Below are 144,179 nucleotides of genomic sequence, written 5' to 3'. Positions count from 1 at the left end.
GCAATACGTACAAACAATTTCATTTGCTTCGGTCCACTCCTTCCTGCGCTACTACGGTAAAATTTACTTTTCTCGGAGGGGGCCTTGGCCCCCAAAACAGTATTATGGCCATGGCCCCTCCGAATTGCACTTTTGATATTTCGTAATCAACGGTTTAGAAGGTCTCTGTCCCGCCCTACTCTTTATTCTATGGAAAATTCGAAAGAGTATTCCTTCATTTCACGTCTACAATATCTGTGCACAGTTTCATTCACTTCGGTCCACTTCTTATTGCCTTTCGGGCGTAAATTTCAAAATTTTGGGTGAAGGCTTTTGCCCCCTAAAACCGTTGCTACGCAGAAAATAAAAAATTAGTATTCGTTAAATTTTTTTGCATATTGTCACTACAACAAAATTTCGTTAAAGTTCTTCATGTCCTTTGAGCACTTCTGACATTATTAGCACTTCTGATATTTCATGTTCAAATTTTTGGAGTGGTCCGTGCCCCACCCAACCGTTTCTCTTTAGGAGAATACGAAACACGTATTCCCTCATTTTAGGTCTACAATATCTGTGTACAATTTCATTCACTTCGGCGCACTTCTAGATTTTCGTACGTTAACTTCCAAAATCTTCGGTGAAAGCTTTTGCCCCTAAAACCGTTTTTCTGCAGATAATAAAAAACACATATTCGTTTATTTTATGTGTAGTATCTACCTGGCAAATTTTATCAAAATCGGAGTGTTACACTTGGGAAGTGTTACTTGTCAGACAAAACTAGTCACCTGTTGTATTTTCTACGCTCCTACTTCTATATTTGATACCGATCACTTCGTTCCAATCACCATGGATTTTGTCTTTCTGACATTTATTTTCAGCCTATATTCTTCACAAACTCTTCTCAAGTATTCAACATATTATTGACTTTCTTTTTATATTCTGCAACCACAGCCATATCATCCCCAAACCGTATACACCCAATCGTTTTACCTCCTAACGAAATAATATCTCCATTATGTAGACTTCTCTTCGCTATGTCTTCTAGATATATATTAAATAATGTCGGCGAAAGATATCATCCCTGTCGAACTCTCCTTCCCATTGCATTCTTTGTCTACTGTGCATTCACCAGTGAATTTCCATGACAAATCATCAATAATTTTTATATTTTATACAATATTTATGTACGAATATGCAATAGAACTTATATCAGTAACATACACCATTCCTCAAAGTAACAAATACGGCGAACTTAAACATAATATTAATAGATATATTACGTCAGGGTGAAATAGGCTTAAACTTCAGACACTACACAATACATTTCAACTGCTCTCCCTGCCGGTCTAGTGGCTACCACGTGTGTCTTTGATGTACGACATCCCGGGTTCCTGCTCGAAGAATTTTTACTATCTTTAATGTTTTTGTGTTTGTGTGCCTGTCGTTCATGGTTATTGGAAATAACTGTAAAATGTGTATACAAAATAGAGACAAGTTACTGAGATACGTTCGGTGAATCAGTTAACTTAAAGAAAATTAAAAAATGGTCTAAAGCGTTTGCGCGTAGATCACTCTTAAAGGTTAGTTCGAGTCCCATCGAAGTAAGATTTGTGTTTTACCTGTTCTCGAAGTTTCTTTTTGTGTTTCTATCGGATTCGATTAAATAGAACTTCGAATGGAGACGTCGTGGAATTCATTTATTTCTAAGCCAGAAATTCTGATAAAGGTAACGATTATTATTTTATTATTATTATTATTATTATTATTATTATTATTATTATTATTATTATTATTATTATTATTATTAATAATAATAATAATAATACTATTAGTTAAAGTATGAAATTTAAAATGAGGCGATGCAACATTTACGTAAACTAAATGATAATTTAATTCATAATATTCACTTGTCCACCATACATTAAGAAGAGTTTCCTTTGGGAAATGAAGTGTATACATCATTGAATAGTAAAAATATTACAATAAAAATATATTATTAAAAATATTGATTAAGTAATTGGAGTTAAACATGCCTTTCCAGTAAGAACTATATATAGAGAGGATTTGCTTTAAAGTGTAATCTACACGAATATTCAAGTTTTAATCCGACTAGAAATCGATAACTTACACGATAATATTTACTTCATTACTTCTATAATTCTTTATTCTTGTACGTATTATAATTCTCTTCAAGTTACGATTTTGCCATTTCAAAACGTGCAACGAGAAATAAATGTAATGTTCTATTTGTTAATAAAACCTTTGAAACAGTGATGATTTCAGGGGGTGACCTGAGGGAGAATTTGAGACACTGTCGACATAAAAAAAAATCCCTTTCGAAGCCATATCTTCGATCATACTCAAAGTGAACTAATAGCTGTTTTCCGTCCTTCATATATTGACAATCCCCAGGGAGGAATCTTCTGAAATCACCGACACTTATAAATAGTTTTTCATTAGAAATCAGAGGATAATAGTGAAATATCGAATATACTTAATATTTTGTTTTCAGCTATGAATTTTAGATTTGTAATTCATATAATGTTCCGTTGTAATCGAATTTGAGAGAAAAGTAGTTGCCAAAGACTTATTCAAAGAAATGTTCTCAGTCCTCTGCTGAAAATAGGAACACACTTTAAAAAAAGACGAATTCTACTTACAGGGTTGAACACATAAACTTTTGATTGGCAGATTATTCACTCAAACAGCTCGATCATTTCACATGGATTCATAGTGTTTCTGACTTTTGTAAAAATTGGTTTTCTGCTACACGCTCGCTTTTGTTTATGTCGGTACGACTATGAGTTTGTGGTGGATATTTGGACGTTACAGGCCTTGCAATGTATAAATGTCTTTTTCGTATAAATTGCGTTCGACTTTACGTCCTTATAATTTATATACAAAAGGTTGAATCTGTGAAATGATTGGGGTTGGAGTAATCATAAACGTTTTCATAGTTATGAGTCTGGATGTGGAAACCCGCTAAACGTGGGGACTTACTTATATGAAATTTGGTAAGAGTATAATAGTATAATAAGAGTATTTGATTCAAAATAAATTAGTTTTGTATTTTGTTTTTAAAAAATTTGTAATGTTGATAATTTAGTGAATACCCTCTGATTCCATAACTGATTTGTTTTATTGCTCTAAAAACCACTTCAGAGCTAGCTGATTGCGGGGAACACTTCCTTTCGCTCGTGCGACGATTCTAACTAGTTGAAATTTGCGATTGAATTCCGGTCTGTTACTCGTGCTCTTAAAACAAAGACCACCATGATTATACGCTACTGGTCGGCACTTTTGCCGATCCCAAACGTTTCAGTATTCTTGCCAATTTGATGTCGAGAACAGAACCCAAACAACTCCTGCGGGGCTTCTAACCCCTCACTACTACTACTACTATTACTACTACTACTACTACTACTACTACTACTAATAATAATAATAATAATAATAATAATAATAATAATAATAATAATAATAACAATAATAATAATAATACTGTAACTATTATTATTATTACTACCACTACTGCTTTTGCTATGGATCTGTATAATAAAAGGGCAAACTTATTTTAATGAAAGAAATGTATTGAAAATTTTAAATAATAATCGTTAATTCACTATTCGAATATTATTTTTAATCTTATTTTAACGAAAGAAGTGTTATATTTTTTTTTAGAAATAATAAAGAAAACTTTCCTTAGACAGGGTTTGAACCCACGCCAAAAACGACTTTCTTTACAAGCATGTTGCTAGTTCAGTCGGCTGCGAGGACCGACAGCATCTGGCATTTATTTCATGTTATATGTAAGTCATGACTCGTGATTTCGGCCAATCAGATCAGAAGATATCTGAAACGTTCAGATCCGCAAATATGCCACCGGTCGGTACAGTGGAAAAAGTCTGCGCCACCAACTAGGGAATGGGCTTAGCGAAAGATACGATGCATGTTTTTCAAATGTGTACGACGTTGCTAATAACACAAAGAATAATAAAAGTAACAGAAGTTAAGGTTTATTTAAAAAGCAAACTATTTATTTACTTATATATTTATTACCAATTATTTGAATATACTTGAATATCTTAGGACAAAGTTGAAGTGTACTGATTTGCTATATTATTCACATCGCATCCTGAACTAAGAAACTAATTAATATTATCATGCAAGGGCCCCGATTTGTCTGTAAATTTGGCGGTATTCAGATGCATGCGGTATATATATATATATATATATATATATATATATATATATATATATATATATATATGAAGAGTTTAAGACAAATTGCACTCAAATTATACCAAATATTGCATATTCACAAATACAGTAGGGACCCACATGAGTTTTGGGGAGCCTGGCCCCCTCGGCCCCCCAGGATAAGCGCCCTTATGTTTCGGTCACCGACCGACTTTACGAAGCGAATTTTATTCATTCTTGAGGAAAAAATCAACAATATAAAAGCATAGTAGAGTGCTAATTTCTTATATGCAAGTTAATCCTGGATTCGATAGTTACGAGCTCAGGAGAAAGCCGAAGGAAATTAATACATGAAAAAAAAATCTCTAAGAAAAAGTAATCTAAATTCTGTATTGAGTTCAAGACAAGGACGCAGGGACTTACGCGGGAGGTGGGTCCTGCGGGCCCGTACCCGCCCCCCGAAATTTCGACTTTTGTGTAAATTTAACCTACTTTTAGGGGCAATTTTAGGACTGTTAATGGAAAATGCCCTCATATTGACTTTAGACCCCTCCCGAAATAAATTTCCGCGTCCGCTACTGCACCCGCAAACTTACGATGATAATTATGTTCATGAACATTCTGATAATTTACCAGTCCTATTATCGAACTACTTTACACATTAGCAATATTATTTCATCATAATATCTTGGCGCTTATTGTCGTTTTCTTTAGAAATGTAACACACTCGTAAATTGTTTATATTAGTCCATGTGAATATTTTCAAATTTGCTGAAGTGTTTTGAGCACATGAGTTTACATCTAAACCAACAAATGAACAAATGTGGTCTGATAGTAATGATAACAAAATACTCATAGTGGCATATTACTGAATAAAATAAAATAAAGTTTCTACTTTTATGTTCCACGAATGTGTCCTGTAGGCAAAGGGAGACTGACGATTAATGAGAGTGAATGATTATAAAAGAATCGGTGGAATGATCATGTGAGAGGAAACATCTGAATCACGAGAAAACCCGCGAACAGACACAATGATGTCCATCACAAATTCATATGGCTTGAATTCGAACCTGGTACCACTCACACTAGAGGTGAACACTCCGCTATTGATCCACTGTGTCCTTTGATAATGAATGCTTGTGATTTATGTCATGGCGAGTAATGAACACAATATTCTGTTCCAGTGAGTGAAACAATATAAGAGAAGTCAATCTACTGAACGAAACGTAACAAAGGCTGAACGCTTAAAACGTTTGCTTTTATGTATCGTTTGTATTTATTTATTTATTTATTTTACTTGTGGACCTCAGAACACAAAGCACAATACTTTCACAATATAATCTTTTGCAAATTTAGTACTATATACCAAACATTAATTATCTCAGAGCTGAGTGCAGGCCTGTAGACACCCCCAAAAATTAGGAGGGGCATGTAGAAGTTAAGGGGGTTAATCCAACCATATTATAGTTCATCACCATATTATGGTTTATTTGCAAGCATACCTTTAAAAGTTTAGGGGGCAGTAGAAAGTTAGGGGAACACCCTTCCGAGGATATTGGCCTATCTGAAGGGAAGAAGAATATAAATAAACTCATGTTTGTATACTTAGAACACTATTTAGTGTGAGGTTATTGAAAATTAAAAGCTGAAGTTTTAAAGTAACAACATACGTAAAACATAATGAATTTCTGTCAATATTCCTTTTGCTCAGGCTCGAAAAATCCTGGACGCCAGTTAGTCAAGCCGATTGAAAATAGGAGACTGGCTCATAAATAAGTTAAATCAAGAATAAAATTATGAGGGTCCATGTATGAAATTGTATTATCATGGTGCCTAGGTTTGAGAACCGGTGCCTAAATCAGAAGAAAAATTCTCGAGCACTTATCTTGTTTATGATGGTCTTTTGGCAGCCTAACTATCTGTCTGCATCTATTTGCTACAGCTTCCTTCGGCTTCAAACCAAAGCGGTGACCACAAAAGCAATTCTCTTGTATAAATGTGAGAAAGTAAAGCGCTATATAATACGATTCTTGTAGCATTAAGATAAGAATACTTGTAGCATTGGGGTGGGGTGACCGATTGCTAATATGCAGAGTAAATAGTAGAAAAATGAAAAGATGTAATACAATATAAATATATTTCAGAGGGATTAAGAGCTTTTCGGTGCATAAAGTGCTTATTTGTAGCTGTAGCATAATAGCATGGAAATTAACGACAAATCTTCAAAATAAAGGAAAGCTATATGATGGCCTATACATTCTCAATCTGCGCATGAACTCATATAGTGCTTAGGCCCTAATGTTTTTGGGGTAATACAATAGTAAAGTAATCCTTCTTAACTGACAATAAACAACCTACTGTTTTGAACGAACAGAAAATACGCTTTATTTAGGCTAACCAGAATAACGACCGCTCTATAATTTTCTCTATTGGAATATGCCTATAGCTACTTGCTATAAAAGTTATTTTAATTTTCTCCATGGATTGGAAAAGTTATGAAAATCGAATAATTTCTCAAAGTTTAGGGTCGTTGTGCCACCGCCAAACGTAAACAAAAAAATTTCTTTTGTATTTCATTATCTACCACAAAGGCAAGTTTTCCACTGTATAGCGTTTCAAACAAAGAAAATATATTTTTTGGCCCACCTTAATGTACACCCATGTTTCCAGCTTGTAATAACAAATTTCAGCAAACTAAAATCCGTTTCGCAAGGCCAAAGTCGTGCTGTAGTGGTTAAAGGAGCACAGTGGTGAATTTCAATTGTTGTAATGGCCTCCAAACTCACCCGATTTTAACCCAAATTGAACACTTCTAGGGGGCGACATTCCTCGTCAGATATGAGCTCATTGCTCCCTTCCGCGGAACTTATATGAATGAAGTGACTTCCGTGTTTACAGTGGGCCACACAAATTCTTGATGTACAAAGTTCGCGACATAGGCAACCAAACTAACGCCTGTTCCAAGATTAATTACGCCTGGTAGTAGCTAGCACAGCAGCATGAAGTTGTCCCCAGCTGTTAAAAGCACAAATCGTAAAGAGTGCTTTTGTGCAGAAATGGAGAGAAACGCTGGCTGACGAAATGACAAAAGGGAGCCTTTGGATACTTGTAAAAACAATAATTCTTGTTTGTATGGTACACACGTAAAATTATACATAGCCACTTAAAAAAATATACGGATACCAAAGGCGCCGATGAGTAGATAACAGTGAGGGGGAATTAAATAATCTCATACTGTAATTAACTCAAATGAGGGGTTACATAAACAAGTTTACTTAATTCAAATAACTATACATATCTGCGTATCAAATAATATACGGATAGATTATGCGGTATATATGGTAGGTTATTTTTTAACTAACTCAAAGCTTTGTGCTGAGTTTTGAAACTGTTAACAGTGGTTCTAACTGCAAATGAATTAAAAATATGGATGGGAGAACCCAACCCCAATGAAAATTTTGGGGGTCTAACAGGGCATGAGCTTCTAGGTTCCGGCGCCACTGATTGATACGTAGTAATACTTCGAAAGAAGAAATGCTAAATATTGGTATGCAGTAATTTATTTGTAAATATTAAAGTGCAAAATTCAATAACACTCAAACGAGTTGGAGAACTTTCCGTATTAACATATTTCCCGTTAAGTTGCAAATATAACTAAAGGGTCCTGATTTGTATAATTTTTGGAGAAAATTTAAACATTGAGATACAAAGAGAAAGGGGGAGAATATATTGTCAATAAACAACAATTTAAAAATGCTCGAAATTAACAGATATCAAATATAGAACGATTGACAGAATTAAATATGCAACCCGTTTTCTACACCTATTTTTCTTTATTCTCAGGATTATATCATCACTAAATTTCTCCACTGGAGATTATCTTTCATTTAGCAGCATCCAACTGGAGTTCAGCTTTGTAAAGGAAATATTTTAAAGAGACTAAAGGGAGCGAGCGGGAATTGAACCCGGGAGAGGAAAGTGGCAAATCACAACGCTAACTATTCACCTAAAGCGGTACTTATTCTGGCTCGCCTAAATAAAGCGTATTTTCTGTTCGTTCAAAACAGTAGGTTGTTTATAGTCAGTTAAGAAGGATTACTTTACTATTGTATTACCCCAAAAACATTAGGGCCTAAGCACTATATGAGTTCATGCGCATATTGAGAATGTATAGGCCACCGTTGAATTTTTCGTTATACGATATGGCCGGCTTTGAGCGTATGAGCATTTTCCTTATAGACCACTTTAAAAAATAATATTTTGTGAATGATATTGTAGATGGTTGGTTGGGACACAGAAAATCTTGTGCTATAGCACGTAGTGTCGGTGGGCATTTCGTCTATATGGAAACATCTGTGTAAAGTAAAACCTGAAAATTCCTCGTTCTAATTTGTGTTTGTCCATCTATTTTTAAGCTCCTTGTATATTTATTACCAATTTCATTAGCTTACATGGTATGGTGGGTTAAATATTTAACATGTATGTGACTACTCTATGCAATGGAAATCAATTACTAGTGTTACGTGCAGTCATGTCCAAAATGATTGTCGCATATATATAACTGTCTTCTTGTAAGAATATAATTTGATAGTGATTTTGCAGGGTACTTTTAATACTGATACTATGTGTATAATCGGGAAATGTATATTTGTGGTAAATTTCATACGGAAAGAATAATAAATACGAAAATTAGAATGAGTAAAACAAAATGTTGTTAAGTGGACAAGAAAATATTTTTTTCGTTATGTTGTTCTTATTTACTGCTCTTTTGATATGAAATTTACCACATACATGTCTTTGCCGATTATACACATACCAACATTATAAGAAATACTTTGTGAAATCGTTATCAAATTATATTCCTACAACACCATATTTATAGACATGCGACAATCATTTTGGACATGACTGTACATCAAAAGAAATGAAAACCATATAAATAGTAGGTTTCTGTGATTAAGTAGCATTCTCACCTTTGATGCAAAAATACTCAACTTTGATTCCCAGTCAGATCACGTGTGCATTTCGACTTCATTTTAAACTGGAAGTTCATGTCCATTATGCAAACATAGCTCGTGTTTACCCTCTATACTTCCGAGAATGTTGACACTGATTTGCATGCTTTTTGATAATGTAACAAATATTACAGTTAGTATTGCGAACAGTACTTGAAACAAGCATACGTATATTATACTCACCACACAATGCTTCAAATATTGTGATTGGAGCTCGACGATAGAAGTTGCCTACAAGAAAACTATAACTTGAGTTTCATCTCAGGATTGAAGATCTTAAAGCTGAACGTCCTCGAAAAGAATAGGAATATAATTTAAACAAAATACAAAAAATCTGCAACAACTTATAAATAATAAGTTGTTACTCTGGTCTTCCACAGCACCGCATTATATTCACAGAATGCACCTCTATCTTTCTCACAACACACCTTTAACATATGATCCTTCCTGTCTTGCGTCGAACACTTTTGTTGCTTACATAATAAGCAATAACAGTATAAGTCATCTACCTGGAATGTGGAAGTTGCTATATGAAAGACAGAAGCATTGTCCTGGGTTTTTATTGTCTTAATGGAAGAAGATATCAGTATAATTCTTCTGACAGCCAATAGCGTTGACAGAATGATTGGCAATCCACTATTTCTTGATATAGTAAACGATATAATTAGATGCTATACTAAATCCAATTGACAACATTAGAATCTTTATTGTTAGTTGTGTGTTAATTCAGCACCAAGCACATCGCCTTCTGAGGATATCAAAAATAACTCGTCTCTACCTGAGAGAATTTGCATTGGTATTTACCGTTTAATATGAGCAAAGCTTTCCGAAATATATTTGGCACTTGTGCCAAGTAACGAATAATGTTCCATGTTTCCTGTTATCGATCACAATAAAATTGTTGTAAACCTGTGAATCGTCTGACAACAGTTACATAAGCAACAGCTCTCCCGTCTTCTGTTCATAATTGCTAAGACACAAGAATAACAAATAAAGAAAATAGATGGAAGCACTGTTATCTGTGTAATTGTTGTCAGATGATTCACAGGTTTACAACAATATCGTAAAACTCATCTAATTTGTAATTAATAGAAAGAAAGCAAAAATAAATAAGAACGAGTAAAAGGAAATAATCGGAGAAAAACTCAACTATTCCAAATTAATTTTCATTGCATAGTAACGATTACTTTTCTTACTTCATTAAATCGGCCTTCAATATTAGCCGGGAAACAGATATGCAGACAGAGCAGAAGATTGAAAAAATTCAACGAAACTGCAAACCTAAGATAAAAATGCATTGAAGAGACCGTTCCCATCGCCAGAAAATCAATTTGCTGAGATATGGACGCTTCATCGCTCGAAGAACGCCATACGAAGCTACAAATAGGACAAACGACTTGTAACCTGATGACTTCTGCCTCTAAAACTCAGTCGCGCAAGATCTCCGTGTGCGAGCTCATCCTATTTGTTTAACTTAATCATCGAAAGACAAATTTAATATGAGGAAGAAGATATCCAATACGTAAAAAGACTGTTTTACAATTCTTTGTAGCCTTCAGAGTATTTAGAAGACACCCTCGACATCATTCCAAAAAGAGGGAAGTCGCCGAAAAACATTGCCCTCACAGAAGAGAAGGGAAAAGACAATTGCTAGCCGCCTATGATGCTGGGACCCCGACTCCTTATTGGTCACCGGACAGGATTGATCTTCTAGCAATTTTGATGTCCAATGAATAGAGGACTTTCCATTCACCTTATGGACTAAATAAGTGCCACCGAACAACTTCTACAAACTGTGTAGTAGTGAAGTGTTTGTGTGAGTGTTGGTGCCGATTACGACGACCTGGAATGGAAAACTTTAAGTCCGTAAGTAGTAAGCATTCATTGACCTGAATCTGAATCTATTGCAGTTTCTTTACAAATGCCTATAACTCTGCTCTCCCGTCTGAATGTCTGTTTTTAGGCTAAGTGTTGTTTACAGTCCGACACTAATCATTTTTTTTTTTTTTTGAAACTAAACTCCAAATTAAATTCATTTTAGAGAACAAAGGTACTCGCATTGATCCTCACACACTACCTTTGCTATTAATGAATGTTTCCTTTTGCTCACAATTTCCTGCACGAAATTTGTGTACCCTTTATTTACTCTCATAATCTCCTTCGTAGAATAAATATGAGGATACGTTCTAGATTTGTAGGTATGGAAACCTCATCTGGAAAAGAGCGTCTAGTGTGCGCTGTGCCTCTGAGCCCAGGTAAGCCTCAGTAGCATAGGCACACAATGATATTATTGTGATCGATAACAGGAAACATAGAACATTATTCGCTACTTGGCACAAGTGCCAAATATATTTCGCAAAGCTTTACTCATACCAAACAGTAAAAACCGATGCAAATACTCACAGTCAGTAGTAAGGTATTTTTGGTATGCTCTGAAGGCGATGTCCTGGTGTTGAATTAACACACAAGTAACACGCTAAAGTGGTAGTCATTTTGTGTTGTTTCAACACCTCAGTATTTGCTGTGTATATATACAAAGGTGGATCCAGGATATGATCAAGAGAGGGGCTAAACCATATTTTGCCGTTTTATCAAGTGTAAAGCAGGATTGAAGCCCATTTTATCCAGTGTATACCTGAGCGTCAAGAGGGGGGCCTATAGCCCCTATAGCCCCCCTTGGATCCGCCACTGTATATATATATATATATATATATATATATATATATATAGTACGGCAATTAGAAAACGATACTGGGTCTGTAAAAATGAATAAATAACAACTGGGAACACTCGGGTGATTCGAATTAGAAATGCTTTTTGTCCACACATGGACTTCCATGATACAGTAACTTATGAAACCAGCTCTGAAAGTCCTGAACTGTAATAGTGTTGAAGGTTCTTGACACTGCTTTCTGAATGGTGGAAACGTCGTCAAAAAAGAAAAGCAACCCATTTGATATTCCGCACCTGCACAATAGTTTTAAATTGGGAAACAGAAAATAATCACGGAGGGATAGGTCTCTCGAGTATGTAGGGTGTTCTAGCACAAACACTTTTGAGAAACAAACTCTTCGCAGTTCCTACTCTTCGCTTAAGAAACGGAAACATGTCCACAACTTCCATTACTTTAAATCATCCGTTATTATTTGGTAAACAGCTTCCCTATTCACCCTCATGCTATGAAAATTCCCCGGAAGCTGTGAAATCCACCGGGGCATATCTATTTGTAAATTATTCATTTGTAGCTTTGGAAAATTCAAGATTACTAATAAAACTCCACCTGACCAAAACAGTATATATTTTAAAATTATATATTTGTGTTACAGTTTCAGCTATGTAACATAGCCTTCCTCAGACACATTATGAGAGAAACATCCAATTTTGACAGCTTATATACAATCTGGATGCAAGACATGCCTACTTTCTCTTTACAAAACGTAAACTTTTAATTGGTTCTAAAACATAAAATTTTAATTACCGCAAACGCAAACTTTTAATTGGCTAAAAAAAAATATTTTTTTAATTACTGTAGTCGCTTTCACTAGGCATATCTATGATCATACTCAACGTGGGTTACCAGTATTTTTGCCGTATTACTTTCACCCCCTGCATCGAAAGCTCCACTTTCTACCTTCATGTCCTTCCCCAAGGAAAATCTTTCCAAATCATCACTGGAAGCAAGTGAGTTTATCTTCAAGTGGAGCCAGTCTTTGGAGATACTGTTCCAGAAAACAAAAATCAAAATATCACTTCAAAATTCAGTTGTATAACAGATTCAAGTACTGTGTGTTTCAGTTTCAAAGCATCACGGGCAATAGCCAATGGTGCGCGATATTCCGCGCGGTTTTGCCAGATTGCGGACTCCCCTTTCCCTTCTCGCTCTTCCTCCAGTGAGATTATGACACATACATTGGCAACATTATTCACACTGTAAATATACTATTCCAGCAGGGGCGGCTTGACAATAAGTGCTGCAGAGCTGCAGAACTGCCAGCTATTTTATAGAATAAATATATTTTCAATTGAGTTGAATTGTGCTTAATTTAATCAAGGTAATAGCTCGTAATGATGATATTTGATCTAACTGTGACCTGAAATTCTACTGCTGGATATGCTACATAGCGTAGAATTTTTAGAAACACCTTCTGAAGCTTAATAATATTGCAAGAGCTGTGCACGGATTACCCTATGCTTTAGCATTGAGACCAAAATCTTCACCAGCCGCACTGTATTACGTTTTCCTGGTTTGTTAGATAGGATTTACTAGAGCTGCACTTCCAGCAGCTCAAAACTCACGAATACTTCCGAAGAAGCCGAAAACACACGACGTGATACGACTAGTAGACATGAGTAAAGACACTTGTTTCATAGAATCTGGAAAGTCCTCAAAATTCTCCCTGCTGTTCTTGGCGAAATTTGTTAGAGATTTATGACCCCTGTTACCTAAAAATCAACGGTGCCACATCTCTCTGTTGTCCCTTTCTTTTATCTTCCATTTATTACTTCTTGAAGAAAAAATATGCTGAATTTTATCAGCCGAGGGTTGTGTGTGGGGGGAAAATCAGTAGTGGTTAGGGCAAGACATCTCTAAGTTTGTCTGCAAAACCTCTTGTTTTTGATCAAGGTGTTTAGTGTAAGTGTTGTGCGCTATTTTTTGTGCGAGTTTGTGTGAATTTGTGTGTTCGGTGGGGATTATTTATGGTAAATATTGTAAGGTAAACAATATTCTTAAAATGACTTCCGTGAAACATTTGTTACAACAACCTTTCTCTTCATTAACTTACGAAGAAAAGCTTCAAATTAAGGAAAAAGGCAGGCCTCTTCCTGATTTAACACTCGAAGTTTCGGGCACCAGTCGTGGCAAAACTTACATTAGGCGTTTTAACAAAGATATATACAACAGAAATAACTGGATATGTGGATGTGATAACACGAATGCGCTCTTCTGTTTTCCTTGTCTTCTTTTCGGTGGGGATTATGCATGGTCAAAGGGAGGGATAAAAGATCTTGTGCATCTTACCGAAAAAATTAAGAAACATGAAAATTCGAAGCTCCACTTGAACAATCAAACAGATTTGTCGCTTTTAGGGACAATCAATATACGCTCACAACTTGATTCTGCGTACTGGGCAAGTATACAGAAACATAATGAAAATGTAACCAGGAATAGATACATCCTTCATAAAATAATAAATTGTATAAAATTTTGTGGTGCTTTTGAGCTCGCAATGCGGGGCCATGACGAGGCAGAAGGTTCCTCCAATCCGGGGATATTTCGTGGACTGATAGATTTCAGCGCTGATTTAGACCAAACATTAAGGGAACATTTACAGGGCTCTAGTAATTTTAAAGGAACCTCCAAAACCATTCAAAACGAGTTGTTAGATAGCATGCTATTAGTGTTCAGAGAAGAAATAACACGTGAAATAGAGCAAACACGTTTTGTAGCACTTCTTTCTGACGAAACTTCAGATTGTTCATCACAATTTCAACTGGTAGTGATATTAAGATACGTGAGAGAAGATACTCCAGTTGAACGTTTTTGGGGATTTTTATTACCTCCAAAGCATGACAGTGAAAGCCTTGCTCAAGCTATTTTGAGTGAAATCCAACCTATTATACCGTCGCACAAATTAATTGCTCAGTGCTACGATGGTGCTGCAGTTATGAGTGGTCAACATGGCGGGGTCCAAGTAAAAATTAAAGCAGAATATCCATCAGCACACTTTGTGCACTGCTATGCTCATCAGTTAAATTTAATAATGCAGCAAGCGTGTTCGCAAAATACAGAGGTTAGGACATTTTTCGCTAACTTACAAGACATCCCAGCTTTTTTCTCTCATTCACCACAACGAGTTGCTGTACTGGATCGAATAGTTAAAAGAAGAGTGCCGCGGTCCGCTCCAACTCGTTGGAATTTTTATATTCGAACAGTAAATGTTGTTTTTGAATACCGAAATGAACTTATTGAGTGCATGGAAGACATTAGGAAGGAACTTAGTCAATATACAGCGATAAATCAAGCCTCAGCTATTGAAAGAATGTTGCAGTGTGAAACATTTGTATTCTGGTTGACATTTTTTCATCATATTATGCCACACGTGGACATACTATACAATCAGCTGCAAAAGAGGAAAGCTGATCCTAGTTATCTAGAGAATGCCCTTAAATCATTTGAGAGCAATGTACAAAGGTTGAGAGGAAGCATTTCCGAAATACAAGAAGAAGCACAGAATTTGGCAACAACATCTGCACCTCACGAAATAAAAAGAAGACGAAGAGAAGATACAATAAATTCTCGTCGAATTGCAGCGATTGAAGTGTGTGATGTGATCATAAATACAGCGAAATCTAGGTTCCAATATACTGGTCACCTTGTCGCATCATCACTTTTGTGTTCAGAAAACTTTCTTCAGTATGTTCAACAGTTTCCCAGTGATGAATTAAGTGCAACTGTGACACAATATCCATACTTAGAGCAAGAGCGTCTTCGAACTGAGTTGGGTGTCATTTATGACCGGATCGAGTTCAGAAATATGCAAGGTGCCTTACCATTTTTAAATTTTCTGAACAAACACAATTTGTGTGACAATTTTAGGGAAACCCTAAAACTTTTGGAAATTCTTTTAACTACCCTAATGACAACAGCTGAAGCAGAACGTTGCTTCTCAAGTTTAAAAAGAGTTAAAACATTTTTGAGAAGCACAATGTGCCAGGAAAGACTCAATGCTTTGGCTGCCTTATCAATTGAACGTGATTTCATATCCACCATTCCGAACTTCAATGATAGAGTAATAGAACATTTTGCACAGCAGAAGACACGTCGGATGGACTTCATTTACAAACGATAAGGTAAGATGTCTATAATTCAATAGTATTGATAAAATTTTTGTCTGTATACATTACGTGAAATCGGAATTTTTATGGTATATAAAAACAGCATGTTTCTTACGATATGGATATGGTATTTTTAAGTTAGTTGTACGCAACAGTGGTGTATTTAGGAGGGAGACATCGGGTTCACGCTCCCCCGAAATTCATAAAACTTGTCGGCATCCAAAAGGAAAAATCGAAGTGTCTATTCAATATGTTGTGTATAGCTCCTCCCGAAACAAAATCCTAAATACGCTACTGACACGCAATAATCAAAACAATAGTGTTTTGGTTGCATGATACAGTAAAGCTGTATACATATTTGTCAATGTCCAATTATAATTGTCATTTATAACGATTAAGAGTGCTAAAATTTTATGCTGGTTGGTGTATGCACATTTTATAATTAATTACTGCGAAGAGTAAATTCAATATTCACAAAACAAACTGTGCAGAACTACCTCAGATTATGGTATCGAGCCGCTACTGTATTCCAGCAAACTCAAGAATTTTGACTCTGCATCCTAGAAGTATATGTAGCAACTAAATTACTTACCTGTTAACTTTTCCAGTGGAAATGCTAAACACTTGTCTTCAACACTACTTTCACTATCGTCTATATCAATTAATATTTCATCAATGTCTGAATCTGAGTCTTGTAAATTTATTATCATGGGTTAAAAATTGTAAACACAAAAAAATATTATTCGAGCTTGACTTCGTAGCACTTTTTTAAAAAGAAAGCTCCGCACTTGTACTCTGTTTGCTTCAAGACATTGTCAACTATAATTTTGGAGAACAAACGAACTACCACGAAAGAAAGCAATCCAGACACTGATGAATTATGTTTATGCTAAAAGAGAAGTTACGTTCCTACACAACTAGCCCCTTTGTTTCCTTCTCAGTTTTCATAACAAGTAACTCTCTTAGGCTTAGTGTGGATGTCACAAGCAATCCGTCTGATTTCTAAGCAACTCGATATGCTCGAGTTTGTTTTGGGTTACGATAATTTATGACACCATTCAGACGCCTGATGCTTTTGAATCCCTTGTAGAGGAGAGAAGAGGGAATAAAAGTCGGACATAATAAGATAGTGAAACGTGAAAGAAAAAAGAAACAGAAAACATACTGTGTTTCCTCTGTCGAATAGGGAGGAATCTATCTTGAAGTAAATTTCGAAACAATATTACGAACTTCCCATACTTGGTTCTTACGATGTTAGGTATATATATATATATATATATATATATATATATATATATATATATATATATATATATATATAATGTTCTTACGATGTTAGCGTGTCGCCCGGGGGAAAAGGGGGCCTTATCTTTCCAAACTACTTCCAACTCCAAAATGAGGTTCGTCTGGTGTATGTTTAATAAACTTATTTAATAGTTTATGCAAATGAGAGATGTTTATAAAAAAATATGATTTTTAAAAAAAAATCAAACATCATCAATATGGTTTCTGTACCTAATTAAAACAACTAAAATTAATTATATGCTTTATATTTTCATTTCCCTAACTGGGCGCACACCGTATGAACTCACTACTACACACGTGTCCAAAACTTACGCATAATGCAAGAAGTTGCATGCAAAAGGCGGGAAGGTCATCGCGAGCACAGGAGTTTTGCTGGGTGACGTGTATTGCTTGTGAGAAGCATTCAACAACTATGGCAAACGTTCGCCAAGCCCCTATGGGGAAAAAAATCGAAAACTAGTGCTTGGATTCGAAAAAGGTGCCTTCCGTGTGTGCAGTGAGTGCAGCGTTGTAGTGAACGGAAGGCACTGCTGATTTGAATGTAGCAAGATATTAATGAAATATGGCACAAAGACGTCAGTTGGATGCGTTTACCAGAGGTCGAATCATTGGGCACTTAGAAAAAAGTGAGACACAGACAGCAGTAGCACGAGCCATCAATGTGGCACAAAGTATCGTGCCTAGGTTGTGGAAACTTGTGACGCCGGACACTACCGCCGTAGGCCCGGTGGGGGACGTCAACGGGTTACAACTCCACAACAGAACCGCTACTTAACCATAGCTGCGCGTCGGAACCGGACCCTGCCTGCAAGACAACTGTCAGCGGAGCTTGCAGCCACCTTAGGGGTGCGAGTGTCACGCCAGGCTGTGCACCGGAGACTACGTGCCAGTGGTCTGTATGCCCGACGACCAGCAATGTGTGTTCCACTGACGCTGGCACACAAAAGAGCGCGTTTACAGTGATATCGGGAACATCACCAGTGGGCCACCCAAAGAATGGAGCTGCGTACTGTTCACTGATGAATCCCGATACATTTCCCAGAGCGATTCCCATCATACTCTGATCTGGCGCGAGCAGGGAACTAGCTTACATCCCACGAACATTGTGGAACGGCATCGATATGGTGGTAGTGGAGTACTCGTCTGGGCAGGCATTGTGATGAATGGTCCTACTGACCTGCACATCTTCGATGCTGGTTCTATCAATGGTCAGAGGTAGAGACGAGGTTCTGCATGCCCATGGGCGGCTTTTCAGGTGCGCAGTAGACCCACAGTTTCTGCTCATGGATGACAATGCCAGTCCCCATAGGGCCAAACTGGTGGAAGAATACCTCGAGACGGAATATATCCAACATTCGAGTGGCCAGCGCGTTCTCCGGACTTCAATTCAATTGAACATGCGTGGGACGCATTAGGAAGACGTGTTGCAACCCGCCAGCCGCCCTCCAGGACACACCAGGAGCTCTGTACTGCTCTTCGTGAGGAGTGGAACCAGCTATCCCAAGAGCTCTTCAACAACCTGACCTTGGGCATGGAATGTCGCTGCCAGACACGTATGGCTGTTCGGGGCGACTATATCCCATACTAACCTGTTTTCGATGCCGCCAGTGCGTCTCACAGTGTTTTTGTGACATGTCTATTATAGTGTCACGTTGTGAGTTTGTGTTTTATGAGCCCTTCTAACATGTTTTCTTTCAAATTTGGCCTGTTCCGTGTTCGTGTGGCCTTTACGTGTGATATGTTGGTATTGTGGTTCCATGTGGTGTGCTTTCTTGACGTTCTTCGTCCCCTATGTACTCTAACAGTCATTATGCTTAAGTTTTGGACACCCGTGTATATTATTGCATAATAATATCTGAGTTGATATTTTTTCGAGTTTTTTTATCCTTTACTATTTTAACCCACATAAACACAAAGTCAGATAAAAAGACTGCTATGAACATAATTTGTTTTCTTAAGAATAGCTTATTGATTCGTCTTCTATAATCCGGTTTTCAACTTCAGTACTGTCCAGATCCGTCTTTTGATAAGGTAGGATCGTGAAAATATAATATGTGTATAGTATGTATGGTGAGTTAAAATGCTTTCATATTCTGAAAGAGATCATTTGTTGTCTTTAATGTGTGAAAAGCTTTCCTACACCTGAAAGTCATGTTCCTCTAGAACAACCTGCTGGTTACACCCCTGATTATCCTGTAATAAAAGTTGAGTTCCATTTCCAAATCGAAGAAAAATCACCTGGAAATTAGATGCGGGACTCAACGCTCGTTTTACTAATTGTTTTATATGGAAACCTTTAAAAGCGTGTATCGTAACAACCAGTTGACATAAAAAGATGTAGTTTTCACGTATGTGTTCGTAATTCTTTTCTCTACTTCGTAAAGTGAGCAGTTGATGTGCTAATGCAATATTTCTAATAAGCGCCTCTAATATTGTCAAGATTCGCAGTAGCACGAGAAGTCAGAGTGCAGAACTGCTTGTCGCGAATTGTCAACACCGCTCAAAGCCAATTGGACGCCGCGTGAAGCCAACTCAAGGCCATGCCGCTTGTCATTTGAAACACACAATAGGTACTCTTCTACCGACTTTGTGTCTGTCTCTGAATATTTTATTGACAACTGTCGTTCTTTCCTTTTGGTAAAGAGACACAGCATCTAAGAGAGACAGAATTTCTAACAGTCCCAGAAAACCAAGTGAAATCTAAGAAAGAGAATGTTGAAACAGGTCTCTCCTCATTTATGTTCGAGGCACAAATGACTTACGTTCACGAAATATTTACAAAATATCATCAATCAATGCAGCTACTTCATTCGATCTATTTCTAGTATTGTTCCTTTTTATTTAAAACAATCTTGAATACTGTTCAGTCAATTCGGGTCTACAGTGTGCTGATGACTTTGGGTTCAGATGAGGCTCGAGATAAAATTTGCATGTATACATTTCTTGGGCCCAAATACGGAAACATATTTTAAGCTCTTGCCGGGCTTTCCAAATTCGATCAGCGAAGATCTCTTAATAAAAGGAATAATACAAGTGTATTTAATTGTTCCATTTATGTGGTGATTGAATGGAAGAAAGACTGTTGGATCGAATAAGGGCAAGTAACAGTTTATTTCATTATAACCTATTATTCCCTGTCATTACGAAATCTAGAGTAATAAACATGTTTTTCATTAAAAAAAAATAATAAGTAATAGAATCAAGGTTTCCTGTTCATTGTGTCTAAACAATTCCAACACTTTGAGGAAATATTTTTCACAACTTTGGGTTACGCTCTATTCTGTTCAACTAATTTGTTAAGACATTTGAGGGAAGAAAAAAAGTGCAAGGGTCATCCAGAAAAAATGCATGTTTTTCATCGTATTCACCATACACATTCAAGTACTTACTATAGCATGACACTAGTTTCTCTATATTGTCATTGTACTCGTTCCCCCCAATGCATTAAGAGTATTCAAAGCATTTTTGAGTTCATCAGCAGAGAGAAAATGTTTTCCGAACAGTCTTTTAACTTCCAGAGCAAGTAGAAATCAAAAACCCTATTACACTCTGCACCTAACAGCTGGCAGGATTCTCAATTTTCTAGCACATGTTCAGGGCTCATATCTGGATAGTGTTCATGTTCACATCTACACCTTCCCTTAATTCAAAATGGGAGATCTTATGTTGGGTGTGCTGCGTGCTAAACTCGAATATTTGTTCTTTCTGTAAAGCACTTTCCTACTCCCGATGAACTCAAAAGATGCCATTATATATGGTTCAATACATTGGCAGCTTTATTACAGACTACAGTGCCACTTAAAAAAAAAAAAAAAAAAAAATCACGCTATGATAAATACTTGTGTATGGAAATAAATAGAAAAGTAAAGTACATAGTTTCCGTACCACAAATACTTGGCATACATCACTTGTTTGCTTCACACCAAAACGTTTCTCTTGTTTGGATGGTCCTTGTATATAGCCCAATAAATTTCCAAGAATAATCCAGAAAGATGGTAAAGCACTGTTGAAAAATGCTTTTTAAATATAGGGGCACACAAAAGAATTGCAAGGTTGAAAAGGAAATAATATTTCTCACCCTATTCGGGCATAATACATAGTACCCGAAACTCTCCAAGTCTATCATATGTTAATTACAAACTTCAATGTGTGCAAACTGGGTCACATGATACATTTTCACATGGTACTCAAATAAATTCCAGATTCGCTATAATGGCCTGCAGTACATGCGTTATCCGAACATGAAGTGTCTGGATGGACAATAATACGTAATATGTAAACGCTGTTTATAACGAACGTCCAAAGAAAGAAATCAGATGGTATTAGGATTCGGTGAACAGGGTGGCCAAAAAAGAATATTGCTGCCTTCATTTGCAGTACGACCGATTCGGTATTGTGGAAGAACATGATCAAAAAGCACTTGTAGATTCCTATGAAAATGGCGGGAGTTCTGTTCGATTGTAGACTATAATCGACACTAATTGGTATTCAGTTCGGGTTACAGTTTCCTAACATGTTAGAAATGATTTGCCAGTCGCAGTTGCTTTTTACACTTTTCAAATTATCACTTTTGTAGTCATTGATTGTAGGGACTACAATCAGACGAACTGGGTGTTTCAGACAAACGAGGTCGACCAGCAACTCTTGCCTGACACAGGCATCCAGTTTCCACAAACTGTCGGTACCATTTGGTTATGGTATTCTTGTGTTGTGCGACTTCTTTGAACCGTGCATGGAACTCAAGGTGCACTGTAATCACAGATCAGGGAACCTAAAATCGATCACATAGAAAGCCTTCTTCTGCTGCGATGCTGTCTCGGAAACTGACCTTGCGACTCCGTAGGAAGCATAAGAAGCCAACTGCTGGCAGAGTATTAGGAACTTTGAAACTGCATCATTCTTTCGTGTCTCCCGTATAGTATGGGAATTTTTCCTGGTTTTGTATTTGTATATTTAGTAAAAATGAAATGAAATCTTTAAGTTTTACGTCCCATGGTTATGACGGCTAGGCTAAAGGAGACGGTGATGATGAGAAATGAATGAAATGATGGAATGAAGAAAGTGGGAAGAAACAGGAGAACTCCGGGAAAACCCACGCACATGGTGTTTGCCTACCACAAAGCTCACTTGGCGCGAACTGGGATCGAACCAAAGACCCCCTACACCAGATGTGAACGCTCTGCCACTGAACCACCATGGACCCCGTAGGTTTAGTGGTCGACGTATATACTTACAAGAAGTAATATGTTTATATGAAGCAATGTTGTGAAATGAAGGATGTTTGATTAAATGAATGTCTATAGTTTTTGAAAACAATTGCCTTGAGATTTGGCAACGTCGATGAAAGTCATTCGATTCTGTGATTTTCATTAAAATAAATTGGTTTTCATTAAGAAAGGAAAAAACTTACAGGGTCTCTACCTGTTCTTCAAAAATGCTGCACTCTATACAACAGCACAATAAAATAACCTGAACAGTAATATAATAAACTAACGCCTTTATTTTAACATTTTGAAAAATCAGAACACAAAACTATTAACACTGGGCCTTCTCTTTCAAAACAGTGTCACGAATAAAAAATAAATACTTTAAACAAGATTAACATGATAATCTTTTTTACACTCTACACTGACAGATATCTTCTCGTCATATAAAAATAATTTGTACATAGACTACAAAAGTGAATTCCGCTTATGAAGTTCCTTTGGCCAATAACGTCTGAATAATTTGACTCATTACAGAATATAGCTTTGAATTTGAATTATTAAAATTCTCTGCTAACGCAAGAAAAGGTTGAACAGACAGACAAATTCTTTGAGTACCAGGAGAGGGAAATGAATTAAAGGAAATTCATTTTTGAAGTCAACGAACTAAAATTATCACATGCAATTTAGTGAGGCAGTGGATACACAATATCTTTGACTACATTTACTCTTAAATATATTTTTCTTTGTTTATTAATGTAGCAAATATACAAAAAAAAAAAAAGTTTAGTGTTTCTTGTTTAAACATGGCAGCTATGTGCAGATGCATTGTTCCAGATCGCTATACATCTATCTACACAGATGAATACAATATTGGAAAAGAAGTTCCACGTATGTCTATGCCTAACAGTCTTAACTTTCGTATTTAGTTAAAAACTGAGTTTCCTTTTAGTTCTAATCTAAAATTTACCTCAGTTCTATTCCCGATTCTAACATGCAGCTCAACTTCTAGCAATCCAAAATTACGCTGGTACATTCAAAAACAAAAAGACGACTGAAAGGTACGATTTCTTAATACTTAAAAATGTGTACCATGCGTTGTATAGCTACGTAGGAAATATACATCACGAGTAAACAAAATAAAATCCACTGCCCACCAACTTGATAAAAATATATCTTACACGACATTCATATTTTAAACATAACACTTGAAACACATTACAAGTAGTAATAAAACGTTTTAAAACTTATGAAATGTTCCTAACAAACTTATAACTCAAATGTTTACGGCAAAGATTTTCTATCGGCACTGAACCACAAAACATTTTGCATTTTTTAATTAAATAAGTGCCATATTTAAATGATTATTATTCAAGAATGAAATGATGTTTATGAATAATATAATGTACATATTTTTCTTATAGTAATAACGAAAATTTTAGTAACAGAAGCTACAGTCGATATGTAAGTGGCTACCTAATTTAATTTATCAAAATATTTGAGAATATGACCTCCTGAACAGTCTTACATAAAATACTGATAAACTTTAACATATTTTGCAATCTGAATAGTAGACTTTTCAAAACTTATTAGTACGTTTACTAAAGAATCAAATGTTTTAGAGCAATTATGGCATAATCTCGAAAACAAAGTTAATTATGCAGTTAAAACACTTCTAACGCAAGATGGTTGAATTATTCGAAATTATTTCAACGTGATTAAACAAACAGGCGCAATTAGATTAATTTTACTATTAGCTGAATAATAACGTATCGGAGATTTTCCTCTGAACACCAGACTCTTCAAATCTTATTATGCAATTTTTGCTAAAGAATCAAATATTTTAGTAATTTAAGCATTAACATAATCTCCAAAACAAATTTACTTATGCAAAGATAAAAGCCTTCTAACGCACGTATGGCTGAATTGTTCGAAATGATTTCAACGTGATCAAAGAAAAACGCACAATCAGGTTAATTTTACTATTAACTAAACGACAGCGTGCCAAACCTTTTGCTCTGAACACCATACTCTTCAAACCTTATTATGCAATTTTACTGAAAAATTAAATGTTTTAGTAATCTGAGCACTAACATAATGTCCAAAACAAAATTAATTATGCAAAGTTAAAACATTTTTAACTTAAGTTTATCTAAATTATTCGAAGCTGTCTCAACATGATTAAACAAAAAAAAAAGGTACAATTACATTAACTTGGCTATTAACTAAATACAATTACATTAACTAAATAAATTATGTGCCAGACATTTTCCTTATTACACTACAATCGACACATTGTGGCCACGTATATACCTCAATTTAAATTGAATCATTTGAGAACCTCTTACACAGAAACGAAACAACTTCTCAAAGTTTTAAGACTAACATGTTACAGTAACAATGCAGACTTTTAAATACGTTTGTTGTCTTAGGCTTTGAGCAATTCTGAACAGTAAGCTCAGAAAAGTATTTTATTAACGATATTTTTGTCATCAGTCAAATTTTATTTTACGCTCTCTTTTCCTACCAATTCGGAACAATTTCTTTCTCGTAACTATTTACGTCTAACAATCGAGATTAGTATCTCTTCCTTTCTCTATCCAACATTCTCTTCATTCTTTCGATAGCAATACGAGGATCTTTATCTGGCAACGGTGGACACTGAAAATAAATAAATGAAAATGAAATGAAATATTTAACCTCCCACGAATATCCCTTTAAACTAAACAAGACGAAAGTGAATAATTACAGATGAGAATCAGAATATGGGAGGAAGGGAGAACACTGAGAAAATCCAAGGATGCGAGGTTGTTCACTACAAACTGACATGACCTGGACACAAACCGTCTCAGCTCAGTGCTCTACCACTGAGCCACAATATTTTACGTCGTTTCTTAGCAGTGATGGACACATGCATATTATAACATGATTAGCTGAAATGCTCGTTTCTCGAACAGGGAAAAATGGTTTACGGAAAATATTTTAGCCTCCTCTGCCCCATAGGATACACATATCAATGAAAGTGTAACAATACATACCCCATAAATTATTCTATTCGGTATAAATTTTGAATCCCCTATCCAGTAGCCTTTTAATCAAGTTACATGATAAAATCGCTGCTTCAAGTAGGTACCATGTTCAAAAATGTATTCCTAACTGTCGAACCGTTTCCCGTTACGCGATCACAAAGTTCAGACAACATTGATTTCAATATGAAGAAAGAAATTACAGAAAATGCCTTTCTTCTCCCCTTAAAACCGAAATTCCCAAAAAAGTGGAGAGACGTTTCCCTTGGTGAGGAGTGTATACAGAGTTTCATCTTCTTAACTTGACGGGCTCGTGAGATACTGTATTATTGGCTGAAATTTTGGACCCTCTCTAGCCCTTTGGGATGAACCCATTAATCAAAGTAACATAATAAAAACTCAGCTCAAGGTAAGAACTAACTAACTAACTAACTAACTCTATGGCCCATGGAACCCGGAGGTTCAGTACCGCGTTCACAAAAGCTCTCCACTGACTTCTATCCTTAGCTAATTGGATCCAGTTTCTACTTTGTATTCCTATCTCTGCGAGATCCATCTTAATATTATCCTCCCATCTGCGCCTAGGTCTTCCTAATGGTCGTTTTCCTATGGGTCTACCAGTCAAGACTTTCAAAGCGTTTCTACTTTCTTCCATTCTAGCTACATGACCTGCCCACCTAAGCCTCCTAGACTTCACGACCCTAACAATGTTGGGTAAACCGTATAAACTATGTAGTTCCTCGTTATGAAGCTTCCGCCATTCCCCATTCTCGTTCCTCTTGGGTCCGAATATTCTTCTCAGGATCCTGTTCTCAAATACTTTCAGTCTATGTTCTTCCCTCAGAGTAAGCAACCATGTTTCGCAACCATACAGAACAACAGGCATGATTATCGTTTTATATATTTTAAGCTTCAAATTCCTCGACAGAATTCGCGACAACAAGAGATTTTGAACCGAATAGTAACACGAATTCCCTGCTTTTAGTCGACATTTAATTTCTTCGTGAATATGATTTTCGTCTGTTAATATTGATCCTAGATATTTGAACATATCCACTTTATCAAAAGTATTATTTAATATTTTAATGCCTCCACAATTTGCCGTATTACGGTCCCGACGCACTTCCATGTATTTAGTTTTCTCTGCATTTACTTCTAAACCCATGTCCCTGCAAGCGTTTAATAAGATCTCTGCATTTATTTCTACTGTTCTCCTATCATCCCCTATTAAATTTACATCATCAGCATATGCCATAACCTGGTGAATGCCGTTCAGCTCTAGGCCCTGGTTGCTATCTTTGATTTTCCTTATGGCGTATTCCAGCACAAAGTTAAATAATAATGGCGACAACGCATCTCCTTGTTTCAGACCATTTTCGACGTGGAAGCTCGTGGACAAAAATTTTCCTACCCGGACTTTACTTTGGGATTCACTTAAACATATTTTAATTAATCTAATTAGCTTTCTCGGTATTCCAAGCTCTGTAAGAACGTTGTATAATGTTTCTCTCCTAACCGAGTCGTAAGCCTTTCTAAAATCAATAAATAGTTGATGTACCGGGGTATTGTATTCCCACTTCTTTTCGAGTATTTGGCGAATGGTAAATATTTGGTCGATAGTTGATCGATTTCGTCTAAATCCGCACTGATAATCTCCAATAATTTCATCTGCGTATGGGGTTAATCTTGCTAACAGAATATTTGAAAGGATTTTATAGGATGTTGACAGAAGAGAAATGCCTCGATAATTATTACAGTCAGTTTTGTCGCCTTTCTTGTGAATTGGAACAATGATTGACTCTTTCCACTCTTGTAAGAACTAACTACATTCCCAAATTCATTTCAAACAGGGTTGGCAGAAACCATGGTTTTTATTTAAAAAAAAAACTGTTTTATTGGTTTAAACCAGGTTTTTTTGGTTTAAATAATTTGCCCTATGTATTCATATCATATATGGACAAAAATAAGTTTGTTTCGCCTTGGTGTTATTATGCAACAACCGGGTTATGCTGGAAGGGGTCACATAAGCTTAAAGCGGAATCCAAACCGCTTCTCGACTTACATTCGAGAGAAATTGTCCTCCATTTGAACTCGGAACCAGGACTAATTGGCCACAAATGCGATACGTCTGCCAACTCACCCACGAAGGACTCCTGATAAACATACGTTGTACTGATCTTTACGTAGGCCTACTTGTTAATATAATTGTCAAGAGTCATTTCAGAAGGACAAAAAGATAAACAGTTGCAGAAGTGAAACCATTATACAGAATTACATATGGACAATTTCAAAGTACTATAGAGTACAGAAGAACTAATTTAGTCCAAGTTAGTTAACAACGACTTTATTAGCCCAAGTTAAAGAAATACGAGGACTTAATTTGCATATCAGTAAGAAAAGTGAATAAAGATACGAATTATTTGAGTCTACTTTGGCTCTGACCCATTTACACATAAATAAATACAAAAGATACTTCTCATTTCACTAAATGCCTCTCGTTGGGTTTGTATGACCCCCCACATACAAAAAAGCACGGCATTTCGATGTATTTTATCAATAGTAAACATTATTGAAATGAAACAATATTTAGAATTTTTCTTTGATTGCAGTTACATAACAATAATACCAAACTATTAAAAAATCAGAAAACAAACATTCATAAACTTATAAAGAAAAACAAAAGCTGCTTTTGTAGTATAATCTTTTTGAGTAATGAATGGGGGATTTAGGTCTGAATATAATACAAATAATATACGGGAGTGAAACGTGATAACCCACAAAAGTGTGTTCATCAAGATTTTACAAACACTTACACTTTTAAGAACATTTTTTTTTTTTTAACCAGCTGGTTTAAACCATTGTTCAGCCTACTCTGTTTCAAACTATTTAACTTGACGGATTCATGGCATACTGTATTTTTAAAATAAATGTTGAACCCCCTCTATTCTCCCTTAGGATACGCCCTTGAATCAAAGTAACACGTTAAAATCCTAAGTCAAGGTAGGTATAGCCCACACGCGACGAGAAAACTTTGTACAGAGAAGCGATGGGGTAAAGAGTGGAGAGAAGGTGAAGTCTATTTTCAGAATCTGGGGTTGGAAAATAGTTTATGCTTAGCCTTTCCGTGAGGGAAAGATGAGATATTAAGGGTTACCAGCATGTGCTGTGAATTTACAATAGGCTACATTGATTTTCAAAAATTTGCACGGGGAAATCAGTAATCAGGAACCGAAATGGTAAATTCAAATAATGAACTATTCCTTTTTCTGTGCAATTTTCTGTATTAATGTAATTCAAAAATTATGATAATTGAAGTAAATGAGTATAGTAGTTGAAACAAATTGTTGTTGAAAAAATTAATAATTTAGTACACTAAAATCCATTCTGGTCACTTCCAACAATGGCAAGCTTGAAGAGAACGGTCAGATTGTTAGGAAGGTTTTGAGAGGGACACGCTATTAGAAATTTAGTAGTTGTTTATTGTTGCAGTAAGCTGTTAGATCATTTTAATGTTTGTGTCAGTTTCAGTATTGTTATTCTACTGTAGTTTGTGTTTTATTCGTTATTTTTGTTATTGTAAAATATAAGAATATTTGCTAGAGTTATTAAGTTTTATTTTATTAATTTTAACAATTGTTCATAACGTGGCAACCCTGATTTTTTTTTATTAACCAGAACAGTCATCACACGATGTCTTGTACCAGAATGAAACGACCTCCCCCGTACCAGTAAAATTGGCAACTCGAAAACATGTGACACAACTACATCACAGATTTTCCCGTGGCGCGCGGGCTATATCAACTATGTTCAAAATTTAATTTCAAACTGTTGAACCGTTTCCCGTGGCGCGATCACAAACAAGATGCTTTTCATTTCTATATAACAGATATCACACTAATGTATGAACCTAGAGATATAAAGAAACTAAAAATGTAGAAGAGCAAAAAGATAATAAAGAAACATACATTGATGTAATAAGCATTTGTATGATTGATTTTTTTTTTTTTAACAACATATACAATTCGATACCATCTTCTCATCATTAGAGATTATTAAATGATTACGTTTTTCCAGATTTAACAAAGTGAAGTTAGTTACCTCGTCAATAACGCATATACTAAAACCTTCACTGTTGCAACACTCGAGACTAGATAATAATACTGGGACAGGAAACGCTGTTAAAAATAGAAATGCATAGTAGGGGGTGTTGATGTGTCACTTGCTCCAGAGGTGCACTAGGCAGTCCGTAGTCGCCCGAATATAAAATGCATTTCTTGATTCCTCATCTAGAAGCATACATAATTCTGCTAGCAGAATATCGGGAAGAATAGTCTATGAAAAATAGTTGAAAGATATATATATCAAAGATACGAAACCAATTATATATATTTGGTCTAGGAATTAATTCGTGCGGGTGGACAAGAGATGGTGCAACGAACGGAGCGTCCCACAGTTCCGTGTATCCACACATGTGTTGCAAACCCCTGTCATCGCGTATCGTTCGTAGTATAGGGCAGTGGATTAAAGCGTCAACAACATCAGTTTGTAGTTAAGTGAACATGGCGCAATTTGTGCCTGATAAAGTGTTTTTGCGGGGTGTCCTGCTGCATTACTTTAACATGCAGAAAAGTGCGACTGAAAATCATCGTATTTTGGTGGAAGTGTATGGTGACCATGCTCTAGCTGAGCGAACGTGTCAGAAGTGGTTTGCTCGGTTTAGAAGTTGTGATTTCGGCTTGGCAGACCAAGAGCGAGCTGGACAGCCAAAAAAATTTCAAGACGAAGAATTGACAGCATTGCTCGAGCAGGATTCGTGTCAAACGCAGGAACAACTTGCAGCAGCATTAGGCGTTGATCAAACAACAGTCTCCAAACGCTTGAAAGCCATGGGAATGATTCAAAAGATGTCACATTGGGTTCCACATGAATTGAAAGACAGAGACGTTGAAAGACGAAAAACCATTTGCGAATTGCTGCTTCAACGACAGAGCAGAAAGGGGTTTCTGCATCGAATTATTACGGGTGATGAGAAGTGGATCCATTACGAGAACCCTAAACGAAAAAAGGCCTGGGTGAAACCAGGTGAACCAGGTCCATCACAACCAAAACGAGATATTCACTGTGCAAAGGTTATGCTGTGCATATGGTGGGATATGAAAGGTGTGGTGTACTATGAGCTGTTGCAACCGGGTGAAACTATGAATGGAGAACGTTATCGACGACAATTAATGCGTTTGAAGCAAGCTCTGGCCAGAACACGACCAGAATGGGAGAACAGACATGATAAACTTATTGTTCAACATGATAACGCTCGCCCACATGTCGCAAAACCGGTCAAAACCTATTTAGAAAATGTCGGATGGGAAGTTTTACCCCACCCGCCGTATTCACCAGACGTTGCTCCTTCGGACTACTACTTGTTCGATTGCATGAACAACGATTTGATTGGACAGCGGTTTACTTCTTCAGAAGATATCGAAACATGGGTCTCTGACTGGATCGCTTCCAAGGATGAGGACTTCTTTCGCCACGGAATCCGTACATTGCCTGACAGATGGGCGAAAGTGGTGGCTAGCGATGGACAATATTTTTCTTAAGGTATTTATGTATTTTGTGTTTGTACTACAGCTTCAATGTGTGCGTACCAACCGCACGAATTAATTCCTAGACCAAATATATTGTTTTCAAGATATTTGTTGATGCAAATTCGATTTCACTGGAATTACACAACCCCTCACTCCATTTTCTCTTTAGGATCCATGTTTTGTAAAGTTTATGTATCACCAACCCAGGGCACATGAACAATACAGTAGACTCCACACTATCCACCCTAATGCGGCAGCCGAATAACAAAAAAGCCGAAAATGCCGGAGTTCTATAATTACATTACCTAGTCCACTCATACCTTAGGACACACTTTATATACTAAAACCAGCTCTTCTTCATATTTTCTGACTTCTTAGTACAGATCAGTACTTTATGAATGTGTTCGTTACGTAGCCTCTGTACTATATACGTTTCAAAAATTTATTACACAAAAAGCAAGTGTAAGAATACGCATATTGTACATGTAAATATATTGTAGTTACATATTAAATAATTTGTAACTTAATTGTAAACATAAAGTCATGTGCACTCTTATTTTTCTGTTCACTAATGAATGATCACACAACTGTCAAAATGTGGGCTTAAGATAAAAGTGTCAAAACTTATTTCTTTTAATTTTTGAAAAAGTCCTCTTCCGCCGCCCAATATCCCTCTACTTACGCAAGTAGATAATATCAGGTTAAAGGTCGAGTAGATTGTCAAAAAAAATCCCTTTCTCTCCTCCCTGAGCCACCCCCGAATGATTATTAATATGGAAAAGCAAAACCAAATGTCGAACCTACAGGACAAAGAGTGGATGTGCTCTAGATTGCGAAGACCAAATCACTCACTCAATTGCAGTGAAATTTTAGAAGAGAGTGCACGAGAACATTCCAAACACTGAAATGTATCAGTCAGTAAGTCGGAAAGTTCAAAGGTACTAAAAGAGCAGACCACTTAAAATATCTATTTCGAAAGAATGCGTGCAATCTGTATCAAATAGAGGGTCCGACAAAACGACCTCCCATATTTCGAGAGGGCGGTGTGAGAGTTGTGATGGGGTACAGCGGCGGAGGCATCGATCGATAACAGATTACGTGCCATTTCCAGTAGTCGCAATGGCGTGGCGCGGTGAGCATCGTGCGTTTATTGTGAAGGAGTATATTCGAAATGATAATTCTCTGATTACTACTCAGCGGGTATTTCGCATTCCGTTCAGACTTGGCCTACATGATTCTGTCCCGGATAGAGAAAACTATTCAAGTTTGCGTATCAACCTTCAAAGCAACAGATTATGCACTGAGATGAGAAAAAATCGCCTGATCGACTTGTACGAGTGCTGAGCGCTTTGGAGATTGCTGAATGGACGCTCTCGCACGCGCAACATTTTCCGGCGTTGTTACGGCCGAGGTCGGCAGGCAATTTTTTTTTCTCAGTTCAGAACTTGCTGCTCTGAACTTTGATGCTCAAACTTGAATAGCTTTTCTATCTGGAACAGAATCATGTCGGTCAAGTCGGAACCAAAGGGAGAAATGCTCGCTGAGCAGTAATCACAGAACCACCACTACGAATATATTCCTTCACAACAAACGCACGATGCTCACCTCGCCACACCATTACGACTACTGGAAATGGCACGTAAACCGCTATAAATCGATACCCTTTCACCGCCGTATCCCCACCACAACTCACACAGCGTCCTCTCTAAATACGGGAGATCTTTTTACTGGACCAGTATATGACTGAAACGTCTCAAAATTAATCCATTCAGCTACTCGTGAATGCTGAATTCCTTCAACCACAATTCATAAATTCTGACGAACATTTTTGTCTGCATTCCTACCAGGAATTTTTCCAAGCCCAAAATCCTCAGTGGTTTCTTTTGGGTACAACTCACATAAAACAGCGACAATAAAACCCGAAGAAAACTACCTCCAAAAATATATTTCAAAACTTGGATTGAAATAACTTTAATTTGTTTATAATTATTTTCAAAAAATAAAATGAAATCTTAAGTTTTACGTCCCACGATTATGCTGGCTAGGCTAAAGGAGACGGTGACGATTAGAATGAATAAAATGGTGAAATGAAGAAAGTAAAACAGAAGAACCCCGAGAAAACCTACGTACACTGTTTGTCCATCATAAAGTTTGCTTGATGTAAGCTGGGATCGAACCAAGGACCCCATGCACCAGAGGTAAAGCTCTACCACTGAGTCACCGTGGCCACTGAGCCACTGAGTCACCATATTTTCAATTGTGTTCTTTAGTACATGCCCAAACTTCGGAATTGGTTTTATTTAGTAAGAGATCATCACCAGAACAGAATATCATTGCAAAAATAAGTTTGGGAATCATACATAACGAATTTTGTTTGCACTCGATCAAATTCGCTGTAACAGTATTCAACTATAATCTACTGTATAAAGGTGAAAAGGATCTTGTTTGTAATCGCATCACGGGGACACGGTTAAACCGTTTAGAATGAATTTTTGGATTCGTAATTATCACGTATCTCGAACTAAGTTTTACCATGATACTTTGATTAAAATGCGTATTGTAAGGGAGCAGCGGGGGATCAAAATCGATACGAAAACTTGAGTATCTCACGACCCTGTCAAGATGAAACTCGGTGTGTATATATATACTAATCATTAGAAATATGTGGACCTGTGTCAGCGTTCTTGAGAATTCCCGTTTTAAGGAGGAAAAGGGATATTTTCTGTAAATTTCTTCCAATTGAAAGCGATGTTGCCTGTTGTTTGTGATCGCATCACGGGGACACGGTTGAACAGTTCGAAATGATTTGTTTAACACAGTTAGAATTTACCTTGAGCTGGGTTTTTATCATATTACTTTGATACAAGGGAGATCCTAAGGGAGGCTTCAACATTGATGCAAATATATATACTGTATATACGAGATTGCCAAGTTAGGAAGATGAAGTTCGGTACATAAACTCCTCATTAAAAATAAAGGGACATGCCTGTCCACGTTTTCTAATATTTCCATTTTAAGGGAAGGAGGGATTTTCTATAATTCCTTTCATCACATTTAAATTGACGTTGTCTGTTTGTGATCGCGTCACAGGGAAACTGTTGAGCAATTCTAAATGAGTTCTTAATATAGTTAGTACCAGGCCCGTATTTAGGTAAGTGCTCGAGCACAGGGCGGCAGAATTTAGAGGGTGGTCAAATTTTGGATTTTTTTATTAAGATTCACAATAAAGTAATATTTAAAACTAGCAATCCGCAGAGTCCCGTGCAAATGCGAGAAAATATGTTCATGTGTTTAATTCACTCTAATTACAGTAGTTACTAATTAGCTAGCATACCTGATTATTTTTAGAAAGTCATCCTCTCCCACCCCCACCTGAAGGGAGAGGATGAACTTGAACATCATGAAAACTGATACCGTCAAACTCAGCGACCTCGAAAACTATGAATTCAACACTAATATCTGTCGTTTTCAATTTCTTTTAAAATCTCGCCACCTTGCTGGGGAGTGGAGTATGACCTTGATGTTGAATTGGATTAAAAATGTCACTATTCGTCTCGGCGACCCCAGAAACTATTAATTCAACTCTAATATTGGTCGTTTTCGGAGGAGCGGCAAATTTTGTGCGAGGTGGCAGCAAATTATTTAGAGCACAGGGGTGCACAATATATAAATACGGGCCTGGTTAGTACCTACCACAAGCTAGAATTTTATCATATAACATTACTTAAAAGATGTATTCTGAGGAAGAAAGGGTTCAAAATTTATACCAAAAACAGTTTATATTATTACAATTTTATTAGTATGCTTACTGTTATTTCATTAGTATGCTTATCCTAAGGGGGAAGAAGGTTCAAATATTTTACATGGACCTAATTCTCCCCGTGCAAAAACGATCATTTCAGCTAGTATGGAATAAAAAATGTGTCTACATTCCCCTTGTTTTTGTAGTACATACTCGCTTATTAGTACAAAAATAAATAAATAAATAAATAAAATGTTTGTCTTCATATATCAGTTAATTACAAACAACGCTTCACTTAAAAAGCAAATTAAAAATATACCTCTATCACTTAAAATAGCAAATTAAAAATATACCTCTATCTTCCCAACATTAACGGCAATCAGTTTGTGAAACTCTCAAATCCTTCTTGCATATCTGGTGGAGTATGTGACGTATACTACAACTACAGTATGTTACAAAGGTCCTTTAATCGTAAAATATATCATAAGGAAGCACAAAATTGCAACTTGGAAATGAAACGTTAAAAAAAAAAAAAGAAAAAGAAAAAAGAAAGAAAGAAAAGAAAAATGCATTTCAATTGTTCAAACAAAAAACGACTTTTGAACTTTTTATTAAAAAAAAAACATCCATTTAATAAAGCGTTATTTTTTATCTCTGGCTCCTGAACTTGAGGAATTATCCCAGTATTTACTGGCGTGTTTAGAGGAAAACTAACGAAATCTTCACTCACGAGTGCTGGATCAGGGATTTAAATCCTAAGTTTAATAGGGGATGGATTTTATTCCTATTCTTTAAAGAACTACTCACCTCTTTGTTACTCTATAAAATTGTCTAATTCCTTCTTTCTAGAAATCGAAATATACGCAAGTATTAATGGTGCAAAGTGCGTCCCACGAAACACGGACGGGGTTTCACGGATTGCTTTGTTTAAATTTTATTTTCTTCATGTTACGTTCAAGTTTAGTTCAATGTTTGACGATAATGTACCAAGTCTAAGGGAAACTGTGATGATGATATGGATGATAATGGTTGCATGACGAGAGTGGGAGGAAACGGAAGAACTCCAAAAAAACAAATGAACACGGTGTTTGCTCACCACAAAGTCAATTTGGCGGGAGCTGGGATCAAACCAGGAACCCGTACCAACCAGGAGCCACCACGGCCCTAAAAGGGAATTCCATAGTTTCAATTGTATTATAGAACATGTATGTTTACAAGGTATTTTAAGTAGGAATATGGCTTTAAATGTAAGTACAAAATTTAATAAAACCCAATTTTGTTCAATAAAATCCAGTGGGCTTTTTTTTTTTTTTTCACAACTCCTACAAATTGTGAAAGAAATGTTCCATCTAATTGGTATAGACCCCAAATTCTTCTCAAATACAAAATAAACATACATACCGTGTTTCCGGCAAAATCAGGGTGAATTGCCGCATTTGGAAGTCGAAATATACATATACTGTCTAGGGTATGAGAAAAATAGCGCGAATGTTAATCTGCAATGTAGAATAATAGAAGAGAGAGGAATTCTTTCTTCACTAAACTAACCTTAAGTAGCATGTCAGAATTGTTCGACATTCCACAACTTCAAGAGATCTTAAATTCAAAATCCAGCACGATGGCGATCTCCCTCATTGTTCTGAGAAGGATCGTTAATGTTACAGGCCTCTACTACTACTTCTCCAACTTAACCGAATCAACAGCTTATTCTATAGACACAGTTTTCTGTGATATTTTTCGTAAGGAGCTTCATTAAAAGACATTGACTATAGAGAAAGACAGCATCTTTAGCTTTCCTCCACATATTAGCGTACTAAACATTCTTCAGCATATATGATCTAAAGTTTACCAGCGCCCAGACATCCTATGAGCAAAGCAAGGAACACGTGAAAGTATCCTGAAACACAGCTACGATGCTTTACAGTTGATGAACACTACAAAGATTCCAAGTTCTCATCACAAATAGTGTTCATACAGGACAACTTTCGAAGTCTTATACGTTATTCATAAACATCAAGTATGGTACCTGGCATTTTATGGAATAAACGCCAAACCATTTCAGAGGTTCCTGAATTTTCCCAACCTGTCCATTAACCGTCTCAATATGCCACTTATAAGTACAAGGGATAAATAAATTCACATTTTCTGTATAGATAGTAAAGAGGAGAGTTGCTTGACACCTTTTTTGTACTTTGTATTTGACCCTCCGTTTAGAAAAATCTTTGGTCGAAAACCCGTATTATATATAATGACAATTTTCCATTAAGGATAAATGCAAATATACTACCTAGTGTCTGCGTAGGTGAACAAAGGTCTTACTGTCTATGTATAAAATGTTCTGATAAACAAGTACTCTTTTACTTTATTAACAGAAATTATAATGTATTTCTGTAGAACTCTCCATTTTGTGTGTGTGTGTGCCAACCAACGATAGGTTGAGTGAATCTCGAACATTTAAAGAAACCAGAACGTAACTACACTCAAAATTTCTTCTTCCTTCAACTTTAAGATATAGGCTAAAATATTATAACTACTGAACTTTAATATTTAAAATAAAAATTATCTATATGAAGTTGACAACGAAGCTATTTCCAAGCTTCGCAGTAGCACCTATTTTAGCATTTAAACAGTCACAATTTTGTAGCCAGAAATAAGGAATCTATACAAATAATAACTTAATATGGAGTCGCTAGAGATTACAGTGACATTGACTTTTAGGGAAAACTTTCAGAAAGCAAATTTCTATTTCATAATGCGCTACTTACCCTACTTTTTTCCCTTAACTCGAAAGCAGCAGGCAGCATATTACTTAAGACTTGTTGCCTATTTTCTGGACTAGGGTGTGTCGACAGCCATTCAATTCTTCCATCGTTAATTAAAGATGTTTTCTGCATGTTTAACTTTGCCCAAAATACAATAGCCTCACGAACATCAAAACATGCCTAAAACGAAATGTAAAATAAAAACTTTCTCTCTAACAACTTGTTTATCCTAAAGTATTTGAGGATTATAATTCAAAAACTAAAGAAAAGAAAAATACAGAGGGAAATAAACTATACTGAAATGAGAAAATATGAGCAACACTACACTAGAAAAGAAAGTTTGATGGCTTCCAATTTATATAAATGAACGCATTTTATGAAGAGGATTCTATTCTGCTATCAACGGTTAAGATTATTCTCCAGACAATTGTCAGTTTTTCACATCATCTTGATCGGGCCTCGAAATATAGTTAATATTAGTACTTCCACATAATGACAATAAAATACACATCTTGTCTGGTATAATGTGTACGTCCAAAAGATTACACACAGAAGGAACATTTTGTATACTACCTATGAATTAAATAATACCGTCTTTGAATACTGAAGAAATGATTGAAGTAGAAAAATGCACACAGGAAAAATCAAAATCTATTGATTACAAATGCTAAAAGGAATAGTAACGCTAAAATTGATTAGTGTTAAATACCCTCGTGAGCACCGAGGGACTTTGTATGCGATGGAAGCACTCGCACTGGTATTCGAACTTGGGATCACTCACAAAAAGTCCGCCCGTTCGCCAATTAGCTACTGCATTATGTTCAAAAGTCTTAAATTACATTTCCTAATTGCCCAATGGGGACACTCGTTCGAAAAAGCATAAGCTTTTTCAGCCCAGCCATCCTGAGTGAGTTTTTCTTGCGTTTCCCTCGTTCGCACTAGGCAAATGCCAGGATGGTACCTAAAATTAAATATAAACTTCCTTCCTTCTCTACTTCTCCGGGTAGTGTGATCGCCGAGGGACGTAATCCCTCATACGTGACTTGGCTAAAATGGCCATCCATGCTGATAAGCCCAGAAAGGTAATTCCTACTTTTCAACGAACTTCCAAAGTTCGTTACTGAATTCTCTATGTCCGTGCGTCTGTTTGTTTATTACTTGTGATTTTTTTTTTTTCAATTTTAAGCCCTTAATTCGATAAAGCATCAAAAACTATCTGAGAAAGTGATGGAATTTTACGCGTCACTCTTACCGTTCCCGAGACATCAGCCAAAAAGTTCGAATTTCGGGAACTTCAAGTAAACATATCTCGGGAGCGGTAAGTCATAGAGAAATGATATTGGTGTTGATCAATATCTAAGAGGATGATAAACATTTTCGTACCAAATAGTAACCGGTGTCCAATAGCCAACTGGCCACCGTTCCCCAGCCATTGGCCGAAAAATTTCGAATTTCGGGAGATTAAAATGAAATGAAAATGAAATGAAATATTTAGTTTTACGTCCCACGATTATACCGGTTAGGCTAAAGGAGACAGTGATGATGAGAAATGAATGAAATGGTGGAATGAAGAAAGTGGGAGGAAACGGGAGAACCTCGAGAAAACCCACGAGCACGGTGTTTGCCACCACAAAGTTCACGTGGCGCGAGTTGGGATCGAACCAGGGATCCCAAGCACCGGAGGTGAACGCTCTGCCACTGAGTCCCCGTGGGAGATTTAAGCAGCCATATCTCGGGAACCGTAAGTCGTAGAGAGATGATATTTTGCGATTTATTCAATTTTGAGCAATCCATTTTGAGCATGTCTTCCTAAGACAACACATGGTAGAACGTTTTAACAGAACTTTTAAACAAAACATTCATTACAAATGGATAGCTATATTACAAGAATTATTTAATGAGTATAATAACACACAGAAAAATTAGTAAAAAGTCTGTAGAAGTTAATAAGAAAATTAATTCTTTTTAGTTCGTTCTAGCAAATCACTTGGAGCATTCTCAATTGGTTATATTTTCTAATCGTTCAATTCTTTTTAACTTCTTCTATGTACTTGTTTCCCTTGTACAATCTTTCAGTATACAAAAGTATTTTAAAACCGAGTGATTTTGAAAATCCCAACAAAACATATATGTAATTAAGATAATATGTCCTGTAAATAGTATTATGTATATTTATATTATACAAAGATTTTTTAAAAAGTTAATTCGGACCTATAGAGAAAAAAGTGCTTAGTTTCGCAGTTAGAGCTGTCCAAAAGCGTGGAAAAGCTACGATTCAACACGTGCTATTTCGAACACGAGAAACCTTGGAGATGCAAGCCATATCAATGTAAAGGAAGACACACATGTAACATCCAAAAATACATATTTTAGCCATGTGTGCGCAAGGGATTTCTTACAGGGCATAATTCTCAGACATGATCCCAACAGAATTTTCAGTTATGCTCTGATTTAAAGAAGTTCTACAGTAGAAAAAAGGTAATCTTCGACAGCAATGAATACGGAATGCGTCAGCAGAAAGTCTGAAGTGTTATGAAATGCCAGCTTCACGGTTCCTCGCGTTCGAAATAATGCGTGCTAGGATGTATTGTTCCACGGTATATTTCACGTTTTTCTCCATATATAAGCGTCAAATAATACATTGCACCAGACGTTATTCCGAACATGAGGCGTTTCCAAATACTTCAGACTTTCCGGTGACGCATTCCATATTCACCGCTGTCAAGATTTACTTTTTGTCACTTTGGATCCAGCTTTAAGGCACAACATGTCTGAGAATTCTGTTACGGCCATGTCTGGGAATTATGCCCTGTAGGGAACCCTTGCACATTGCTGAAATATGCATTTTTGGGGGGATATATGTTCAGTTGATTTTGAGTTTAACGCCTTTTTCAGCAGCGAGGATATATGAGACGGGACCTACTAATTAACGTGGAATTCGAACCACATGTGCTCCCGCCGGGAATCGAACCGGGTCTCCCACGCTAAAGGCGCGTTCGCTAACCGCTTAGCAACGAAGGAGCTGTGGATGATATATGCGTGACTTTCTTTACACTTATTTGGACCGCCACTCCACTGTTTCTTTGCATTGGAAATAATAGGTGTCGAAATATACGCTTTTGGACAGCCCTAGTTGCAAAACTAACTACTCTTCCTCATGGGTTTATATGAACTATTTTATTTTTCTGGCGTCAGGAATAGACTTTCAAATGTTGTCAGAGAGAGAGAGAAATAACCTGTGTATGTTGGCCACGGCTGATTTCACAAAGACATGGCCAACTTACAAAAAATAAGCACGACTGGCGTATTCCAGAACTGAATATTATTACGGTATTTCATAGAAAATGTCTTACTATCAATGGCACAAAATCCTTTTTAAACTAACTAGTATAGAATAGATAATTACCTTATGCTAACAACTGTATGTAACTTTCAACACATTTGCCTCGCATATAGCAAATATGAAAGTAGCACTAAGAAATATGTAAGCAAGAACAGTATGTTGATTTCTATGGCCAAGATAGACAGGTAACTGTAACATGAAATACAGGAGTAAACCAGTCATAGTGCGACAAATTTTCAAGATACGCAAATGGCCAACTTCGAGAGCAATAAGTAATACATAGTTTATGGGAATATGTCGGTTCTACAAAGATAAGGCCGAGTTAGACAGGTGGACACATTACAGAGGTGGGCAAATTAACAAGGTTTTACTGTAGTATTTACAACAAAGAAGATTAAGTGTAGGTAGACAGCCTTTTTAACTACCAATGCGGTTACTTCTAATATTTCTGTAAGAAGTGGTTTAAGTCTCATACCTTTATCGATTTGTGGATACAGATAAATATGAACTACAATAATATTATAGTGCTACTGATCAAACCTTTTAAGTTTAGTCTTTCAACCAATGGTACTAACACAAATAAAACAAAATAAGCTGACAGATTTTCTATGTATATTACTAATTCTTTTTCCGCTTCACCTCATGGCTTATGTTCATTCTTTGGAAATTAGTAATATTATTAGACTTCTCATTCCATTCTAGAAAAAGTATTTTACCATTCGCAGCTGATCTCAAATAGATACGACAGCACGAGAAAAGACATACAATATAATTACAGTACTACGACTGCGTTGTTCAAAGTGTAAGGCTGAATCCTGTGGTTCATGGAAAATATGATATATGATACCACAAGCCCGAACTAGTTATAACTGGAAACACACACCACTTTGTAAAATGATTCATGTCTCGTCCAGTTTGATATACGGTAGGTTTGGTGCGAAAAGGTATCTTGCACAGTCCTATAACAGGTTGAAACTAACTGTTCTGTGTTGGAGAAATAAAGAGATAAGATCCAACTGCAGTCTGCTGAAATCAATAATGAGTCCTGCTAAAGTGATAATCTCTTCATAGTCTCTAATAAGAATTTTAGTCAGATTTTTACCTGTTTTCGAATATACATGTTGAAATAAATAAATCTTAAAAGTGATCATTACCTTGGCGGCAAGCATAAGTCCAATTTCATCAGCCTCCTTTTCCAGCATACGACTAAATGGCAAATTAAGCATTGTATCGGCCAAAAAGTTTGCTAGAGCATGTGAGAAAAGAGCTATAGCATCAGGGAAGACTGCCCACAAAAGAAGCACAGGGACAAGTAAGAATAATTCTACCAAATTCAGTTGACTCAATTGCTCAGCCTGAAAATAATAATAATAATAATAATAATAATAATAATAATAATAATAATAATAATACAACGAAATTGCCATATTTTACACATAAGTAAAGTATTCACCTACATTGCACCTTCAACATTTATTTCTTGTAAACAACATTTATTCCCAACATTTATTTCTTGTAAACAACATTTATTTTGGGAAATCGTGGTACCCCCTTCATTAGTTAAATATCGAAATACAGATAAATACAAATAAGTAACTGCCAAGTAAGTTTGTAGTAGACAACATCGTATCCGTGGGTTTTCTCGGAGTACTCCCGTTTCTTCCCACAATTTCATTTGACTAATTCTTCAATCATTATTCAAATGCCTTAATCATCCGTCTCCCTTGGCCTAAAGAGCAAAACCATGAGACGTGAAATTGAAAGATTTAATTTCATTTTTGTAAGAATTTTCGATTGTTTCATACTAGAATGAAAAATGAAAATATATATATATATATATATATATATATATATATATATATATACATAATGTAACAATTACAATTATACCACAATAATTGTACAATTTCCCAACTAAATAGAACTCTGATGATGAGCTCAGCCAGTGTGTTTGAAACTTAAGTCAATATAAATAAAACTCGGATGGAATATCAAAAATTGAATTTATTTTATAACAGATACCCGTGAAAATTATGTGGAATATATAGAGACTTCACTTCTTCACACTTACAATGCAGTTAGCTCCTATAAAATATATTGTATTCCTTCAATATCCAATGAAAGACATTTTAATAAGCATCAAATTGCATTTTACAAGCTATTTTGAATGTTTCTGCTCATATTGCTCCAATTAGAAGAAGACTAAAGAACAAAAAAGTTAATGACGTCTCTTAGTAAGTAGTTACGATAAATAACTCTTAGCGATGGAAGTTACCTTACAATTGGTCACTGTTTTGAGTAAAACGCCATGATTGAATAATCGATTCTAAAGCATAACCATATTATGTTGACCTATAAGAAACGTTCTATATGGGAAATATGTATTCAAATATAATCAACTTACCATATGAGATAATACTGTATGTGCCATTTCATGTCCTAAAACTATACCAATTTGGTCATCATTATCGGATACTTGTATAATCCCTGTAAATACGAAGACGCTCCCATCCTTTAAAAAAATAAAGAAAATGAAAACTGACAATCTCAACAAGCATTCCTTTCACATATAGATCTTTTCCTCAAAAACAACAGATATTCTTTAAAATAGAATATCTTCATCAGTTACAATGCAATCCTCATTTCAATTCAGAATGAACATTTTGATACTATTACAAGTAATAATAAATGGTCATTCTGAGAAGTGTGTGTGTGTGTGTGTCACTCCTACGAGCGTGTCGGTATTAATAGTATGTGTCACTGTTAGGAGCGTGCGTGTGTGTTTGTCAATGTTAGGAGTGTATGTGTCACTGTTAGGAATTTGTGCGTCACTATTAAAACTGCGCGTGCTACTCTTAGAAGTGTACCATTGCTAGTAATATGTGTCACTATTAGAAGTGTCTATGTGTGTCAGTTTTAGGAGTATATTACTTTTAGGAGTATGTGTGTGTGTGTAAATTGTGTTTCACTATTAGAAGGTTGTGCGTCACTACTAAAACTGTGCAGTTAGAAGTATGTATGTCACAGTTAGAAGTGTACGAGTCACTCTTAGGAGTTTTTGGGTCACTACTAAAACTGTGCCTGTCACTGTTAGAAGAATGTATGCTACCGTTAGAAGTGTGCGTGTCTCTCTTAGAAATGTGTGTGTCACCTTTAGGAGTGTGTCACTGTTAGAAGTGTCAGTGTTAGGACTGTATTACTTTTAGCAGTATGTGTGTCACTGTAAGAAGTTGATGTGTCACCGTTAGAAGACGAACAATATACACAATGTGTTAGTTAACAATGTATTATTTTACATACAGTACATAAAAAAAATCAATTTGTTCCAGTCGAATACAAACTACTAATTATTACTGGCAACGAATAACATACTTTCCAGCCCCATAAAAAATTAGTTCTTGCCGATTTTGTCAAAAAACGACGAATGACAATTTATCCTCATGCATTGTTTAGCTCAATGTGATTTGTCGCTTAACATATACCATATCTTGGACGATATTAAAGTTAAACAAAAATTAAACTGTAAGGGTTAATCAATAATTCTGATCCATATGTCATTAACCATAACTCTATACTGTCGCCTTGCTAGTTTCATACTGAAACACTTGACGAGAATATACTTCAGTATTGATTCATCTTAATAGGTATTGTGGTTACTGTACAGGATTCATTTTTAGGTGAAAAATAAATAGTTGTTCTTGATTTATTCGAGTGTCTCGAAACTATACGTGAGGACTTACACTTACTCATATCATCATGTTCAGCTCAATTACGTCTATCGAATCCTTGAACGCCTTTTCCGTTATACACTAAGGCCGCGCCTCCATTGCTTCCGAATGCGAACGCGAACTGTGAATTCATATGCCTCTACTAGATACGAGGTTTTGCGAATGCGAATCAAATTGCAATGTCTCTTTCAACGGCTTCAATGTGAAATATTTTTGCTTGAAAATTCGTATCTTAACCTTAAGAACACGAAGAAGATGAAATGTGGATAAATGACATATTTTTATCAAAAAATGAGGTAACTTATTGCCTCAGCTAGAATAACAAGTTGCGGTACGTGTATTAATTAAATCTTCATATTCTAAAGGGAAAACAAAGAAAAATATGCATGCCTTCCACTCCAAGTTCCCTGTTTACATCTGCCCATAATTTGTTCACGACGTGTCGTTTGAGGTAATCTGGATGAGCTTGGTTCCACAATGAAACTTTATCAAAAACACAATTTATTATCTATTTCCATCATCTATCACGTCTATCTATTAACGTCTATCGTCTGCTTTCACGCAAAATAAAATTTCTTCTCTCACGTAGCGCTCAATTCCTCCGCAGACGACTCTTAATTCGCACGAACAATCCCAGCAGGTTGGGATTGTTCGCATTCGCATTTTTTCGTCGGTTTTCGCAATTCGCAGGTCGGAACTAGTTGAGGCACTAAAATTTATTTACACGTGCTCGGAAATTTGCATTCGCATTCGGGTCCAAAGAAGGCGCGGCCTAATAATTATAGAATTTTTAGCATCACCCTCGCTGATCAAATGTTTCACCGAACACTACGAATGGATCCTTCTATTGAGGTTAAGCTATGAATTATTTATGATTAACATGATTTAGTGACTATGCCAGAAGAATTGTAGTTATAGCAATAACAAACTTTATATTAGAAATTTAGACACTCATAATTTTTAAACCAATATTTGTGAATATTTTGTTTATGGTGGCATGTAAAGAACTGAGTTTTGGAGAAAGATTTAAACGTGTGTAAATTATGTTTATTTGTGTTTGTAGAAATGTTTAAGTACTGTATTATGACCATGCATTGACAAATATGAAGCCAGTGCATATTTTATTTTTATGTTGTAGCCTTATTAATGATTGTATCGCAATGCCACGACTTAATCTAAATTGTTCATTATTCATTTTTTATTTTATTTATTTATTTATTTTTTTACTAATGCTGAGGTCATGTATTTACTGTATTTGTGGTGAAAATAGTAGGTACGTGTACCTACAGGAATATATTTTTATTACTCTGTTTGTCAATGCATGACCTTACACGATGATGATGACTTTGCTACGTGGAAACAAATTTAAAGACAGAATTACAAAGCAGTTTTCACAGATAAAGAATTTTTAAGTTAATCATAAATGAGTTTTAGAACTTAAAATATTTTGTTACTAATTTTGTAAGTCATTCTGAACAGTGATGAACCAGAAGTACAACTAAGGACAAAAGTTTAATAAATGAGTTTAACATAGTTCGTGACATTATATTAAAGTTTGGTTAATTGTATTCAACTTGGACAAGTTTTGCAGATTCTTCTAGAAAGAAAAAAAATATCATTGTTTCTAATAAGCGCTTCATTTCTTTCAAGACAAACAAAAATGAAATACTCAATAGATATATTTAGGAAAATACAATTTTCGCAATTAAAATAATGATAGATACTAGAGATGCAAGAGCTCAAAAAAAAATATTTAAAAAAGAAAACTAGTTTTTTTTTTTGCTTCGCTTTTTTACTTGGGAAATTTTGCGCCTTTTTCAAAATGCTGCTTTAAGTTGATAAAGCAGACTTTGTTTCGCATCTCTACACCACAAAAACTCATTTTATTAGTGATTGATGCAGATAATAACATAAGATTTTCAAAACAAGCCATGAACTTGTTTAGAATCGGGAAAGTACCGAATCAGGAATCAGGAAAGTACCTAATTTTCTGTTCATGAATCATATGCGTAATGAACTGTTCATCTGAGCATGTGCTTTCCAAGGCTCTAGGATATATAACCACCATCATGGTTTACCCAGTCTTGAGGGTTTTTGAATTTTTAACAAGAGGAATTCAACGTATCATTACGAAACTCTCCTTAGAAAAAACACCTACGGAACACATTTAAGCTAAGTCAAGCACAACTGCAAAACAACCATGAATGAGTGGTTATTTCTGCGCTTCTATCGGGAAGTCAGGGATTCAATCCCGCACTCGATCATTCTGACAAAAGTTTTTCTTAATTCCATCTGTAAATGTAGAGATAGTGCGTGTACTGTGAGTCCTGGCAGACTTCCTTTCTTATTGTTTCTAAATCGTAGTTATTACTAATTACCAGCAGTGACGGATTTGTAAAGGGGGTTAGGGCGAGAGTGTCTTTCGGACTGAAGCCTGTTCCCCGAAATTACGGAATTTCTAAAACAAAAGAAATATCAGTTATGCCTTTACTCATAAGCTTCAAGTTCCTCCCAAATAAAAATTAGAGATTTTTAGAAAAAAACAAACATTAATCAGAGAAACCCCTCCCAAAATACTTTTCTAAATCCGTTACTGATTATTTGTATAAAATGGTTTATAAATAAATGTATAAACGTATTCAAAGTTGTATTCGGAAGATTACTGCTAAATTATTGCACAGCTACAGTATAACTTAAATGTGAATGTACACTCTAACGGATATACTGAAAAACGTACGCTCTGGTGGAAGCTCTCAGAAATGAAACACGGATGAGTAAAAACGAAATGATCTAGAGAAGAAAAAAATGTCGATAGCTCAGAACTTAAAATAAAGTTAAATATCCCCTAAAATTGCCCTCAAATACGGTACTACTACTTTATGTTTAATTTATAAAACGTGCTCCGTCCATCATGGTGGTGAATTTCAGAGTGAAATATGGCATTTAGGTCATGAAATCTTATTTAACTATAGAGTATACCATAAGAAAATTATTTGGATAGAAAAATCATGAAAATTAAAAAAGCCAAAATTTCAAAAATTTCCGTTCGTTCACCAAAAAAAAGCAGGCTTTTTATCTGAAAATAACATCTATTCAAAAAAAGCAGGCTTTTTTGCATCTCTAGTAGATACTGACTTCTAACTAAAGAAAAACGGAAGAAAATATATCTTACGGGTAACACAAATGCATTCATCTTATCATCGTCCTGGACAACAAACACTCTCCATGTCCTTTTCTTAATTTGTTCTAAATCATTATTACTTTCAATGAGTTTGGATGCAATTCGTATTATTCTTTTATATTGTACATGGGATGGAGGCAATAATTTATGTTGTAAATGGGCGAATTGCTAGAAAGGAAAATAAAGCCAAATAAATACAATCAAATATATATGATTTATACTGAATCTTCAAAAATAATACATAAACAGAATAATAATGAAAGTAAAATATACTTAATCTCTATACAGTGAGTCCATAAATCCAGCAGGAAAGTAAAACACTATAACTTGGAAACCGTTACGTTTAAGTGTATAAATTTTTGGGGTTGGAAGAAAGGAAGTTTAAAGTTTTGTTCTGGCCACAGTGCTCGATGCTGGTCACAATGCTCGATGACGTTTGCGCTGGTAATCACGTGACTTAAGATGGCGTCTATTAAAGAAAGGGCATAATGTGTTTTGTGGTTTGCGGAATTAAAATCTTGCGTTTCAGTGCGGAGAAAGTTCCAAACAACGTATGGGAAAACACCCCCAGCAGAAACAAGTATCAAGTGGTACGAGAAGTTCAAAGAAACGTCAGATTTACCACGAAGGCCAGGAACGAGTGACGATGTGATTCACACGTTGCAGGACAGCGTAGCCAGGAGTCCAATGAAGTCGCTTAAACGTAGGTCATTGGAACTGGGAATACCGAAGTCAACGTTACACAAGATCGTACGCAAGAATTTGAAGGTCCGGCTCTATAAGTTAAAATTTGTGCATGAGCTGATAGAGGAAGACTGTGACATGAGAATGGAATTCTGTGAGTCAATGCTTACCCGCTTACAAGAAGATGGTGACCTTCTGTCTCGAATTATGTTTTCAGATGAAGCCACATTTCATGTGTCGGGAAAAGTGAACAGGCACAACTGCCGAATTTGGGGGGTTGAAAATCTACGTGAATTCGAGGAGCACAAGCAGGGTAGTCCCAAAGTCAATGTATGGTGTGCTGTTTCAAAGGACCACATTATCGGCCCTTTTTTCTTCGAGGAAGAGACGGTAAATGGTAACAATTATCTGAACATGCTACAGACATTCCTTTTGCCAGAACTTACTATGTTAGGCATCCTTAATGAGGTCCACATGCAACAGGATGGGGCACAGCCGCACTATGGCCTTCAAAATCGACAGTTTCTTAACGAAGAATTTAAGGAGAGATGGATTGGCCGAAGAGGACCCACATCTTGGCCTGTAAGATCACCAGATTTGTCGCCTCGTGATTACTGGCTGTGGGGAGACGTGAAGACCAAGGTCTATTCGCAGAAGCCAGCTAATCTGCACGATCTCAAGAACAAAATAACTGAAATGAAATGAAATCTTTGAGTTTTACGTCCCACGGTTATGCCGGTTAGGCTAAAGGAGACGGTGATGATGAGTAATGAATGAAATGGTGGAATAAAGAAAGTGGGAGGAAACGGGAGAACCCCAAGAAAACCCACGCACACGGTGTTTGTCCACCACAAAGTTCACTTGGCGGGGCTGGGATCGAACCCGGGACCCCAAGCACCAGAGGTGAACGCTCTACCACTGAGCCACCGCGGCAACAAAATAACTGATGTGACTTTGAACATTCCAGAAGAGCACCACCAACACGCAATTCTTGGTTTCCCAAAAGGACTGCAAGAGTGTATGGACGTGAATGATGCACAATTGGAGGTTTGGCGATGAATCTTAACTAGCTGAAACAAAACTTTGAACCTTTCTGTAAGTACACCAAAAAGTATTTGTTAATATGATACATTACGTAGTTTCCAAGTTATAGAGTTTTACTTTCCTGCAGGACATTATGGACTCCCTGTAAAAAAGAAGAAATCCTGAGTAAGTCCTGACTAATCAACGCCCAGGCCAGACCTCTTAAGCTAGAAACGAAAATTTTGACAGTGCATAGGATTTGTGACGTAAGGTACCAGTAAGAAAGGATTTCTGGAAATTGCACCCTAATGATGCATGACTGTCACTTGTTTGGAAGAAGATATAAATAACGATGTCAAGTCACCTACAACATTTCGTCACCGATCTCGTAAGTTAAAGTTGCTACTGTTGTGTGTGTGGATTTGAAATTGTGTGGTTCTGTGACAGTATAAGAATTCCGTTTATTTATTTATATTTTTATTATATATATATATATACACTCCGGCAGAGTTAATCCCAAAGAAACCATTGAAAAGTGTATTTCGGAAAGAAATGAACAACCCTTTTGAAGTAAGCTATTCCATTAATCAAAATATTTGCTTTACAAAATCTAAAACTTGCAGTTACTTTCTGAGATAAAAAGATAAGCTCCCGAGTTATCTTTTAAGTGAGTTTATCAGAGTATTTAAATCCAAGTTTGTGTTGCTTGACATGCATTTCGGTCTCTCGAAACGTAACTTTCCCACTAAGTCTTCTTATGTCTTCGATAACTTTGCCTTTTTCCCATTTATGTTCCATGTCTCACTCAAATCAGTTTACTCCATTTAAAGTATCAATATTATACATTGTAAAGTATTGGTGTTTGAAACGGACAATGTCACACTAGAAGAAAATATTCTAGGATTTAAACATAATTGGATACAAATAATAATAATAAGAAGAAGAAGAAGTTGTTCAAGCGGATTTATTTCCTTTTAAACAAGAACATGATGTTTTGAACACAGGCTTTTAATACAGTAAAAATTACGTTCAACGGGTCCTTATTAAATGGAAATTTACCTTAAAGGGAAATACTTCACGGTCCCAGGAACTTAGAGGTAAAACAATGTGTTAAATTTCCTTAATTAGGTGAAATCTATGTTGCGAACAACGATATTAAAATTTGAAGTTACGGAATGCAACGTTTAGAAAATTTTTCGACATTCTGTTAGAGGTTAGGTACAGTCAGGAACATTAATAAATGGAGGCTAAAGCCATTATTTCTTATGGCTCCAACCTCCATTTATTAATTCGTGACTGTACAAGAAGTGCGTTGTGTGTAAAGGTCGTTTTTAGACGAAGTGCAATTTTCATAGAGTTATTTTCAAATACCAGTAACTCATTCTCTATCTGGTCTAGAGACTTGGAACAAGAAGCATGATATACACAATAGATCAAAGGGGAGCCAAAAATAGATGAGGGAGTGCGGGAAAGGGCACAGCATCTAAACCGGCCTTGGAAACCGTATGTAGTTTTTTTTCTTTCTTTTGTTCACTATAAGCTTTATGTGCATTAATTCGAAGCAGAACAGAAATAAATACTGTAACTGATTACAATATGTACAGCTTTTTATTTTATCTCACTATGTCCATTATATACACGAATATTATATTTATTTTTAACATAGATCTATCTTCGTTAACCAGAAAACCTTCAACGGAAATATTTGCGAATCCTGCCCAATTTTGCTAGACAAGTTTTACTATATATTTATGCCGGGAATGCTTATTTACTTCTCCCAGTATATTTATTCTTTACTAGCTGAAATGCCCGTTCTTCGCACGAAGGAAATATGTTTATAGGAGATAAGTGACTCGCTATAAATTGATTTGTGACCAATAAGTTTCGTACTTTTATGTATGAAGCGCACGAATATGCAAGAATGGAAAATTTGGTGATTGGAAATTCATTTACAAAGATAAGCAACAATAATGCTATTAAATTCGAATGAAGAAAATTGTAGTGAAAGGGAAGTCTGGTTTGTATTTAATGTTATTTTCATTTTATTTCATACTTAACTAAGTTGTTTTATTACAATATTTGCTTATAAACTACATTTGTTATCTTATTTGGTGAGTAGATATATACATTCTTCAGGTTTCCGATTCTAGAGCAAGCTACATATGACTGACCATAAGGAAAGTGTGATTCTTTTAAATTAATACCACAATATGTTAACGTTTGTCCTTATGCCTTATTTATAGTGGTGCTGAATGCTAATCTTACTGGAAATTGCAGTCTTTTGAATTGAAACGACTGTTCGGTAGATATGAGCGGAATCCTTGGAATAAATACTGCTTTCCTTTATCCTTTCCTGACATTATTTTTCCTTCAATTACATTGTTTGATAACTGTTTCACGGTCATTCTTGTTCCATTACATAATGTTGGTGAATACAGATCTTTCAACAAAATTATTGGAGATCCTACTTTTAATCTTAAACAATGTAAAGGCATTCCTGGCATTTGCATTGAATTCAAAAATTCGGTGGGAAAGTTAACACTTTCATTTTCAATCAACCATAGAATCAATTGATTTATATATTCGTTCCTCGCCAGGAATCTTGTTATGAATTTTTAAATTAATATTGTCAACGACGCCATTTCTTACTGCTAGAATAGCTCTTTCAAATAAACAATTTGAATTTGTAATTTTGAACAACGTTAGGGTAAACTCTATTAATTCATCTGGACTGTGGACAGCATTACATAAATCACTTGTAAGTTCAATTTGGCCAGTTATATAATCAATTGGATGCTTGCCTTCACCAATTTGTAAGAGTTTTTCGGCAAAGTGTCTCGTTTCTTCATCATTGAAAAGTTGAACTCGCATATTTGTTGTTAATTGTACTTTCTTGACTCGAGGCCAGAGAAATGATTGCTTTAAACATGCATTTATTTCATCTGCTGGAGTTGATTTTGGAATCACTGGAAGAGTTTGCAGAAAGTATCCAGAAAGTATAACTAATGCACCTCCCATTAATTCTGAATTACCTCGGAAATCTTGTAGTGTTCTATGTAATGCTTCGAATGATTTTTTATATGCCATTGTACATTCATCCCAAATGAGTACTTTAGCCTGTTTTAAAAGTTCACCTCGTCCAGATGCTCTTGATACATTACAAATGGGAAATTCTTGTTCTGTAACAGTTAATGATAGTTTCAAAGCTGAATGCGCAGTTCGTCCTGTGTTTAGATTAGTGGTGGTCACAAAAACCGGTTTTTCGATTTCCTCACAAAATCGGTTCGGTTTTCACCGGATCTGGTTTCGGTTTTCTTCAAAACCGGTTCCGTTTTTTTCCAAAATTTGTTCTATTTCTGACCAGAATAGTATTTTGTTGTTCTCCGGAAACCGATTCCGTTTTCACAGAAATAGTTTTATGTGTTTTCCAAAAGTTTTCACCGAAACTGGTGAAAACCGAACAGGTTTTGGAGAAAACCGAAACCAGTTTCGGTGAAAAAACCGAACCAGTTTTGGAGAAAACCGAAATCGGTTTTCGGGTTTCGGTTTTTCTAGAAACCGGTTTCCAGTTTTTATAAAAACCGGTTTTGACCATCCCTAGTTTAGACATGCGAGGCATCCTTTAGCAGAAGTAGTAGTAGTAGTAGTAGTACAATTAGTAATAGTAGTAGTTGGCAATAATAGTGGTAGCAACTACTAGTACTAGTAGTAGTTGGTAGTAGTAGTAAGTAGTGCTAGTAGTAGTACAAATAGTACTAGTAGCTCGGATTTGGTTAGGTTAGGTTAAGATAGGTTCTATTGTCTGGATCCCAGCATATAGTCATAAAACCACCATTTTCCTTTCAAAACATTAAATAGGTTGAGAAGAACCTGAGTATAATGATAATGATACCTGTAAACTTTAATAAAAATGAAACCTATTCTTAATGTGTACCTTCCTAGTGGTACAGACTCTAGAACCTTTTCGAACTTATAGGAAAATAATATAGCATGCTGGCACATTCTACAACAATTTCGAACATTCTGGGACATTCTAGAAGGTTCTTGAGCATTCTGAAAATTTAGAACATTCTCGAACCTTTGGGAAACTTCTATAACAGTCTGTAACATTTTTTAAGATTGTTGGTAATTTTAAAATTTAACCCAATTTTTAGCACAGTAACAGCGTTGCTAGGGCGTTATCTCCCTCTAGGACCCCTGCTGGTCCAAACCGAAACCTTCTTCTTGGATGGAAGGTACAGTGCTACAATACCATAAGCTCCCATGGGGCTCCGGGTCTTGGTTTCGGAGCCTTTGTGGCACGCACGGACAAACCACACTTACTTTTATTATATATATTGATTTGCAGATACTTGGCGCATTCTAACCTCTTTTGTGTACAGTATTTGTAAATTACTAGATATAGATAGACAGATGTGTTTGATTCCCAATATTGAGCTATTTGAATCCCAAAGAAGCCAAATATATTCAAGTCGTGGATGCTTGCGGAGGTGAAAACATTAAAAGCGAACTTGCGTTTATCAATGGCCATTTCAGTTCAATTTCAAAGATCATTACGAGGTTAGAAGAGCGGTGATTAGGACTTTCTAGTGCATTTGAGCTGTTTGAGTTAATAACGAAACATACTCCACCAGGACAGGTCGGACAAGCATCTGTTCGAAAAGCAGTCAATAGTCGCGAAAAATTCTTTTCTGATATAAATAAAGTGTTCCTAGGAACAATGACGCACGAATTTCCAGATTTATCGACAAGTAACATTGCTTCTTTGAAATACTGTCCCTTAAAGACCTATGACACGGAAGGAACATTGTCGATGTACAGAAATGTTTCGACTGACAAACGAAGATGATTTTTGCCAGAAATACCGAAAACTACATAGCTGTATGTGGTAACATAAATGCATCATAGTTATACACCAAGTATTTATAGTTCAAGTAATACAACTCTCCCCACCCCCTAAAGATGTAATGAAATTTCTCATTTAACTTCAGCTTTTGGTTGGTGCATATTCGCATATTTTCAATGCATGTTTTAATTCCCTTTAAGTTTATTTTAACGTTTCGATGAATATGCACCAAGGCTAAGGGAGACAGTTATCATAATGAATGAAATGATGGAATGAAGAAAGTTGGAGAACACTGGTTAATTCCGAGAAAAAAAAAAAACTCACGCACACGATGTCTGCCCATCACAAAACCCGCCAAGCCGGAATGTTTGTTGAATGTCAATGTCTGTTTCATGTTTAAAGCAACAAATGATCTTTTAAAAGAGGGTGCACATGCTATCCCCCACCGCCAATGTTCAGAGTGATTATTGAATAAGGGTTCGGAATATATCAATTCTTAGAAGTGTTTGAAAAGTATGGTTATTTAAAGGATATGGTCGCTGAGAGAAGTTTCATTGTACTTTTAAAAAAATTAAAAAATAACTTGCGAAATAAAAAAATGCACCATAAGATAGCAAATATTATACACTAAAATCATTGAATACACAATCAATCTTCATTAGTCTCAAAATGCATAACTAAACACTTTATGCTCTGTATCCTAGTGGATATGATGAGTAATACAAATAAAAGCGATGAATGAAATGTGGTAGAATAAAGAAATAAAATAAACGATAGATATAACAAAAACCTGACAAGAAATTGGTTCACTACCACTTGTAAGATCATGGTTTCTTGCATTCACACGCGGTTCGTCTCCATCTCCAGCATAATAACTATTAATACTATTACTGTAACTACAGCAATTACACTTACTGCACTTGCTTCAGCTCTTGCTATCTGATATAGCTGTTCATCAGAAAACATTATAAATCGCCACCTTTCAGTTAAAGGAGTTTGTTCCAAATGAGTTAAATAAAATAAATACACAAAAGCAGCCACGCCGACAATAGTACCTATAAATGAGAGTAAAAAGTCATATAATCAGAGCAGATATATAAAAATAATAAATATTCAATAAGCTAGCTTACTGCTTAAACTTACACTTGTGTAATTTTACAGACTTCTATGTATCCAAAAGGTTAGCATACGAATTCGAGGTTCGATTTTCGACAGTAACCGAGAATCGTGAGTCAGTTGGGAAGCTAATTAAATTACAAAGCAGCAAACTCAAATTTAGAAATAACTTAAGGGAAAGTCTACTGCATATCACAAAATTAAAAAGCTGTCATAAAAAACAACACTCTTTTGTGCACTTATTACCCGGGAAACTATTTAATATAACTTTTACAAGCGCCGTAATTTATTCACAGAAAACTTTGAAACTGTGAACCTGCTACACACAGTGTTGTTACGAAGAATGTGATACATATAACACTACACCAACTTACTACGATTCTACACAGCTAACTATCGTCTATTATTTATAACTGCAAAATATTTGCATACTAATCTTATTCGGGTAACAGAGCTATCAAAAGACTATACCGCACATATATAGCAATTGTGATGCTATTTGCAATAACACGACAAACTCCGCTTGCATAACAACACTATCCACGGCTTTGGATTGGATATTGTAACAAAAGAAACACTGACACTGTCAGATAGGATGTTAGATATCCGAAATCGTAACCATTATAGTTTAAAATACAGTGTGCGTTCTTTTTTTTTTTTTTTTTTTTTAAACAAACTCAGCTTGACCGAAACAATTCCGTCTTTGTGTATCTTCTGAATCTTTCACTTTTACATGACATACAACTCACCTCTGGCAAGTGGGGTTTATGGTTCGATCCCAGCTCGCGCCACGTGTGCTGTGTGGAGCACAAAACCCGTGTGTGCGTGGTTTCCTCGGGGTTCTTCCGTTTCCTCCCACTTTTTTTCATTCTACCATTTCACTTATTCTCACATTATCACCGTCTCCTTTAATCTACCCGCTATAATTACGGGACATGAAAGATTGCATTTTAATTTCATATGACTTGCAACAAGTACGACTGTCCACTATATTAATCACAAAATCATAAAATAAATGAATAAGAAATTATGTAAAGTGCCATCCATCTTCGAGAATACTTCAAACAGTGTTTTAGGTATTACAATTATTAATAAAAATATAGGTTACGTTATTAACTGGAATCTTCTATCCAAAATTCTTAACTTCGATCACACTTTTTACCGACTCCCGGCGAGAGCTCATGTGATTCGGATTCCTGTTAAGCTGTAGGTCCACGTCTCATATAGCCTCGATGCTGAACAGGACGGTAACTTTTTACTGACAAACATTTCTCAGGACTACTGCATACAGTACTTTTAAGCCAGCTTGCTCACGTTTCTCACTTTCATTTCTTTACAATGGTCAACATATTACTACTTACACTTTAGACTAACAATTCATGCTGCTTCTCCCTGGCTCAAATACAAATCTAAGAAACGAGGGGAAAAAAATTGCCATTCAATTTCACATCCTTCAAAATCGAAAGCTTCTTACCAAAATTGTTGATTTTCCTGAAACCCTAGTTACTAATAGTTAAGCGGAGGGAACACAATAGTCCAGCGAGACAGCGCTTATATCCGCTGCTAGGGAATCCCTCGTTCAATTCCAGACGACGAAAGTTTCTAATGGAACCATCGTATCAATGGAATTTCCCACTTTCTTATTAAACCAATTATTCTACAATAGTTCTTTTTCCTTCATCAATCGACTCCTTTAGCCAACAGAACGATTTCATTTAATTTACGAACAGTCAAAAAGAGGAAGAATAAAAAAAAACATACTATGAAAAATGAAATCAATTCTTTTAGTTTGACGTTCCTATAATAGGCTTGAGGAGACGGATGATTGTAAAATTATATTTTATGCTTTCCAACGGAGAACCGATCCCAGGACCATTTGCACCAAAGGCGTATGTGCTAGCCAGCACTACACCAGCGGAAGGACTATGAATTACTATGAACTGAGGGAAAAGTGAAACCACAAGATTAACTTCTAATCCTTAATCCAAGATTAACTTTTGGCCCTTATTGCAATATTGTTCCTGCATTTTAATACGCTTTCACAACCTGAAACATAGCTGAGTTGTTTGCATTCCTAAGATGTAATTTCGCATATATCGTCAAAGTAACTCTTTAAAGGAACTAAAATAAAAAGTGAAATTCCTGTGTATAAGTCACTTCATTGCAGGGCAAAATCTAATTTGTTTTCTTTTTTTTTCTTCAGTATTGACCCAGCATCTTGGGGCAATTGAATTTTAGCAAGAATGATAACTCTGGGACCCTATGCGCAAATACGCATCACCCAATAAAATATGCACCTTCTTGATGGCTAGGTCTTTGCGAGATGATATGCCAGGGATAAGTTTAGTTGTGACATGAATCAACTGCACGGAACATCAACATTCCTAAAGAGCAAACATAATAGCAACTATATGTAACTACAATAACTATATAATAACAACTATATTTAAAAAAAAAATAAATAAAAATAAAAATATGATGAAGATAAATACCTATAATCGCAGTTTTGGACTTATAAATATCTTCAAGGTGTTGCTGTCTCACTTCAGGTGGGAGTCTCCTCCACCAGATTTTGAAAATTTTACCAAAAAAAATTGCGGCAATTTTGGCTATAGGTCTAAAGAACACAAGTAACGAAGACAATAGGGACTTCTGCTGAGGGGTCCCATGTAATGAACGATTTTTGATATTAACATAAGATTCTGATTGTTTTTGCGCAAGAACAGACGGTGAACCCTGTGAAACAACTCTTGAAATAAATCCTCGATTTGTAATGATTGTCAAACTGGGTTGACGAAACCTTATCTGAAGTAGCAAAAATTTTTGCCCATTGCGAGCAACGTTATTGCAGCCATTCCAATAGTAAGTCTTTCGTTGCCTGAACACAGTTTTGCTTACCATTCGATACCAGAAAAGTGCATGGTTACTGTAACATTTGCGTGCACAAACATTCATTTTGAAAACAAATTAGTGAAACTCATAAAAAACACAAAACACAAACAGAAAAGTTACAGCAGTTGGCGCTAGAAGTACATGCACACTAGTAAAGCTAAGAATCCTAATTTCTCATAACGCTGCATGAAAGTTAGGGCAATCCCGAAGCGTAGAGCTGTGAACAAGACTCGTCGAGTGAAGAAAATGGCTATGAAGGAAAGCCAAACTGGGCGTTCCCGTTTCACAGGAGCAGGCTCCGCTTCTGCAGGAAGACAGTGGGAAACGAAAGCTTCCGGCTTCTTCAAAGGTTTCTTGAAAAATGGAATATCACGCAAGACAAGTGCATAGAGATGACCGTTCGTCAACATGATCCTTCCACCAAAATTCGTGTGTCTAACAGTCAGATGTTACATTGCAGAAAATGGACTGTAAAAGAAAAGCAAAGTATAAATCAATAACAAATGTTACTTTATTCCACTCTTATTTGTATAACCTATTTTTATATTTAAAAAATAATAAAAACTTATCAAATTATTGAAGTAATAATCATAAATTACAAATTAGGTAGGTTACAATATACAAGTGATGATATTAATCATGCTACCCCTTAATTCCATCACTATGTACCTGTAACTCGTCCGACTATGTGCTGCAATTAAGAACATATAATTGCTACAAATTTTAATTTGGTAACAATTCCAAAGACGGTTTTCCAGTAGGTCACTAATACTAAACTAACCTAACTCGATGTTTCTGAATACATCTGTGGAAATAACATAACAAAAGGATGTGAGTGCGGGAATATATAGACCTCCGGCGTTCATATAAACTGAATATTATTCCTTACCTGCTAACTCTGTTTATGCAGAGTGCACAGTTTACTACAGAGTTACAAACTACATCGCTTGTACTTAATCGATACCATTTTACTTTTCGAATGGATGTTTGGACGAGATACAATCTTTCATTTCATGAATGAGTGTAGTTGAACAATCTTTAAGAATGGTGTAGAGCACCAGGTAATGAATGCAAATAGACTTTTTGTTTCCTCCTTTACAGAAATTACCTACTATTGACTTACAAAGACTTTCTTCGCTAGTGCTTTTCGATTTTTACTTAAGACATATTGGTACAAGTAGAAAATCTAGGTCATACTGGATATCCTAACTGCAACATACAACTCTTAAAAAAAAAAAAAAAAAAAAAAAAAACTAAACCTACGCATGGAGCCCACGTGTGGTTATATGCTTATGTTTAGCGCACGCGTGTTTGGCGAAGGAGACCCGGGTTAGATTTCCAGTGGGAGTTCACGTTTTTTACACTGTAGGGCCCACGTCTCATAGAGCTTCGCTGCTGAACGAGACGCTAAACTGTAATAAACCAACCAACAATAAACTGACGTATGATTACAAATATTTACTTGGACTAATTTTGGTATACGTCTATCATCTAGTAATTGCTGAAATTTTTAAAGAGAATTCTCATCTTCCTCAGTGACGGTTTTCTATTATCTACACCAAATATCTACACCAAACTCATCACATCACATGGCATCCATCGTTTACCACAGATGCATTTGGGAGCCACTTTGCTATTTTATTTTATTTTATTTATTCATTTTTTTTTTTTTTGGTTCTTTTTTTATACAATAGGTGTAAGAAAATTGATGCAATTCTAAATGATAGACGTATACCACAATTAGTCTAAGTGAACACAACACTATATCTTACACAAACCGTTGCCAAATAGCTAAGTCTTGTCTCATTATCGACTTCCCACTGTATTACTTATGTTCGCATACGAAGATTTGCTTCGTAAACCACCAGATGTTATGCAAGCCGAAGAAAATGAAGACAGGTGACTAATACAGATGATTTGGGTGCTAAAAGCGCAAAGCCATGAGCTATTTGCAGTCATTTTTAGTAAAGAAAGTCCACAAAAGTATGTCGCTTGCACAAATAAGTTTCTACGACATTGGCCTTCCTTTGTGAAGTAACAAATTTTACCAATAACTTTCCGAAAAATCATTAATCATCTTAAAAAATCGTGACTTTAATTTCAAGTTGCTACATGATTTAAGAGGATGCATATTCAGTATTTATTAAAACTGTGCTTACCCAAATTATAATTCAACTGTGAATGTTTCGACAAAATATAATTCCAATCTCAGCACAGGCCCTTTCGCGAAGGTATTCTGAAAGGATGTGTTCTAAGGATGGTAATAAATATTTGTCGGAACGTTCACAGTTGAATTATAATTCGATAATTCGAGTGCTTTTAGGATGTGTATAGTTTTAATAAAGACTTCAATTTAACTATGCAAATCAAAACAAACAATGTTGAATCCTCCAAACATGAGGCAAAAAACTACATTATGTAGTCAATACCATAGTACTCATTACCCAACGGACGTGGTTCTGCATTATTACCACTGTCTAATCTTTTGTTCCTATACACGGGTTTGAAAACAATAAGTCTGGCAAATACATTTTTGAGCATGCTTCTACAACGGATAGATAATGTGCCTATGTATAATATACATGAGCAAAAAAATATATTACAAGGGTTTGTGACTAAAGCCATACACATTCACTAAACATATTTATGGCATTAACAAGTCATGGTCTTATCTAGTTCCTAAATTTCGCATAAATACCTAACACGTCTATGAAAAACGAAGCAGTCAGGAAAATAGAGAACAAAAATGATTTCCGAGAACCATGGAATCCACTACTTAAAGCATTGTGCAAACTATGCAAAGTGCGAGCTCTGCGTATTTACCCTACAACAGAATCTTTGAAGTGTGAAAAAAAAAAAATAAATAAAATAAAAATTTTAAAAAAAGCATATACTGTGAAATGAGAGTATTGTGTAGACAGTAGAAAGAAGAGTATGAACCACGAGAAATATTCTGTACAAATGTCAAAAGTTAAGACAGAATTCCGAACTTCTCTTTGCTGCACCCAACATAAAGGTTACTAGCATTAACAGGCCGTAACCATATTTAGATTTCAGCTAGGGTTGGCAAAAACCATGGTTTTTATTGAAAAAAAAAAGTTTTTTAGTTTAAACCGTTTTTTTTTAACTTTCTTGTTTAAACCAGGTTTTTCTGGTTTAAATAATTTGCTCTATGTATTTATAATACATATGAACAGAAATAAGTTTGTTTCGCCGTGGTGTTACTATGCAACAACGGGGTTATGCTGGAAAGGTCACATAAGTTTAAAGCGGAATTCAAACCGCTTCTCGGCTTACATCCGAGAGATATTGTTCTCCATTTGGACTCGAAACCAGGACTAATTGCCCACAAATGCGATGAGTCTGCCGACTCACTCACGGAGGACTCCTGATAAAAGTGCGTTTCACTGATCTTTACATACTTGTTAATATAATTGTCAAGAGTCATTTCAGAAGGACAAAAAGATAAACAGTTGCACAATTGAAACCATTATACAGAATTATATATAAATCGGGACACTCCCGCCTTAGCCATGGGGAAAATCCTGTTATTACTTTAAATGTAAATCAATAATGAAAACAAAAAAAAAAAACCGTTATTGCTTGGCATGTAAAATTTTATGGTCAACGTATCATAATCAGTACGCTAAAACTGAGGTATTAAATTACAAATTTAGTATGTAGATATCATTCAATTAAATTAAAACTGAAAGGCCAATCCTAGCTAATTTTGGAAGCTACATACGCAGTCGATAAATTTTGCCTATTTCTATCAATATATTAAGGCAACCTTGGCTTTTTTATAAAACAACAAACATTCAAGCATACAATTGGTTTTGTTTCGTGTGTTTACGCTTAACATCCGAACCGCTACTTGGTTTACACTTCAAAAGAGGGTTGTGGTTCGACCGAGAATTGAACATGGGATGCCTTGAATAAAAGGTGAAAAGGAGATAAAACTAATGTAGATGGTACGATATGTGGAAACGTCACCGTGAAGTTCATACGATTTAAAGCATTTTTCTTTTTAACAGCTGGTTTAAATCAAGGTTTAAACCACCTTGTTTTAAAACAGCCAACCCTGATTTCAGCATTAATATTTGTGTAACCGTAAGTTAGTTGGGTAAACTTAAAAAATAAATCTAACCAATTAGAAACTTTTAATTAACTACGATTTCAACCTATAGCGAAGGCTTGAGAGGAAAACTAGTAGACATAAAAGCAAGAGCTACCACCTGTTCTATATGCGAATAAGCTACTTTCAACAGACAAGCTTTCTCCTTTTTTCCTTCCGTCTCCTTCTTTCCTAGACCTTGAAGCTCACAACGGTAAAAAAAAAAAAAAAAAAAAAAAAAGTCTCGGAAATTAAGATTATGTAGGTGTCCAAACTTAACATCAATGCGGTCAATTTCCAAGATAGGCGACTAACCTAAGTAGTATAAGTAATGCATGTGTTATGCGAAAATGCAGGTTTTACAGAAATAGAGTCAAATTAGGCAGGTGGCCAACTTAACAGGTTTCACTGTAAACAACATAACTGACAAAATCGAGGTTTAGCATGGTACTGTGAAGAAAGAACAAGAAGACAACGGAAAGGAAGAGTCGCAATACTAATGATAACTGTCGCAACAAAACTGTGGTTTCGAGGTTACAACGAAACGACACGCAAAATAAGTTAGAGAATTCTAAGTAAAAGTGATTGTGAATAGCACCCGCCCTTATCCTCATTGCTACTGAGAATGCATAACTGCTAGTAGACACATTGCAAATTGCGGACGTCCCAGCCCCTTGGACAACTCCATACTCGCCTCCCTTCGCTCATTCAGACTCTATTGGTGTCACAAAGCAAATCCCGTTGTTCAAGCATCCAAGGAAAAATTAATAGCAGCTATTTAGACAAAACGATATTAATTTCGCGTAGGAAACATACTCAAAGCGGTTATGCTTATGACCATCTTAAAGCAAATCTGCACTGGAAAATGGAACATCAAAAATAAAACACAATTTCTGAAAGTAATAATATTAACATCATCCTAGTCACATATATCCAGTCATTATTCTCAGAATACCAGCGACAATATTACAACACTCTAACCCTAAGTTTCTTCGTAGAACTACTGTCCTAATGCCTTTTCTTGGTGTCTACCAGCCAACTGGCACAGATTTATAACATTACTGCAAACTTACATGTCATAAAACTATTACTTTACCAGCGTCAGCATTGGTAGGTAATGGGCATATGAGGGGGACAGGGAATGCAAAATACACGCACCAACTTGTGGAAGGTGGTCACTACAAGTTAGTTTTGTATTCATTCCGGTTCACTGGAGGGTAAAGCTGGTGGGACATGCGGGACAATACTTCACGTACTTGATGTAGCACTTCACGAGTAGATAAAATTATATTGTTTGCTTTATTTTCATTAAAATTTATTTGCTACTTATTATGTCCGGTAACGGAGCCATTAACTTAAGTAATATCATTTGAAATGTTGCATAACAAAATTTGACGGATGGGATCCATGTTGACTGTCTACAATGTATTGCCTCTTTCCGAGCATGGAGCGCAGTAGTTATATCTACGATAAGACCTTTATGCGGAAAATTTAAAATATTATAAGATGAAACACATCAGTTACTTTTTATAGAAATTAAATGATGATGATATATAATATTAGGTGAGATAATCTAGTTATGTTAAACTTAATTTTCAATTTGTCATTATACCGGCCTTGTTGTATGTGTGTATAGCCACTGAATGAGCTTAACAAGACATCAATGACGAGTAAATTAATGACAACAGGATATTCGGGAAAGACTAGCTGTGAACCAAGAGTAGAAGCGCTTATAAAATTTCAAATTATCGTGATCAATTTAAAATTATTGCAAAACAGTGCACTATTTTCACTAGTTATATAAATACTGAGGAAAGAGAGGCATCATTGTCTTTTAAAACAAAGTAAACGCTTTCGTTACAACTTGTATTAAGAGGACAAGCGCTGTAACTTAATTTTATGTTGTAATATTGTATAACAGTGTTTATTTATGTAGTCAAGTGTTTGTATATTAGTAGTTGAGCAACATAGAAGAATTATTAAAAATTCAAAAGGTTTTCCAGACTAAATAACTATAGATTTTCTGCCAACAACTTTCTATAATGTAGTAACATAATAGACTAGCATAGAGAAAAGCAGATTAGCAAATATAAGGTAGCATATTTTGGAATACAATTGGATGGAAAAGCAAAGACTAAAGTAGCGCAGAGTAGAATAAAGTAGTAATACAGCATAGCACACGGTAGCGTAGGTTAGAGTTACTGTTTAGGCAGATATATCGCAAGTACAAATTAATTGTCAGATAGTCCTCTACTTTGTGAAACAATAAATTTCACCCGAAATTTTAAAAAATTGCTGACTTTATACTTTAAAAGTTTCTTCAGTGCCTGGCACGATTCTACTAAGACCACTGGATCAACTTATATGGGGTAGTTGCATCTAATTCGGTTCAGGACAGTGTGATAATTATGGGCCCGTGTGATAGCAAAGGTGGGAATGCGCGTAGACTACGACACGTTCCTAACTTTACTATGACGCTTTCTGCATATATGGAGACTCCATATCTTTATATATACATATATATATACCACTGAATAGTACACATCGTACGCAGCTTCTTGATGTAACTTTATTTCATGCCACGAAGGTTACATGGAGAGAGATTCTCGTACACACAAGGAGACACCGAGTGATATCACTCACGGAGTTCTGCAAAAGCAACATTTTCTGCCAACTTAAAGAATTGATGCAAGCAATTGAAACACAACAGGAAGCAAACATGAAAGCAGGAGTATGAGCATTTGACGTGGGAGACCCGGGTTCGATTTCCGGTGGGAGCTCATATGATTCGGATTCCACGTTAATCAGTAGGTCCACGTCTCATACAGCCTCGCTGCTGAAAGAGACACTAAACTAAAAACATCCATCCATCCATTGAAAGCAGGATTCAAGAAATGCGGAATATGGCCAAGAAGTGTTAATGAACTCTTGAAGAGTTTGAACAGAAGATCATCCAATGAAAGTGTGGAATCAGTAGTAGATGATAGTTTTAAAGTATTTTCGGAATAGAAGAGGAATGATAACAGAGGGGAAAAGGCCCCGACCAAGAGAAAAATGAAGATGAATGAGCCTCCTGGAAAGAGGATTGTATCTACAGATATTGCTACTGGCAAAGGCCAATGTGAACCAATTCCCTAGTCAACTGCTACCGTACCCTTTCTGGTACATCAAGGAGCACCGGTACTGATTCAAAATCTGGTAATGATGATCCAGTTATTCCTTATTGTGATTCCTCTTTCATAGAAATGGAGTTCAGTGACCATGAACTCTCCACTGCCGAAAGTGGTATAGTTGTGAATCGTGAACTGAATAAACATGAACCACCACAAGAATGGGAGGACTGTGTTCAGCTGAAGGGATCCAGAAGTACGTAAACACTAGATTTGCAGGACAAAAGACTTGAAGTAACGGAATTGTACTTATAAGAAGTGCTCATAAGGAAATATGAATACAAATATGCAAGTAGTTAGCCCTGCATATTTCGGTATTCACCAGGTTATGGCATATGCTGATGATGTAAATTTGATAGGTGATGATAGGAGAATAATAGAAAGAAATGCAGAGATCTTATTAAACGCTTGCAGGGACATGAGTTTAGAAGTAAATGCAAATAAAACTAAATACATGGAAGTGCGTCGGGACCGGAATACAGCAAATTATGGATGCGTTAAAATATTAAATAATACTTTTGATAAAGTGGATAGTTTCAAATATCTAGGATCAATATTAACAGACGAAAATCATATTCACGAAGAAATTAAATGTCGACTAAAAGCACGGAATTCGTGTTACTATTCGGTTCAAAATCTCTTGTCGTCGCGAATTCTGTCGAGGAATTTGAAGCTTAAAATATACAAAACGGTAATCATGCCTGTTGTTTTGTATGGCTGCGAAACATGGTCACTTACTCTGAGGGATGAACATAGACTGAAAGTATTTGAGAACAAGATCCTGAGACGAATATTCGGACCCAAGAGGAACGAGAATGGGGAATGGCGGAAACTCCATAACGAGGAACTACATAATTTATATGGTTTATCCAACATTGTTAGGGTCGTGAAGTCTAGGAGGCTTAGGTGGGCGGGTCATGTAGCTAGAATGGAAGAAAGTAGAAACGCTTTCAAAGTCTTGACTGGAACACCAATCGGAAAACGACCATTAGGAAAACCTAGGGGCAGATGGGAGGACAATATTAAGATGGATCTCGCAGAAATAGGAATACAAAGTAAAAACTGGATCCAGTTGGCTAAGGATAGAAGTCAGTGGAGAGCTTTTGTGAACGCGGCATTGAACCTCCGGGTTCCATAGGCCATAGAGTTAGTTAGTTAGTTAGCCCTAACCTAATATTAGCAGAAATACGTGAAATTTTATACTATTTCTTAAAAAATAAATAAATAAATAAAGCTGGACCCTTGTAACTAAACTTAGGCTGAATGGGATACTGTGCAACGGAAAGTCGGTGAATATGTTATTTTCACATATGAGAACGAATTTTTTCCAGATAAAATTGTTAGTTACACAAGATGGAGCACTTGTTCAATCAATGCAGAAGAGTAGATTATATTGAGAGTCATCATCATCATAGGTATTCTGCCTTTATTGGCAGGTCACTTGCCGCAGCTGAGAAGCTTCCATGCCCCACGGTCTTCCGCTAACCTTTTCGTCTTCGCGTATGATCTTTCTGTTTTAATATCATCCATTAATTGTAGTCTCCTTCGCCCCCTCCCTCTCTTTCCCGCCACCATACCCTCTAGCACGTCCCTCATGATAGAATCTCTTCTTAGGCTATCGATAAATTGGAGTACACTTTGGATGATATTCTTGGGCACACAGAGCAACCAAAACAAATTAATTCACGGGGATTTTTTGGCATATTTTTGGAATTCTTGGCCAGAGGTTTTTGCTTAAAACTCGTACTTTCTTGCTGTATTTTTTATGGTTTGGGTTAGTTTAGGTTAGGATTTTTGGGTTTGGGCAACCAGAATTGTTTGCTTAAAATTCCTACTTTCTTCTTTCATTCTCTGTTTTTGATGGTTTAGGCTAGTTCAGGTTATTGGAGTACACTTTGGATGATCTTTACTTAGTAAAATCAACTAATTTATCCTGTAAACATGTTTTATTTTCTTTATCTGATTTTGACCCGCCAGTTCCAAAATTATAACATTTTTTTCTCAAATCCTGAATTGACATTTCTGGGTACATGTGACAAACTATCAGAATGTGGTTCCTGTGCCAGTATTTGAAAATACATAATTTTCTTTACAGACATCGGTAATTCATACTAAGTACCGACACCAGTACCGTCATTCTAATATCAATATTTGTAGACTGCATGTAATTTTGTGCAGTAAATTCAATGTATAAGTACTGGAGGGAAAACATTGCGCTCGTATGTTGAACATACTTTCTTGTACGTGGTGCAAAATATCCTAAACTATGGGGTTAGATTGCACCAAATTTGTATTTCATTAAGCATGACCATAGTGAATGTTCACTAATGAACTTGTATGAATGCTTTTCTTGTATAATTATATGAAGCTATTATATGATCAATATATAATGTTCAAAATCATTACGTTTGTAAGCTGCATTCGATTTTCCCTGAAATTCTCTATATCCAGTGCAAAGTAACTCAGTATTACGGTACCTGAAAAAAATATTCTTAGTATGCGGCTATTATTTAAGTCATGTATTTGATTCGAGAACCTAGTATGTCAAGTCGATTTAGGATATATTTCAACATATATATACAGTATATCGTCTACCAGAAAGTATATTACATTGAACTTCATTCAAATATATAACTTCGACAATGTATTATTATTATTATTATTTTCGATCTTGACAGTTCACTAGCAGAAGATATGACCTAGAAGCTGTAGAAAAGTACTTCCCACAGGACAATACAGAAACCCAATAACATTTAAGAAAGCTCGTTTTAAATTTATGACTACTATTCTTCATAGTGTTTTTTCATGATTACTATGCAAAAGCAGAAAATAATTTACATGACACTACCCAAATATAGAGCAAAACTTACGTTCCGATTCGTAAACAAGCCACAACACGAACTACTGTTTATCGGCGACAGTCTTTTGTTTGTATGACAATTTTATACGTCAAAACGAAGTTCAAATTCGTCAACGCTGATTCACTTTAAAAAAAAAATGTAATTTTTATTGTATTCAATAGAGTTCTGAATAAAAATAGTATATTATTTATTTACTTATTGTACTTTTTCCGTTGCAGGCCGAAACGCCTCGCAAAAATCACAGAGAATTATTATAAGTGCTATGCAGATTATAACAAATTTTGCATTGCGTTGTCGCAAATCGCTATGGAAAGAGCTACTGCATTGATTGAATCTTCATTAGTGAATCGGAGGCCAGGATAATATGACCTTTCCGTATTAAATAAATACGAAACACAACAGTTAATCTATATATGTAATGTAGAAAATACCATGGGGAAGAAAGGCGAAAACTCGATTTGTCTTCACTCTGAGAAAATTAAATTTTAAACTTTGAAACCTCAACCTGCCTTGTGTACTGACGGAACAAGAAACTATTAACTGGAAGTAACAAATACACTCTGAGCCTTATGCAATGCAAAGACGTTCTGATCCGTGATTAGTGCCATACTAAAGAGTTTGGTTTCCTTCAGTAGTCAGGCATTTAGTATGGCTCTAATCATACGTCAAAACGACTCTGCATAATGCCCTCTTTGTCTATAATACTAGTTTAGAAGATTTAACTCCTCAAAGTGTATACACTGATATCCATGGCTCTATTCTGACCAAAAGTGAGATTTTACCTTTCTTCCCTGGTTATCAGCTATATGTACTATTAGATCTTATATAAGGGAGTTAGTAGTCTAGCAGTGGGTGACTCATCAACGCCTTGCAGTACTACTATTTATTTATTTATTTATTTATTTAACAATCACCCGATACAGCTTAGAAGCCATTTTATACTGTATATCGAACAACAACAATAACAATGGAAAGGATTTGGGAAGGTATCAGTCAGGGCCAGTTTAGTAGTTACCATTCCGGCATTTGCCTAGAAGGACTAAGGAAAACACTAGAAAACCCGAGTCAGGATGGTCGACAGCGGGAATCGAACCCATGACCTCCCGAAAGCGAAGTCAACGCTTTACCATTTGAGCTACTTTGCTCTGTAGGTATTAAAGTGGAATTTACAAAAACAATCCTATTCTCATAAAAGCAAGGTATAAGAAAGTATAAGTGAAAACAGTGGCGTAGGGAAGGGGGCACAGGAGCCAGGCCCCCCAAAGAGGTCCGACAATGTACTTTGGTACTTTGATGTTTGTAATTTTTTATATATTTTTATGTTTATATATTTTTTGTTTGTAATTTTTCTGTATGTACCTATAACAGCACTTGCCCCGCCCCCAACCACACATCCTGGCTACGCTACTGAGTGAAAATACCTATCCTAATAGGGATGAAGAGCTCAAAATATCCCCCAAAAAAACTTTATCTCATAAACCCTTGACGTTAGAGAGTTAAAGCTCGACATGTATACTCTTCACTATAAATAAGGGAAAGCATGTTTCAGCGTTTTCAAAAATTTCGTTCCAAAAGAGGGAAAGGGAAACATTTTTAAAATGCTCAAATCTCCCTTCTTTTTTTTAAATCAGAAAGTGCAAAAAACGAGAATTTGCTAAAGTTGGGAACCTGAAATTTGGTATATACATTTTTAATTTTTAAAAAATGAGGAAACGTGTATCTCAGGTTTTGAAATAATTCAGCTCCAAAGGAGAAAAAAAGGCAATCTCAATAATACTGAAATTCCCCTTTATTTATTCACATAGAACCGAATATGGGGATTTCCATAAGTTAAAGATGTAAAATTCGCTATATATATATATATATATATATATATATATATATATATATATATATATATATATATATATATATATATATATATATAAACTTTTAAATAAAACCAGGAAATACGTGTTTCATACTTTTCTTTCATTATTGATAAAGTGCACAATGAGAGAATTCAGTGAAGTTGAAGATGTGAAATTCGATACATAAACTCTTAAATAAAAATAAGGTAATACGTGTTTCAGCATTTTCGAAAATTTCGCTACTAAGTGGGGAAAGGGGGCTAATTTCTATAATATTTATATTTCCTTTATTTATTCACAAGGTACCGAACGTAGGGAATAGCTTCAGTTCGAGACGCAGTATTTGGTAAATAAATTTTTAAATAAAAATAAGTCAATATATGCTTCAGCGTTTTTGAAAATTTCGCTTCTAAGAGCGAAAAGTTGTGTCGTATCTATAGCATCCAAATTTTGCTCTCTTTTATTAAGAAAGTGCACAATATGAGGACTTGATTAAGTTGAAGATGAAAATATTCGGTAAATAAACTCTTTTTTAAGAAAAAGGAGTATGTGTTTAAGCGTTTTCCAAAATTCTCTCCTTAGGGGGGAAGAACAACTTCAATAATATTGATATGTCCCTTTATTCATTCACAATGTGCCGAATGTGGGGACTTGCGTAAGTTGGAGGTGTGACGTTCTGTTTATAAACTCTTAACTAAAAATAAAAGAATACATGTTTCTGCAGTTTTGAAATTCCTCTTTTAAGGGGAAAATAGATGATATTTCTATAGTATTATAATTCCCTTTATTTAATCACAAAAATCCGTATAGTGATTTGCTTAAGTTAAAAGCGTTAAATTCGGTATCTAAACATTTAAATAAAAATAAGACTGTAAGTTTAAGTGTTTTTCGAAACTTCCTTTCCTAAAGTGGAAAGGAAGCATTGAAATTTCCTTTTATTTATTCACAAAGTACCGCATGTGGGGATTTTTTTTTTTTTTTTTTTAGTTAAAGACGTGAAGTTCGGTACACAAACTTCTAAATAAAATATTGTAATACGCTTTTTAGAGTTTTCGAAAATTACGCTAAGGGGAAACGGAGTAGTCTAGGATTGGAAGGTGGTCCAACGTAAGCACTTTTAGTCAGTGTGTTCTACAGTGACCTACTTTTTCTTTTGCCCTGTGGGCAGTTTTCTCATTTTGTACTTTTGGATGAGGTGTTGTAAGGGTGAATGACCTTTAAAGGGAAAACAGGTGAGATATTAAAATTAAACATCTAGGTCAATATGACCGTCTTCTACTTTTACTCGTATACATAGTACATATTGTATACTTTCAACATTGCTATAGAAATGACGGAAAATTTTATTTTTAAATCTCTCGATGAATATTGCCGGGTTGGAAAATTGAACCGAAGTGAATGACACTTGTGTAGTCTAGGCGAATATGGTCGTTCTATTTTTACTGGTACGTATACATATTTTATACGCTCGGCTTATGTGGTCACATTGTAAAAATGACAGTTTTTTATTATTGCGTGCGAAATTTGTAAGATGGTAATATCAATCAGTGCGAATGTTGCGCGACATACTATTATGTAACACATGTCGGGCTATATATTTATCCTTGCGGGAATTATTTAACTGACTCGGCAAGCAAGGCCTCGTTCTATCTTAAATGTTACGTACATATAATGTACACTTCGTTATAGGTGTGAAGGACGTTGAGAAGTGTTGTGTTGATATAGTGGCCGCAACAACAAGATGGCCTTAGTGAGTGGTAATCGGAATTATCCGAACACTCGTACCCTCTTACTAGTAACATTGTAACTTAATGTGTTTTCAACATTTCCATAGTAGAAGCATCCTCCTTCGTCCCGGTGTGGGAAGATTCTTGTGTGAATTTTGGCTGTTGCTAGGTGTATGTGGCTGTAGACGTGTAATGGTTAGTTTTTTTCTGAACAGAGTCATACACTCCGCCCACTGTCGAAGTCCGTAAGTTTCTATGGGAATTGCATTTGTTGCCAGACTCCATCGAATTTGACCTTGGGTTCCCACGTGCTAGGTATCATAGCGTATGATGATTATGTGGAGGAAGTGTGTGAGACTCCGTTGAATTTAGCCTTGGGATCCCACGTGAAATTGATTTGTTGCTAAGGGGATAGAGCGTTTCATGACAATTTTTTGACGGAAGTAATGAGTCAGGTGATGTGTGTGTGTGTGATGTCGTAGGCCTATACCTGAAGTATTAAGGCGGATTTTCATGTGTCCTTTACCTCCGTGAGTTGCGAGCGATTGTGCTAAACAGCCAATGAAATCACGCATCGGAGATGGCGCGCTACACTCGCGTCAGAGTAGAAATTTGTTCAATTCTGACGGAAGTAGCGCGCGTACACTATTGTATTCACTGACTAACATGGCGGAAGTCGCAAACTTTCTATTTTACGCATGCGCATTAGCTAGGGAGTAGTAATTTGGCGCAATACACGCACGGATGTATGAAAACGAAAATAATTTACGGTGAATACGCTACATGTGATGCTTCCGTTCTAACGCGGGCATGAAAATCCGCCTTTAGGATCACGTGATGAAAGGTAGCGGATGAGAGGGTGATGTTGTCGTAGACGGAACGTAGACCGTACACGTATGTGTATGTGTAGATCATTCCGTTAGCAGCTGTTGTCAAGGAAGAAACATCGAATTAAAGATGGCATCGTCAATGAATCTATTAGATAAGCTTAATGCGCCATCATTGGTACACTTTACAAAGATGCGTGATTTAGATATTGTCGTACCATTTCGTATCGTAAACTGTGAGATAATTACAATGATATATGGCAGGAAGGCGTGTGTGGCATTTGAAGGAGGACAAAAAGTGATTTTACCAAGACGCTGTACTGAAAAATTAGAAGCAGATAATGGTGCATTATAATCGTATTTGCAAAGTGGAAATGTATTTTTAACATGTAAAGGAATGAATATTAATTTATCTGGACGTAACATGCACGATCTTGAATTTACTGTGTTGGTATATTCGTAAGTGTATGGGACATGTGTAAACAATATGAAACGTGATTTTTCCTCTTCTCCTTCCGCAGTCTCCTCTTCTTCCTCCCTTCATACGTGCACAGACATTTGTATGCATAGTTACATTAGTCTCTGTTGATCAGCTACTGGAGCAAAATCTATGAGTGTTTGCGCATCAACTATAGATACTAAGAAATAGTACTTATTAAATGCTGAACATGGTCTTAATTCAATGAAAATTAAAATAATAGCCCAGTCATATTAGACAAAATTTGGATCAAACTGTGCGAAAAATAGTCTAAAGCTGAAAATTGGCAGATTTGTCTTATTCGATGTCCTGAACAACATATCAAAAGTCCCCTAATCTCCCGTGGTCGCTTCATGGAATTACAGGGTTAAAGTCTGGAGTGCTGCAAATGCAGAAGTTATCACTAGAATGGCTGTTACTTACAAACGGTTAAACCTACAAAGCTAAAATAGGTCTCAGATGAAAGATAAATAACAGGGCTTCAGTTCATGCTATATATTGTTTTAATTGAACACCATCCAGGGCCGAACGAAACGATTGAACCTCTCAAAAGTTGAAATGAAACGAACTCACTTTTTCTTTGCTTGGTTATGGACGTTTTGCGATCGTATATATCGTAAAACTACCACGATTAAAAAGCTTCAGCAAACTTTCATCTTTCCATCGGTATCTTTGTAGTGCATGTACGACTAATAGTTACGGAGCTAAATGCTTTTAAGTGAGTGACGCGCGATGCACTATTGCCTGCCATTCACGCGACTGTTATGGAGCACCTGTAGGCCATTTACTTTACGTATTAATATTACAAATAATTGTATGAAGCTGAAAATTGGTACATTTGCTGTATTTGATGTCCTTAACAAAAAATAAAAATCCCCTTATCTTCCGTGGTCGCTTTATAAAATTCCAGATGGCTGAACTGCTGGAACGCTGGAGAAACACAGGAATCGTTGGAATTGCTCTTAAATCCAAACGAATAGGCCCACGGAGTTCAGATAGGGCTCGAATGAAAGATAAAAATGGGTTTTATTGTGAGGTGGTCATTTTACATCATTTACTGTCGCACAAAGAAATAACACTTACGAAAACAACTAAAATAACCCTTTTGTTTTCTTTTTTTTAAATCTCTGGAACCCTTAGCATCGCAGGTATTGCAAAAACTCGATATAAATCTTTTGAAGCTACTTTTAGCTTTTTAATAACATCCACATTGTTTACATAGGACCACTAGTTGTTAAACTACATAAATTTAAGCGACGCACTGCAATTGCACTGACCTTTGTCCAGCCTTACGTAATAATCCTTCCGTCCTTTGCCTAGCCGATATGCAAGAGGTACAAACTATGCACACAAAATTCATGAAAAATTACGTTTCTTATGATGACGTCTGTAAATCTAACGCTCTGGCAACACTTTTATCTATCGTGGAAAACAAATATAATGACCTATCATCTAACAGCCGCACTTCAGTACTTTGGGTACAGTGTGTTATGTACGTGAATTCGATTTTTCTGTTTATTATAGCTGAAAGAACTGGAGACTGGGAACTGCACCTTCACAGCGTAAAAAGCATGTTGCATCATCTACATGCTGCAGATCACCTAAAATATGCTAAATTTGCGCATTTGTACATTCAGGAGATGCAAAATTTGGAGTCCGAAATCCCTGCCTAAGAATATGAGAAGATCGCCGTTCAAGGTTATTTCACGATAAGAAGTGACAAATTCTGGAGTGGAGTATGGAGTTATATGGTTGAGGAACAGCAATTAATGCGAGCAATTAAAACCTCTGGAGGACTTTGAGAGGCCGACGTATAACGGACAGTACCCTGGCTCAGTGGGTGCTTTCACTACCTGGAACTTTGCTAATTGTGTGAAGCTTTCGAAAACTTCAGCGGCATCTCCCCATCGTCGTCCGAACAACATGTCGATCTCCGAGAATCCCGGCAACAATGCGACTACAAGGATCTTGAGAAGTTTGTTCTATGGCTTATTGACTATAGTCCATTTGACGTGGATACTTATAATTTAATCTCTATCGCGACTGGAGTTATTTCTAATGGTTCAGTTAAGTGCGATTGCTTTGAAACTTTGGGGAAAGCCTCTGTAGAGAGAAAGATTGGGAAGGATTTTGGAAAATTTAAAATTGAAGAGATCTGACCGAGTAAAATCTATTTCGTATACAGGTATATGTATTAAAGTGCATGAAAATGTCCCGGTCCGGTAGATACGAATGAAATGTTTATGCGGACAGCATGTGTGATGAAAACAGAGGAGGGTCTAAACAAGTATCTGAAGTACGAGTTGGACCCTTATAAACCGGTGCTATCCCGAAACACGGAATCAAGAAAACCAAACAAGTTTTGAATCTGTGATCTCTTCCAGTCGAGCACTCATAGTGATGATGATATCAAGGAAATATTGTCCCACGAATATGAAATTATAGTGGACGGAGATATGCTGCTTCGAAAAGTTCTTTAGCCAAGCTCAGCTACATACGAACAAGTTTTTGAATCCTATATTTGCTATGTGAAAACTCATACACAAAATTATCCACTGTAGTTTTCGATGGTTATCGTGTTGCTACCACAAAAGACAAGAACAAATTCGAAGGGCAAGGAATCATAGCTATTCAAATATTTTAATTGAAGGTGCAAAAATGGTTACATATAGTCAAGGGGATTTTGTGTCAAACAGCTCAAACAAAATACAACTAATGAAACAATTGACAATTCGACTTGAGAAGGAAGGAATCCACGTGAAGGAAGCCAACGGGGATGCTAATGCGTTAATAGTTGCTACTGCTTCAGAAAAATTCGAATGTAATCGCAAAGTGGTTGTAGGAGCCTCAGATAGTGACATTCTGGTAATGCTCGTGGTTATGATCCCTAATGGAGCAACCATCAATCTCCTCATGCCTAGCGTTGTCACATGCTGCCCGGTTACACAATATTTTAGATATCCAAACATGATTGGTGATATGTCTAAAACATAATTTTGTGCATGTCATGAGTGGAAGTGATACTATTACTGCTATTTACATGAAACGGTGAAAATGGGTTGGAGTATACTCGAAAGCAACCTATAACTACTGGAAACGGTGGATATATTTAATAACGGCTGATGCAGATTGTGACAGCGTATCAGAAGCGAGAGAGAAGTTCCTCATTGAACTTTATAATGACCGTGATTTTAAATCATTAGATCAACTGAGGGTTTACAAGTGCAACAGACTTGTAGCTAAGACCGTAATAACTACCTCAATCAATTTAGCAATTCTGCCTCCAATGTCAGCTGCAACACGTCAACATTTCTTCCGAGTGTACCACCAAAACAACAGTGGCTAGGAAATGGTCTGGAAGTTTCACAATGGGGATGGAGACTTTTAAATTGCAAATATATTCTTCAGTCCACCATAATACCGCCTACGCTCGAGGAGCTACTACACATGATATTCTGCAACTGCAAGGGAGGCTGCACCGAAAGAAGGAATTGCAAATGGAGAACGGCTGGACTGCCATGCTCCAAAATGTGTGGACGATGTTATGAGTCAGGTCCAAATAAAGTAGTTGACTATGAAGATGAAGCAGACGAGGTCGAACTTCGCCTCGAATGAAATAAGATAAGAAAATATTTATTTTTAAAAAGCTCATTTTTACTTTGTATGTCATTGCAACCGTGCTTCCTAAGCACCCGTTGTATTACGTTAAAGCAACCTAATAATTAACAATGAATCTAACTACGTAATGATGATTGTAAAAATACCCTTTAGCTATAAAATGCAGAAACGAGAAAGTGGCAGAGAAGATGACGGAACCTACCGTCAGATAAAAACAGTATTCACGAGAATTACGTTAAAGCAACGGACTTTTTGTCAAGTGTGCATTTTGACTTTTCTCGCCTTCTACTGATAGCGGCATTCTTCACTAGTGCTGTTTTGGGTCTGATAAGAGAGTGAGTCACAACTAGAGGAAAGAAACGAGCTTGAGAACGTTGACTGAAAAAACATTCATCCTACTTTATTTTACGTCACAACAACGAATTTCCAGTTGAATTTGTGAACAAAACACCTCCTAGAGCATGACATCATTCCTTAATACTGTGATCCCCTTTTACTCAAAAATACAAAATGCGCTTTGTTGTGTGTTATGGTATACTAAATGGCTAATTATTCCCAAAATTTCAGATTTTTTAATCCAGGCCCATTGGAGATATTGGTTAGTGAAATATGCCAAACTGGAATAATTTCCCAAATTTACGATCTTTTCCAGGCCTTTGGGAGCAGCTACAGGTCTGCAAACGTTTGTGTATAAACTTATGATCCCGAACTACTTGCACACACAAATTCTGTGTCAATGGCTTCGTCTTCCCAAACCTGTCTTCAATTTTGCTGCTGTAGACCCTGATTTTACCCCTTTCATGTAGTATTAAGCAAAAATATTAAGAGAACAACATTTTAACTCTACACAAGATGTAGACGCCCTGCAATTTTCATTTCCGTAGGACTAACTCATGTGGAGATATCGAATAATCCGTAAATACCTCAAATCGAGAAAAAGCAAAATGGCGGCAGCTGCTGCGTAGCTACGAGATGTTTTAAAAAAATCCAATGATCCTGGTTTCGAAGTGCCATGATATAAGATAAACATTCACGAAAAGAAAAATTAGATTGTTTGGAGATGGTCGAGTGGTACATGCTTGATCGCTTAGAATGGATTGACTCTATAATGAAGAAAAAAGATCTTGATTTGAGTGTAGTATTTTGACGATTTACATCGACTGGTATCGATTCAACTTTGATTTTCGTTTCTTCAAATACTTCTTTAAATGAAACAATTTTAAAGCTCTCTTCCTACCTAATCTCTTAGGTTTTGGTTTTCCAAAGATGTCTTCTTGAAACGGAAATGTTTGACTAAAGTTTAATGTGTTTCGTTCATCTTCATGTTCTTTAATACGGCCTATCAGTTCTACTTTTCTTAATCGGGTATAACCTTTTATCCCCTTTCCTTTACGCAAGTTTCTCAGTTCAACTACTGTATGTTTAATTAAGCTATTCATAAGTACTAGAGACCGGATGTTAGGCAAAATACCTATCTTTAATATTAAAGATATGATCAAAAATAACGTTTTAAAGTTTATATGGGGGGCTATAGTTTCGATTTAAGCCAATTTTATTTTGCCTATTTTGCCAATTTCGACCTTTACTGCCTAAATAATTGCTTTAGTGCCTAATATTGCCTATTCTATGCATTTTCTTCAAAATAAGCCTTCATTGGGAAAATATATAACTTACGTAACATAATACACACATATTTACTTATATTATGTGTTTGTAAACACAAGCTCGTAGTACGTTACAATATATATACAGGATGAACTTCAAAGATGTTCACATACTTCGGGAAATGAGCAAATTCCAATTTGACACCCCTGTCACTCGAGCTCGACGCAGAATTCGACAACATGCAACAGCACTTTTTGTCTTTTCTTGTCACGAATCACCTCCTGAAGTATGTGCACATCTTTCAGATTCACCCAGTATGTGCAATGCATAACATGCCTCGTTTTGTATATACAGTAAAAGAAGATATTATTTAACAAACAAATATGTTTCTATATTCTTTGAACATTATCTATGACTTGAATCTATTTTTTAATGATATTGAATATTTATCTTCATTATTTCGAGTTACATTTTAGTGCCTATTTTACTGCCTATTTTTAAATTTTAAGTGCCTATTTGCCTGCCTATTTTCCAGGTTTTTAGTGCCTAAACATCCGGTCTCTAATAATTACACACATAATTAATCATTAATAATTAATTAATTAAGCTATTGATTTATTATAAAAAAGAAATAAATCATTTTCGTTATCTAATACAACTGCTAATACTCACGTGACGTACGAAATCTTAATGTTTATTTGTATATTGTATTAGGACTTTCATGGGATTACCCCATCAAAGTCACTATTGATATAATAAAACTAATTCATTTTTAAGGATCTATCTCGCCATCACCACTTTCGCTATTAGTGTCCCAATTTGATTCTGGCGTATATCTTTGTAGTGCTGCATTCCCTTTTTCTTTTAATAACATTTCTTTTTCTTTTAAAGTGTTGATATCAGTTTAAGATCTTCATGAATAAGGTTAAGTTTATTCTGTATCAAATCACATTGCTTCTCCATATTTCATATATACAAAATTTTTAAAAAATAAATATTATTTTTCTTATTATTATTAAAAACGAGGATATGGAAAGGAAAACTATTCCTTAACTTAAACAATACTGTAGATTGAATGGAATACATGGTTATTCGAACCTTAGGAAGGCAGAAATAATAACCTCATCAACGAGCACAAAAATAAGTCTTTAGCAACAACTGCTGCAAACTCACAACAGCCAAATAAACAAGATAAAACAATGATGAATAAAGACGAACTTATAAAAGACATGATTCAAAAATTAAATCCTGAACATACTGTAAACTACTTTCAAAATCCACTTTCTAGAAATATAGTTATAGATGCACTTAGTAGTCGAAAATTCAAAGAATGGAAACAAATTTCAGAAATAAAGAACTTATCCGATGACTTTCTATATACCTTTGAAAACAAGATACATTGGTATTCAGTTACATCAAACCATAAACTGTCAATTTCTTTTATTGAACGTTATGAAGAACACATCGATTGAGCCAAATTATCAAACAGAAAAGACTTACTTAAACACGAAAACATTATTAATAAGTATGGTGATAAACTTTTTGGGGACAAATTGTGTGAACGAAGGTATGCTCACGGTGTTATCGTTATTTAAAACCAGAATTCGTACTAAACCATAAAGAACATACAAGGCAACATATTTATTGGGAAGACTACACGTATGAATACTCTCAACAAATGACTGAAGATTTTCTTAATGAGTTTAAAGAGGAAGTTGATTGGCTCGTGTTTAGTGAAGAAAATAACTGGGGAAAGTATTCACAGAAACAAGCTATTGAGGTTTGTATGCAATTCAAAGAATATTTACATTGGGGCACACTTTCTTATCAGATTTACTTAAATTTACGTTCCTAAAAATCTTTAAAGACGAACTCTATCGGGATATAGTTTCTAAAAGTTGTCTCATCACAGGAAAAGAATTAACACCCTTCTGGAGAGAATTTCACTTATCGATTGGCGAGCTATTACACCAGTGCTAGGCGAAACACACTTGAGAAAATATCAAAATAAAGTTTATTGGCCAAAAGTTAGTTTACACGATAAAAGCGAAAAATTCATTCTCGAGTTCCAAAGCAAGGGTTTAGAATTAAAGAGGATAATACGCACTTGTTGCGATAGGAAGTTCTCTGAAGACTTTCAAATAAAAATCGGAGACAAGATCGATATGTTTGAATTTTTAAGAGTAAATAAGCATGTTCACGATTCCCTCAAAAACAAACTAATACTACTCTCAACAGGTTTACGCTTAATAAAAACTCAGAAGAATGTCCAATATGAAAAGAAACAAAAACTCAATTGTGTAAAACGAAGTGTAAGCATGTGTTCTGTGTTAAGTGTATGCTTACCTGGTTAAGAGATAATAACACTTGCCCTTTGTTTAGAACAGTTATTAGACTTAACAAAAATAACAACAATGAGTATCCTGAAGAATATCCTGAAGAAGATCTTAATTTTGATAGTCCGGTTTATTTTGATTACATTGAAGAAGAAGAAGAATAGACTTAGGATAGTACATTGGAACTAGCAACAGTAAAGATTGATGTTTAGTAACTTGTTTTAGTTTTAAATTTGTTAAGCTTTTATGAAATAATAATCATAAAAGTTATATTAAAAGTTTTTAGATGGGATTAGATATTCACCGATCATATAAACATTTAATTTCTTTAACCAAATCTTCTTCTAATAGGGATGTTCAAAACTCATTACCCTTACCTTTACGAATATCTAGTTCTTGTTGCATCAAGTTGAATAATTTAATACTATTAGGATCTCTAAACTTTTCTTATATTATCTCATGATCTGGATATTTTTTTTCTGCTTCATTAAGAGGCTTGTATAGACTTCTCTTTTGGCATCTGATAGCATAATAAGGGAAAGGATCATTAAGTTTGTTCTTCTTGTATATGATTAGCCAAATATCTTTTGAAACATCATCTGTATATGGTGCTGCTATTTCTTTTAAGCTCTCATTTTGAATCCTTAATCTTTCCATTGACTCTTCAATTTCTTCCACTCTTGATTGTAATTATCCAATGTCTTCTCGGTATTGTCTAATGTCTTGTGTGAAGTAGTTTTCTATAATATCATAGCACTTGTCATAGAAGTCTTGTGATATCCAAATGGCAATAAAGAGAAATATCTTTTTGTATACATATGTTCCCGAGATAACAATGTTTGTTTTTGCATTTCCCCCCTTTACTATATACTTAGAGCGATTCCTGCAATTTCGGGAGTCGAATTTCTGATCATAGTACGTTATTAGTTCTTTTGATTGTTTATTTTCTAGCCAGTTATCAAACCTCTTACTACCACTTGCACATGACTTAGTAGCATTGAAGTATCCTGTGTTCTTATCTATAATCAGTTTAAAATCACCAAAGATACCATACCAATAGTTATCTTTAATCTGATCGTAACATATCTCATTCAAACTTTGATCTATACTAGCCATATTTATTAATTAAAAAATAAATTTATTTTTTCCTAACATTTTATGGTTATTATTCCATAAAATATAACATTTATATTTACATTACAACATTACTTTTATCTGTCCAGCTATTATGTGAATCATCAAATCCTAACCATTTAACATATACTTTGTCACATTTTTTTTCTCAACATCTTTTCCACCAAGTATTCATCTTTATGTTTCGTCTTTAATAGTTCTGGTTTGTAAAATCTACCTTGCACATCTTCTTCTTCTAAATCTTTAATTCTATACGTAGGCGGATTAGATGGAATAACTTCGCTATTAACAAATACTTCTGTTGACTAATTAGGTGTATATCCTTTCTCAAATAACCCTTTCGATTTACTTATACGAACGTAATCACCAATCTTATACTTCGGCTTAACATGCTTATATTCTTTCTTATACACTTTATCCAATATTGTTTGCTCATTCTTTTTATTAACTTCTATAGGTTTTAAACCAATTTTTCTATGTATACGATTATTATACTCGTTAACTAGTGTTGGTAATATCTCTATCCATTTATAATTTCCTTGTGCTGTAAATTTCTACCACATATTTGTTTAAGAGTTCTATTTAATCTCTCAACAACAGAAGCTTTCTTATCACTATAGGTTGAGTAATGATTAATCTTATTTTCCTCCATCAACTTCTTAAATTCTTTATTGTAAAACTCTTTGCCTTGATCAGTTTGTAAGTTACTAAGTTTTCTCGTTCTTAATATGGATTCAAATGCTTCTGTAACATTCTTACCACTCTTATCTTTAACAGGAACAGCAAACGCATATTTCGAGAATACATCTATAATCGTTAACAAATATTTGTATCCTTTATTTAACTTGGAAACACCTTTTAATACTGCACTATCCATTTCCACAATATCTCCTTGCCATAAATCATCTATACCTTTAACAATAACACTTAACCTAGGATAATTCTTTCTGGAAGGTTTGTAAATTTCTTCTATAATGTCTTGTTTCATACCTTTACCTTCTTCTGGTCAAACGTTCTTTTTAACGAATTGAGATTTAGTAACAGCATATACAGAATAAATACATTTCTTAATATATCTTCCGTTCTTTGTTTGTTCTATTTTCATGGTATTTTTCTCCGTATCTGTTGATTCCTTACATTTAACACATTACATCCTGTTTATTATATAGAAATTTAAAATTCATCATTACCTAATACTACACTCCTAACATTATCATCATCATCTGATTCGTTTTCATCTTCATCTTCTCTTTCTATATACATAATAAGCAATAATAATTTGCCTTGTTTCAGATCAGAATCTTTGGATGGTCTAATTGTTAACTGATCATTCATATTAAAGTGTAATGGAAAACTTTCAACTAGAATGTCATTTTAAAATATGTCTATAAGATATGAATTGAGACTTAATTCTATATGCATTAACCTACCTCTATAAAGAAATTTGTAGGCGGCAGCTAAATTATATACAAAAAAGACTGGTTTCTCAACATCATCTTCTACCAATCAACATGGTAATTCTACAGTTTCTTTTCGTGTAAGTATATTAAACTCTTCTTTTGCTGATTCAAGCTCTTCTAATGTTACAGCAACTTGTTTATCGATAGCATTAGATACATTAACCCATCTTTTATTCTTAAAATCAACCCAGGATTTACAATTTGACGTAAAAACTTTATCTAGTTTTATTTTATATCCTCTAAGCTCTTCTTTCCTACTTTTAATATTACCAAAAATATACATATTTATTCTATAGCAAATGTTTTTTCTACTAAAGGTCTCTTACTATCACACATCTTCAAATCGTTTTCTACCGTTCTCTAATTGACTATTAATACCGGCTTCTAATGATTTAAGTTGTTTTACGTTAACAACATTATTTAAATTCTCTAATATGTTAATTTATATTTACTAATATTAATACCACTTACCCCACTTGTAACATTACCGAAGATATCAATTATTTATTATATAAAAATTTTAACTACTTAACAGCGATTAGAACAGTTATACGAGCTCCACCAAAATCAATCAAATCACCATTCTCATCTCGAATTGAAACTTTAAAATTATTAAATTTGTTGTGATATATTGGGAAAAATATATTTTCTCTAGGCTCATATATAATTGGTTGTCTAAATTCTGCATTTGTTCTAAATGTTGCGATTAACTCTTTTTCGTTATGTGTTGTATCATTATGTTTTAAAATCATACCTTCTGCTAAATCACAGTGAATATTTATAGTATTGAATGGATGAAACTTTGGTACCTTATTTCCAACGTGTTCTATGTTTTCAATCAAGTTCTTCTCACTAAAACCTAATACAGTATTAATGGTATCTAAGATTATGCCACAATACTTAGTAAATATTTTTACTCTATTGTTCTTTCTGTCCTCGATAAATTTAATATCATCTTTAAAATCATCGCTGTATGGAAGATTTGATTTAATATATTCCTCTAATTCTTTTAAATTATATTGACCAGGTTGAACTATGACTTGTTCTGTAAGTTTAGAAAAGCTACTGCAAAATGTTAATTTATTATTTCTTTCTGTAATGTTTGGTGTTAAGTAGGTTGTGTAAAATCCTGCAAGAGCTATTTCTAAGTTGTTTTCAAATGGATAATGGAAAGACATATTTAATACAGATGAATAACCATTTAAATTAAATACTTTCATTTATTATATAATAAATAATAAAATGGATAATTGGGGTATTAAAGTAAGGTTAACAGAAAAAGCTACAAAGAAAAAGATGAACGGTGTGTTGTTACCTGATGATATAAGATGTTTAATAGTTGGACCTAGTGGGTGCGGAAAAACAACGTTAATGATTGATAATTTCTTGTTAGCACCTGAATGGTTAAAATATACAAATGTTTATATCTATTCTAAAAGCCTACATCAACCTAAATATCAAGAGCTAATACAACTTTTCCAAGACATAGAACGAGATATTAAAGATACTATTGCAGTAGTAAAAGGAAACAACGAAGAGATTATTCCGTTAGATGACTGTGAGAATGATTCTGTGGTAGTGTTTGATGATTTCATTCTAGAAGAACAAAACCGCGTTAGAGAATACTTTACTCGAGGTCGTCATAAGGGTTTAAACTGTTTCTATCTTGGACAAACCTATTCTAAAGTACCAAAACAATTAAATAGAGATAACTTAAACTTTCTTAGTAATTTTTTACACAGTATAATAGGAGTTTGTTTACGTAACGAAAGCCAGATATAATAATATTGGGATTCGAACCTTGGATCCCTTTTGGAGTCTTCCTTTAACATCATTCATTTGTAAAAGACTGGCAATAAACAAGTATCTTCACTCCTCCACGGTCCTAAGATTCGAGCGTAGCACTAACTAGAGACATTTGCCGTTTACCCACCGTCGCTGATGCGTCAGCTTCAAGGTATACCAATTAATACCTGTAAAAGAATACAAGTGGGGCAGCAATGCATGATTTACGCCAGATGGATAGTGAGAGATGAAAGTAATGTTTGACCTCCACTGCTTAGATATACCTTACCTGTTTGGTTTTAATTTAAACTATGTACACTGTAAAAGTAATATTCTCCACTTGCTGGGTAAAACAATATGGATCACATACTTTGAAATTATTGATATTATTTTCACTACATATTAAAAAAGAAGATATTATAGAAACACTTATATTTAATTTTATCTTCACTGAATATAGAACATTTACAAGCTTATGAAAACACAATATTTCACTTAAACAAAGAATGGTGGCCCAATCACTGTGGTTTACCGACCGAACGATACCGAGATAATACGCGAAGTTTCGACCGAACGAGGATGATGAATTGGTTAGTGGCTATGCAGTCCACTGCAGAAACTTCACTTCGATCGCTGTAGAAAGTTCACAAAACATGTTTGTTTTCATTAGGCGGCGTGAAAACTACCATTTGAACAGTTGACTATCAGGATTTACGTAGTATAGATTCATTACATTCTTCCTATGAGTTGCACTTAAAGTTGATGCAAATTAATATTTGAAAATGTAAATTCAATACGTTGCACTAGCTTGATATTATAAAAGATCTTACTTTTACATTTTGAAACTTATACTCTCTCTATTGAGAGTATATACACTAGCATCTTCACATTTTGAGAACACAAATGTCTTCGTTTGTGTAAGAGGAACTAACACATACAAACGTTGACTTTTACATAGCGAGTAAGTATTCTTCTTCTGCCCTTTACATATTGAAGAAGAGAGAATGTCCTCTCTCACCCAATGACTCCTATCTTGCCAGAGTGAGTCATGCTCTCCTGCGCTCCTCATCGTTGCCAGCTAGCAGCGCAAGAATACACTGATTAATTAAAATATAGTTCGTAGAGAACATTAAGTTTTTGCATTATTATATTGTTAATAATATATAATGAATGGTTCATAGGTTAATAGAAATCACACTAGAAACACTGATTGTTCCAATAAATTGTAAAATTCACGATTATTAATAATATTCACATTGTCACGTAAAACTCTGTCATCATCATGAGGACTTGTGCGTGGGCGTTTCTCTCGAGGGTAGCAAAATTTTTCTTCTTAATATGGACTGACGGGAGGAAATAAGACTGTCTGGAAAAGTGAGGTACCTTTTGGGTGACAAATTCCTAAGCATTGTTCTCTTCCAACTGTTCGCTGGCTGCTTTCATTTCCAAGAATTGATGTTGGAATAATACGAGGGTTGATTTAAAAATGCATGCCAATCCATACCGTTACAACAGGACAATGTGAATCTAAAGCACATACGTGATGAATTTGTTGGATATGTCGTTTGAAAAATTACAATCTGTATGCAATAAGTCTTGGAAAGAAGAACATGGTTTCTTAACAATAGATATTACTAAAAAAGCGAATAGTGGGAAATACAGAAATAAAATTAAAGACTTTTTAAAAATTAATGAATCAAAGGCGGATGAAATGCCTCCCTTGTCAAACATACATCCTCATACACTTTTTATTAATAAAACTCGAACGTACTATCTCATTATGAGGTAAAATCAAACCGGAGTAAACCTTAAACGTAAACAAGCGCAAAGGAACGTACTAAATTTAGTCATTTCTTATTTAACTTCAAAGACTAAGAGCTAGCAGTTATAACAGACGCAGAATGTAATCCATGGTTTAAAGGTAAAGATGTAGCAGAAATGTTAGAATATACAAACACAGAACATGCTATTCGTAGTTATGTTGAAGATGAAGATATGCAAAACCTAGAGGAATTAAGACCGCTAGAAACTTTCGGTATCACTTATAACGAAAAAAAACAATGTTCATCAATGAATCTGGTTGTACTTTCTAGTTCTAACATCTAAGAAGCCAAAAGCAAAGGAATTTAAGCATGAATTACAAGCGAAGTATTACCTTCAATACAAAAATCGGGTTAAAAAAACGAAAGTAGTAAACCTCAAACGTAAACAAACGCAAACGAACGTACTTGAACATACCTAAACGTGATTGAACGTGGATGAACGTAGGTGAACGTAGATGAACATGTATGTTTTGTTACCTTGGGTTGTGTTTTTTATTTTTCTTTATATAATAAATGCATATTAATAAAGCTAAGAAATATATAAAGTTAAGAGAAGAACATGCTAAAAGATTTAAGGAAATTAAACAGGCTAATCGAAATAAATATGAGAAATATAAAGAACAAGATCAACCTGTTATCGATGGAATTAAAGATTTAGGACAAGATATATCAAAAGTAGCAGAAGAAAATAAAAATATAATTCAAGAGTTAGTTCCAGTTGTACATAAAAGCGCCAAAGTAGATTCAAGCTTATCAGTAACACCTCCTATGTATGAGGGTTAAATAAGTGAGTGATACGCCTATAACAGAAGAAATAAAACATATGAAAAAGCAAATTAAGTATGAAGTAGAAGGAATAGAATCTTTAGCAATGTAACGTGCTCTCGTTATAAAACTGAAGCTCGTTCGTGGAGACTCTAGCTATTTTAATATAGGCTAGGACACGTTTCACGTAAAAATAAAATTGGTCTATATACGTACCTGTTAGTAATAATCATCAATGATAAGACGATTCCAGAATATTGAAAGTTATTCAACAAACACAGGGCAACCATAAATTTAGGCAAAAGTCTATTTGCGAAATAATAAGATTTTTAAGTTCTTTTTACTAATAACTTTATAAACGTCTTCAAAATATATTCCAAAAAGAAGATACGAAAAGTTTCTCAATACACACATTTAACAAGAACTGTAGACTGTTCCATTTAAACAAGCACTTGGCATAATTCATAATCGAACATTAATGTTTTAAATACTACACTAGTTCCGAAATAATTCACTTGTTACTTTTAATATTACTTCTTTTAGTCAGTAAAGATGATTTCTTCAAAACATATATATAATTCAAAAAACAAACTCACCTTAATCATGTTATACCAAGGCAATTGTAATATGTGCACTCATATACGCCATGATCAAAGACCACCGGCTAATCTTGGACAATAACTTCTCACGATAATATCACTATTAAATATAATTCTTTTAATAAATAACGAAATACAATTCACTTCAACTTCAAAAAATACTTCTTTCCTATATATATTGCAAATGTAATGCTATTTTACTTTTCGAGTAGCCCATCTAACTTTCGCAAACGAGTTTATACACTTTTACAACTTCTGGAATTCCAACTCTCCACTTTAGTCATTTTAGTCTGAATGACCTCAACGTCACCCAGAGGGCTAGAGCAAGAACAAGTAGTTCCCAATATTGCCAGATATGGCGCTTTAAAATCGCATATCTGGTTGCATAGCCGTTTCAATAGAAATAGGGAAGAGAAAAAAAAAAAATCGGAATGTCAATACGGTACACATATCACTCACCCCACATAAAAAGTTGACAAACTTTTTAAATACCCGATCATTTTACAAATACCGTATTGAAAGTTATGAATAGAAAACTTATCGTCAGTTTTAAACGTCATGTTGAATTAGTATCTATAACTACCTTTCTACCCCAAACCTACTAACTAAAACCACATACCAACAACTCTCATTCATCCAAAAGAAAAAGATAACAAAACTAAAGAAAAAAAACTATCCTCCAAAAATCATTCTCACACCGACTCATCCTTCTACTTACACTATCCAAGTTAGTAAATTTGAGTCCAAGGTCGGACTATTCATAACCTTTACAAAATAATATAATTTTCAATTTATAATATGTATTATAAATTACTCTTAATCTTAATATCAATTAGGCGAGTTTTTTTTTTAAACCGTTTCATATTCTAAAAATATAAATTTACAGATACATACTTGTGTGTCTTCAGCATATATAATTACATATGTACATCGCTGATATCTCTGGTTTTCGACTTGTCTCCAGGGCGATGCTCCACCAAAAATCCAATTGACGTTTACAATCCAGTCAAATTTGCGTTCTCTTACATACATTTAATTACAATCCTCTAAATCCGCGTACATTAAAATGTATACATTTTCTTTATATTAATCCCAGGCCTGGAATTATTAAAAAATTTATATTAAAATTCACATATAATTATCACACACACATATATATATATAAATAGATAATTCTCCCGAAATTATAAGCATATAATTATAGCTTAATGATACGAATTAATAGGACTTAATTTAGTTTAATCATACATGCAATGACTAGAGTTTAATATATATATATATTCAATTTCCTACAATTCTTCTACCCTCTCTGAAGAGTTTAATCATGTCAATATGAACCTTACGTACATCAAGATGTGAAAAGAATTTACCATCTGCGAGTTCAGCCAATACATCCTCCATACGCGGCGTATATTGAGTATTTAAGCATAAACGAGAATTTAAAGAAGAGTAGTTTACAACCATGCGTTTTGTTCCATCATTATTATTAACTACAAAACAAGGAAAAGCAAAATCGCTTTCACTCGTTTCTATTATCCCTTCACTCAATAATTCATCCAAAATCTTATCAAGATCCTTTTGAGTAGCCCGTGATAAAGGATATGCCTTTTTACGAATAGGAGAATAATCATCTAATATTATATTATAAGAATAATCTGATATAAATCCAATTTTATCAGAAAATACATTAGGAAATTTTGTAACTAAATTATTAACATACCCTTGTATATGTGGATGTTGGTCAACCACTTCCGGATCCACCATCAAGGATGCCCGCTCGATCTCTGGACTCAGATAAGTATCCCCAGTTGTTTCATGGATATTCTTCATGCATCTTCCAACCCTGCCTCTGTCGGCGCCTCCCAAAAGTCTCTGACCACTCGCCAAACCTGGATCCGCCACCATCCCTGGATTTACTGGAATATTTCCCATTGGATCCATTCCATTCTCCCCCATTGATGATAGATCTCCAACACTATTAGCTTTAATGAATAAACTTGTAAAAATTTCGGACTGTTTTAAAGAAGATAATTCACCATTGAGCTGTTCCCTAATTGAACTAGTGGAAGGGGGACAAGTTTTTGAAGAAAATTGTAACCGAATTTTTCCATTTTCCAAAGGCAACACTAATTCATTTTGAACTAAATCAATTTGCGCCTGTATAGATTTAAGTTCATTAATACCCAAGATGAAAGGTGGATTTAAACTATTAATAAGAAAAAACTTCATTTTGTAAACGCGCTTTTGAAATTTAATATGCAGCATAACACACTGATTGAGTGTCACTTTGCTCTGATTCACCCCCACACCAGTAAATTTCTCATTGTAAACTGCTATAGGTCTAGCTAAACTTTTATTCCACTCATCAAATATTTGTTTACTGACCAATGAGGCGGAAGAACAAGTGTCCACACAACCTAAATATTGTTTACCCATTATATAAGCCGGAATAAAAGCTGCCACTAAATTTCTTTGATTACGACATGAATAAGGTTTTCTAGTCTTTGTCCAACTATAAGGATCACAACCCACTTTGGCTGTACATCCACCCTCATCGCATGTTTCGACTCGAACTCCGGTCTCTGTCATACAAGTCAATGAATTCAACTGTTCACTGCCTTCATTAAATTCACCTACACCATCTCTAACCTTCTCATGGTCTATATTTTGAACTCCTTTTCTACCCCCAACACTGGGTCTCTTATAATCCTTTCGATAATTCACATAATTCCCCCTATTCCCTGCAAAGCGTTCATTAATTTGGGAAGAATTATGGTCCATCTGACTCACACCACTTCTCGCATATCTAAAATCCAACAACTGAGACTTATCACCAACTTTATTTTCTTGCTTAAATAAGGGTGAGCGATGCTTAATGTTATAATTCTTTTCCAGCACTCGATCCTTTTTACCACGCCCCCTTTCATAAATACCATCCGGCCCCCTAGTCGGGGAAAGAGCCGTGTTCAAGGACAAAAAGTTTTTTATTTCACCCAAACATTCCTTCTGAGAATTTATAAACTGTCTATTTTTCCCCACGAAACCATCATCCTGCGGATATCGAACCCCTTGATCACTTATATGAGTAGAAGACCCCAATCCCTCTGCAAAGCGTCCTGCTGGAGTCCTACTCATATTCACCTTTACCATTTGTTTATTTAATAAGGACTGTTTATACGCTTTACAAGTCGCCATTCGATGGTTCGCACCACAAAAATAACAATTAATTTGTTTCTTCATTCCACTATCAGCTCTAGTAAAATTTATCATTGAATTGTATACTTCAACATTCCTATTATATGTCTCGTAATTATGGATATCAGCCATCAGTTCCCTCAAAGACTCCGGTTGTCTATATTTATACATATCAAATTTTATTTGTGGTTTCATTCCACTTACCACTATATCCAATACCTCCCTTTCATTTATTCGGCCATAACAAACTTTATGATAATCCACAATTTTATTCACGTATTCAAGAATGTTTTCATTAGGTTCTTGCATTGCATTCAAGAATCGTATAGTCAAGTCCCGTTTACCTAATGGAGTGATGAGCTTCCTAAACAAGTAACTACTTATGTCTGTCCATTGTCTCGTTTGCTCATATACATGCAATAATTCATTATTTAAACGCCCCTGTGATTTACTCAAAGCAGCTAACAATACTGCTTCAATCGGAAACAAACCACCCTTTATTATATTATAAACAGTGACCATAAAACGAAACAAACCGACATCACTTTTACCGTCTGTAAACGGAATTTGCTTTATTTTCTCACTAAAAAGAGCACTTGTTGTATTAACAGCAATCTTATCAAAATTAATATTGAAAGGAAAAAACCTCTGATTAATATGCGAAGTTTGATTTTCTTGCTCCGATTTTAACTCACGACCAAAAGGCACAAATGGATTTTTATTCTCTTTTTCTTTTTCCTCCTTTATAAAATCAGCTGTTTCACCACTACTAATGTGCACTGAATGGAATTCCTTCACACCACTGCTACTACCTGATAACAAGGGTTGAGTTACGTCATCGTACACGTGCAGCTGCCTTCCCGTTCCTGACTCGACACCTGCTACACAACTGCTTGAATAGCTAACACTATTAATTGAAGGACTCTCCTCCCTCCACATTTCGTCCTCCAGATATGATAGATCCCAATGACCTCGAGCACATTCAGGGATTACAATTCCTTCATCGCCTCCTACACAACCATTTAAAAAGAGTTGTGACCTAGTATTTTCCATATTTTTACCACGTATTAGACTCACTATTACAAGCAACAGGAAAAAAGGAAAAGAAAAGTACCGGACTCCTTTTAACAATAAATGATCCATAAGCCACTGCCAGAAACCGTCAAACCGGATTTAATCACTTTCCACATATCCATATTATTTCATCAATACTATAATTTTTATAATTATATCGTCCTTTTTCCTCAACTCTATTTATATATATATGCCACTTGGTACGTACATATATTAGTGCATTCAGACTAAAATTTTTGTGTAACGTGCTCTCGTTATAAAACTGAAGCTCGTTCGTGGAGACTCTAGCTATTTTAATATAGGCTAGGACACGTTTCACGTAAAAATAAAATTGGTCTATATACGTACCTGTTAGTAATAATCATCAATGATAAGACGATTCCAGAATATTGAAAGTTATTCAACAAACACAGGGCAACCATAAATTTAGGCAAAAGTCTATTTGCGAAATAATAAGATTTTTAAGTTCTTTTTACTAATAACTTTATAAACGTCTTCAAAATATATTCCAAAAAGAAGATACGAAAAGTTTCTCAATACACACATTTAACAAGAACTGTAGACTGTTCCATTTAAACAAGCACTTGGCATAATTCATAATCGAACATTAATGTTTTAAATACTACACTAGTTCCGAAATAATTCACTTGTTACTTTTAATATTACTTCTTTTAGTCAGTAAAGATGATTTCTTCAAAACATATATATAATTCAAAAAACAAACTCACCTTAATCATGTTATACCAAGGCAATTGTAATATGTGCACTCATATACGCCATGATCAAAGACCACCGGCTAATCTTGGACAATAACTTCTCACGATAATATCACTATTAAATATAATTCTTTTAATAAATAACGAAATACAATTCACTTCAACTTCAAAAAATACTTCTTTCCTATATATATTGCAAATGTAATGCTATTTTACTTTTCGAGTAGCCCATCTAACTTTCGCAAACGAGTTTATACACTTTTACAACTTCTGGAATTCCAACTCTCCACTTTAGTCATTTTAGTCTGAATGACCTCAACGTCACCCAGAGGGCTAGAGCAAGAACAAGTAGTTCCCAATATTGCCAGATATGGCGCTTTAAAATCGCATATCTGGTTGCATAGCCGTTTCAATAGAAATAGGGAAGAGAAAAAAAAAAAATCGGAATGTCAATACGGTACAGCAACTACTCATTTTGGTAAGATTGCCTCAAGATATTATGCAACTAGAGATGATAGAAGTTTTGGAATACAATCATATGATGAAGATGGGAAAATCATACATAAGATAGGGGATACAGAACTTAAAATTCATGGTGATGATTTAGTTATTAATAATCGACATTACACAGGAACAGAAGGTTTATGGGAATTACTAACAAAACAATCCAAAAAACTATAATGAAGATGATCTAAAAAATATACACAGAGTCATTGATTCTAATGTAGTATTTCATAACAATGATCCAAATACAAGAAAACAACAATCTAGTAAAGGCGAAAAATATAAAGAAATTATCAAACCTATTTGCGATAGATACATAAAAACAACTTTGTGTCCAACACCAACAAGAAAGAAAACAGGAGAGGGAATCAAAATATATAACGAATTACCAAAAGAATATATATGCATGGATGATGTGAGAAAGTTAATTGATCGATTAATAGTTATTGACGGAGAGGAAAAATCTGGAAATGATAATTTTTATAATGAGAAAGTAGGCATAATGGATATGATTAATTCTGAGCTCTCACAATTTATTCCTAATGGTCCGAAGGATATAGGTTACTTGATAAATATATTGAATACGTTGCCACCAAAATTTTGGAATAATGAGAGGTATGGAAAAAGATTAATTAATAAGATTTTAAATATGAAGGGAATGTCTGAGTTGCATATACCAGGTTATGAATTTTGCGGTCCTTACACGAAGCTACAAGAAAGGTTCGAAAGAGGAGATAAAGGTATTAACACCCTAGATGAAGCTTGTAGAGAACATGATATTCACTACAGAGATAATAAAGATACAGTTTCTACACATATTGCAGATAAAGAAATAGAAAATAAAGCATGGGAAAGAGCTTTTGCTAAAGATGCAATATTGATAACAGAACGATTACCAGCTTTTGGAACTGCTTTGACTATGAATACAAAATTAAAGTTTGCTTTAGGTTTATAAGTATTGTGTTTAATTTTTATGGATTTCCCATAAAAGATTTTAAGTTTTATAATAAATATAAGTATGAAGTTAAGTAGTTTTACGTTTACAATTCACCACGAGGTACTTAAGCAATTAAATATTGATCAGGTTTTAACAAAGGAACAGTTAAATGATAAAGCTAAGAATATTAAAGAAGATAGATAAGGGCAGTTATCTCTTTCTATACCAGAAGTTAAGAAAATAAACAAAGAAATGAAAACTAAAGACAATATTCATTATGGTGGTTTTATGTTTACTCTTCCAACAATTTTAGCTATAATAGGTACTCTAGGTTCTGCTGCTACCGGAGCTGCTGCTATAGACAAAACAGTAGATGATGCAAAAAGTATAAAAAGGGATTAGAAGAACAAAAAAGACATAACTTAGCAATGGAAGAGAAGCAAGGTGGTAAGCTTCCCAAAAACATAAAGCCCAAAAAGGTAAAGAAATTAAACCTTTATGTAACTTGGATTTAATTCATCTTATTAAACAGCTTAAGATAAGAAACTTTAGATGTGTATTTATGTGTGATGAATTACCTAAAGAGCCAGAAAAGAATGAGTGTGGCATTGTTAATTTTGATACCTCTAAAAATATAGGAACTCATTGGATTTGTTATTGGAAAGAAGGAAATAGAAAGTATGTACTTGATTCGTTCGGAGGTAATCCACCAAAAACACTCGTAAAGTATCTTAATCATAATATAGAGTACAGTAGCAATCATATACAAGATTTTAACGAGGTAATCTGTGGGCATTTATGTATTTTAGTATTAAAAATGTTTACAGATGGATATAGTTTTTCAGAAATTATTAGTCAGAAGGATGGAACATATGAGAATGATCAACCACATCCAGGTAAAGTTAATATTACAAATATGGAGTTGAGAATGCGTATTGTTAATTATGAACCTAACTATGCTACCTTTCTAGGATCTAACATGTTAAAAGACGGTAAGATTCCTTTTTCCTTCAAGACATATCAATGTTTACAGAAATCAGTTACAGGCAAATATTTGGAATTCCATCTAACCACACAATTTAACTCAAGTGAATTTGATATGCCTAATTTCGTGATTGCATTTTTCCAAAGTGATAGGAATGATAATCAAGAAAGAGAGTCAAGCTATTATGATCATTGTAAAGTCCAGAATATCCATTTTCGTAATTCTAGAAATTAGTCTTTTCCTTTAGAATCTTTGAACTTAGATTTTGGAAAACATACATATCTCAAAGCTTACGAAATGTATACGATATATAAAAGAGTTACAATTGGAAACACAGAGATGTTTTATTATCCTAAAAAGTTTGTAAAAAATAGACCAATGTTTGTAATTAACACAAGCAAGCATAAATCTGTAACTGTAAATGATAGAACTAATTTGAAATTGACTGCTTATTTTGAAAGCGATGTACAAGATAAAACGATTTTTCATGTTGTTATGATTGGTAAGAAGAACTTTGAATATGATGTCCAGAAAGAAAAAATGATTGAGAAGATATAAATCAATTATATGTTTATTTATTTCTTTAGTTTGTAATTATTTTTATTGCGATATCATAAAAACTTATTTAATAAAAATGAATATTCCAGATAACATTCCACGAGAGAATCTAATTGCGTTAATTGAGGATACTATATTAAACCTTGAGAAATTATGAGCAAAAAACAAAAGGAAGTTCAAAAGAATAAACTATGCATATCTCACTCTTATTACGGTATCAATTCTACTATCAGCTTCTACAGTATATTCGATTATTACAACAGCATTTGCATCAGCTTCTGCAGTAATCACTGGTTTATCAACACGATTTAATATAGCTTCGAAGAAATATTATTATAAAAATATGGTTACTCAAATTGAATTGTTTAAAGATGAGCTTGATGTTATTAAAGTAATGAATGGAGAATTAACAGACGAAAATACAAAATATATTGTTGATAGAATTACCCATATATTGAATGAGATAAGATCATTACAAAAATGAATGTTTGTTTTAAAAAATGCATAATAAATAGGAAATGGCATCACAATTAAACAAGAAAAACAATATCAACGTTTTAAGACATGTTAAATTGCAAGATCTGGAGGAAGGAAAATCATACGAAATAACCTTATGGAAATTGATACCAACAAAATACACTGGTGAAAGAGTATTAGTACATTTAAATAAAAAATACAAAACCATATTACCCCACAGATACAATGAAGATACTGATCAAGTTTTAAGAGATGAAAACTAAGAAATTGTTTATGAAATATGATGGAATGAAAGAACTTTCTAATGGTTATAAAATGCACCAACTCTTCTTCAAAAATGAATCTAAGAAGTAAAAATGAAATTAAAAATATTTTTAAATAATAAATTGAGCAGTTAGCATGCAACCTCAAAAGAAATTCATTCTTACTAATAATTTCAATGTAATTGTGAAAAATGTGCAAAATGAAACGCAAATAGTTTTTGAAATCAATGGTTGTTTATTCAGCTTGAACTATTTTCAATGGACTGAGTTTAAGAAGTCATTGTTTCCCATAGAGAACGAAGTTAGCAGAAAATTCCATTATCAGTATCCAAATTTGCAATTTCAACTGTTTTAAGTGTTTATATGGTTACAAACCCTTAAAAATCTTTAGACATACATAACACATAAGGAAAAGTAGTACATTTGAATGCCATTGGAATTTTAAAGGTCCATGTATAAATAAGAGAGATATTTGTGTTTTTTAAATAATATCCTTAGAGTTATGCAGCATAAAACATTCAAAAAAATAATAAATTTGTTTCTCTATTGATTTTCGTTTGAGTTTTTAACCGATGAATATTTGGCGAAGTTATAACAAAATCAATATTTCGGAAATTTTTTATGGGTTTGTCTTTGAGTATTCGGGAAAATGGAATTGTTTAGAAAGACTTAAAATTTTATGTAGATTATGCTAGTATTTTTATTCTTCAAATATCTCAATTTACGATTTTGCAGTGTTGCAAACTTAGGATCGAATTTGTTACTAGACTTAGTGATATTTTTAATTTTATGGGTTGATAACACTTATGGGCCAACTAAGGACTAATTGCTAAAAATTAAATATCAGCCCTCTATCTCTTATAGGAACCAAGATATCCATAATTTTCATATTTTTTGTTTTGAATTTGCCGGCTAGGTGAACATATTCAAGCAGTAATCCTACACAATATCTATCTACTATAAATGTTTTACTTTGGCTGTCATCTGGCGGAAGTTTCTATAATCAGTTTCTCTCTCATGCAGCTGAACCTGGCATTTGCATAGTTAAAGTTGTCCGTTCAGAAATTTTCTTTACTGACGACAGCAATTCAAATATAAGCAGACAGACACTCCGCCGGAAAATGTGACGGAGATAAGTTTTTCTCAAGCTGAGCAGGAAGAGAAGCATGAGATACATTTGGCTGAAGTCCAAGACATGCTAAAAAAGAAGGAAAACATATTGCAGCTGCTCCGGTTGACTTAAGTGAATGCGAGTGTGGCCGAGTGTATGACGATGCAAGCAAGTCACGTATTATTTTTTCTCTTTGTCTTGAGGCAGAATGAATGCAAGAGTATATATATATATATATATATATATACATGTGTGTGTGTGTGTGTGTGTGTGTGTGTGTATGTATGTATGTATGTACAACCATCTGTGAACCAATTTAAACGAAACAAAAATTGTTTAGCCAAAAAAGGGAGCAATATAATAAGATAAATTTAGTTAGGGATTATAGGCACGATGTATAGAATTTAGCTTTAAGCTCAGAGCACTTTAGCATTCTAATTATTAAATATTTTACAATATCCTTCTGTGCTGGTCAAAACATTGCGATGACGGGTGCGCTGAAAGTTATAGGCACTCACGGGATGATCCAGAAGTTATAAACAGTCAGTGGGACATGATGGGATAGAGTAAAAATGCAATTATGTATAGTGTGATGTAGTTTTAGATGTAAGATTTTATGATTTTAAATGTCATAAAAGCCTATACCCAGAGCACCCTGTCCAATCTCACCCTACTCAATCTGTGCTGGTCAAAGATATTTCCAAAATGGGTTGGCCTGGAATTTTGGCCCAGAAATTAGGTTATTACACTACTTATATATATATATATATATATATATATATATATATATATATAGTTCCCCCTCCCCCTGTTGCGGGCCATGGCATTGGTAGTGTCGCCGTTCATCTCAGCGACCCCAAAAATGTGGATTCATCACTAATAACGGTCATTTTCTATGATTTTTAAATATATCTTCCTCCCCTCCCCCAAATTGCGGGTTTGAATTTGAATTTAAACGGGGTCGAAAGTATCACTGTTCATCTAAGGGATCCAGAAAACTATACATTCGACACTGATAGTGGCAATTTTCGATCACTTTTATATATCCCTTTCTCCCCCTCCCCCAAGCGGCGGAGCTGATTTTGTATTTAAACTGGATCGGAATTGTCACTGTTCATCTGAATGATCCCGGAAACTATGGATTAGACACATATATTGGTCATTTTCGATCATTTTTATATATAGGTCCCCCTCCCCCACCTCCGTGCTGCGGAACACGGCATCAGAGTCTGTTAATCTCAGCTACTCCTAAAAATATGGATTCGACACTTATTTAGTTATTTTCGATCATTTTTAAATGTTCATCCCCCTCCCCTACGTTGTACTCTCCACCTCTCCAACTATCAAACCCGAACTTGGATTGAAACAGCATCAGAAGTGTCACTGTTTCTCTCATCGACCCCGAAAACTATGGATTCAACACTAATATTGGTCATTTTTCATCATTTTGATAATTTCTCTCACCCTCCCCCACCCTACGTTGTATCGTCAAACTGAATAACCTAAAGTAATCCCTGCTCCTAAACTCATGTATGTTGAAAATATGATTGAGATCGATCGGGTGGTTCAAAACTTATTGATGCACAAACATAGTCACTTTTATTTTTATATTTATTGATTTTTGTATATTTCCCCCTCCACTTCCTCGACGACGTTGCTCCGTCAAAGTCAAATGATAAAAATCATTCCAGTCCTAAACCTCACCTACATTGAAAATTTGATCAAGATCGGTCGGGTGGTTCAAGAGTTATTAAGTTTTATTTTTTTCTATGTCCCCTCCTCTCCCATCCCTAAGTTCTACCGTCAAAGTAAATAGCTAAAAACACTTCAAGGCCAGAACCGCATCTACGTTGGAAATTTGATCGAGATCTGTCGGGCGGTTCAAGAGATTAAGAGTCACGAACATAGTCAATTTCAATTTTATAATATAGATTAATCATTCTAGGGGAAGCAGTGACACTATGATAGAATGCTCAACTTTGGTGCGTGAGATTTGTGATTCAATCCCTGCATGCAAAAAATGGGTTTGAGCAAACATCATATGCGTGGGATTCTTCATTTCACCATTTATGTAGTTCGTCAATATTATTATCGTCTTCCTTATTTTCTAAGCATAATCGTTAAAACAATTTTTAAACAGTAGCCTAATGATAAACATGAAGCGTGGCTGTATTTGGAAGTCAATGCATGTGTGAGTATCACTATTCATCTCAGTAACAGCGAAAACTATGGATTTGACACTAATATCAGTCATTTTGGATTATTTTACATGTCTCGATTGAACCTCTATAAGGGGATGTTCCTTCACTCATGGGAGGCTAAAATTGAAAGTAAACGTCACCAATAAGCTCAACGATCCCAAAAACTATGGATTTGACATTAATATGGCTCATTTTGAATTGTTTACATGTCTCTGTACCCACCTCCACCCAGTGGCCACCCATGGCCCGTAACCAAACGTGCTAAATGTGATCGCAGTTTCACCATTGATCTCAGCGACCGCGAAAAATTGGTCATTTTGGATTATTTTTAAATGTCTCGATATTACCCCTCAGTAACCCCCCTAGCCCGTAGTCGATAGGTTGAATGCGATCAGAGTTTCACCATTGATCTCAGCGACCACGAAAACTGGATTTGATCGGTGATTTTGGATTATTTTTACATGTCCCGGTTAACGCCCAGGCAATCCCCACCCCTGAGATCCCCTAGTACGAATTTTAAAAACGTTTCTTCTTGGTCTGTCGCCACGATCAAGGTACCCGTGACCAAAATTTGCTAACTCTCGGATCATTCGTCTAGTCTCCAGGCTGCACACTAAGAGACAGACAAACGAACTCTTTACTTATATATGTTAGATAACTGAAGGGAACACGGTTGTTCAATATTTGAGCCTTGAACTTTGGTGCGTGGGGTCCCAGCTCTCGCCTACACTGTAACCAATAACCATGAAAATAAGTGCCTCCTACCATGAAAAATATACGGTTTACCGTTTTTCTAAAATAATGGTAGGAGACCGTTTTCCTGTCAGATGCTTGTGTCGGGCATGCGCATTGGAGAGAAAAAGCACAAGTTCGAAGCGAAGATTGATGGCGCGTAGGTTCGGATGTGTTGTGCTTTGTTTGTTTTGTTTCTTTCTTTTGTTTGTTTGTTTGTTTGTTTGTTTAGTGTGTGGTTTTCTGGTGTGATATATACAGTGGTGTACTGTTGAAGATATCCTGGAAATCCAATATTAAGCAAGGTAATGTATGGGAAAGCACCATGTTAATATTTGAACTTTTTTCTGTGACAAACAAAACTAGTTGGCTATCGTGACAAGCAGATCGCTCCAAAGCGCAACGAAACCAAGAAGCTGCTCGATGTATAAACTAAAGTCTTATGATAATGTAGCCAACTACGAGTGGTGGTGAAGCTAGAATTAGAATCACACTGTTGAAATACTTTTTTTTAAAAAAATAGGAAAAGTGCTTCGTAGTTTACCATACTTAGTACAGCATTACACAAATTGTGTTGCAATTTTTCATGTTCCAGAAATAAAAGAATACTGTCACTCATGTGTGCCCGAAGAAGGGGCAGGGGGTCGCTCCCCTAGATAATGAAAACGTATTAAATTTCTTAATACAAATAAAAAATATCAAATGTAATAGGGTATATAGTAACCAGGAAAATGAGTCCCCTAAAAAATTTTCATCGGGCGCCCATGCTGTCATTATTTTTTCTGGATAAATGAATTGTTAGATTTGAAAAATATTTGTGTAAATGTTTTTATCTTTAGTTTTGTTCTGAGTACCTATAATCTGTTCTGGTGTCTTGTTGATACATTTGAGCGTTTAATAAATATGAAAAAGTTCGATACTCTGGAAGTTTGGTGACTTTTTTTTTTTTTTTTTTGAGCATTGATGCCACTGTTACATAATTATGCAAACACGTATTTATTAATTTGGGATAGCGGATACTGGATACTGTAGGCAGTGTTGTGAGAAGTCATATGGTTTTACACTTGTTTAGTCGTAGTTCTGGTCAATCTAAGCTATGTTGTCGGGTGCCTGCTTGGTTATCTGAAACCGTAATAATGCGACTAATCGAATGAATCACTGATTAGAATATTTGAGGTCTATTAGTCTACTGGTACTCATAGCGAAAATACATGCGATAAAGCGAGTCTTAACACTGCAACAAAATATCGATTTATGAATATCTTAAAAGACATGGATGTTTGTTCCAACTACATTTTCAAAGGGTAGAAAACTCAGCTATAAAATTCAAGTAGTTTTTTTTTTTTTTTTTTTTTGTATGTAATATCGAATCCTCTTTGGGGTTTTGTTCACTACATGACAAAATTGGTAATTTTGAAAAGAAAAAGCAATGTATGTTCAAGATGATATCAGAACAACGGTTCGATATTACAAACTAAGAATTAATTTCAACTTTTATTCTTATGGATATTATGCACATCGTACGTGCAACGCTTCTTTCGTTCACTTTTGTGTTTTCTTTAGTTAAGTAGTCTTTAACACCAGTGGACTAGCGTGCACTCTAGTTGCATCCATCCAGGAAAAATTATTGCTAGCTAGTGTGTGTACTGATACAGTTCCAGCAATTCGATGAAACTTGGGTCAATATATATTGCCCAGCAAGAATTCTTATTGGATCTAGCAAGAGGGCACGCTGGACCGGCAAGGACCTCTAGATAGGAAATCGGTGTGATAATTACCGTAAATCTTGTACGGTAGTAACACACCTGTGCTTTTTAAAAAAACGATCCCTAAATTTTACGGTAAATTATCGTAAAATATACGGTACCAAATTTATTTCTAAACACGGTCAATATTATTTTGCTTCTAAATATACGGTCTGCCGTTTCTATGAAAAAACGGTGGTCCGTAAAATTTAGGGTAATCGGATGGCAGCGAGAGTTGACGGTAATCGGTCAGTAAATTTAAGGCGAAATTTTTTACAGTGTAGTGTGTTTCTGCAGTGAACAAACTCTATGTGGGTGGGCTTTCTCTCAATATATATCTCTCTATAGGTTATCCCTTTTCTTTTCACCTTCTATATTCCCATCATTTCATTCCCGAAAACTATGGACTTGACACTAATATCGGTCATTTTGGATTATTTTTACATGTCTCGGTATCCCCTAGACCCTCCGGTAACCGTCCATGGCCCATAGCCGAATGAATACGATCCGGGTTTCACCATTGATTTCAAGAACAACGTAAACTATTGATTTGACACTAATATCGGTCATTTAGGATTATTTTCACATGTCTCGTTATCACCCCTCGGTAGTGATGTGAGGTGGAAAATTTTCCATTCTAAAAAAATATCAGTAATCAACTAACAATTCCTCAGCAATCATAAAATTGTTTGAATTCATGTATAGAAATGTCAAAAAGTGAAAGATCGTTTAAAGAATCTGAAAATTTTCATGACACAGACAATTTTCAGTACTATGTAAGAACAAATGAAACAGTTTTTCACGAATCGAAATATTTTCTCTTATATGGAAAAATTAAATAGCTTTTTATGTCGGAAAATTTTCATCATTTTGAAGCAAAAAGTAAAACAACTTTTTGTGAATCGGAAAAAGTTTTATTGCTCTGTAGAAACAAGTGAAAGGAATTTTCATGGATCGGAAAATTTTCATCACGATGTAGAAACAAGTCGAAAAAACTTTTCATAACCCGGAGAATTTTGGATATTATGTATACTGATGTTAGGTGGAAAATTTTCAACTGCACATAGAGCTACAAAATTGAATTTCTGTAGAGGAAAGTTAGTCAGCAACAAATTATAATTTTCCAATTAGCTTTCGGGAACCGGAAAATTTTCTAATATTTCAAGTTGAGAAGTAAAATTTTACACATTGTTTCTCTCTCTCTCTCTCTCTCTCTCTCTCTCTCTCTTCCTCTGCGAGCTCCTTCGTTGCTAAGCGGTTAGCATACGAGCCTTTGCCATGTAAGACCTTTCTTCGATTCCCAGTGGGAGCTCATGTAGTTCGGATTCCACGTTAATTAGTTGGTCCCGTCTTATATAGTCTCGCTGCTGAGAGGGTCGTTAAACTCAAAATCAACTCAATTCAACTTCTCTCTCTCTCATACACACACAGACAGACAGACAGGGAGAGAGAGAGAGAGAGAAAGAAACACGGTCTGGTTTCCAAAAGCTAACTGGAAAATGATAATTTGTTTTCTGTCTAACTTTCCTCTGCAGGAGTTGAATTTTATAGCTGAATATGCAGTTAAATATAGTGGAAAATTTTCCACCAAACATCACTATACATAATATCCAAAATTCTCCGTATTATGAAAACTTTTTCCCCTTGTTTCTACATCCTGATGAAAATTTTCCGATTCATGAAAATTCCTTTCACTTGTTTCTACAGAGAAATAAAACTTTTTCCGATTCACAAAAAGTTGATTTACTTTTTGCTTCAAAATGATAAAAATTTTCCGACTCATAAAGAGTTCTTCAATTTTTCCATACAAGACAGAAAATATTTCGATTCATGAAAAATTGTTTCACTAGTTTTTACATAGTACTGAAAATTGTCTGAGCCATGAAAATTTTCAGAATCTTTAAACGATCTTTCACTTTTTAACATTTCTATATATGAATTCAATTAATTTTATGAATACTGAGGAACTGTTAGGCCTACTTGATCACTAATATTTTATTAGAACGGAAAATTTTCCAGAAAAATATAGAAGAAAATTTTCCACCTCACGGATAAAAGGCGATGTAGGAATAAGTGGAGTATATTTTTATGAATCGGAAAATTTCCTGAAAATTTTCATCACTGCCCCTCGGTGACAACCACCCCGGTCCGTAGTCGATAGTATGAATGCGATCGGAGTTTCATCACTGATCTCACCAACACACTTCGTCTTATTCTGAGGCCAAGTACACGTACCAAATTTTTGGTAACTCGGTTCACTCGCTTGGTCTCAGGCCTTACAGACAGACATACTCTTTGTTTTGTTTATATTACATAAGTAAAGGAGCACGTCTGCTCAATGTCAGAGCATTCATCTTTGGTACGTGAGATCCCAGAAACAAACACTGTGTGTTCGTGGGCATTCTCTCTAGATTCTCATTGGCGGTTCTGAAGGGACGCCAATCTATATATTAAAATGCTAGGAGTAGGGTGGGGTCACCTGACACCCGGTAGCTGAAAAATCAACTTTTTTTCAGGGTCTCCTGAGAGCAAGGCCTCAATTTTCCAGTGTCTCACGATACGCTATGACCCACGCACCGTCCACCATGATATTTTACGACCTCCATTTTAGGGGTGTATTTGTTCCTTTTATGAGCACTTTTAGGGGGTGTATTCATTCCCTTTTATGAACACTTTTTTCAACCCCTATTTGAACATTAAGAACACATAGAAGAGCGTAAGACTACATTCCAACCCCTATTTGAACATAGCAGATAAACACCCACCCAACACAAGTACATACTGATCATGTGTAAAGAATGTTCCTCGAGGTACATTGGAATGTACACTCATGTCCAAAATTATTGTCGTATGTCTATAAATATGTTGTTGTAGGAATAAAATTTGATAACAAATTTGCTCGGTATTTCTTACAATGTTAGTTTGTGTATAATCGGCAAAGACATGTACGTGACAAATTTCATGTCAAAAGAGCAGTAAATAAGAACAATAAAACGAAAATAAAACTTTCTTCTCCATTTAGCAACATTTTGTTTTACTCATTCTATTTTCGTATTTTATAATTCTTTTCCTATAAAATTTACCACATATATACATTTCCCGATTATACACATACTATCAGTATTAAAAGTACCTTGCAAAATCATTATCAAATTATGTTCTTACAAGAAGACAGTTATAGATATGCGACAATAATTTTGGACATGAGTGTACATGATAGGTACGTGAATAGAGCAATCATGTGAAATACACATGTAAGGAATAAGGTTACTTCCGCCAAAAGTACGTGCATGACACATACCGAGGAATGTATCTATTATGTGTATATCACGTACCGTGTATGTACTTGACACATTTACTTGGCATTGGCATGTGCCAGGAATGTACTAGGCATGTCAGTATGTTCCTTAGGGCAGTGCTATGCAACTGGGGGTGCGAGTACTTAAATACTAAAACCTTAACGCTTCATTTTTACGTTCGAATTTAGAAGCTTGTACTTTTAAAAAAAGCCAAGAAACTAACTCTGAAAATATATGCCCTCCTCCGGCATCTGTGTGGCAATTTAACTATCTATTAAAATACTACAATAACATTTACGACCGACCGAGCTCTAACCTATAATCTTAGCATTCAAACCTTTGATTTACGGTTATTTGTGATTTCACGTTTATAACAAAGACAAATATTTTTAAAATAGTGTAGTTTAAATAAATTACTGAAATAAATATTTTTCACAAAGTTTATCCTTTTAAATTATTGTTCAAAGGCCTTTGCCTTTAGTAAGCCTTCTCCGAAATACATGCAAATGAATTGTGCTGCCATCTTTGGAGCTCTTTTAAAATACACATATATGTTTCTCGACAATGAGATCTCAGAAACTACAGGCTCTAGAAAGATGACGTTTTCACTGATCGATTGCAAATTTCATGTAGATTGTCCAGTTCTAATTAAATATTTAAAAAACATGGGCACTATTTCTTTAGTACATTTTTACGGGTACATTGGAAGTGTTGAACTTTCAAACAAAAAATAAAACATCACATCCTAATCATTACACATTCCAACACCACACTGTTGTATATAGCGGTTGTATATGTCTCCGGCATTTGTTTCATAGCCAAATAATAATGGAAAAGGAAGGATAACCATTTCCTGAAGGATGTCTATATTATCAGGCTGAATTTCTTTAAGGAGTTAGTTTATACTTAAACTTACGTCTTCCCGAAAATTTTATTTAACGTCTAGTTTTAACGTACAGGTTTTGAACTAATTCTCTGCTGTGTAACGTCACAATATAACCATCAATGCTAATTTTATGAGGACAATTCTGCCAGTGGGGTTTAGAATGTTACAACCTAGAGAACGCATCAAACGTCAGAAAATTGCAAAATGACACACACAATATATTACAATGTGGCTAAACTCAGAAAGTGGCTATAGAAGTGAAAAGCATATGGCTAAAAAGCCACTATTGGCTCTTTGGAAATTATGTGACTAACGACGTTCTCAAAATGGCCAGATCTCGTCACAAAGTGGCTAAATTGGCAACCCTAGTCGCAATACGAAGCACTTACGCACAACCATGCCATGGTACATGGGGTATGTGCCATTCACATTCCTCACATTCCAGTGAAGCATGTAAAAGTACCTTTCAAGTGTCAGAAATTCCTCGAAAGGCACGTACCTAGCGACACGTGCTATGCATATGAAATGTACATTTTTCAAGTACCAGGTACGTAAACGGTACATATGGAACTTAAATGGCACGTTCCTAGAATGTACCTGGTTCGGTGGGCACATAAGACTACGTAACACATAGAAGAGCAGATAATCTTTTTTGGGGGAACTCGTTTCAACCCCTATTTGAACATAATACTACGTAACACAGCAGAGGTGTATTCTTTTTCAACCTCATAGCATAAGACTATGTAACATAGCAGAAGTAGTAAAGGAGCATGACTTATTTTTCAACCCCTTTTTGAAAATAGCAGATAACACATAAGATTACGAACACATAGAAGAGACTACGAACATAGCAGAGCTAATAACCCCTATTGTAAAATAGCACAGATTACATAGCAGAGCTAATAAAATGGTATGGCTTATTTTTTAACCCCTAGCAGACAAACACCTATGTAACATAGCAAAGAGTGGTGTACTCGTTCAACCCCTATTTATACATAGCAGAGGTAATAAAAGAGTATGCCTTATTTTCCAACCCCTATTTTAACATAGCAGAAATTACGCAGAGACTACGAAGACACAACAAAAGAAAAGAGTATGGCACATTTTGCAGTCCCTATTTTAACATAACAGATAATAAGGAAGTGTATTCATTCAACCACTATTTTTAGTAGGGCTCAGATGAGAACAGAAAGTGGTGGACAATCTAACACATTGAAAACTTGTTCTTTTGTATGAACAAAGCAGTCAAAAATTTTGATTTTGAAAAAGTTGAAAGTTGCACGATGTTTATCAAACTCGGGTAGATGATACGGTTGATGATCTTAAATCGAATGCTGTTAAAATTTTATTTCTATCTCTCACAGTTTTCCAGATATAACGATTCGATTTTTTTCAAAATTTTACTAACTTCGACCCATCTGGTTTCTGAGTTTTTGAAACTCTGCATATGTGTACTCCCATGGAAAGACCGGTCAAAAATGAGGTTATGTTTGCTCTATCTCTTGCCGCTTTCGAGATATGACGATCTAAAGGCAAAAATTTCGATTTTCGAAAAAAGTTGAATGTTGGGCGATGTTTACCAAACTTGGGTAGATTAAACATTTGATGATCCTAAATCGAATGCCGTTAAAATTTTATTTCTATCTCTCACCGTTTTTGAGATATACCGAACCTTTTTTTGGCAACTTGGCCCGCCCTTGTCGTACAAGATTGAGACATGGTTCCATGGGTTCTTCATGTGTAAAAACGGCAAGGGGTATTATAAAGGGGAGATTTTTCGATTATTTTTTATATTTTCGACCGTTTTCGAGGTGTGGGCCATTTTATGAATTTTGGACACTCAAAATGAACTTAGACGTTTTGTTTGGAGCATTTCTTGCAATGACGCTCTGAAAGTCGAGAAACAGTGCTTCAATATGTTATATTTGCTCTATCTCTTACCGCTTTCGAGATGTGACGAAAAGAAGTTTTTTGGCAACTTGGCCCACCCTTGTCGTACAAGATTGAGACATGGTTCCATGGGTTCTGCATGTGTAAAAACGGCAAGGGGCATTATAAAGGGGAGACTTTTTGATTATTTTTTTGATATTTTTGACCGTTTTCGAGATATGGCCCATTTTATGAATTTTGGACACTCAAAATGAACTTAGAAAATATTTAGCACATAGCCGTTTTTGTTTCGAGCCAATAGAAAATAGTTTTATTTTAGCCAATGAGATACTTGACTTGTAGATTTTGCTCCAATGAAAAAGAGTTTTATTTTAGCCAATCAGAGGAAAGTAGAACAACTATATAAGGGCTGAGGTTCGAAGCAATTCTCAGTCAGTTATTCGTTGGATTGTAAAAAGACAACATCGTGTGCAGAGTGAAAGAACATTGAAATGAATTTTGTGTGTGAATTAAGGGTAAGTATTTTTTAAACTGAAAATTTTGGGTGGTGATTTTTAAGTGTTCCTTATAACCTCACCCATGTTTGTTTATTTTTTGAAATACACGTTGTGTTGAATACGTTCGTGAAAACCAGAGCTCGCTGCGGCCAAAATTAACTGAAATATCGATTTTTAAAAAATTAAGTATTTTTGGACTTAGTGAAATTTTTGGGTGGTGATTTTTAAGTATTGTCTGTTTGATTAAATATTCGATGTTTCCGATTACGCAGATTACGAATATTCTGCCCCTTTTCACCCAGATACGCCTAATATACGATCTTTGGATGATTTTGCAATCTAAGAAATGTAATAATTTGCTTCTCCTCTATTTTCAGGTATAGAAAATATTACTAAAAACGTTAGGAAGAATACGTTATTGGAAAAACACTTCCTGGTGTTCTATAGTGGGAACAGCCCCAATTACAGTAAAAGCGGAAATACGTGAGATATAGTTTTTGTAAAAAAAACGCTAATAGTACTACTTCTTTTACTACAAATAATAATTGCTAGTTGATAGAATACTATTGTACTCTGAGCAATAATAGTATTTAACAAATGGAAAGTTCTAGTAAAATTACAATTATTAACAAAATAACTAGAAAGTACAAAAAATTCCGAATGAATGGTACAGTGATAACTGCACAACTTGCGAGAACCCCTGAAGGGGAAAACCCAATTACCTGGTTGCGAAGCGGAATTGCTCAACTATTGAATATGTTGATGGTAGATGTAGATTCCCACCATCAGGTAGGGTTGACATTATGGAATCAGAATAATCCAGATAGATCGTTTTGGTTTTCATTTCGAGAAGCAGCGAATGTCGGTGAAGACTTCGTCTGGGAGGCTCTGAATCGAGTCATACAGTCTAATGCAAAATTTATGGAACAAGATCGTTTTGTTATTGATTTTCATCATGTGGCTTACCTATAGAGGAAGGGAGGAAAAGTCAAAATTTTACCTCTGATGAAGAATATATGAAAAAATGCAATGGTATAGTCGTTATTAAAAATAAAGATAGTAGTTGCCTTGCTCACGCCCTTGTAGTTGCTAAAGGGCTCGTTGATAACAAAGGGAATAAAAATGCGTCTCAACCTTATTATAATCAAAAAAAGAACTTTATGTCTTTAGAAGCTAAATTATTGTGTAAGAGTTCTGGCGTTAATTTGATGCATGGTGGTGGCATACCTGAATTAAAACTAATTCAAACATTTTTAACTGATTATACGATTACAGTGTACGACGATTTGACGGGGAGAAAACATTTTTCGATGGTATCCGTGGTGAGAAGAAAATTAATTTACTCCTGATAAATAATCATTATAATGTTATTACCAATCTATGTGCTGCATTTAGTTGTGTGCACTTTTGCAAAACATGCCATAAGAGATATAACCAGAAAGAAAGGCATATAGGGCACTGTAAGGCATTATGCCCTAAATGTCGAAAAAATCCTCCATGTAAGAAGACAGATAAAGTATTAAATTGTAATAATTGTAACAGATGTTTTTACGGTAACGAATGTATGGCGTATCACATAAAATCTGGTTTGTGCTCACAGCTAAAAGTATGTAAAATATGCCTTAAAGCGTATGTTATCAAGAAAAATAGAAATCCTCACCAGTGTGGGGAAACATTCTGTATAAACTGTGACAATATGATGCCCCCCGTCATTTATGTTACATGCAATCACGAAAATATTCAAACGTTGGAAAATGGATGATGATATTCTATGACATTAAGTGTAGGCAAGATGAAATATTCCGTGAACATATGCCTAATTTGCTAATCACACAGCAAGTATGTTATCATTGTTTTAAGAATAGCGAGGGTAATTCATGTACTATTTGCAGCAGAAACGAAAACATTTTCTATGGTGAAGAGTGTGTTACTGATTTTCTGGAATATTTATGTAGGAAACCATCCAATATTAATAAAGTTATATGTATTGCACATAATGCAAAAGGATATGATGCACATTTTATTCTACGTGCAATGATATCCGCAAGACGATGGACTCCAAGCGTCATAATGAAGGGGTGTAAAATAATGAGTATTGATTGTAAATATTTAAAATTTATCGATAGTATTAACTTCTTCCGATTGCTCTATCAAAATTATCTGATGCATTTGACATAGAAGAAACAAAAGGTTATTTCCCGCACTATTTTAATACGAAAGATAATCAAAATTATGAAGGGCCTATGCCCGACCCTAAATTCTATGGTTTTCAGTATATGAAGGAAAAAGAACAAAAAACAGTTTATAGAATGGTATGAAAAATCCTCAAATCAAACATTTAATTTTAAAGAAGAATTAATTCGTTATTGTCGCATGGATGTTGCCCTTCTACGCAAGGCATGTGTTAAATTCGTAGTAGAATTCCAACAAATAACTTATGTTAATCCATTAGTCGAAGCAATTAGTATAGCCTCGGCTGGTAATCTGGCATTTCGACGCAAATTTCTCAAAGAACAGACTATAGGTATTATTTCTCATAATGGTTATCGTTGGTCAGATCAACAGTCAATCGAAGCGATTCAATGGTTGGTTTACGAACAAGAAAGACTAGGTATTACAATCAAGCACGCAGCAAATGGAAAGGAAATGGTTCTAATGGGTGCTTTTAAAGTAGATGGTTACCCACGTATAGATGATCAGATCCATGTATGGGAATATGAAGGTTGTTTTTATCACGGATGTGTTAAATGTTTTAAAACAGGTCGTAATAATCCTATATATAATGATCCACATACCACTCTTGAAATACGCTATGAAAACACCATTAGAAAAATTAATCATTTAAAAAATTTGGGCTACGTAGTTCATGAAATGTGGGGGTGTGAATGGAAGAATGAACTGCGTAAAAATCCCCAAATTGCAGAATTGGTGGCACATCACCCCCTGTGTAGAAAAGATCCTATTAAACCTAGAGATGCTCTATATGGGGGCGGTGTTCCGCTGTTAAATATTATTATAAGACTGACCCCGGGGAGGATGTGCACTACGTAGACGTCATTTCACTATACCCCTACTGCTGCAAGGTGAAAAAATATTCCATAGGGCACCCAAAAACCTATGTGGGTGCTGAATGTCCACCAATAGATAAATTTGAGGGTATCGTGAAATGTACAGTACTTCCTCCCCGGGATTTGTATCATCCCGTTTTACCATATCGCAGCAAACATAAACTTTTGTTCCCTCTGTGTCGCAGATGCGCGGACACTTTAAATACAGAGGAATGTGAGCACAGTGATGAGGAGAGGGCCCTCACTGGGACGTGGGTGGTGGACGAAGTACGTAAAGCCTAAGAGAAAGGTTATAAAATATTAGAAATGCATGAGGTATGAGAATATAAAGTAGTGCAATATGATCCTGTTAAAAAAGAAGGTGGCATTTTTACAGAATATATAAATATGTTCATGAAATTGAAAACAGAAGCTCATGGTTGGCCTTAATGGTGTAAAAGTGAAGAACAGAAAAGTAAATATATTAAGGATTATTATGAAAGAGAGGGAGTACAGCTAGACAGTACTAAAATTGGAAAGAAAAACAAAGCAAGAAAAAGTATATGTAAATTGGCATTAAATTGTTTATGGGGCAAGTTTGCTCAAAATGAGAACATGAGTCACACTGAAATTATTCGAGAACCTGCCATATTTTATGATAAATTAACAGACAGTAATGTTGAGGTAACCCAGGTAATTCCAATCGATGAGGATGCGTTATTAAATTACCAGATATTGGATGACGCAATTGTTCCATTGAAAAATACTAATGTAATTATTGCGGCATATACCACTATGCATGGTCGATTAGAATTATACAGTTATTTAGAGAAGGTAGATAAAGATCTGATATACGTGGATACCGATAGTCTTATTTATATAGTAAGAGCTGGAGGTATAAAATTACCTCTTGGTGATTATTTTGGCGAGTTAAAATGTGAAATAGTTAATGTAAGTCCCGATGCATACATTAGAGAATTTTGCAGTGGCGGGACAAAAAAATTATGCTTAGGAGGTCTTCAGTGGAGGTACAACAAAAACATGTTGTAAGGTACGAGGAATTACTCTAAATAGTGAAACAATGAAAATTGTTAATTTCGAACAAATTAAAAATATGGTTCTTAATGATGCCCCTCCTGTAACTGTGTCAAACCCTTGCAACATTGCTCGCACAAAAGACATCAAAATTATCAGCAAAGTGGAAACGAAAACCTATCAATTGGTACATACAAAACGCAAAAGAGTTAAAGGAAGTTATGATACAGTGCCTTATGGTTTTAAGAGAAATAGACTTGTAAAAAAGAATAAGTTGTGTAAATAGATAATTATACATTATGGATAAAAACAACTTTAAGTTCTTTCTACTTCATCGATAATTCCACAGATCTTTGTGTATATTTGAAATATAGTAGTGATTATAAATTTTATGTGTTCGCAAAATTACGCATTGTTGATGAATGTATTGTGTTATCAATTAATGAATGGTCCAGGTTTTTATCATATTCCATGTATATAAATGATTATTTTAGAGAAGTTGAGAATGCAACTGAATACGCACTAAGTGAGAAAACGAAAGGAATACTTGACGCTAATAATGACGATGTTAATTTAATATATATTTGTGCAAATGATGATAATAGTAGAGTTGAAATAGATTTTTCTACATGGAAAAAAATATGTTACTATTTCCCATGTATTGATGAAGCAATTTCTTCATGTTCTACACTTGCTCCTCTAATAAGGGTAAATTTTCTAAAGTTACTTTTTTTGAAGATACTGTCACAGCAAATCGAATTCAGCTAGAATTAGTTTCTATGTTATTGGGTGATTGATAAATATTTTATTTTTGAAGAAATATAAAATAGAGAGAAAAAATGGAGTTTCGCCATCCTTTCACTTGCATTATCGCTGGCCCTACTGGGTATGGTAAATCATATTTTGTAAAAGAGTTTTTAAAACATTATGCCGAAAAATGGAAAAATATAGTATGGTGTTATGGTGAGTGGCAACCTCTGTATGAAACTCTATCCTCAGGTTGTACATTTAAAGAAGGGCTCCCCAAAATAGATGATTTTTCAGCACAAGCTGGCCCTCATCTTGTAATTATTGATGATTTAATGCGAGAATGTGATACACGAATTGTTGACTTTTTTACTAAAGGTAGCCACCACCGAAATTTAAGTGTTATTTTTATAACACAAAATATGTTTCATCAAGCTAAAGGTATGCGAGACATATCATTAAATTGCCATTATATAATATGTTTTAAAAACCCCAGAGACCAGGCTCAAATTAATTATCTAGCACGCCAATTATATCCTGGTAACACAAAATTTGTGCAGGAGGCCTATCAGGACGCAACACGAGATCCTCATAGTTATTTGGTTTTTGATTTAAAACAGGGCACTCCCAACGAACATCGTGTTCGAACAAAAATTTTACCCTCAGATTCTTACAATTATGTTTATGTACCAGTAAAAAAATAATCTCAATAACTTTTATATTTTAATACTCAATTTTAGTATAATAGGTACAAAAATGATTAGCAAAGAGAATGCACATTTACTAGAACTTTTAGCAAAGGCAAAACCTAAAGTACGTCAAGCAATTTTACAAAATGCTGATCCCGAATTAATTCGCTCTATTTGTGAATGTTCCTATAACGTATTACAAGGAAATGTTCCGTTAAATAAAAAAGAGAAAAATAGATTAAAAAGATATAGAAAGGAATTGAGGTATTTAGTGAAAAAAGGTCCGTCATTAAAACAAAAGAAAAAAACGAATAATTGTACAAAAAGGTGGGTTTCTTACTGCTTTGCTTGCACCTATTATATTAGGTATACTATCTAGTTTAATTAAATAAGTATGCAGCATGCACAAAAGCTTGTTTTAATTGCACCAGAAAAATTGCACCAATATCAAACTATATCTAATTTAGATGATGAGATGAAAAATATTTTAAATAATAAAAAGATGAGTGTTGAAAAAAATGGATACGCTATAAAGAGGTGTTACAAAAATATTTACACATTGTGCAAAAACCTACTGCAACAAAATCAACTAGTGTTGGTATTAAGAAGGAGGAGGAGGCCGATGAAATACTATTTACTCTCCCCGAAAATAGTCTGCGTAAAGCAAGACCTTTATTACGTAAATTAAAACAAAATTCCAACATTCATTGGGATGACAATGGTAATGTCAATATTTATAATAAATTAATTCCTGGTGCTAATATAGTAGATCTAATAGCAGATTTTGTCAGGTGTCGCTAGAAAAATATTCCCCCTACAGGTTGGGAACCCTTTGCTGTACTGTTAGCAAAATCCAATATACCTTTAGAGTATATAGGTAACCCACAGCGTATAGAATATATTCATAAGCTGACATCATCATCTGCCGCTGATCCAAAACAGGAAGAAGAAGAGGAGGAAGAGGAGGAGGAGCCACCACGTAAACGTAAAGTTGTCAACAGATGGCGTGATTATAAAATATGAAGAAGCTGGCCGATATTTATTATAACCCTTCACACCCTGCTTCCTTTTCAACTGCTACGTCATTATGGAGAGCTGTGAAGAAATCAATTCCTTTACACAAGGTGCAACAGTGGGTAAAAGAACAGCCGACTTACACACTGCATAAACCAGTACGCAAAAAGTTTCCACGTAATCCCTATTTAGTGTTCAATATTGACGATCAGTGGCAAGCTGATTTAAACGATATGCAAAGTCTGCAAAAGTATAATGATGGCAATAGGTATATTTTAACAGTGATTGATTTGTTTAGTCGTTATGCATGGGCTGTGCCTGTACGTACAAAAACTGGTGAAAACATTATAAAAGCATTTAAGCAAATATTTGCATCTACCCGTCGTAGACCCTTACGTCTACAAACAGATAAAGGTACAGAGTTTGTTAATAAACCATTTCAGTTATACTTAAAACAGCAAAATATTAAATTCTTTACAACACAAAAACCCGATATTAAGGCAAGTGTAGTGGAACGTTTTAATCGAACACTTAAGGAACGAATGTGGAAATATTTTACAGCAGAGAAGACTTTCCGGTACATAGATGTGCTATCAAAACTTGTTCAGGCATATAATTCTAGACCACATAGAGCTCATCAATTACCACCTGCCAGTGTGAACCAAGACACTTTTCTACAAGTTTGGAATAAATTAATAAAACCGATGCCTCATACTAACATTGCAAAATATAAAAAAGGTGATACTGTACGAATTACTAAAGCAAAACGGCATTTTGAAAAACGGTACAAAGAAAATTGGATTGTAAAAATATTTAAAATAAAACAGGTGATAAATAAGGAAAAGAAAGTGGTTTATGTGTTGGAGGACTTAAATGGTGAAGTAATTGATGGTACATTTTACGAAGAGGAATTACAAGGAGTGACTCTGCCTAAAGTTTATGAAATAGACGAAATTTTAGAAGCTAAAGGTAAACGTGTACTTGTTCGTTGGCGGGGGTACCCTCTTCCTTTAATTCATGGATCCCTGTGTCGCATTTAAAGAACATTTAGCCACAATACAATATTATAAATTAATGTTATATTTGTGAATATAGGAAAAAAATAATAATGAATGATCCATACTTTAAATACTATACGCATCAAGCAGGAAGTGGTTATAACGTGTACAGGGGTGCGCCATATCAAGAAGGCTATGGTATTGGAAGTTTTTTAGGAGGTTTATTTCAAAGTGTATTTCCATTAATTAAACAAGGTGCAAAAACTGTTTGTAAAGAATTGTTACGTACAGGAATTAATGTAGCTGGAGATGTATTAGGTGATAATAGACCTATTGACGAAGCTTTAACATCACGTTGGCAAGAAGCTAAAAATAATTTAAAAACTAAAGCTCAAAATAAAATAAATCAAGTATTAGTAGGATCAGGCAAGAGAAGAAAACGAAGAAAAGTTCATTTTGCACAGTCTGGTGGTAAAAAGAAGGAAAAGGGAGAGTGATATTTTTGATTAATATGGAACAGAGTACTACTAGCTTTTATCTTACATTACCAAGTAACAGTTCTATGGAGTATTTTCCACAAAATACTTTGTCATGTTATACTACCAAATTATAACATCCATTGGTGCTAGAGAAAGGTGAGTGGGAGACAGCAGTTGTTGAAGTACATTATACAAATTCATTTCAGAATGTTTCCAAATATAATAATAATATTTATTACCGTCTCATGAATACAAAAAGCTGGAACATAACTAAAATCTTACCAGGGCACTATTATAATGTTGATGATATTCTATCTCAAATTAATCATAAAAGTGATATATTAAATTTACAATTAACAGTCAAAGCATCAGTAAAACGAATTGAAGTCAGTAGAGTAATAAAATATCAAGAAAAGCATATAGAAGTACGTCTATCTCCTGAACTAGCCAGAATACTAGGTTTTGATCATATACAACAGGAAGATATTGCAGTTGTACATCATGCTCGTTATCCACCTGATTTACAAAAATCGCTACCTACGCTTATGTATATTTACAGTGATATTGTAGAACCACAAATGGTAGGCGATACTATAGCTCCATTGTTACGTATTATAAATACAAATATTACAGAGTATGGTATTAATAATGTGCATATTTTTGACAATCCTCACTAAGTCCCCGTGCAACGTAAACAATTTGATCAAATTATTATTGATTTAAGAGATAGTACAGGTAATCCACTTCCTTTCCAACATGGCAGTGTATGTGTAAAATTACATTTTCGCAAACGTAATACGGTATTGTAAATTTTACCATGTGTGAATATTAATAGTAAGAAAAAATGCAGTGTGAGTGTATGAAATCAGAATTAGATTTATTTGCTGGTTTACCCACTCAAACCAGTATTATAGGTAATAAAATAGTTCCATATAAGCCTGTGGCTTCGATAACTGATAATGCACCAATAGAATTTGTTGTCCCCGGTCATGGGGATAACTATATAGACTTACCGCACACAATGTTTTATATTCAAGGTAAAATTACTAAATCAGATGGTTCTAATTTAACTTCTGCCGATAAGAAAATCGGGCCTGTAAATGATTTTCTCAATGCAATGTTCAGTGAAGTGCAATTATATTTAAATAATCAACTTATTTCCTACTCTTCACATACATATCCATATCGATTGTATATTGAAAAACTACTAAATTATGATGCTGAAGTTAAATCAACGCATCTTCAAACATCAATGTGGTTTAAAGATACTGCAGGGCATATGGACAGTGTGGCCGATAGTAATGTAGGATTTAAACAACGTTTTCTTTTCGCTACTTTAAGTCAGTCATTTGAATTATTGGGTTATATTCATGCTGATATATTTAATCAGGAGAAATTTTTACTGAATGGTATACAACTGCGTATTAAACTAATTCCAGCTAAACCTGCATTTTGTCTAATGGGTGACACAGATGCTGATGGAAAAGTTGTAATTACAGATGCAACATTGCTTGTGAAAAAGGTTGATGTATCACCAGCCATTAAAATAGCACAAAATAAAGTATTACAAAATCCTCAATTTAAAATAAAATATCCTATAACAAGAGTGCAGGTGAAGACAGAAACTCTGCTACAAGGAATTATGGATAGTACACTTCCAGATCTGTTTTCAGGCATAGTGCCTAAGCGTATTATTATTGGTTTTGTTACCAATACTGCTTTCAATGGTACTTATCAAACAAATCCATTCAATTTTCAACATTTTAGTATGACGTTTTTACACTGTATCTTGATGGAACGCCTGTGCCATCCAAACTATTATAACCGTATTTTGATAATAATCTATATGTACAAGCATATTCTACGTTATTTACAGGTTCAGGTATTTATTATTCTAATCGAGGTAATGATATTTCACGTGCTGAATATCCTAATGGTTATACTCTACTGGTGTTTGATTTAACTCCCGATTCTAGTGCTAGTGCTGCATTTCATACTAGTCCACAACGGCAAGGAAGTGTACGTTTAGAGGTTCATTTTAAAGAAGCATTGCCATCTCCTGTAACAGTGATTATTTACGGTGAATTCTCTTCAGAATTAGAAATTGACTTCCAGAGAAAAATATATATTAATTAATTTTTAAAAAATGTTAAATACACTTGAACTTTATGAGGCGCTACAACAAAATCTGCCTAAAAATCATTTTATTGGAGTATATGCTACAGATGAGCTACCGCTGTTTATTCATACATTTCCAGCAGCCATAATTATAAATACACATTCTAGTGATAAGTCTGGTGAACATTGGGTTGCTGTTTATATAACTAATATGCGTGTGGGGGAGTATTTCGATAGCTATGGTATACCACCTTATATACATCAGCATATAAGGTTTTTAAAACGAAACTGTCTGTATTATACATGGAATAATAGACGAATTCAAGGTGATTTATCTCAATTTTGTGGACATTATTGTTTTTTATATCTAGCATGCCGTTCGTCTGGTTATTCACTACGCAATTTCTTAAACAAATTCTCACTCACCACTATTGATGCTAATGATATTATGCTTTATTCATTTATGAGAGTATAATATGGGTGATGGTCACTGGCGCGAGATTAAGTTCTCCGTAAACCATGTATGTGTGATGGTCACTGGCGCGAGATTAAGTTCTCCGTAAACCGTGTATGTATGATGGTCACTGGCGCGAGATTAAGTTCTCCGTAAACCAGATGTGTGATGGTGGTTGGCATGAGATTATGTGTGTGTGTGTGTGTGAATAACCAGACGTCGTTATTTTTTTAAACTCTGCTAAAGTGTCTACAAAATGAATAGCCTAACCTTTTAACTCCGCCATTGCCGGTCCCAAGCCCGGGATGAGAAAGGAGGAGGGTTGGGGGTAGCTACCCCTGAAAAAGGGAATGAATCTTATGTATTCTCTGCTCTGCTGTGTGTTCGTAGTCTCAGTGTAATTTCGGCTATGTTCAAGTAGGGGTTGATAAAGTAATCATAAAAGGGAACGAGTTCACCCCCTTAAAATGGACTATGTTCAAATAGGGGTGGACTTCGCTATGTTTCGTAGTCTCTGTGTGATTTCTGTTATGGTAAAATAAGGGTTGAAAAATGAGCCATACTCTTTTATTAGCTGTGCTCTGTATTATCTGCTCTGCTGTGTGTTCATAGCCTCAGTGTAATTTCTGCTATGTTAAAATAGAGTTTGGAGAATATGCTCATAAAAGGAAATGAATACACCCCTGGTATGTTTTGTAGTCTCTGCTATGTGTTCGTAGACTTAAGTTCGAATAGGGGTTGAAAAAGAAATCATAAAAGGGAATGAATACACCCTTTTATGTTACGTAGTCTTACGCTCTTCTATGTGTTCTTAATCTTATGTGTTATCTGCTATATTCAAACTGCTATGTTCGTAGTCTCTTCTATGTGTTCGTAATATTATGTGTTATCTGCTATTTTCAAAAAGGGGTTGAAAAATAAGTCATGCTCTTTTACTACTTCTGCTATGCTACATAGTCTTATGCTATGAGGTTGAAAAAGAATACACCTCACCTATGTGTTACGTAGTCTTATGTTCAAATAGGGGTTGAAACGAGTTCACCCCTAAAAAGATTATCTGCTCTTCTATGTGTTACGTAGTCTTATGTGTTATCTGCTATGTTCAAATAGGGGTTGAAAAAAGTGCTCATAAAAGGGAATGTATACACCTCCTAAAAAGTGCTCATAAAAGGGAACAAATACACCCCTAAAATGGAGGTCTTAAAAGATCATGGGTGGACGGTGCGTGGGTCATAGCGTATCGTGAGACACTGGAAAATTGAGTCCTTGTTCTCAGGAGACCATGAAAAAAAGGCGATTTTTCAGCTACAAGGTGTCAGGTGACCCCACCCTACTGCTAGGTTTATATGCTTGCCTCCAAAGAAAAGTTTATATGTTTGTCTCCAATCCTTTCGATAATGAGAACTCGAAAACCACAAGTGCTAGAAACGTGCCGTTTCCACTGGCTGATTCCATTTTTTTTTTTAGATTGTCCAGTTCTAATTGAATATATAAAAGAAACGTGACCGTTGTTTCTTGATTAATATTTAGGGGTACACCGGAAATGTTGAATTTTTAAAAAAGTAAAGTATCATATCCTACAAGTTATACATACAAACAACACAAAGTCATATGTGTGGGTTGCATATCTACCAGGCGTTTGTTTCGTGGATAATGAAAACGAAAGATAACCATTTCTCCAATCTAAGATGAATCTTTATTGTTTGGAGTGTTTTGCTGAATGAACACCATATTTCATTGACATAATAAATTGTGTATGTATTGTATTTGCTTACTACATACTGTATGCAAAAAGGAAGAAAACATTGATCATACATGAATTAGAAACTCCAACCGGAAGTAGGCTCAAATCTTGCAAATGGTGCGAGATATTGAAAAGGTAATCGAAAAATCTCCCCTTTATGGTATCCCTTTCCGATTTTTATCAAGGCGTCTTTCACCTGTGTGTGTAAAGTGACATGTACAAATGTTGTGAGGAACGACAAGGATATTCATGGTCATATGTGAATGATACGCTGTGTATAGAGCGCAGGTTCAGCTAGTAATATAAAAAGAAATCTGCTAGTCGAAATAAAATCACTTTTATCATTCAATTGTATCATACAACAGACAAACTTACCTTAATGAGTATTATCTGAATTTCTGTTCATATAATAAAATAAATGAAATCGTTAAAGCTTTACGTCTCACACTATGCTTTCAGCTTCATAAGATCTATCGTTTGATATGAAATATAAAATATTATCCAAGCCAAACCACTCATCATCGTCGTCTACATTCATATTATAGTAATGATCTTTTATTAGCTTACATTAAGAGGCTTCATCACGGCGAAATTAAAATACCGCTAATTTTACAGTAATTATGTGATATATTTAAATAGATAAAAGATAATCGAAATGTGGAACAAGAGCGCCCTAGACAATATCATTTTACATGAGATACCGTTATCACGACTCACTATCTGCTTTCGTTTTCGAACCAGTTTGAAAATCGATATTTATTTTCGCGTTTCTAAACGGCTGAAAACGGAAAGCCACTAGGTGACTTGTGATAACGTTACCTGACACAAAATAAAATGTCTAGGGCGCTCTTGTTTCACATTTCGATTATCTTTTATCTATTTGAAGACATCACATAATTACTGTAAAATTAGCGGTATTTTAATTTCGCCGGGATGAGGCCTCTTAACTGATATGTGTGTGTTTTCGTTTCTCAGCCTCAGCGAGTGTTATGCATCCATCTACCTCATCCATACCTCCATACATATATATCTTTCTCACGGAAGGTAAGATGCATCAGGGCCGGCGCGAGGGGGGATCGAGCCGTGCCACCGCCCAGGGCGGCACGTCTAGTGGGCGGCAGAATTTGGAAAAGAAAAGAATAGTATCAAAATATAATGACTCGTAATAGGTCCACATGGAAAAATAAAATTTTGTTCACCTGAGAATGTAATTAAACTTAATTCACTCACATTCAGGAAAATATTCATTCAGGAAATTCAGAGCATTCCCCCTCATTTTCAATGATCAAACTACTAGCCACAGGTATCTCGTTCAAGATTTCAGCAGTATTTCTATTCAGCAATATTCTATTCAGTAATATTTCTATTCAGCAATATTCTAACGCTCCACTCCAAGTATACAAAAGGTACAATCCCACTTGAGACAAGCGGTTCTAGCCTACAACACCTAGAGACATTTAGGTTCTAGCAGCGAATTTGTAACCAATTTACAAATTCTTCATATCTTATCAACAATTTTAGAGTACATTATTAACAATTTTATATTTAATTAATATAAATTTGACAGCGTCATGGCCGAACACATTAAAAGAATCATGGGAGCACAAAATAAATACCACCATTACTAAGGAAAAGGTGTTCAAAATGAAATTATTCCAATTCTTAGTGAGTAAATTGAAAATAAAACACTGTCTTTGTTGAGAGCTGCAATATATTATAGTATAATACTAAACTGTATACCGGATATAATACTAAACTGTATACCAACAATCGTTTTGTGCAAATTATATACATACAGTAATGAAGAGTGCCTTGTAAAAATTTGCGAACACTTTCTTGGTTTCATTCCAGTAACAGACACCACTGGTCTAGGACTGACAGAAGTAATAATTAAACAGCTAAAGGAAATGAAATTCATATCGAAAACAAGAAGGGCCAAAGATATGACAATGGTTCCAATATGAAAAGCAAACATTCAGGTATTCAGAAGAGAATATTAGAAATAAATTCCCAAGCCTTTTATGTTCCTTTACTAAACTTTGTCGTTAACGATGCAACCAGAACACCTCAATCCACCGTTTCATTTTTTGTATAGTAAAAAAAGTTTATGACTTCTTTTCTGCGTCAGTTCAACGTTGGGCCATACTAAAGGAACGTATTAGCAGCCTCACTTTAAAACTATTCAGCACCACACGGTGGGAGAGCCGAATTGATGCTCTAGCTCCACTTAGATATCAAATAGGAGAGGTTTATGATGCCTTACTTCAAATAAGTAACGACAATAGAACAGATAGAATGGTCGCCTGCGATTCCCTATGTATAGCAAACCAGCTGCATGGCTTTACTTTCTTTGCTCACTCGTTATCTGGTATGACTTTTCACTCCACATAAACGTAGTAACCAAAGTCTCCAAAGCATTGATTCTCATGTTTCGGATGCAGTCGGGTTTCTTCAAAATATATCTAAATACTTTGAGAGGAGCAGAAATTATGCAAAGTTTCAACCTTACTTAGTTGATGCGATGGAGTTGGCATCAGCATTAGATATGAATGTTCCACTGATAGGTAATACAGTGCAAGCTCGAATCGAAAGAAGACAAGCTTCAGTACGAGGCAGAGGACCAGGAATGCATTAAACTAACAGAGAAGAGAAAGCAGGCAAAATTATGCTGGCTACAAAATCCGAATAAAATAACTACACAAAATTTCTCAGATATCAGGTGGCAAACTTCCAAAACTTTTAGAACTAAGAAACGCGATTTTTTGAAAGCTAGAATTAAGAAACTTGAGATAATAGTAACAATAAAAATATTCGGGACATTTATAAGGGAATCAGCGAATTTAAGAAAGGCTATCAACCTCGTGCTTATATATTAAAGAAATCTGACGGAACAGTTCTCACTGATACGGATAGCATCTTAAATAGATGGAAAGATTTCTCTGACGATTTGTTGAACACGCAGCCAAAAACTAATGTGCGTGGAAAAAAGGAGATACACACCGCAGAACGGTATGTTCCAGAACCCAACCAAATAGAAGTAGAAACCGCTATAAAGAAATTAAAGAAACACAAATCTCCGGGTGTAGATGAAATTCCGGCTGAGTTAATTTTAGCTGCAGGCGAACAATTGTGGAACAAGGTACACAAACTCATTCTCCTTATCTGGAACAAGGAAGAATTGCCACAAGAGTGGAAAGAATCAATCATTGTTCCAATTCACAAGAAAGGCGACAAAACTGACTAATAATTATCGAGGCATTTCTCTTCTGTCAACATCCTATAAAATCCTTTCAAATATTCTATTAGCAAGATTGAACCCATACGCAGAAGAAATTATTGGAAATTATCAGTGCAGATTTAGACGAAATCGATCGAATATCGACCAAATATTTACCATTCGCCAAATACTCGAAAAACGTGGGAATACAATACCCCGGTACATCAATTATTTATTGATTTTAGGAAGGCGTACGACTCGGTTAGAAGAGAAATATTATACAACGTTCTTACAGAACTTGGAATACCGTGAAAGCTAATTAGATTAATTAAGATATGTTTAAATGAATCTCAAAGTAAAGCCCGGATAGGAAAATTTTTGTCCACGAGCTTTCACGTCGAAAATGGCCTGAAACAAGGAGATGCGTTGTCGCCATTATTATTTAACTTTGTTCTGGAATACGCTATAAGGAAAATCAAAGATAGCAACCAGGGCCTACAGTTGAACGGTATTCACCAGGTTATGGCATATGCTGATGATGTAAATTTAATAGGAAATGATAAGAGAACGATAGAAAGAAATGCAGAGATCGTATTAAACGCTTGCAAGGACATGGGTTTAGAAGTAAATGCAGAGAAAACTAAATACATGAAGTGCGTCGGGACCGTAATACGGCAAATTGTGGATGTGTTAAAATATTAAATAATACTTTTGATAAAGTGGATACTTTCAAATATTTACGATCAATATTAACAAATGAAAATCATATTCACGAAGAAATGAAATGTTGACTAAAAGCAGGGAATTCGTGTTACTATTCGGTTCAAAATCTCTTGTCGTCGCGAATTCTGTCGAGGAATTTGAAGCTTAAAATATATAAAAGCGAAGCATAGTCGCTTACTCTGAGGAAAGAACATAGACTGAAAGTATTTGAGAACAAGATCCTTAAACGAATATTCAGACCCAAGAGGAACGGGAATGGGGAATGGCGGAAACTCCATAACGAGGAACTACATAATTTATACGGTTTACCCAACATTGTTAGGGTCGTCAAGTCTAGGAGGCTTAGGTGGGCAGATCAAGTAGCCAGAATGGAAGAAAGTAGAAACGCTTTCAAAGTCTTGACTGGAAAACCAATCGGAAAACGACTATTAGGTAGACCTAGGTGCAGATGGGAGGACAATATTAAGATGTATCTCGCAGAGATACAAAGTAGAAACTGGATGCAGTTAGCTAAGGATGGAAGTCAGTGGAGAGCTTTTGTGAACGTGGCATTGCACCTCCGGGTTCCATAGGCCATAGAGTTAGTTAGTTAGTTATAAAGCTTAGGCTAATCACTTACTTTTGCCGTAATATATGATTCACTATATTATCTTCATGCTCCACATTATTGGAAACACCTTTTGATATAGGGCTATACTAGGCTTAAAAATTAAAATTCTTAGTCGGACTAAAGCATATATATTTTTAAATTTTCTGTATGCCCTGCTGTATATTACGTACAGCGAAATCGATCATACTGAATATTGTGTCATGTATGGAGTCATTTAAATATTTCGTACCTACGCATTCGAGAGAGAGGTAGTTCAATTTTTTTTCTTTTCATACATGTTTTTAAATATGGTATCTAACTTTTTCTTAATACCTGAACGTCCTCTTTCAAAATAAGGTTTGCGGCGACATTTGAAAGTACCGCCCAGGGCGGCAAAACTGCTAGCGCCGGCCCTGAGATGCATTGAACTTATCAATGTAATATGAAACGAACAGCTAAAGCTCAGACAGATGCTAACTTTGTATTCATTTGTATGTACGCGTGTCTTTTTTTTTTTTAACGTTAGAATTGAATGTCATTATCCAAGTGGGAGAAGACTATGAGCAATAAATACACTTTACTTCTTAGCGTCTCGAACTAAGCTAAGATGTAATTTACGTTTTCAGTGCTTCGGGCATAATCACGAGACGTAAAACTTAAAGTAATATTGTTGTTTATTCATTTTATACTTACCTATTTTAATAAACAGGAAAGTGATCAGATGCACATACGAAACATCTATTGAATACATAGGAAAGCTAATCACCAAACACAAACACACTGTATCAACTGTCATTCACAATTGATCTTTTACATTCCTATACAAGCTTCAATCACACATACATCACGTGAGCTAATACGTCTGACAAAAATTCTTTGACAAAAAAAAAAAAAAAAAAAATGTAGCAACATACAGGGGAACTTAATTCGATGGAACGTAACAACTAATCACTTTCACATGAAACAAAACTAAGACTAAATTCGATGGAGTCTGATACATACCTAATCTGATACGGTACTTCCGGCAAAAACAAGACTGAAAGAATTGTCATATTTGATTCGAGAAAATCTCATCATATACTTCCGTCAAGAAAGTAGCCATGAAACGCTATATTTCCCTTAGCAACTAAGACCAAATTCAACGGAGTCTGATCATCATCAATTTTTCAATATATAGTCATCATATACTATGACAGCCACCTTCGATGAAGTTTGACAACAAATGCAGTTTATGTGGGAACTTACAGACTTCGACGGTGGGCGGAGTCTATCACTCTGTTCAAAAAAACTAACCATCACTCATCTACGGACACATACACCTAGCAACAGCCAAAATTCACTCAAGAATTTTCCCACGCCGGGACGGAGGATGCTTCTACTTCCATAGTTTTGATACCCATTACATTGTGATTAATGGCTCACACATATGGATTCTTTCTTTCTTTCTATATAGAGAAGGAGGAAATGAACAAACATTGACCAATTGGTCGCTCCTCAACGGAAGAAAAAATATTCAGTTAAAAGCAGGTTGAAAATGTCAAATAACAAAGCAACACCAAGCACTCGGAGTTTGCAGACTACTTTTTTCTTCGCAAAAACATTTAAGATATTCCATTCCTTACTCATGTGACGGCGAAGATCAGCTTTTACTCACCTCCCTAGTTTCGCCGACAGCTATCGTCTAGTTCGAATTTTGTTGGTAACACCGAATTTCGGAAAAAATATCCGTTTCATTATCACGTAATGGGAGGAGAAGGCTAATGGGTCAATTTTCAATACCAACCACTAAGGCCTTTAAGCTCTTGCCTAAAGATTATGTGTGCTTCTGACGCATTCACTAGACTGACTGAATTTTCGCGCACTTCGACCAGGCTTGGACCATGATACTGGAAAGGGAACAGCAAGTTTCGGATATGTGTGCATCTTTCATGACGTCCTTCGAAAAAATAATAATAATAATAATAATAATAATTTTATCCTATAAGTTCGGAGTCGCGGACTATTCGCAAAAAGAGTACATAACAATTGAAAAAGTTATTGTGCAACGAAACTTCACAATACTGTTTTGAACACTTGGTACTGATGGAAATATTCGACACGGCAAGAGGTCGAATAATGAATATGAACGAAAATTGTACCCTGGACAAAAAAGCTGCTTCTACGTAAGCCATTTACGACTGGTTATATTGTAGATATCCTGGGGCCATATACTGCAATTACAAATGACGCAGCAATGATAAAATATTTCAAGATCCAAACGGGCTAGCGATTCTCATTGCAAAAGGTGATGTTTATTGTATGAATCGCAGCTTTCGGGTTACAACTGAATATTTGGAAGAAAGAAGATTAACAGTTTTAATGCCTACACTGAAAGCTAAGTGCAGGCAATTGACTACGGCTGAGGCGAACTTTTTCCTACTATGTTATAAAAATTCGCTAGGTTCTTGAGGCTGTTCATGATATTCTTGGACAAGTATTGTCTTCTACGTCAGCAATTGCACAAGTTGCTTCCTCAAGTTGGATTGTTATGCCGAATAGTTTCTTTTTTACACAATACTTTTGGTAACCGTCTTAATTTTGACGATGACTTCGACGAGGAAGTTCAACAAATGGAACGACAGCACATCGCAGAAAACACATTAGGAGTAGAAGTGGAAGAGTACGGTTGAGACAGGTGTACATACTCTTTCGCAAAAGTCGCATCTGCAAACATCCTGGGCTTTCCGGAGTTGACAGAGAAATAAAATCCCTCTTACAGGTTCCTATCAGTTGTCTCAATCAGTTTCATACACAGCTGAAATGATGAACGAGAGCTCCCTTTGTGGCTAAGCGGTTAACGCACGCACCTTTGGCGTGGAAGACCCGGGTTCGATTTCCGGTGGGAGCTCATGTGGTTCAGATTCCATGTTAATCAGTAGGTCCACGTCTCATACAGACACACTGCTGAAAAGGACGTTAAACTCAAAATCAACTCAACTCATGCAATGATGAATGAAGAGAACAGCATCAATCTCCATTTCTTGAAAGAAAATACCCACACCGTTAAATTCGATCTCGACATATTAGTAGGAAGACATACAGGCGTTATATTGATTTTGTTCCAAATACAATAGGGTATTCGGGTCTAAAGCAGTATTATTGTGAATGAACACATGGGAATCGAACAATTTGATGTTGTTCATATGTCGCTGCAATCATTTATTACCTTTTACGTGCTCGATACTTTGCTAAGATTGCTCGGGCTACAGAGATTTTAAGAAAATTTTGTGCCGCCAGTCTTGTCACTCCAGTAATAAACACACATAGTAATAAAGATTGAAGGTTCCACATACCATGTCCTTCAATTTCCTTGTAATGTTTTCTAATACAGGAAAGACATTGCAAAAACATTTTGAATATTTTTGTATTATCATTATCTTCTGCATTGTAATATTCTGTACATTATATACATTATGTAAGTATAAATTATATAGGGAGACAATCAAAATTGTTGTTTTCTGTAAATCTCGATTTAAGATATTGGTATTCTACTAAGGCAGACTAAAAATCAATGGCACTAGTGTTCTCATGCTGTTTCTGGAAGAGTTACGATTATGAGTTATATTCCCACGTAGAACCATTCATAACGAGTCAAAAACTCAAACTCAATCATCTTTGACTTATGACGGTATTCGTACAGGCTAAAACATTTATAAATAATGCGGGGTGCGTATCTTCCAGGCGTTCCAAGTTGCACCGCGAGTATCAAACCATGGTCAAAATTTATCATATGTAAGTTGGTGCTGCTTCTATGGTGGACACACAAACATAAAACAAAAATATTTGCATTCGAATATTTTCGACGCGCTTTTCGCTAGAATTTGAAGCGCGGAATGCATTGTTTCTTGTTTTCGGTAAAGCCCTTCTAACAAAGTATATACATATTTTGTTTCACCCTCGTAACTTAAGTCGTTTCCGAGATATGAACAATTTTACATTTTCGAATTTTCAACAGTAACTTTAAAATTTGAAGGAATTTGATTTTCTGACCTTTCTATGAGGTACTTTTGGTATATCACAGCAATCCGTGTAATGGCACTTTTCACCGCCTTATCTGGCTATACCCTTTCTTCCTTTATCGTTTTCTTCTTTTTAAAATATTAGCCACTTTTTTATGACATGCAGCTCGTAAAATAATATATATATATATATATATATATAGTTCTTCAGACACGATTGAATATTTTATTTATGTATTGAATTATGGTAATTATAAATGTTATATTTGTATATAGGATTTTATTTTATAGTGAATAGCTAAATTATATATCGCTGCAAAGTTTGATAAAGTAGTAACTTTCACAACACATTCTAGAGATATTAAGAGCTTTTCGGTTAATTATTTGCAACGTGAGAAACAAATCAAATTTATTTAGCTACGAAGTTTTTTTTTCTTTCTTGTCTTTTGGTAAAATTCGTTTAATTTTCTCCATTTTACTTTTTCCTTCCCTAGCATTCTCAAGTCAGTATAAAAACGGAAGATTAAAGTAGACGACTACATTGATTAAGGAAGAGATTTAGAATGACTTTTTAAAAAAATACTCACATCTGTGTTTTCTTCAGTATACTGCAGTGTGAAGATAGAAATTGAATTCTTCATTGAATGTGGAGACATCTGGTGACTAATCGGAGATCTCCGTGAATCTGAGAAGAGACTTCAGATTATCCGCCTCAAGAAATACGTTAATCTCGAAATTAAGGAACTTTCTCCTCTCACCTTACCTGTTTCCAAATCGACATCTAGAACCTTATGCAGAGTCGTTCTGATGCGTGATTAGTGCCATACAAAAGAGTTCGACTAACATATATTTCCTGCAGTAGTCAGGCCTTTAGTATGACGCTAAACATACATCAAAACGACTCTGCATAAGGCGGCTGAAGTTTAGCTTTTCATGATTCTTGTTATTTCCAGCATTCCGGTTGTAACGTTCAACAAATTGTTTTACATCGAATATATATATATATATTGTCAAGGAACCAGGGGCGGATCCAGAGGGGGTGATCGGGGCGATCGCCCCCCCCACAAGAGGAAACTTTCTTATTTTATATATAAATAAACCCATCCATAACAAGTTTGGAGCTCTTAAAAGTAGCAGTATTACCGCCGACCGCCCCCCCAGAAGTCCGTCCTGGATCCGCCCCTGCAAGGAACGTAAAAATAGTAGTAGTATTCATATGTCAAAAACTCAGCTATCTTTTGAGAAGCCGACAGGTGCCAATAGTTGACAATTGAGATGGTTAGTTTTAACTTTGAGAATTTCCCAGAATTACTAAAGCTGCCCACTGATGAGAGGAGTTGATATAGCTAACGGTTTTGCTTAAACAGACAGGGTAAACAAATACGTATAACCATTTTCTGAATTCCTGTACGTGCTTTTTCTTTTCACATCTTCCTTCACCAACCCCTTATCAGGGTAGTCTTCTGGCCATTGACCTCCAAGAGCAAATCGCGGGAATCCTTGCTTCTTTTCTCCAGTCACAAATACAGAACATATGCCTCTCATATGGGAATTCAAAAGGGTTAAGAAAAATAACAAAACTGTATTTTGCGTGGCCAAGATACGCAGGTAAATTTATCATTATCATCATAGGGTAAACATTGCTCCAGTGTGGCCAACTTCCAAGATAGACAGGTGGCCAACTTATAGAGTAGTAAGTAACGAATGTCTTATGGGGAAATGCAGGTTCAAGATGAACTAGGCCAAGATAAGCAGGTGGCCAACTTAGAGAGGTGGCCAAGCTGACAGGTTTCACTGTAGTTATTTACAGACTAATTCACGCATACACTACATTACGCATCATAACCCGAAACTTGAAAATACATTAGTTTAATAGTATGTGGTCATGTTCTCATTTAGCTAATAACCTCTCGCAATAACATATCAAATTCTGTCATTCCCGTCTATTTCAGATAGTAGACGGAAGCAACTTACTCGTGTCGTAACGCAACTACATCCCAGTTTAGGCATGATACGAATATTAGTTGAGAATATATATATATATATATATATATATATATATATATATATATATATATATATATATATATATTGTGTTTCATCCTGGTGCGGGACTGTAAAGACACGGAGCATCATAAATAAAAAGTGTAATAGTGATTCAACAAATATTTTGTACATAAATTAGAAATAAATGACTATTTTCCTTCTTTATGCCAGCTAGCAAACCTTCATCTTCATTTCTGTTAACGTTGAAAAGAGGATTGATGGATTCGATTTGAGAGGACAGGAGTGATTACAATAGAAGATTTTATCGAACGAGAAAGAGATTTGTGTTACAATAGGAAATGTGAATGTGGAGAAGACAAGTAATGAGAGAGGTGAAACCACGGACAACTCTGGACGGTGGACAGAACACAAAATTCACTTTTTATCACACCAGATGCATGAGGGAGGGACAGAAAACTTGTTTTGATCAATGAGCTTATCTGGAATGAATAATAGTTGTTGACTCACACGCAGCCAGCCAGGTGTGATTGATAATTCTCTTTTGTACTATACAAGTTAGCCTAAGATAAAACAAAACAAAACAAAAAAAAAAGGAGAAAAGGATTAAGTGGAGCTAAGTGTGGAGAACATCTAAAGTTAAATCGGAAAAAGAAAAGAAATTGCTTAATGTGACACACAAGATAGGGCATTTGTTCCAAGGTGGTAAAAATGATACAAGTGGTGTTTACATCTACAGTATTGTGTGACGTGATTCCTACCACTAGCTTTTACGATAGCAAAAGTGAAGAAACTATGCTAATGTACAGTCACCCACATAAGTAGCTGGACCCCAAATGATGGAATTATAATAGTCAGGGGTCCAGGTACTTTTGTAGGTGACTGTACAAGATCAGTATCCATGTAGTGAAAGTAACGATAGTGATGCGTATGGAAGTAAAATAAATAAAATTAGTGTTGATCTAGCATTGTGGGGAAAAAAAGGAAACCGGATCGAGTAAAAGGTAGGACGGTGATCGCTGGAAATACTTCAAAAGCAGTTCGTAAATGGGGAGTCAATGTTCAGGACCTATGTCGTATACTCTTCCAGCATCAACTGTGCTATTTGTATCCCATGTTGCTTATATAGAGGATCATCTACCTTTGCAACATCAACTTTTTGCGATAGGAAGCACGGAGATCAATTTGTGAGACAGCACGACAGCAATTCTATCAACCATAAGTCATGTGTCATGTTTTTCAAACAAAGGAGTCAGGAATTGAGAAGGAATGATCACAATCGTATTTCAATCAAAGATTTCAAAGGAACCAAGATAACGTTTCTGGCCAAAATGTCAAAATTTGGAGTGGAATGGGCCAAACATATACAGAAAGAAGAACGGTGAACGTGATTTTTGTTCATGGAAAATTCTATATCTTGTTGACATCAACTCTCTGTAGAATCGGATATCTGTTCACATTCTATATAAATAAATATATATATATATATATATATATATATAAACTTGGAAACTTGTTACCAAGTGAATACAATTATCTAGGAAACTATTTGGTACTTTCTCTGGTTGAACAGAATCGGAAAATGGCTTGCATTCCTTAAGTTAAACAATGGAACAGCGTCCATAAGAGATTATTTAGATATTTCTTAAGCAAAGGAAAAATCTGTTTTGGGCTTTCTCTTCATATACTTGAACTGCTTGGATGTTAAGTGGCCTAATTCCCAAAAATAAAAAAAGAAATAATACTTCCATTCATTACTATAGATAAGTACTTTTCTTAAAAATATTTTTTATAAGTAAAAACATAAACTTCATAATTATGGCTTAGGTTGCCAACATACCGGTAACAGAAATGTGAATTGTTCAAGAGATAATGAATTTTAAATTTCACCCTTGAAGAATTTCAACTTTAGAGTTATTTTATATCCAAGCGGTCCAATTGTTGATTGTTCATCTCGGAGCGTTACTATTTGCTTTTTTATTTTTTAGTCCGTTATTAGAAATTCGCTGCTTTTACTTGTTTGATTCCATTCAACACAGAACCTCTTTAAAATACTCTTTCTTTTCCACCTGTTTGAGTTCCAATATAACTATTATATTTCTCAAAATTAGATATTCTCAATTAAAGCTTCAAGGCACGGTGGCTCAGTGATAAAGTGTTTATCTTCGGTACGAAAGGTTCCTTGTTATATCTGATTGTACATGTGAATTTGTATTGAGCAAACATCTTATCCCAGGGTTTTCTTTGGAGTTCTCACTCATTACATAAATTCTGTCCTCTCGTGGCCCCGCGTAGCGTAGTCGCCTAATGCTCTCGCCGTTGATGGGAGCGGTCTCGGGTTCGATTCCTGGTGCGGGCACTCGGTTGGAAAGATGTAACAGGTTTTTAAGGCCAGTCATTTTGAATGAGATTTTCCTGGATTTTGCTCATTCACGCCAGGCAAATGCCGGAATGATATCTAACATACAGATCCTATTCATTCCTTCCTTCTTCCTTCCCCGGGTAGTGTACTCGCCAAGGGACGTCATCCCTCATACGTGACAGGCATAAGACCATAGATGCCAAGAAATATGTATAAAAAGATAAAATGATGTTGTTCTCATTATTCATTTGCATACATCATCTGTTTCCTTTAGCTTACAAACATGCTGAAGATTGTACACTCCTCCAAATAACGCTGCAATATCATATGTACAAAATTGCATTTATATTCGTTTATTAAAAAAAGACTACAGAGTAGAGTGTGGTTTTACAGAGCTTTCCTTGGTCACACACCAGAAAGATTGAGCTGGTCATTGCATTCTTTTAGAGAGTATGCTGGAATATTTGATAGATAATCCAAGGCCTTAAAAGATATCAGATTAGTGATGTTTCCTGCCTGTTACCATTGTGATCGCCAGTTTTTCTTTCTTTTTGCACTACATTTTGCAATGCGGGGCCGCGGTGGCTCAGTGATAGAGCGTGTATGGGGTCCTTGGTTCGACCCAACTCGCGCCAAGCGAGCTTTTATGGTGGACAAACACCTTGTGTGGGGGTTTTCTCGAGGTTCTCCCATTTCCTCCCACTTTTTTCATTCCACCATTTCATTCCTTTCCCATCATGACCGTCTCCTTTAGCCTAGCCGGCATAATCGTGGGACGTAAAACTTAGAAGATTTCAAAAGATTTGCATTTTGCCATGCAGTTCTAGCTTTTACAGCTGATTTTATTAATTCTTTTTTGACTTCCAATTGTTGGTAATCGAAAAAAAAAAAAAAAACTTACGAGTATCTTTCTCACTGCTAACTTACACAGCCTGATAGAAAACTTTGAAGTATTCACTCACCTATGATAGTCCGTTTCATAGCCTTATTCAGTATGTTTACCAGCTATTTTTCGAATCCAAATGAATTTATGAAGAAAATTTTTTAATCATACAAACATGTCTTATCACTACTAAAGGCTGTAAGTACTCATATAATACAGCAATTGATTTTAATTAAAAATAATTTCATTAAAAATAAAATGAAACACCGAGGTAAAATGTTGAAAAGTTTAATTACTAACCATAAATTTATACAGTATCCAAAGAATTGCTTACAGCATATATTTCTCAAATGAATTCTATATAAAAGTATTCAAAAAGTAAATACGAGTAGCTATTTACAATATCAAATATGTATGATGACTGATTTAATACTGTATTTAATCAAGGAATTACTAATCAAAGGATGTTAGTGATATATATTAGATAGCAACCAAACTTTAATCCTTCTGCAAAGAGCCCATATATGAAAGACTGACGTTCACAAGTTACGACAGAAATAAAAATGTTAACTATTGTACAAGAAAGACTGAAAATTCACATAAAATTTACCCAGAAATACAAGTTTGTGAACGTTTCATGTACTTACAAGAATTTAGTAATTTTCAAAATCTACATTAGCTACTAGATTATAAAAAAAGAAATCAGCAAGAAAGGTTGTTCATCATTAGAAAGGGCTCAGTCTATTAACAACTTTAGCTTTCTCTATCTTTGCAAATAGTTTATCTAGTTTTTCAAATACTGTAAAATCGACGTTGTAAAAGAAGTAAATTGGCGGCTTTCGGAGCACATCTACTTTTACTCTTTGAAGGGCAGCCATCTTTCCGTAATTGCTGTTCGGTGCGACTATTCTTTTCGTATGCCTGTATTGCATTTCAGGCAAAACCCAAAAGGCTCTTCGTGGGAAGGTAGCTCCCAACTGTACTGGTCGAGGGAAACGCTTGTCCAAAAATGTTAGCCAATCAAAAATTAAGGTGTAATTATATGCTTCAATAGCAGGTACTGCTATGTCTTGTGCCTCGTGAAATTCACTGCAAACGCTTTGAAAATATTGGTTTTTGAAGTCTGGATCCAACATATCAAATTGTTCTGTTCTAGTTGGAGGTAGTTTAATTTCCTTTAAAAACAAAAGAAACAAGAAATAATAAATCATAAATTATGGTGATTCAAGTTACAAAAAACATTGTACATACTTCCACTGAACTAAAAAATACGTCTGGATTATAAAGAAAGAAAAAAATGTGTTCTGAACTTTTCTGGCACAATCAATGGTAACTGCACTGAATCGTTTTTATTGTTATTTATTTATTTATTTTTCATGGATAAACATTGACAATAACATTAAACTTTGAATCAACATTCCTTACAACCAGTGACGTACGCAAGGGAGAAGTATCGGGGTTTATCCCCTTCTTTGAGCAAGATATTATGTAAAAAATTAGCATTTAATGTGAAGATATGTATGCAAACACCTGAAACTGTATGAACTTGGAAGCATGAATCCCATTTCTTGACGCACTTCTACGTACACTACTACATACTTCCAACTTAAGCATACATTTAACTGACTCAAAATAAGGGATTTCCAAATAATCGAAAGAGAAATACGTTCAGTTGTGATCCCAAATCAAATTATGGTGGTTTAATTTCCTTTAACTTACAAGGGATAAGCATGAGACGTACAACTAAATACACTTCTCAAAATATATAACAGGACAAACAAAAGAGGTTCTAGTGATGGATAACATAGATTTCAAATGATGTTCTATTCAATGTAAACAGAAGATTTTGTATGATTTTGTTGACACATGCGAGATGCGGCGCCACTAATCTTTCACAATGAAAACAATAATTAATTTTATGGCTTTTTTAAAAAAAATGTTTTTCACCATAAGATTTTACCTTGTGCAAAGACAATTGTTCTCACTCACCTCCAAAAGATTCTACTTTACTATATAAGTGCAGTATACACAGTATCTACAGAAACATTCTGTGATTATAAACGCAGATAACAGGACTATTATTAATCGTATTAGAAGTAGTACTATTATTAATCGTAATTAGATAGAAAAACAAACAAATTGTACTGTTAGCCTCACAGATACTCAATGTGTGCTCCACGTGTCACATACACACACCACCCTAATTACCCACAACCAAAATTTCGACATCTTCCAAGCCGTTTCAAAAATAAGCTCCCGCCAAGTGAACTTTGTGGTGGGCAAACACAGTGTGCGTGGGTTTTCTCGGGGTTCTCCCGTTTCTTTCCACTTTCTGCATTCCACCATTTCATACATTTCTCATAATCACAGTCTCCTTTAGCCTAACCGGCATAACCGTGGGACGTAAAACTCAAAGATTTCATTTCATTTAATTTCATTTCAAAACTAAAAGGATGGTGTAATACTTGTGCCTCAACCTGTACATAAAAAATATTTTTATGTATTTTCATTAAAAAAAAAAAAAGGTTCAATTCAAGGCACCTCGGTGGCCACTTCCAAAAAATATTATCATGGCCTCCAGTGCATCCATCCATCGCTCTGGCAGGCGTTTATTCAAATGTTTTCGAACGTCAAGATGCCAATGGAGAAATGTTTCTACTAGTTGTAAAACAAAATTGTTTTCTTGTTGCAAAGCCATTACTCACTATACTTTAGCGATTAAGCATTGTGATGATCAATATTGAAACCGGACGTAGTAGTACATTTCTACCACTTCTGGTTGCAATAGAGCAGTGGTTTCCAATTGCTTCAGAGTTATGGACCCATTTTTATTTTTAAGGCAATTTAAGGACCCCACCTTTAAATTCTGGTATCTGCGTAGTAATGGTAGACATAGGCGGATATTAGCAATAATTAAATTACCAAGCAATAATTAAATCACAGAACGCACCTCACAAAGAGGTGGGATTTTCTATTGCAGCGCAAATTGTAACACGTCACAGAGAGCTCAGTAAGAGCATCAGAGTCCTCACGCTACCACGCCTGGATCCAACGTTCTGACATCAAGATGGTGACTCTAGCTCCGCCCACTCCCATGATAGGCCAAAACGTCTGGGACTTTCTCGACAACCCTCGTATCATCGTTTTTATTCTTTGGAAAACAACGTTGAAGCCAGGATAATTGGTTTCTACCACTTCCTGCTTGAATAATGGGTTAACGAAGAAGATGGAACCTATTCTTTGAACTCTGAGTCTATACTAAGAAGCTGCTTCTCGATATCTATTACGGTTTTTCATCTATGGAGAGCAATCTTGAAACTGGAAGTACCACTAAATTTATATCACTTCCTGTTTTAGTAGAGGCTTATGGTGGAGACGGCATCTTTTCTTCAGACGCTGATCGATTTCAAGAAACCGCTTATCGTTATCTATTACCGTTTTCACTCTATGGCGATCAACGGTATTTGAACTGGTTTATTTTCTTCTGGTTTTAATAGAGGGTTAACGAAGGAGACGGAACCCATTCAAGAAATGCTGAATTGATTATAAAAGAACGTTATTCGATATCACCGGTCTTGCTTATAACTATCGACAGATAGATGGACGGACATAGTTGTTCTATCGACTTATGATATTTATGCATAGCATAATTTGGATTTCTAATGGAAGAAGAAGAATACAGCATTTTGTGTTAACAGCGTAAACAGAATATGACAGAAAGCAGCTTATTACCTCTTTTTGGTTTATTCATGATTATAAAAATATCTTCCTTATCTTGGAACAAGTTTCATTCGCAAAGCCGGATGGAACAAAACAGCGGAGCATTAATCATGAAATTTACAAAATGTTTTATCTCCTAACGACAGACATCTTGATTGGATATTTTTCGGCTTCTCCTTAAAGCAAAGACCAGAACAACCTCTACTACAAATTGGACACGACAAAAAAGTTAATATATACCAAAATCTTAGAAACGTCCACAAGAATAGCTTAAAAGCATTCATTTAAACACAAATATTTGAGCGTGACTTTTAACCCTAGAATACATGGCCTGGGTTAAATGGACCTGTAGCGCTTCCCATATAAACGTTTCAACAGGATTTTGTTTTCTATTTAAAACGTTTTCTCTCAGTGTGAGTTGCTACATTTGACTTTCTTGAAGTTCTTTCATTTTAGATTTCAACACTAACTGATTATGAATAAAAGGTACAGGCCACCGCATTGAATTTTCTCGCTCCAATTTCTTAAACTAAATAACGTTATGCTGCAGTTATAACTGAAACATTTATTAGTGAAACACGAATTTTTTTTTTTTTTTTTTTTTTTTTTTTTTTGTTTTCAAGGGAAACTTTGACCGAAGAAAATTCATCCCCAAAAATAAACTACCCCTTGTCTATATTTTCATAAGAAATAATTTACACAACATTATAGGTTATTAATGAAATATTTATTTATGATGTATGAAGATAGTTTGAGTCGTTTTTGAAACAAAAGGAAAAAAAGTTCAAATGAATTCAACCCTACAAGTAAATTATTCTTTGTTGATTGCTTCATGAGAAATGAATTTGCGTATTGTGAGATTACTGAAAATGAAATAAAATCTTTGAGTTTTACGTCCCACGATTATGCCAGCTAGGCTAAAGGAGACGGTGATGATGAGAAACGAGTAAAATGGTGGAATTAATGAAGTGGGAGAAAACGGGAGATCTCGAGAAAACCCACGCACATGGTGTTTGTCCACCACAAAGTCCACTTGGCAACGGCTGGGATCGAATCAGGGACCCCAAGCACCGGAGGTGGACGCTCTACCACTGAGCCACCGTGGCCCTGTGAGATTATTAATGAAACATTTATTTAAGAAATGTGAACAAAATTGACTGAGACGTTTTTGAGAAAATCGCCTGAAAATACTCCAAAGAGTAAACTACTCCTTGTGGATTTTTCATGGTAAACGAATTATGCCACACTGACAGATTATTAATGAAACATTTCTTTATTAACTATGAAAAAATCGTTGAAGTCCTTTTTCAGAAAATCGCCCCCCAAAAATTCATCCTACAACTAAACTACACTCTGAAACTTTTTTTATAGGGCAAACGAGTTATTCTATGTAAGCAAATCATTTTTGAGAAAACGGTCCGGAAAAAAACAGCTCCAAGAATAAACTACCTCTTTCAAACATTTTCAGAACAAATGAGTAATTATACATATATTGTAAGGTTACTAACAAAATATTTACTTGTGAAATATGAAAAAAAAAAAAAAAAAAAAAAATCGCTTTAGTCGTTTTTGAGAAAATCGTTCTAAAAGAACTCACTCCTAGGAGCAAACTACACCGTCTGTTTTTTTTCATGGAGAAATGACTTATACCACAGTATACAGGGTGGTCACAAAGTCCCGTTACCCCTGAAAATAAGTGGCATAAACCAGTAAACGTACATAAATAACTACACAGAAAGAACTGAATGCTGAACAACAATGCTTTCGAGATGTTTTATTGAGATAGGAAACATTGAGTATGCAAGGGATCAGTCTGTCGACCGTCATTCTCGTGACAAAGGATAATACGCCGCTATGTTCTGTGCTACATTTTGCGGTGCATTGCACGTGTAACATGAGTGAAAGCTTGTTTCACAGCTTCTGTCAGTTCGGCAGTGGTATCGTAACGGTTTTGTGCAACAATCCCTTTATGAACCACCATAGCGCACTATCACAGGTGGTGAGATCTGAGCTTCGCGGTGGCCAGGCAAGGGGAGTGGGCAGATACGAACTATCACGACCAATCCGACGCCCAGGAAAGACTTCCATAAGATATTCGCGTACGGCGAGGCACAACGGGCAGGTGCCCATCGTGCTCAAATCAACATGTCTCTGATTCCGTGCTCCTCCAAAACTTACATTAGCATTTATCAAGGAGTAACGGGACTTTGTGGCTACCCTGTAGGGTTGTTAATGAAATATTGATATATGAAATTAAAACAAAATCATTACAGTTGTTTCCGAGAAAATTGCAATTGGATTCTTTTCACAATTACTGTATTTTCTTCTCTCTTATTGTTGCTCGAAAGTAAAAATAAAATAAAATAAACATGCATTCAAAGATTAAAATTTGTAGTACAAATTAAAGTTCAAGCTTACCATGACTTTCATAGTGTATGGAAACATTTAAAGAAAAACTTAATAGAAATACTCACATCCTGCATCTGTTTGACAAGTTGGTCAACTAATTTCCTAAAGTTCTCTTTGTTTCTCCTTAGCCATATTCGTCGTCTGATTTCTCGTCTCCTTCGTTCCTCGATTTTCAATTTCATCCTCTTCTCTGCCAATTCAAGGACATTGGGTAATTTCTTTTGCTTCAGCAGCAGCAGTTGACGCTTTCGAATCTCGTCTGCAATAAAGCCTTTCTCTTGGTGATAGGGATCCTCGATATATCTGATTAAATTCTCTCTCACCAGATGGCGATACTCTTCTTTCGAACAGATTTCTCTGTAAATCCGTGCTTCCATCTCTCTCCTTCTGCGCTCTTCTAGTTCTGCTTTCGCAAGCCTCTCCTCTTCTGATCTGTCCACTATTCCAAGTAATTCGTTTAATTTACGTCTTTCTTCTACAAGAAATTCTCCCCATTTTGTCATTGTATGTACACGTTGAACTTCATGTACCAAGTAGTAAAAATAAAATTCAACCTAGAATAAGAAACATATTACGTGAGCAAAAAATAAGAGCAACAAACAAATAAAGAAATAACCAAAACTACAGAAAGTAGTCAGTTAACACAATATTGATGAACCTCCAATATAGTACGATTAAAAATACCAAGAGTAGTTATACTAATTTTTACTGAAATCTTTACCCCACAACTGAATTCCGAGAAACCAACTGGGTGGAACGCTAGCCTTTAACCACAATGTTGGATTTGAATGCCGGCACGAGTTCCAGTCTCCATTTACTTGTAAGACATTCCTGTGAGGCGTAGAACGAAGTAAATAAATAAAACCGATCTGAGAATTTACAGATTTCTGTTCTTACATGTAACCCAAAACCAAACTACTTGGCATAACGGCTTATTTGTGAGCCTAAGCCTGATCCAGCGCCATCTGCTGGCGACCGGCTGAACTACATCCAGTCTAGGAGCGAGCCCTGTCCCTAACAGGAGCTTTCTAGACCTAGTGACCGTCGTGTCTCCCCAGTTTGCCACACGACACTCGGTGAACGCCGAAAATTGGGAAGCACCGGCCGGGAATCCAACCTGGGACCAGGTGGTCATGAATCCAACGCTCTAATCACTAGAGTACGGTGTCCCCTTGTTCCTACATGTCTTAAAAATGATGACAGACAAATTCATACTGTGGGATGCCAAATACTTGTAAGAGAAACAGAATGAAATATGCATGTAGGCTATAGAATCACAAAGAGGCAACGAAGGTGTAGGGAATTTAAAAGATGATATAATGTTATCCTCCTGGAAGATTAATTTATAACATGATTGACTGCAAGAATTAATTCATAATCGCCTAATTACTGAATCTTTCAAATGTTATACTAACACCTGAAAATAATTACTTCATACTTTAATGTTTTTTTTTCCTTTATTTTCTTTTTTTTTCTTTCTTTCTTTCGATGATACAATCACTGGCTTTTGACTTACATGATTTCACTGGGTATGTACCTACACCTCAAATTTCTATCCAATTTTGCATTCTTCCTCCTATATTAACCACTCGTTCTACTAGGGTCGATCCTAGGCAACTTGCACCCCCCCCTCCCCGTTGCAACAGCATCATTTGTCAATCCTCCTTCCCAGACAGAACATAGCCACGGTTCTAAGTACGTTACCCCATCATAATTTTGGCAATGATAATGAAAAATACAGTGAATAATAATAACATTTTTGTTTTTCTTTCATTTTTTTATAGTCCACTCTCGTGTATAAAGTTTCACTGAAATTTTTCTACCACTAAGAGTTCCATGGAAAAACAAAATCAGTTCCCGATCTCCCGGTAGAAGCTACTATTTCCAATATTTCGGTGTCAGTTAAAGACCGGGCAGGATCAGTATAAATTTCAAATTCACTATTTAATTTTTGTGAGCTGAAAATTTTTTGTTTATCCTCACTGATAGTAATTACGGTATTCCTGGGTCCACTATTAGAAGTATTAGGCACAACCTCACTTTCGGTAGCTATACATATTCCATTACTGTGTTACGTTTCCTTTTCCAGTTTTTAATATTTACACAAAGATCCACTCTACTGCAGAGAACTGCGTTCTTTTTCGGCCATCTTTTCCCGATGCTCGGCACCCGATATTTTTCCTCAATAAATTATGAGGTTAAAATATTTGAGTTTATTAACTATCAGGCCCGCGGTGGCGTTCACCTCTGGTACATGAG

General features: G+C 35.2%; 4 protein-coding genes across 11 annotated transcripts in view; 1 reads left to right on the top strand and 3 right to left on the bottom strand.

Moving 5' to 3' along the window:
• Positions 1-14,422: 14,422 nt before the first annotated feature.
• Positions 14,423-16,045, top strand: LOC145687191 (zinc finger MYM-type protein 1-like). The gene has a single exon (XM_081760655.1). It carries the CDS (start codon positions 14,423-14,425, stop codon positions 16,043-16,045), a length of 1,623 nt encoding a protein of 540 aa, XP_081616781.1.
• Positions 16,046-22,813: 6,768 nt separating this feature from the next.
• On the bottom strand, positions 22,814-68,682 carry LOC145688032 (metalloendopeptidase OMA1, mitochondrial-like). Of its 2 annotated transcripts, XM_081761718.1 has the most exons (8): positions 68,623-68,682; positions 58,069-58,936; positions 55,376-55,515; positions 47,899-48,075; positions 43,403-43,510; positions 42,153-42,353; positions 37,659-37,835; positions 22,814-25,201 (listed from the first exon to the last, which is right to left on the bottom strand). In XM_081761718.1, exons 2-8 carry the CDS (start codon positions 58,529-58,531, stop codon positions 25,118-25,120), a joined length of 1,350 nt encoding a protein of 449 aa, XP_081617844.1. In that variant the 5' UTR covers positions 58,532-58,936; positions 68,623-68,682; the 3' UTR covers positions 22,814-25,117. The 2 variants fall into 2 exon arrangements, with proteins under 2 accessions (XP_081617844.1, XP_081617846.1); XM_081761720.1 differs by lacking the exon at positions 47,899-48,075.
• Positions 68,683-88,170: 19,488 nt separating this feature from the next.
• Positions 88,171-92,080, bottom strand: LOC145688031 (uncharacterized). Its single transcript, XM_081761717.1, has 2 exons — positions 90,341-92,080; positions 88,171-89,718 (listed from the first exon to the last, which is right to left on the bottom strand). The coding sequence occupies exons 1-2, from the start codon at positions 92,008-92,010 to the stop codon at positions 89,682-89,684; spliced, it is 1,707 nt and encodes a 568-aa protein (XP_081617843.1). The 5' UTR covers positions 92,011-92,080; the 3' UTR covers positions 88,171-89,681.
• Positions 92,081-136,063: 43,983 nt separating this feature from the next.
• LOC145688030 (dynein axonemal intermediate chain 3-like) overlaps positions 136,064-144,179 on the bottom strand; it is a 102,479-nt gene continuing 94,363 nt past the window's right edge. For all 7 annotated transcript variants that reach the window (XM_081761712.1, XM_081761710.1, XM_081761715.1 and 4 more), the window contains exons 17-18: positions 141,986-142,474; positions 136,064-136,966 (exon numbers count right to left, since the gene is read on the bottom strand). In XM_081761712.1, the coding sequence (XP_081617838.1) occupies positions 136,517-136,966; positions 141,986-142,474 (939 nt within the window). In that variant the 3' untranslated portion in view covers positions 136,064-136,516. The remainder of the gene's footprint in view (positions 136,967-141,985; positions 142,475-144,179) is intronic.

Source organism: Thermobia domestica, chromosome 6 (assembly GCF_964235325.1).
Source record: "Thermobia domestica chromosome 6, izTheDome1.hap1.1, whole genome shotgun sequence".
Lineage (NCBI taxonomy): Eukaryota > Metazoa > Arthropoda > Insecta > Zygentoma > Lepismatidae > Thermobia > Thermobia domestica.
Note: the sequence above shows the minus strand (reverse complement) of the source record. Positions and strands in the feature narration are given on the sequence as shown.

Bases quoted from the DNA above. Each gene is read 5' to 3' on its own strand.
- LOC145687191 (XM_081760655.1), top strand. From the start codon at position 14,423: ATGCGGGGCCATGACGAGGCAGAAGGTTCCTCCAATCCGGGGATATTT.
- LOC145688032 (XM_081761718.1), bottom strand. From the start codon at position 58,531: ATGAATGTTTGTGCACGCAAATGTTACAGTAACCATGCACTTTTCTGG. The intron at 48,076-55,375 runs GTAAGTGTAATT...TTTCCTTTCTAG, and splicing joins CAAGAGCTGAAGCAAGTGCA to CAATTCGCCCATTTACAACA. The intron at 43,511-47,898 runs GTAAGATATATT...ATTTTTTTAAAG, and splicing joins TGAATGCATTTGTGTTACCC to GATGGGAGCGTCTTCGTATT.
- LOC145688031 (XM_081761717.1), bottom strand. From the start codon at position 92,010: ATGAAACCACAAATAAAATTTGATATGTATAAATATAGACAACCGGAG. The intron at 89,719-90,340 runs GTATGTTAATAA...TAATAATTCCAG, and splicing joins CAACATCCACATATACAAGG to GCCTGGGATTAATATAAAGA.